The 144,179-nt window shown below is 44.6% G+C and overlaps 4 protein-coding genes and 1 pseudogene across 4 annotated transcripts; all 5 read right to left on the reverse strand.

Annotated features, from left to right (window-relative positions):
• Positions 1 to 24,635: 24,635 nt before the first annotated feature.
• LOC125506561 (ervatamin-B-like) lies at positions 24,636 to 26,053 on the reverse strand. The gene is made up of 2 exons (XM_048671351.2): positions 25,513 to 26,053; positions 24,636 to 25,389 (listed from the first exon to the last, which is right to left on the reverse strand). The coding sequence occupies exons 1-2, from the start codon at positions 26,009 to 26,011 to the stop codon at positions 24,797 to 24,799; spliced, it is 1,092 nt and encodes a 363-aa protein (XP_048527308.1). The 5' UTR covers positions 26,012 to 26,053; the 3' UTR covers positions 24,636 to 24,796.
• Positions 26,054 to 27,667: 1,614 nt separating this feature from the next.
• On the reverse strand, positions 27,668 to 62,040 carry LOC147974121 (uncharacterized; annotated as a pseudogene).
• A 3,541-nt stretch (positions 62,041 to 65,581) lies between these two features.
• LOC147974122 (ervatamin-B-like) lies at positions 65,582 to 67,000 on the reverse strand. The gene is made up of 2 exons (XM_087522363.1): positions 66,459 to 67,000; positions 65,582 to 66,335 (listed from the first exon to the last, which is right to left on the reverse strand). The coding sequence occupies exons 1-2, from the start codon at positions 66,955 to 66,957 to the stop codon at positions 65,743 to 65,745; spliced, it is 1,092 nt and encodes a 363-aa protein (XP_087378489.1). The 5' UTR covers positions 66,958 to 67,000; the 3' UTR covers positions 65,582 to 65,742.
• A 5,892-nt stretch (positions 67,001 to 72,892) lies between these two features.
• LOC147974123 (uncharacterized) lies at positions 72,893 to 73,716 on the reverse strand. Its single transcript, XM_087524918.1, has 3 exons — positions 73,365 to 73,716; positions 73,100 to 73,273; positions 72,893 to 73,007 (listed from the first exon to the last, which is right to left on the reverse strand). Exons 1-3 carry the CDS (start codon positions 73,682 to 73,684, stop codon positions 72,893 to 72,895), a joined length of 609 nt encoding a protein of 202 aa, XP_087381044.1. The 5' UTR covers positions 73,685 to 73,716.
• A 21,399-nt stretch (positions 73,717 to 95,115) lies between these two features.
• LOC125506562 ((+)-menthofuran synthase) lies at positions 95,116 to 97,064 on the reverse strand. The gene is made up of 2 exons (XM_048671353.2): positions 95,933 to 97,064; positions 95,116 to 95,850 (listed from the first exon to the last, which is right to left on the reverse strand). The coding sequence occupies exons 1-2, from the start codon at positions 96,902 to 96,904 to the stop codon at positions 95,224 to 95,226; spliced, it is 1,599 nt and encodes a 532-aa protein (XP_048527310.1). The 5' UTR covers positions 96,905 to 97,064; the 3' UTR covers positions 95,116 to 95,223.
• Between the last annotated feature and the right edge of the window lie 47,115 nt (positions 97,065 to 144,179).

The raw sequence follows: 144,179 nt of genomic DNA on the forward strand, positions 1-144,179 counted from the left end.
ACGATGATGATGTTCTACCGACGCAGGGCTTCGCCTAAGCACTACAACGGTATGACCGAGGTGGAATATGGTGGAGGGGGGCACCGCACACGGCTAAGGAACAATCTCAAGGATCAACTTGTGTGTAGGGTGCCCCCCTTGCCCCCGTATATAAAGGAGCAAGGGGGAGGCCGGCCGGCCTATGGGGCACGCCAAGGGAGGGGGAGTCCTCCTCCTAGTGGGAGTAGGACTCCCCTTTCCTAGTCCAACTAGGAGACTTGGGGGGGAAGGAAAGAGAGGGAGAGGGAGAGGGAAAGGGGGGGCCGCGCCCTCCCCTCCTAGTCCAATTCGGACTCCCTTGAGGGGGGGCGCGCCACCTCTTGGGCTGCTTCCCTCTCTCTCCCCTCAGGCCCAATAAGGCCCATTACTTCCCCGGGGGGTTCCGGTAACCCCTCCGGCACTCCGGTTTTCTCCGAAATCACCTGGAACGCTTCCGGTGTCCGAATATAGCCGTCCAATATATCAATCTTTATGTGTCGACCATTTCGAGACTCCTCGTCATGTCCGTGATCACATCCGGGACTCCGAACTAACTTTGGTACATCAAAATGCATAAACTCATAATAACTGTCATCGTAACGTTAAGCGTGCGGACCCTACGGTTCGAGAACAATGTAGACATGACCGAGACACGTCTCCGGTCAATAACCAATAGCGGGACCTGGATGCCCATATTGGCTCCTACATATTCTACGAAGATCTTTATCGGTCAGACCGCATAACAACATACGTTTTTCCCTTTGTCATCGGTATGTTACTTGCCCGAGATTCGATTGTCGGTATCCAATACCTAGTTCAATCTCGTTACCGGCAAGTCTCTTTACTCGTTCTGTAATACATCATCTCACAACTAACATATTAGTTGTAATGCTTGCAAGGCTTATGTGATGTGCATTACCGAGAGGGCCCAGAGATACCTCTCCGACAATCGGAGTGACAAATCCTAATCTCGAAATACGCCAACCCAACATCTACCTTTGGAGACACCTGTAATGCTCCTTTATAATCACCCATTTACTTGTGACGTTTGGTAGCACCCAAAGTGTTCCTCCGGCAAACGGGAGTTGCATAATCTCATAGTCATAGGAACATGTATAAGTCATGAAGAAAGCAATAGCAACATACTAAACGATCGGGTGCTAAGCTAATGGAATGGGTCATGTCAATCAGATCATTCATCTAATGATGTGACCTCGTTAATCAAATAACAACTCTTTGTTCATGGTTAGGAAACATAACCATCTTTGATTAACGAGCTAGTCAAATAGAGGCATACTAGTGACACTCTGTTTGTCTATGTATTCACACATGTATTATGTTTCCGGTTAATACAATTCTAGCATGAATAATAAAAATTTATCATGATATAAGGAAATAAATAATAACTTTATTATTGCCTCTAGGGCATATTTCCTTCACTTCCCTGATACAGGGTCCAAGGTTCCGCCAGCCCCGAAGAACCAAGTCCGGCAACGGTCTGGCCAGTTCATTGTCTCTGGTTCGATCCCTTTCTCAAGAAGATCATTCTCAGCCTAGGCCCACTTAGGCCGAGCTACGAGGTAGCCACCTAACCCCGTGCGATGGTGAAGATTCTTCTTCGCAACATTTTTCTTGTTTGTCGCCGACATCTTCTTACTCTTTTCCGATGTCTTGTGGTCCACAAATGCGGGCCAGTGATCTCTGATCTTCTCATATCTGCCCTTGAATTCTGGTGTCTCTTTTTTACGACAAACCTATTCAGCTCTTTCTTCCACCTCCTGAATAGGTCTGTCATCCTCTTAAGAGAAAAAGACTTGATTAATTCCTCTTTAACTGGCTTCTCCGGATCATCCTCTGGCGGTAGGGTGAAATTTGACTTCAGCTCAGTCCAAAGATCATTTTTCTGCATATCATTGACATAAGACACCTCAGGGTCTTCTGTAGCCGGCTTTAACCATTGCTGGATGCTGATGGAGATCTTGTCCCTAACCAGAACCCTGCACTGAGCAACAAATGCGTTCTTTGTCCGGATGGGTTCAATCGGTTGGCCGTCGGGTGCGATTGCTATGATCTGAAACCTTTCATCCGAGCTCAACTTTTTCTTCGGGCCTCGTCTCTCTACCGAACTTGTGCTCGATCCGGAGGGCTAGAAAAAACAACAAAGACTTAATTAATATGTGTACATACCAAAACAATGAATGCATCAATTACCTAGTCAGCACAAGCTTAACTAATATATATATATATATATATATATATATATACCTGGCTAGACTCGGTTCGGTCACCGGAGCCGTCATCACGGTCTCCTTCTTGCACCGGCATTGGGTCACCGGAGCCGTCCTCACATTCTCCTTCTTGCACCGGCATTAGGTTACCGGAGCCAGCTTCTTCACCCTCTCCTTCCAGACCATCGATGTCGTTGAGAAACAACGAGCAGACGGCATCACTTCCTTGTGCGATTATGTCGCTCAACAACACTTATTTTGCTTCGTCTCGGGCGGTGTCCATAGTTTCTACAAATATTTACAACATGGCAATTATAATTCAAACATGACAGATGGATATATTAGTGGCAAACGTAGAACTAGCTAGCTAATCATAGTAAGGAATCATGTTATCGGGGAGGGGGTATATCGACCCCCCCCCCCCCACGTGTTGAAGCTATCGGGAGGGGGTATATCGACAACGACGACATACGTACATGGGAAAATAATATTATCGGGGAGGGGGTATATCGACCCCCCCCCCCCACGTGTTGAAGTTATCGGGAGGGGGTATATCGACAACCCCCCCCCCCCACGTGTTGAAGTCATCGGGAGGGGTTTATATCGACAACGACGACATACGTACATGGGAAAATAATATATTGGGGAGGGGGTATATCGACCCCCCCCACGTGTTGAAGTTATCGGGAGGTGGTATATATATCGACCCCCCCCCCTCGTGTTGAAGTTATCGGGAGGGGGTATATCGACCCCCCCCCCTCATGTTGAAGTTATCGGGAGGGGTATATCGACGACGACAAACCCGATAAAACATAAGAAAACGAAGAAGAAATAAAAAGAGGAGAAGAAGAAAGGAATAGAGGAGACGATCGAAGAAAAAAAAGAAGAAAAAAAAGAGGAGAAGAAGAAAGGAATAGAGGAGAAGAAGAAAAAATAGAAAATTTCTATTTTTTCTTCTTCTCTCTATTCCTTTCTTCTTCTCCTCTTCCTTTTCTTCCTCTCCTCTTCTTCTCCTCTTCCTTTTCTTCCTCTCCTCTTCTTCTCCTTTTTCCTCTTCTTATTTTCCTTTTTCCTCTCCTAAATATATAAAACTTTTCTAAAAATGAAACTAACCTAAATCAGAGAACATATATAGATAATCCTTTTCTAAATATTTAAATCTAACTTTTGCATATATGAACATATATACACAGAGAACATACAAACATATATATACATTTTTATAAAAAAGCAAAATACAAAATACAAACATATATATGAAAAAAATCTGAAAAGAAGCAATATACACAATATATACTGACATATATACATAATATACACAATATACAGAAGCATATATATAATATATGAAAAAAATAGGGGAGGGGCGCCGGCTGGACCAACGGAGGGGCAGGGCGACGGCGACGGGCGGGCCGGGGGACGGCGACGGGCGGGCCGGGGCGACGGCGACGGGCGGGGCGGGGCGACGTACGGTGACGGGCGGGGCAGGGGCGACGGCGACGGGCGGGGCAGGGCGACGACGACGGGCGAGCCGGGGCGCGCGACGCGCGTCGGGGCTGGGCGGCGACGACGTCGGGCGAGGGCACGGGCGATGGTGAGCGGGCGGCAACGGCGACCTCGGGCGGCTAGGGGAGGCAACGGCGACGTCGGGGCAGGGGCCGGCGTCGAGGAGCAGCGCAGCAGGCTGGCGGCGTCGTTGGAGAAGAATGGCGGGTGGGGGAAAAATTTCCTAAGTGTTTGGTTATATAGGAAAGGCATTGGTCCCGGTTCGTGGCACCAACCGGGACCAATGCCCCCCTTTAGTCCCGGTTGGTGCCACCAACTGGGACCAAAGGCCTTGCGCTGGCGCGGTGGTGAGATTTTTAGTCCCACCTCGCTAGCTGAAGAGCACCAGCACCTGTTTATAAGCCCTGCTCTTTGTTCCCTTTCGAACTCCTCTGAACTGCAAGCTTACGGGCCTAATTGGACACTGCAATGCCTGTGGGCCTACTGGGCCTGCTGCGGGCCTGAATCCTGGCCCATGGATGGGTTTCTAGTCGTATTTGGGCCGTGGTGGCCCAGTAGGTGGTATTTTTTTCATTTTTGCTATTTATTTTTTTCATTTCTACTTAGAACTAAATACTTATAGTTTTTTAGTGATTTCTTTTTTCTTTTAGGTCACAAAAATTATAAACTTTCTTTTAGTGCCATTAGTTTTAAAATTTGAATAGTTTAAATTTGAATTTTTTAAAATTTGTGTGAATCACTCGTTTATAAATAACTTTACAATAAAAATTGATTTTTGAGTCATTCTTTTTCCTGCTATTTAATATTACTGTGTTTTATCATTATTCTCAATTTGGTAATCTTAGTTAGTCATAACAAATATTATAGGCATTTTTTATTTTTTTGCTATTTATTTTTTTCATTTCTACTTAGAACTAAATACTTATAGTTTTTTAGTGATTTCTTTTTTCTTTTAGGTCACAAAAATTATAAACTTTCTGTTAGTGCCATTAGTTTTAAAATTTGAATAGTTTAAATTTGATTTTTTTTAAATTTGTGTGAATCACAAGTTTGTGATTAACTTTACTAAAAAATGAACATAGATGCACCTATAGAGAAAATTAAACCTAAATTCATAATCAATTTCTATAAATTTCAGAGAAATTCATTATGAATTTAGGTCAAATTTCCTGTATAGGGGCATCTATTTTCACTTTGAGAGGAGCTCAACAAGGCAGAGAGGGACGGGCTTATAAACCGGTGTGGGCGCCCTTCGGTTGGCGAGGTGGGACTAAACTCTGGGTGCAACGAGGGCCAACCCTTTAGTCTCGGTTTGTGGCACAAACCGAGACTAATGGTCATGGGCCAGGGGCGAGCCCTATTTTTCTTCTAGTTTTTTTGTTTTGTTTTCTGCATTATTTATTTTCTTTTGTCTTTTGCTTTATTTTTTAATTCTTTTTGCTTTTAGTTTTAGAAAAATTATAAACTTTCTGTTAGTGCCATTAGTTTTCAAATTTGAAAACACTTTTTTAGTTTTTTTGTTTTCTTTGTTGCTTTATTTATTTTATTTTGTTTCTACTTACAACAAAATACTTATTGTTGCTATTTTTATTTTTTTCCCGGTTTTTTTGTTTTGTTTTCTGTATTGTTTATTTTCTTTTGTTTTTTGCTTATTTTTTAATTCTTTTTGCTTTTAGGTCAACAAAATTATAAACTTTCTGTTAGTGCCATTAGCTTTAGAAAAATTATAAACTTTCTGTTAGTGCCATTAGTTTTCAAATTTGAATAGTTAAAATTTGAATTCTTTGAAATTTGTGTGAATCACAAGTTTGTGATTAACTTTAGTAAAAAAATGAACATAGATGCACCTATAGAGAAAATTCGACCTAAATTCATAGTTTTCAAATGAACTCTGAAAAAGTTGGCATAGCATACTCGTCTGTTACAAATTTAGCATGGTATCATCATAATGGTTGCGGGAGAAAGAATTCACTTTTTCTTCGCTTGTGTCATTTGCTTATTGCGCCGTAACCATGGATAATCTTCATCGTTTATCAGGATGCTTGGGTCATCCTTGACATTGAAAGGAGGAATTTCATGAAACTTTTCATAATCTTCAGACATGTCTATCTTGCCCTCCACTCCTAGGATGTCCCTTTTGCCTGAAAGAACTATGTGGCGCTTTGGCTCATCGTATGATGTATCCGCTTCCTTATCTTTTCTTTTTCTCAGTCTGGTAGACATGTCCTTCACATAGATAACCTGTGCCACATCATTGGCTAGGACGAACGGTTCGTCAGTGTACCCAAGATTTTTCAGATCCACTGTTGTCATTCCATACTATGGGTCTACCTGTACCCCGCCTCCTGACAGATTGACCCATTTGCACTTAAACAAAGGGACCTTAAAATCTTGTCCGTAGTCAAGTTCCCATATGTCAACTATGTAACCATAATATGTGTCCTTTCCCTTCTCGATTGTTGCATCAAAGCGGACACCGCTGTTTTGGTTGGTGCTCTTTTGATCTTGGTCAATCGTGTTCCCATTTATCTCGTATCGTTTGTAAATCAATACAGTCAAAGATGGTCCCTTGGACAACAAATACAACTCATCACAAACAGTGTTGTCACCTCTGAGACGTGCTTCCAACCAACTGCTGAAAGTCATGATGTGTTCATAGGTAATCCTGTCGTCGCACTGCTCTGGGTGTTTGGAGCGCAGACTGTTCTTGTGTTCATCGACATACGGGGTCACCAAGGTAGAGTTCGGTAGAACTGTGTAGTGTGCTTGAGACCAAGAATATCCGTCCCTGCATATTATTGAGTCACTTCCAAGAGTGCCTTTTCCAGTCCGTCTCACCTCATACCGCGATTTAGGGAGACCTATCTTCTTAAGGCCAGGAATGAAGTCAACACAAAACCCGATGACATCCTCTGTTTGATGGCCCATGGAGATGCTTCCTTCTGGCCTAGCGCGGTTACGTACATATTTCTTTAGGACTCCCATGAACCTCTCAAAGGGGAACATATTGTGTAGAAATACGGGCCCCAGAATGACAATCTCGTCGACTAGATGAACTAGGACACGCGTCATGATATTGAAGAAGGATGGTGGGAACACCATCTCGAAACTGACAAGACATTGCGCCACATCACTCCTTAGCCTTGGTACGATTTCTGGATCGATCACCTTCTGAGAGATTGCATTGAGGAATGCACATAGCTTCACAATGGCTAATCGGACGTTTTCCGGTAGAAGCCCCCTCAATGCAACCGGAAGCAGTTGCGTCATAATCATGTGGCAGTCATGAGACTTTAGGTTCTGAAACTTTTTCTCTGGCATATTTATTATTCCCTTTATATTCGACGAGAAGCCAGTCGGGACCTTCATACTGAGCAGGCATTCAAAGAAGATTTCTTTCTCTTCTTTCGTAAGAGCGTAGCTGGCAGGACCTTCATACTGCTTCGGAGGCATGCCGTCTTTTTCGTGCAACCGTTGCAGGTCCTCCCGTGCCTCAGGTGTATCTTTTGTCTTTCCATACACGCCCAAGAAGCCTAGCAGGTTCACGCAAAGGTTCTTCGTCACGTGCATCATGTCGATGGAAGAGCGGACCTCTAGGTCTTTCCAGTAGGGTAGGTCCCAAAATATAGATTTCTTCTTCCACATGGGTGAGTGTCCCTCAGCGTCTGAGGGAGTCCTGGATTAGGGGGTGTTCGGATAGCCGGACTATACCTTCAGCCGGACTCCTGGACTATGAAGATACAAGATTGAAGACTTCATCCCGTATCTGGAAGGGACTTTCCTTGGCGTGAAAGGCAAGCTTGGCGATACGGATATGTAGATCTCCTACCATTGTAACCCACTCTGTGTAACCCTAACCCTCTCCGGTGTCTATATAAACCGGAGGGTTTTAGTCCGTAGGGGAGAACAACAATCATACCATAGGCTAGCTTCTAGGGTTTAGCCTCCTTGATCTCGTGGTAGATCTACTCTTGTACTACCCATATCATCAATATTAATCAAGCAGGACGTAGGGTTTTACCTCCATCAAGAGGGCCCGAACCTGGGTAAAACATCGTGTCCCCTGCCTCCTGTTACCATCCGCCTAGACGCATAGTTCGGGACCCGCTACCAGAGATCCGCCGGTTTTGACACCGACATTGGTGCTTTCATTGAGAGTTCCTCTGTGTCGTCACTTTTTAGGCCCGATGGCTCCTCCGATCATCGATAGCGATGCAGTCCAGGGTGAGACCTTTCTCCCCGGACAAATCTTCGTCTTCGGCGGCTTCGCGCTGCGGGCCAATTCGCTTGGCCATCTAGAGCAGATCGAAAGCTACGCCCCTGGCCATCAGGTCAGATTTGTAAGCTTAAACTACACGCTGAACGACCGCGGAGACTCGATCTTCGACGGATCTGAGCCACTGCCAAGCGCGCCGCACTGTCACGAAGGGCACGATCTAGCTCTGCCGCCAACCAGTGCCCTGGAGGCCGCACCTGTGTCCGCTCCGACCCTTAACTCGGAGCCAACCACACCAATCGAGGGCGAGTGGTTAGACACCGCCTCGGGGGCTGCAATCGCTACGGCGATTAAGCCGAACACCAGCCTTGTCCCCTGCGAAGCCCGTGACCCTAAGGCGTCGGACTCTTCCCCGGACTCCGAACCTTCATTGCACCTACCAATCGAAGCCGATTGGGCACCGATCATGGAATTCATCGCCGCAGATATCTTTCAGCACTCGCCCTTCGGCGACATTCTGAATTCACTTAGGTCTCTCTCTTTATCAGGAGAGTCCTGGCCGGACTATGACCGGCAGGATTGGGATGCGGACGACGAAGCAATTCGAAGCCCACCCACCACCCACTTGGTAGCCACTGTCGATAATTTAAACGACGTGCTCGACTTCGACTCCGAAGACATCGACGGTATGGACGACGATGTAGGAGACGAACATGAACCAACTCCTATAGGGCACTGGAGAGCCACCTCATCTCATGATGTGTACATGGTGGACACACCTAAAGGAAGCGACGACGAGGAACACAGGGATGCAACGAGGGATCGTTCTCTTGAAAAGCAATCAAAGCGGCAACGTAAACGCCGCTCCAAGCCCCGCCTCGACAGAGACATTAGCCATACAGACCCAGTCATAAAGCAGGACGAGCCGGCGGACGACGAACAGGGCAACTTGGATAAACAAACCGAACAACCTGTCCCCGGCGAGAACAGCATTCCGGACGACCTTACGCCAGACAAGCTAATGGAGCAGAAGAACCTCCACCGAAGGCTCGTTGCCACTGCGCGTAGCCTGAAAAAGCAGAAGCGGAAGCTCAAAACTGCGGAAGATGCACTCAGAATCAGATGGAGCAAAGTACTCAACACCGCAGACAAATACGGCGGCAGTCGCCACACCAAAAGCTATCCGAAGCGAAAGCTACTGCCGGAATTTGACGAGGAGGCCTTAGAGCCCCCGCAATCAAAAAATAAGAAAGCCACCCGGTCGGATAGACGACCCCATGGCCAGAACAAAGCGGCAAGCGGCGCCGCACACAAGTCGGCACGCGACCCACTCAAGGATTCACATCAAAAAGACGGCCCAGCTAGATCTATCTATGGGACAAGAAAGCAAGCTCTCGTAAGCAATGCAACACAACCAATATCCGAACATCACGGCACACCCAAATATAGGGGTGCCGCACACCCCCTATGTTTCACCGATGAGGTTCTGGACCATGAATTTCCAGCGGTATTCAAGCCCGTAAACATAGAGGCGTACGATGGTACAACAGACCCTGGAGTCTGGATTGAGGATTATATCCTCCACATACACATGGCAAGAGGAGATGACCTCCACGCCATAAAATACTTACCCCTCAAGCTTAAAGGGCCAGCTCGGCATTGGCTCAAAAGCCTTCCCGAAAACACCATTGGAAGTTGGGGAGAGCTCGAAGACGCTTTCCGGGCAAATTTTCAAGGGACCTATGTCCGCCCTCCGGATGCAGACGATCTAAGTCACATAACTCAACAGCCCGGAGAGTCAGTCCGGAAATTCTGGAACAAATTCCTTACTAAAAAGAATCAGATAGTCAACTGTCCGGACGCCGAAGCCCTAGCAGCTTTTAGGCATAATGTTTGAGACGAATGGCTCGCCACACACCTCGGCCAAGAAAAGCCAAGAACAATGGCAGCATTAACAAGCCTCATGACCCGCTTTTGTCCAGGAGAGGACAGCTGGTTGGCAAGATGTAGCACCAGCGACCCAAGTACATCCGAAACTAGGGATGGAAACGGAAAACCGCGACGCAACAAGGACCAGCGCCGGACTAAGGAAAGTAGTCCAAAGAGCACGGCAGTCAATGCCGGATTCAAAAGCTCTTGGCAAAATCAGAAAAAGCCGCCCCTCAAGGATAACAGGGACGAGCTATCCAACTTAAACAAAATCTTGGACAAGATATGTCAAATACACAGTACTCCAGGGAAGCCTGCAAACCATACCCACAGAGATTGTTGGGTTTTCAAGCAGTCCGGCAAACTCAACGCCGAACACAAGGGGCTCGACACACCAAGTGAAGACGATGACGAACCCCAAAAGCAGAGCACCAGGAAACAAAAGAATTTTCCACAAGAAGTCAAAATAGTAAACTTACTTCACATAACAAAACAAGCGGCGCCCACAGAGGTACGCACCATACGGCCTATCCCAAAGGATTCTTGCCACTAGTTGTTAAAACCGATCACCTTCCATCATCTGGATTACTCTGGAAGTATCTGGAACGTAGGCTAGACTACCCTGGTATTAGATCCAATAATCGGCGGACTCCACTTTACAAATGTCCTGATGGATGGCGGCAGTGGTCTAAACCTGATATATCAGGACACAATCCGCCACATGGGGATAGACCCAGCAAAAATTCGCCATAGCGAAACCTCCTTTAAAGGGGTAACACCAGGCCCGGATGCCCATTGCACGGGTTCTCTCCGGCTAGAAGTTAAATTCGGCTCCCCCGACAACTTCCGTCGTGAAAGGCTAACCTTCCATATCGCCCCATTCTCAAGCAGCTATCAAGCACTAATGGGACGCGAAGCTTTCGCTCGCTTTAACGCAATTCCGCACTATGCATCTCTTACGCTTAAGATGCCCGGTCCATGAGGCATCATCTCATTAAAGGGAAAGCATTGAGATTGTGCGGCTGCCTTAACAGCCCCACAATAAAACGGCTTCACCAGCCAAAGCATCTAAACAGGTTGTCAAGACCACGTACACGGCTAAACGAGTCCGGCATAAAAATACAACCGGTAAAGGCTTAATAGCCGTATACCCCTGTACTAGGGGCTCCGTGCATATAAAGCAAGAGACAATCAAGCTCAATTTTAACCATTTCAATTTATACTTTGTTTATTTAGTATAACTTCTGTTCGGCACGACCTTTCTTCAGCTAAATTCCTCTCTTTTACAGATGAACACCGTGCTGCGCCCGTCCAGGATACGGCACAACGGGGACACAGGCGCAGACATGCAGCAGGGACCCGTTCCAAGGATTCTTTTCAGATTAAGACCCTGCGTAAACCTTTTTTACTGTCTCTTGTTGATATACATCCCCTGGTTTTTGGTATAACCAAGGAGGAGGCTGGCGTCTTGGCATGTGGCCACGTCAGAATTTTGCGCGTACCTGGACACTAGGGGCTTATAACTAAGGGCGATGTTCCGCCCGCCCTCATAAAGACCGAATACCTTAGGGAGTGTTTGGCGTCGCGAGTTTTGCCTTATATGCATCAGCTCCGAATCATGTCTTTGGTCAAATGTTGGGTTGCCCGGCTCCTGTGTTTTGCTGCCTTACGTTCCGCTCTTTCGGCTAAGGCGGCACCAGGAGAACTACTGCGGTTGTGCCCCGGTTTGGCCAGGCGAGCACCTCAATAGAGAAAGCCGAAAACTAACTGTCATGATATAGCGAGAGACTGGTCAACCACTCGATGACTCACCGGAATCTTTAGGATTCCTCCGCATTAACGAAGGGCCGTTTCCCGGTCAGGCACATACGCGCCCCGAGTTCGGGCAAGCGCAGGCGCCACCAGGGGCTATATAAGTAGCCCCACCGTCAAACTCCTATGGCTAAGTGAAAGTGTTAAAGCATCATAGTCCGATTGCCTAGTTCGCTGCGCTATCACCTCCTTTGTAGGACCAAGACGTTGGATCAAGTGTGAAAACGCGCCTTCTGCGAACACTCCCGCAATATTTGCGTGCGGGCTGAAGCCGACGAGTGCCATCTTTCAGATTATATATACATATATCTTAAACGGCCGCACAGGAGGTGTTACAATACTTGAAGGCACAAGTATAAAAAGCTTCTACAATTTATCAAAACATTGTTTTACGATAACATATGCTATTTGAACATAACATCCTTCGAGCATTGTGTCTCTATCACGTGAGCACCTTGAAGGACTTCCTGAAAATAGTGCTCGGCAGGTACTCGGCTTTTGTCTGAATCTCGGGATGCAACAACGGTGGTCTCCATCTCCGCCCAGTATGTCTTGACACGGGCAAGAGCCATCCGTGCACCCTCTATGCATGCTGACCTCTTCATCGCATTAATACGCGACACCGCACCAAGGAACTGCTGCACCAAGTTGAAATAACTTTTCGGCTCTGGCCTCTCTGTCCACAGATGGCTCATGACACACTTCATGGCAATTCCGGACAACCTATTCATCTCAGCCCATTCGGCCAGTCGATCGGCCACTGACAGCGGATGCTCCGGATTATGGAACTGCGACCAGAAGAGCTTTTCCACTTCGCGATCTTCTTGATCCCGAAAGTGTTCGGTCGCATCTGCAGCACTCGCTACCAAATCCAGATAGGTGTCCGCCGTACTCCACATTCGGTCTAGCGGAGCATGTTTAGGATCACAGAACTTCCTCCGCAGCATAAATGGCTTTCCAGCGGCGATCTCTCCGTCCTGACGCAGCTCCTCCTTCACAGCTCTCATCGCAGAGCGAGCATCCTTGGCATCGGCAACGGCCTTCTCCAGGTCCGTCGGTCCCGCCCGGTCTTCTTTTTCAAGAAGCTTGCAACGGTCAGCAGCGCTCCCCAGCTTCACGGCCATCTCGGTCATTTCCTTCTTACTTCGGCAGTGAGCAGCCTGTTCGGCTTTCAGCTCTTCAACTTCCTTTCCGGCAGCCGCATCACTTTTTCTGGCTTGCTCCTTGGCTCGGGCAAGTTCCGCCCGAAGATTCTCCATGGCAGCCGCACCATCTGCATCAAGCACACACATAGTAAGATACTGGCACAAAGCTCCTCTTACTAGGTGCCACCGGAGGAATTACATACCTTGTGCCTCGTCAAGTCGCCTGTTAACAAGCGCGATGTCGGCATCTGCCACGTCAAGTTGCCGCTTTAGCTCGGCAAATTCATCAGTCCGGCTGGCCGCCGGACACTTCGCCACCTACATATGAAGGTGGCATTTTAATCCTTGGGTTATGATCCTCTGCGCGCCGTCACTTTTGACAACGAACAGAGTCTCAGGGGCTACTATCTACACAGGGCGCATCTTGTTTATGCGCAACTGTCGCAAAAGTGTACATTATTTCACATACCTCAAAACCTGTCAGTAAACTTCTGACGGCCTAGTGCAATCCGCTCTCCGCAGACGAAATCCTCTCAATCACTGTACCCATCAAGGCACGGTGCTCCTCTGAGATAGACGCTTGCCCTAGCAGATCCTTCAGCTCCTCCGACCACGCACCGGACGGTGCCGGACTCGCCCGATGACCCTTTTCGAAGGCCGGACGCGGAGACCTTTGGGGGTCCAGACGACTACCTTCCGGCCTTGCCGGATTCGGAGAAACCCTCCGCGACGACACCTCAGGGTCGCCCGCCTCGCTAGGTGGTACGGCAGGGGGAGGCATTCCGCTCTCCATCATCTCCGGAAGAAGGTCTTCTGAAGATGAGCTCTGCTGAGAAGGGCTGAGGTCCGAGCTACAAGGTAAAATTTCGGTTACTCTTCTCAGATATAAGGCAAGGATTTCTCTCATCTATTTATATTAAAAAGTACTTGATGGGATCACCTTAATAAAGATAATTAGCTAAGAAAATCCCACAATAATTAGAAACATCCGACCTTTAATTTATCAGATTAAATAACCTCAACCGGTAGATTAGAGTTGATAGGAATTACCCACCTATGCCATGCACTAATTTTTTCTAGGCCTTTTCGATAGGAATTACCCACCAATGCCATGCACTAATTTTCCCTAGGCCTTTTCTATTAATCAATTCCCCGTTACTTTCTCTATTTACCCTAAAAAGTGTTTCCCATCAATCCAGCCTCCATCGTCATGCCGCCAGGGTGTTTTGAGGCGGATGCCCTCGGTCCTTCTCGTGGAGCTAGATGGATCCTCTCCTTCCCTACAAGGCTACACCACCATGGGATCCTCTCAGAGCTAGCTGGTGGCACTCCTCCCCAGCATGACTGGCTGCACACGTTCTCTGCTATGGTGATCCTCACACAGCTTGCTAGAGCGGCTCCTCCCATACATGGCTAGCTGCAACGTAGATGAACGACTGACGTGATCTAGCGGACATAAAGATCTGACCACGGATTCCCCATAGATGAACGACTGACGTGATCTAGCGGACATAAAGATCCGTGAAGAGCGAGGTGAAACGTACGTATAACCAGCATGAGAACAACAAGATATATGTTCAGTTAACAGCAGGGAATACCTCAATTCTTTACACCATCGATCAGGTCCTGACCCTCGCCTTCCCTCTAATCATGAATCATACAGATCGGCAGATTACGCTGATGGATCCAATCCTTAATGCAGGTCAGCATGAGATAAACGGAAATTCGCAACAAATAAAATATCCTACATGTATGTCGGTGATCTTTCTTTTTTTTTTTGAAAAGTCGGATCACCCCCGGCCTCATGTCGGTGATGTTGCCCAGGGCGACTACATGGACAAGCCCAGGTGATCGAGCTAGGCACCTGTAAGTGCATATCAAGCTATATATATTATATCGCATATGGTTTATATACTGTTTTATATTTTGATTAATATTTTTCTTATGTATTACACTTTGTAGACCTGAGCAGCTACATAATACGAGGTCTGAAGTATGTCGGACGCAATTATTTGATACACCTTTTTATAGATGCATGTATTGTGTGCATGGAAGACCATGCTTATGTATGGGTATCTCATCCTCAGCTCTGTCCACACTTCTGTGGTGACGGGTTGCAGCAGAATCACAACTATATCTTGGTTAGGTTTGCAAGCATCTCCGTGGAAATCATGGGCAAACATAATTAGAAAAGCTTGGAGATAGAGAACTAATGGAGCGCCTTCCTTCTCATCCTTGGACTGGGAGGTCATGTGCGCAGACTGCTAGGAAGTTAAAGAAATTTCCGTTTAGCAGCAAGGTGAGCTGCACATACCTTGCTATCTACCTACCCAAGCCCTACGATATGCATATATAAGATGGCAGTGTGTTTTTTTTCGTTTTTCTTTGTGCTGGAGTGATCAGTGTGCTTTCCCTATGTTAGTCTACTCTTTAGAAGTTGAATGATTTATACAATGTCATAGACAATGATATGTATGCCATTGTTCATCTGAAGCTTGATACTCTTCAGAAGTTGGATGATATATTTGTGCCACTGTTCGTCTGCAGTTTGAACTTAATTAGGTCTCGGCAAGAAAAAATCGAGAAGCTCGGAGGTGAAGCAATAATACATCATTTTCCTTCTGATGTGGAACGGTGCCTCATGTGTTTTTCTTGGCGTGACATACATGGACAGCTGCTGAAGGAGAACAAAAGGGAGAGCACGCATGGGTGAGTGAGCAGTTCAGTGTCAGCGTTCTGCCTCAGTCGTTCCACATCCTAGAGCAGACAGCCCTCGACCTATGCAAGGAGACCCATGAAATTATGGTTTAGCATTATCCCCATGATACTCTCGGATTATATACTTACTAGCTGCGACCTTTAGCTCGACAATGAATAGGTAACGGCAGGTTTATGCGTGACTAGCCACAACTGGTACTGTAAACAATGGTTCGATTATGATCTTCCCATAACCATCACATGTCCATATATTGATTGCTGATTACCTTTTTTAGTTTACACCTGCAAGATGATGCTGAGTTAAACACAGGCAAGCTGCTCTTGCCAGTAGCGGGGCAACGAAGTTCTTATTGCACCGAGACTGTACAGAAGATTAACCAAATGTTGAGAGACTACCATCGGTTGGTTATATTTTTCATGGTATTTCATTTCTTTTCTTGACAACCCTCTCCGGTTAGCACATACTTTTGTTTAGGAATTCCTGACTAGCAAAGTCTTTGTAGAATCCAATATATCTCATTTACTTAGAAACAATAGTTTGATCCTTAGTAAACTTTACAGCCAATCACTATCTTATTTTACAAATCAATGCTAAAATGATATTAACTTAAAGTTGACACGCTTCTTGTGGAAACCTTAAGGGTAATTGCTACAGTAGAAATCGTAGTTTGGTGTCCGTTTACCAATAATTTTTCCATCGATCTTAGTGGTCACAAAGCAATAGAATAAGACAGGAGGAATATAAATCAAGTCACAACTTCTACTTCTTATTTGCTCCTGATGTAAAATGTAGTCTATGCCATTTTTCTATGTTTGTTCAGGTTTCTTAGGTATGTATCGGGCGAAACTTGTGCAAACACTCATATACTAAAGGAGAAAACAAGTTATATTTGATATTTACAAGACAACCATTTTGTAGCTAGGTAGAAAAATCATGCATATCTTAGTGGAATAGTTCAAATGTATATTCACAAAACAAGTATTTTTTAGCTATGTTGACAAGCTCAATTTATCTCCCATATGCAGTTAAAAACCTGGAATGATAACTATTATCTAGAAGAAGTATATAACCTTGATAATTGTTTTTATTACTTATCTTTCATGTATATACGTCATGTGGTGTGTCTTATCCTATTCTTACATGGTCTTTTATGATAAGAGAGATGCTGGATATATCGTGTGATTGCGAGTTAGTAAAATAGTCAATAGATTGCTAAGTTATTCGATAACATGATTTTATCTTGCTATTAGTTGCATTTTGGTTGTACGTATTTTTTGCACAATGGGTCAGTCAAGCCGGCCCACACCACAAACACAATACACACAAGGATTCGAGCACATAGCATTAAAAGACAACAACAACAACAACAACAACAACAACAACAACAACAACAACAACAACATAGCCATCAGATATTTCCCCGAAACATGAAAGGGGTGCCTCTTATACTAAAAATCAAGACCAGCACAAAGAACCAGAAAATATTTACTTCTTTCTTACTATCTTAATTAAATACTAGCCCGCGCGAAGAGCGGGCCACTCTGCTAGTTTCTTAAAAAGAAAATCTCTCTCTACTTACGGCTCGGTGAAGGGCTGATCCCCTTGAGGGCATAATTCGGCCGAGGTATCCCCCGGCGCAAGACCCTTTGAGGAGGATTTCTTCCCCCGCTTTGAGGCCATGGTCTCCAGGTCTTCAAAGGCGGTCCTCTTCTTCCCCTGAGGAGAGGAATTTTCGATTCCTCCCTTCCGAACAGCCTCCTTCGAGGAGGCCGTAGTTTCCTTGTCCCCTCCCTTGCTTTCCTCCAAAGGCACAATCTTCAACATCCTGACTAGCACGGGATCCGGCGCGGTCTCGGGGAGGGGAGCCGGACACCTAATAAGCTTTGCTTTCGCTATCCACTCCTGTTTAAAGGACAGCTCTTTTAAGGGCAAGTTTATGACAAATATACGGATAGCGAGTTCGGGCACAAGGCTACTTACTTGAGTATCCGGGCGATTGCAGCTCAGACCTGCGTCCTCGGTTAAGTCCGGACACATTACTTGTGATCCGAAGAACAATTTATACATCTCCGCGGGTTTTGCGCCCATAAAATGCTGGAGAGCTCACGGTCCCTCCGGATTAAACTCCCACAGGCGAAGGGGGCGACGTTTGCCGGGCAGGGTTCGGCGGATCAGCATGACCTGCGTCACTTTAACCAGGCTGAGGTCTCTTTCTAAGAGATCCCTGATGCGGCCCTGCAGCAAGGGCACGTCCTTCGATGGCCCCCAGTCTAGTCATTTATTGACCCATGACGCTAGCTGTGGTGGGGGACCCGAGCGAAAGGCAGGTGGCGTCACCCACTTGGTACCCCTGGGAGCGGTGATATAGAACCACTCCCGTTGCCATAAGCCGAGCTCCTCTTGAAAAGAGCCCTCAGGCCATGGAGCATCAGCATTCTTGCTTATAACAGCACCTCCGCACTCTGCGTGCCGTCCCTCGATCATCTTCGGCTCTACTTGAAAGGTCTTGAGCCATAGTCCGAAGTGAGGAGTAACACGGAGGAAGGCTTCACACATGACGATGAATGAGGAAACGTGGAGGATGGACTCCGGAGCTAAGTCGTGAAATTCCAGCCCATAATAAAACATGAGCCCCCTCACGAAGGGATCCGTCTGGAAGCCTGGCCCCCGACGGAAGTGAGACATGAACACCACGCTCTCGCCAGGCTTGGGAGTGGGAATGGCCTGCCCTTGAGCAGGCAACCTATGTGAGATTTCGCCGGTCAAAAACCTGGCCTCTCTCAGCTTTAGCACGTCCTCCTCCGTAACGGAGGAGGGCATCCATCGGCCTCGAAGGTCGGAACCGGACATTGTCGAAGATCCGAAGCGCCTGAAATCTGGGGCTTGGGTGTTGGAACTCGAGGCGAAGGGCGAACTCGTTTGAGATTGAAAGAAAGGAGTAAGGCCTTGGTCTCTTTATAAGAGGTTGAATACCAAGGGCCCTCCCCGTAACCGTTTGGGACTCTCCTTTAATCGAGAAAACATGCCAACGGGCACGATTGGGTTACCCACGTCCGTATTGATGAGGATCCCGTAAATAAAGGGGGACACGATCTCTGCTTTGACAAAGACGTGCCAAGGAAACCGCCTCGCAAAACGCGCTGAGGTGGGGGAGTAAAAACGATTTGAATAAAGGCTTGGCCGTAGTGTGATGTCACGCCACGGAATACGTCAGCAGATTAGATTTGTGTAAATATTATTCTCTCTACGGCGATATGTGGAAACTTATTTTGCAGAGCCGGACACTATCCTTTGTGTTCAAAATCTTCTATGGAGGAGGAACCCGCCTTGCAATGCCGAAGACAATCTGCGCGCCGGACTCGTCGTCATTGAAGCCTGGTTCAGGGGCTACTGAGGGAGTCCTGGATTAGGGGGTGTTCGGATAGCCGGACTATACCTTCAGCCGGACTCCTGGACTATGAAGATACAAGATTGAAGACTTCGTCCTGTATCCGGAAGGGACTTTCCTTGGCGTGAAAGGCAAGCTTGGCGATACGGATATGTAGATCTCCTACCATTGTAACCAACTCTGTGTAACCCTAACCCTCTCCGGTGTCTATATAAACCGGAGGGTTTTAGTCCGTAGGGGAGAACAACAATCATACCATAGGCTAGCTTCTAGGGTTTAGCCTCCTTGATCTCGTGGTAGATCTACTCTTGTACTACCCATATCATCAATATTAATCAAGCAGGACGTAGGGTTTTACCTCCATCAAGAGGGCCCGAACCTGGGTAAAACATCGTGTCCCCTGCCTCCTGTTACCATCCGCCTAGACGCACAGTTCGGGACCCCCTACCCGAGATCCATCGGTTTTGACACCGACAGCGTCATTCGGAACAGCTAGTGCGCCGGGACCCTTTCCAAAGATTACGTGTAAATCATTGACCATAGAAAGTACGTGATCACCGGTACGCATGGCAGGCTTCTTCTGGTGATCTGCCTCGCCTTTGAAATGCTTGCCTTTCTTTCGACATTGATGGTTGGTCGGAAGAAATCAACGATGGCCCAGGTACCCATTCTTCTTGCATTTGTCTAGGTATATACTTTCAGTGTCATCTAAACAGTGCGTGCATGCGTGGTATCCTTTGTTTGTCTGTCCTGAAAGGTTACTGAGAGCGGGCCAATCGTTGATGGTCACGAACAACAACGCCTTTAGGTTAAATTCCTCTTGTATGTGCTCATCCCACGTACGTACACCATTTCCATTCCACAGCTGTAAAAGTTCTTCAACTAATGGCCTTAGGTACACATCAATGTCGTTGCCGGGTTGCTTAGGGCCTTGGATGAGAACTGGCATCATAATGAACTTCCGCTTTATGCACATCCAAGGAGGAAGGTTATACATACATAGAGTCACGGGCCAGGTGCTGTGATTGCTGCTCTGCTCCCCGAAAGGATTAATGCCATCCGCGCTTAAAGAAAACCATACGTTCCTTGGGTCCTTTGCAAACTCATCCCAGTACTTTCTCTCGATTTTTCTCCACTTCGACCCGTCAGCGGGTGCTCTCAACTTCCCGTCTTTCTTACGGTCCTCATTGTGCCATCGCATCGACTTGGCATGCTCTCCGTTTCTGAACGGACGTTTCAACCGTGGTATTATAGGAGCATACCACATCACCTTCGCAGGAACCCTCTTCCTGGGGGGCTCGCCGTGAACATCACCAGGGTCATCTCGTCTGATCTTATACCGCAATGCACCGCATACCGGGCATGCGTTCAGATCCTTGTATGCACTGCGGTAGAGGATGCAGTCATTAGGGCATGCATGTATCTTCTCCACCTCTAATCCTAGAGGGCATACGACCTTCTTTGCTGCGTATGTACTATCGGGCAATTCGTTATCCTTTGGAAGCTTCTTCTTCAATATTTTCAATAGCTTCTCAAATCCTTTATCAGGCACAGCATTCTCTGCCTTCCACTGCAGCAATTCCAGTACGGTACCGAGCTTTGTGTTGCCATCTTCACAATTGGGGTACAACCCTTTTTTGTGATCCTCTAACATGCGATCGAACTTCAGCTTCTCCTTTTGACTTTCGCATTACGTCCTTGCATCGACAATGACCCGGCGGAGACATCGGGCACATCGTCTGGTTCCTCTTGATCTTCAGCAGCTTCACCCGTTGCAGTATCATTGGGCACATCGTCTGGTTCCTCTTGATCTTCACCAGCTCCCCCCGTTGCAGCATCACCGTATTCAAGGGGCACATAGTTGTCATCGTACTCTTCTTCTTCGCCGTCTTCCATCATAACCCCTATTTCTCTGTGCCTCGTCCAAACACTATAGTGTGGCATGAAACCGTTGTAAAGCAGGTGGGTGTGAAGGATTTTCCGGTTAGAGTAAGACATCATATTCCCAGATTTAGTGCATGGACAACACATAAAACCATTCTGCTTGTTTGCCTCAGCCGCATCGAGAAACTCATGCACGCCCTTAATGTACTCGGAGGTGTGTCTGTCACCGTACATCCATTGCCGGTTCATCTGTGTGCATTATATATAACTAAGTGTCCAAATTAATAGAAGTTCATCATCACATTAAAACCAAAGTACACACATAGTTCTCATCTAACAACATATAGCTCTCCAGAGCATCTAATTAATTAAACCATACATTGAAACTATGTAAAACATTTCAATGCGAAAACAAATGCGATCATAATCGCAACCAAGGTAACAATTGATCCAACGGCATAATGATACCAAGCTTCGGTATGAATGGCAGATTTTCTAATCTTTCTAATCTTCAAGCACATTGCATCCATCTTGATCTTGTGATCATCGACGACATCCGCAACATGCAACTCCAATATCATCTTATCCTCCTCAAATTTTTTTATTTTTTCCTTCAAGAAATTGTTTTCTTCTTCAACTAAATTTAACCTCTCGACAATAGGGTCGGTTGGAATTTTCGGTTCACATACATCCTAGATAAATAAAATCTATGTCATGTTGGTCGGCATAATTTTCATAAACAATAAATGAACCAATATTTATAAAGATAATATATGTACCACATCTGAATCATAGACAGGACGAGGGCCGATGGGGGTGGATACCAAAACCATCGCCCTATATAAGATGCAATAATGAAAGTAAGAAAATAATACAAGTATCTATGTAAACATACAAGTAAGAATATTTTTTCCTTTCAGAAAGAAGATAAGAACAAGAGGCTCACCACGGTGGTGCCAGCGATGAGCTCGGCACGGGTGATCAACGGCAGTGAAGACGGGGACGGGGCGTGACGGACCGCTAAACCTAGACAAATATTGAGGAAAATGGAGCTTGGAGGTCGAGCTTGGAGAGGAGAAAGCTTAAGTAGTGTGGTCTCGGTTCTGGACTGAACCAGGACTAATGAGCTGACCCGGCCTGGACCTTTGCCCCCTTTTCTACTAGTGTCTGTTGAGTTCCGGTGAAGACGGGGCGGCACAATAAACTCGAGTGAGATGGTTGGCGTAGGTTGACGGCACGGCGCGGCTCCGGTCGCGAAGGGTCTCGCGAGGAAGAAGAAGTAGTGAAGGAGATGAGGCAAAAGGTAAAAAGAAGGACCTCGTGCCTATTTATAAAGAAAAGGGCAACAGTAAATGGCTGGTGCAAAAATCGAGGAGGCACAATAAATGTTACAACAAGGGAACGCCTCGATTCTTGGACTGACAGATTTATACAAAGATTCGTTATGACGTAATAGAGGGTTTCCCGAAATCATGAGGTGATGTATTCTCTTTATTATGGCGGGCTATGGAGATTTTTCTAGAATACGGTTAAGAGAAGTGAAAGGAAGACTCGCCAAACGGAGGAGTTTAAGATTGACATGAACAAATTCGAATCAATCTGGGGCCTAATGTTGAGGATATGACCCCGCAATATAAACCGCCCAGGAAGGGCCGGTTTAGACCATTGGCAACTCACGAAGTTAAGGTTTCAGACATGCCCAAGTGTTGGAGGGGCGACTCATAAGATGGGCCGACTTAAAGCCCAAGACCAGAAGACGGTGAGTGGCCCAAAGGCATAAGTTATCATATGGTGACTTGCCTTACTAGGCAAGGTGATTTAGAGCGTGACTCAGTCATGGGTCGTAACCCGACCCAGACTCAAGCCGGCGGCCTCGACCTGTATATAAAGGCGACTCCCTAGCATAGTAGAGGACAAACAATAGTTCGATAGCTACGTCAAGCGAATCCGCTACCTTGTAATCGATACTGAAGCAATAGAAACACAAAGCAGGACATAGGTTTTACCTCGATCAAGAGGGGCCGAACCAGGGTAAACTCGGGTCTCTCGACCTGCTCAACCCCGACAAGCTAATCACCATAGCAATAGCCTCGCAACTAAGTCCTTTCACTAGGGCATCTGTCGTGACAAAATCACGACATAAACGGACTCCAAAAGTTCCATAAAAGCAATTTTACTTCGTTTTGGAATATTTAAAAAAATTGAAAAATAATAAGTAGTCCGAAAAGCGCACGAGCAGACAACAAGCCTGGGGGCGCGCCTCCCGAGCTTGTGGAGCCCTCGTGTATATCCCGGACTCCGTTTTCTCTCAGATTACTTGTTTTTCACGGTAAAAATTCATGATTTGACTTTTGTAAGGAGCTGATTTTGATCCATATGTTTCATGCTATGTTTAGATTTATCTTAATTCTTCTTTCGTAGTTGCGGATGCTTTCGAGAGAGGGTAATAATAAGTGGGTTGCTTGGTCAAGTAAGCACAACACCCTAACACTGATCCACCCACATATCAAATTGACAAAGTAATGAAGGTGAATCAACTAAACATGATGAACATGACTAGACGAGAATTCTCATGTGTCGTCAAGAACGCTTTGCTCAATATAAGACGTACTACCGGCATGTCCTTTGCAACAAAAAGGATTGGGCCACCTTGCGGCGCCTTTGTTACTATCATTACTTGCTACTTGTTACGAATTACCTTACCACCATACTATCTGTTACTACTATTTATAGCACTTGCAGAAAATACCTCACTGAAGACCGCTTGTCGATTTCATCTCCTCTTCGTCGAGTTCGACACCCTTAATTATCGAAATGACTATGATTAATCCCTTATATTTGTGGGTCATCAGAGACCAAATCAATGATACAACCCAGAGGCCTAGGGGGGGCCATGACATGAGCGAGGTCTAAAGACCCAAATCTAGGCTGAAGACCTCGATCCAGTTTGCGTACATAATAACGGGAGAGAAAATAGAGGAATTATAATCCATTTGGGGATACAGTTGGGGAGCATCCGCCCCGATTCATTCCGATCTTGTGTTTAGACGTCCAAAAAACAAACAAAATAAGGGGGCATGCGTACATAATAACGGGAGCGCAATGGAGATAATTTTATGGCGCAATAATTTTGTCTTGATTACGACTTCACAAGGTACCCCGCGGACTTTAGAGGTGGCACTCCTATATATCTACGTCCGAGTATAAATGAATCTTCAGCCATCAGACTCTAACAAATGGAGGTTTCATATCTTTTTTAACAGTACCATAAGAGTGCTCATCGTGCATGCAAATTTCATTTTAAAAGAAAATCCCATGAAGAAATAGAAAAGAAAGAAGAGTGTGCACGAGCACGATACGTACCCAAAATGTCATCTGGAAATTCAGACTGGATTTCACCTTTTACCTCCAATATGTACATTCGCGGCACACCAGTCACCCCATTTCTTCATGAGCATTCGTCTAGATTACCCTATTTTAAAAACTGCGTACCATGTATCTCTCATGGTTGTCGATTGTAAAATGTGTGCGGTGATGATCACGGTTAGAGGATACCACAAGGACGGCGTGGTGTGGAACCCATGGAGAAGAGAAGGCTAGACATGATCGTCGATCCTGTCCTGAGATCTTTAAACATTGTTGTTAAAGTATGTACCTAACATGCGGGTCATATATAATAGTAGGCAAAATGCTAAAATGGATTAAAATCGAGTACACAGTTTTTTAGATGGGATATTTCGATACAACATCCACAAAATCGGTAAATATATGTCACAAATGCACAATTAACTGGTAAAAAGTGTAATTCACTTGAAAATTTATTACTCTCAGGACATGCTATTACACGCATGGTCTAACGATTGATCAAATTAAAGGGAAGTATAGTAAAAAAATAATTTTGCATTATCGAAGCAATTTCTTAGATATCACACATAGTGCTGGCTGCTGTGGTCAAGCCGTGGGGTAGAAGGGCGAGGTGGCAAGGCCACATGTGCCCGTGGACGAGGGCACGTCCTTTGCGAGGTAGACATATCCTTGTTCACCCCAGTCGTTGCTCCACGAGTTCTTGGCAATCCAGTACTTGTCTCCCTCGGCGGGACCCTCGCAGTAGCCGACGATGGTGACGGCGTGGTTCACATTGGCGGAGCAGGGGCCACGGTAGATGCCGCCGGAGTAGAACTGGAACTCAAAACCGCTGGCGTCAATGTACGCCGTCACGGGCTGCATGGCTACGGCGATCGCCAGCTGAGCTTCGTTGTTGGGTGGCACGGCCTTGAAGCCCTTGACGGACGCCTGGTGGTCGAACAGTAGCTTGTCCACGTCGCACTTTCCCTGGAATCCGGCGTAGGGGTACCTCTCCTCCGACGTGATGCCACCACGGGCGGCCACGAGGGCCATAGCCGAGTCTGAGTGGCCGCCGCCGCAGCCGCTGCTCCCGGTGTCGCAGTCCACGAGTTCCTGCTCGGACAGCGACACCAGCTCCCCCGTCCTAATCTTGTTCATGCCTTCGATGGCCGCCACCGCCGCGAATGCCCAGCACGATCCTGCCATATTGCAATTTCATCCATCCGCACGACGACACGAGTAATTCATTGAGCAAACATGACCATGCATGCATATAGTATACTATAACTAAATCTGCAAGAAGGTATAGCTTGACAACTTACCACAAGTGCCTTGATTCTTGACGCCGGTGACAGCGCCACTGGAGCGCCAGTCAACGCAGCAGGGCTTGAAGGAGTGGTAGGGGAGGTAGGTGGGTGACGTGGCATTCAAGCTGGTGGTGTTGAGCCCGGTGAACTGCTGGAGGACCTCCGTGGGGCTGAGGTCGCCGAACCTGTTCATCCTCACCCCGCCCCTGCTGTTGGTCTGCGACCCACCTGGCTGGAACCCGCGACCGATGACGGTGCCAGGATTCTGTTGGTCGAATTGGCCGATGGCGTTGGTGTTGTTCTTGAAGACTTGGAACCGCATCTCCTCCTCCTGCTGGCACGAGTAGTGCTTTGAGTACTTGACCACCCACTTGGAGAACCTCTCCCTCACCTCGGACTCCGGCAGCTCAAACGGCGGGGGCGGCGGCGGTGGGTAATTTGCCGCAGTAAGCAATGCTTGCAGGAAAGTGGTGAGGCACAAGAGTAGGACAAGGTAAGGCGTGGAGGAAGCCATCTTGATTAGCTCGGGTTGGATCCTTGTCTGGAATACATGCACCGGGCCTCATGCTTATATAGGCGGGCGCCTAGCTAGGTCCATCGCAGCAGCTCGTCGTGTTTGGCTGCTGTACAGTCGCAGGGTTTCTTTTTTTCAAACGAGATTTTCGGAAACCGGCCTATTTTCGGAAATCCCCAAAAACATGAAATATTGTCCGAAAATACCAAATTGTTTTGAATTTAAATAAGTAACGACGTCAAATAAAAAATGAATGCACACGTGTTTAGAACTTGCTTAGTGACCTGGTTGTAGGAAGGGTGTGCTAGAAGCAGGAAGTCGCGGGTTCCAACCCTGTTTCACGAGAATTACATTTTTTTTAATCCTGGTTCACGAGAATTGCATCGCAGCAGCTCGTCGTGGGTGGCTCCTGTACGGTCGCAGGGTTTTTTTTTCAAACGAGATTTTCAGAAACTGGCCTATTTTTGGAAATTCCCGATAACATGAAATATCGTCCGAAAAAAAACAAATTGTTTTGAATTAAATTAGTGAACGAGGTCAAAGAGAAAATGTATGCACACGTGTTTAGAACTTGCTTAGTGGCCTGGTTCAAACAAAACGCATGGTAGAAGCAGGAAGTCGCGGGTTCCATCCCTGTTTCACGAGATTTACATTTTTTTTAATTCTATGTGGCGGGTTTTTTTTTTCTCGCAACATGGCACATTAGAACAAAGTATACACCAACTGTTCTGCTAAATAGTGTTGTGTCCTTTTCGCATTGCACAACTTGCACTAAATGCGAGTTTATGTTACTATAATATACTCGTTTGCTCATACCTAACATCGATCAGCTGCTGTGCTAGTCATTTGTGCGAGAGAATCTTTCCATGGATAATGCGTTTCAGAAATTAATTTGAGTGTGAGACACCAAGTCATATTTGAACTTCTGTCAATCGGAGAAGAAACGCATGCTTGGCGGCCGGCAAGCGAGCATGTGGTACGACCGAATCATTGCTAGCTAGCTACTACGAGTACGTAATTATCTTTGGTTATCAAGTGTACATCACTGAGCCAATTAACGAACCTAAAAAGTAAGATTATATATATGACATACCATATCAATCTGTTAAATTGATAAAACACTCATGCAAACCAAACATGACAGTATGTATACCACCTAATCTTTTTTGCACCGTTGCAATTTTTAGCGCACAAGGGTGGCTGCCAGTTGCCTGACGTTTCGGTATTATAAAGCTATTCTTCTAAACATAACAAGTACGAAACTGTCCTTTGTTCGAGTATTCAAAGGATGACGTTTTTGGATATTTATTTGGAATTATAGTTCCATTGGAAGAAGGGAAACCAGTGGAAATATCTCTACTGACGAACCATTTGAATAGTACGGGTGCTGGCATGCCACGGGGCACGACCATCGAAGTAATGAAAAAGAAGAAGTTTTGTAGTTGGACCATCTGCTCTATCCGTTCGATTTGAGCTTCTCCAGAGAAAATAAGACGTTAAAAATGAAAACCATTCAAACAGTATGACCTTTTCCATTATATTCTTCTACACAACTACTAGTACAGAAATAGCCTTGGCACGTCAAGAAAAATCCTTCCTACACAGTTTTCACAACGTATTCGGCAGCTTTAGGGAAAGCGCATAGGGGTTAAATCATTAAGGAATCTAACAAATTACATATACAACCGTATCAATCTGTTAAAATGATGAAGTCGTGTCTATCAAAACATGCCAGTGTATATACCACCTAATCTTTTTTGCACCATTGCAATTTTTAGCAATGGTTGCTGGTCGTTCTAATCTAACCACAGGCCGTTGCCTCTTCTTTCTTGGTGCTCTGCGTGTTCTGGTAAAAACTCCGTACTTCACCTGCACGAGCACTGGATGTGCCGCGGTGAACCTTGTCATAGCTGTTGCATCGCTCTCATGGGCGGTGTGCACTGCTGAACTGAGAGGCAATCCTTTATAGTACTGGAAAGGCAGACAACTGGCAGCAACCATTGCTAAAATTGCAATTACTCTTATGAACAAACTGAATATAAACTAGTTCTATTTAATCTGCATCTCAATCATGATCATTGAAGAAACATAATTGCGTTACCCTAGCATGTATCATTGCAAGCTTACTAGTCCTTATCCTTGGTTGTGAAGTGTACATCATTGAGCCAATTAACGAACCTAATAAATCAAATTATACATACGCCGTACCATATTAATCCGTTAAATTGATAAAATATTCATGCTAGCTTGCTTGCTTGACAGCCTTGCTGCACATACACGTTGTTGCTCCTGGTGAATTGATCTAGCGTTATAAAGCCAATAATTGGTATCTAAAGCCTCGACGATCGACAATCTACGATGCGGGACAGCGATCAAGAGTCAGTCAGCTCCAAGTCCGACAATGGCGGTTCCAAGCCGAACAAGTCCGGCAACGTCGGTTCCAAGGCAAACAAGTCCGGCAACGTCGGTTCCAACGTGAACAAGAACAGCGACAAGGTGAACAAGGGCAGAACGTCTGCGACCAGTGATTGAGAAAGGGGTGGTGCTACTGTAATATCGCACCGCAACATCCCCTTCCAGTACCTGATGCTCACCAAGGCCAACTAAGGCGTGTGGGCGGTGAAGATGAAGATTATCTCCGGACCCTTCGAGTGTGGGAGGCAATCACGGACCTCATGCGTATATAGATGGGCTCCTAGGTCAGTTGCAACATCCCATCATGGGCGGCTGCTGTATTGTTGCAGGGTTTTTTTTCGAACAAGATTTTCGGAAACCGGCCGGTTTTCATAAATTCTGACTTTTTTAACAAAAATATCATACCTATTATAAAGATTCAGTGGAAGTACAAAGCACCCCAAACATAATAAGAATTACATCCAGGTCTATGGACAACCGAACGACCATTGCCACGAACATGTCGCTGTTGTCGCTCATATACCGGATCTGGCCTGATCTTGTCGATGACAGCCGAGAAGTCTTAGTGCATGTGCCCCTAAGGACCAGAGTTCGGGAGCCGTAGTAGTCGCATTGACTCCTTGAATTGATTCGAAGAACCTAATACCAAATCTCACTGTTGCTTTTGCACGACAAGAAAGCCTAACCTCGTCGCTCTGAGGAGATGGCAGGAATCCACGTCGGAGCTTCGTCTAATCCGTCCCGATGAATGAACTTGAGAAGGATCGAAGCCCGGAAGACTGATTCGAAAAAGAAGGTACGCCATTCGTCCGAGCGCCGCCCTTGCGAGAACGAAAACCCTACCTATGTAAGCCGAGGCACGAGGAATACCCTCCCGGCCGCCACCGGCTACCGGAACGGTAGGCGGAGGGGAGGCGAATCCATGCGCTCGCCGGGGAAGATCGAAGGAAGGAAGGCTTTCCCTAGTCGCCTTGCGAGAGTGAAAAAAAACTACACTTGGAAATTCCGACTTAGTGGCCTGGTGGTAGGAAGCGCATGCTAGAAGCAGGGAATCGCGGGATCGATTGCTGTTTCACGAGAATTACAATTTTTTAATCCTAGGTGGGGGTTTTATTTTTCTGGCAACATGGCACATTGGAACAAAGTATAGACCAACTGTTCTGCTAGTGGTCTATTATTATTTCTTAAATTGTGTTGTGTCCTTTTGGCATTGCACAACTTGCACTAAGTGTGAGTTTGTGTTACTATAATATACCTGTTTGTTCATACCTAACATCGATCAAGCTGTGTGCTACTCATTTGTCCGAGAGAATCTTTCCATTGATAATGCCTTTAAGAAAATTAATTTGAGTGTGAGACACCAAGTCATATTTGAACTTCTGTCCATCGGAGAAGAAACGCATGCTTGGCGGCCGGTAATTAAGCCAGCATGTGGTATGACCGAATCATTGCTAGCTAGCTAGTACGAGTACGTAGTTATCTTCGGTTATCAAGTGCACATCAGTGAGCCAGTTGGCGAAACTAATAAATTAATTACATATACGACCATACCGATCCGTCAAATTGATAAAGAATGATATATTGAATGTCTACTTGACCTTTAAAAATTATCACTTTTTCCATGTTATACTCTTCTAAACGTAACTACATAACTGGCCGTTGTTCGAGTATTAAAAGGATGGCGTTTTGAATGTGTACTTGATCATTCAAACAGTATGACCTTTTCCATTGTGTTCTTCAACATGACTAGTACAGAACTTGCCTTGCACGTTAAAAAAAAGTTCTTCCTACACAGTTTTGACAACGTGTTTTGCAGTTTTGTCAACGTGTTTGGCAGCTTCCGTCACTGCTATATTTACGGATCTGTGGGAAGTTCAAAAAAGAAAAATAATTGTTAAACCTAAACAGCGGTGACGGAAGTACTAATGGATTCTCCATGGGTTTGAGAAAGGAACACAATTTGTTCAAGATGCAAGATGGATATCAAGACTACAACTGCATCATTACCGTGGTATTTTCAGGTCAAAAACAAAGTTTTCTACTCAGGCTATGATGAACTAAGAAAGGGATGAACACCGACGAACACCATGGATTCAAGTAACCTAGTGTAGATCTGAGGAGAAAGAAAAGGGGGAACCTGCCGGTCGTTACGAAAAGCGGCGGAGCTCCCACTAGTAGAAAACGGGCCTATTGTCCCGGTTCGTAAGGGCCTTTTGTCCCGGTTCCAGAATCAGGACTAAAGGGTCGTTACTAATGCCCTGACCCTTTAGTCCCGGTTCTAACAAGAACCGGGACAGATGGGCCTCCACGTGGCCTGCGCCCTGAGCCCAGGCAGGAGGGCCTTTGGTCCCGGTTGGTGGCACCAACCGGGACCAATAGGCATCCACGCGTCAGCATTTCTGTGGCTTGGGTTTTTGTTTTTTTTTTGAAGGGGGTTGGGGGTTTTGGGGGGTTAATTTAGGTATTTCATATATTGTGTTAGCTAGCTAATTAATAGAGAGAAGTGTCCTCTCTTATGTTCGTGCTTGGTCGACCCTACGTACTATACATACGTATAGAGAGGACTAGACACGCTAGCTAGCTAGTAAGCAAACGAAGGAAACAGAAGATCGTCATGAACATATATGCATACAGAGAGAAGTGATATCGACCACCTCTCCTTCTCCGAAAGATTGGTTGAACAACAAGTTCTCGTATATATATCCGACACTACCGACTACATATATACAATAATTATCTCTTACAAATATAATCTCCTAAACTACGGACGCATGGTCCACATAGTATTCTCCGTCTTCAGCGATCACATGGTCAAGAAAGAATGCCGCCAATTCCTCTTGAATTGCTCGCATGAGATCTGGTGCTAGAAGTTCATCCCGCATCCGGAACATCTAATTTGAAGAAGGGGGTGAATACATATATATATGAATGAATGAAACTCAACACAAATGATGGTAATAAAATAAAATTGTGAATATTGTTATTTACGCACTTCATATTGTTCGTCAGAGTAGCCCCGCTCACAGGTCGTGTGGCGGATGGACTCGCAAACGTAGTATCCACAGAAATCATTCCCTTGGTCCTACCACAACCACTTTACAAGAAATAGAGGTCAATCAAACAGATAAGCAAGAATGCCAAATGGTATTGATGAAACTAGCGCTTGAATCAATAGCTAGGAGATGCACGGAACATGCTACTATAGTACTTACTTTCGGGTGTCTAACTTCCAGCTCCTTCGGCTGTCCCGGAGCTTTTTTGGTGAATTTTCTCCAAAACCTGCCAGACAAAGAAAACAATTACTTGATATCAGAAATGAACAAAGTTGCTGATATGGTGGATAATGATCGATTTAACTTACTTCTCGAGTATTTGAGTCATGTCCGCATACTCCTGGGGATCTTTTCGTTTAGAGTCCAAGACAGTTACTACTCCCTGCTCAAGCCTAATCTCTAGGAGAATATAGTGGTACATGCGCACGCATGCATAACTCATCAATTACATTACTATAACCTGGACTAATATATAAGGGAAACCGAATATGCACAAGACAGTAACACTCACTTGAAGTTGTAAGGAAAGAGTATTATATCTTTGTTTTCATTTATTTTGAATGATCGTAGCAAGTTGGCCTCGGTATCTGCAGATTTTCAAGTACCAATCAAGCAATCTTCGCATCATCGTTGATAGAGATCTTTCATCTTTGACGAGAGACTTCCCGTACTCGTATCTGTGTATCTGCACGTCCATGAAATCATAATGTACATCGTCGGGCAGGTAATCTCCAAGATTGCTATAACCGGGCACCATCCTCGGATCGACGATGTCGCTAGGCACCTTGAGCGGGGGGCACGATTGATTCCCTTGTTCGCCGAGCTGGGCAGTTTGTTTCCCAACTGCTCGTCATTCTTTCATCCTTTGATCACTGACTGTACTTCCCGACCGCTCCGCTTCGGCCCATGTCTTTCCAATAATGCGCTCATAGTTTCCTTTCGACGGAGACTTGGGTGGTTTTGTCAGGGCAGCCAGAGTGCGCTTCGCTTTCACCGGATCTACCTTCTCCTCCGGAGGTGGATGTCTCTGTGCTTTCAACCCTTGAAACCAGTCCTCTACTTCGGTTCGCGCGATCTTCGCGTTCTCCTCCGGGGTCATCTCGTATGGTAACTTCTCTGGAGTCTTCAGAGAAGGACCGAATCTGTATTTCCTCCCGCCTCTGGCTGTACTGCTAGACGCCGGCAGAGCAGATGGAGCGGCTGTCTTCTTTACTTGCTTACGAGCCGGAGGAGAAGGACTACGATGCACCGGAGCAGCCGGAGCGGCGGAGGGTCTCTTCCGCCCTTGCTGACGAGGCGGAGAAGGAGGAGGCTGGCTGCTCGGGCACGCCGGCGCAGGCGGAGAAGGAGGCGGAGTGCCGCCACGCGCCGGAGAAGGAGCCGGCCGAGTGCCCTAATCGTCACTCGCCGGAGGAGGAGGCGGTGGAGGAAGCGGAGTGCCCTGACTCGCCGGAGGAGGAGGAGGCGGAGGCGTCCAGTTCGGAAGGTTGATGAGCTCCTTCCGCCATAGACATGGAGTCTTCAGAGCAGAACCCAGCAGAGTCTCCCCTTCACCGATAGGGTGGTCAAGCGGGAGGTCCTCAAATCCCTCCGTTATTTCATCCACCATCACCCTAGCATATCCTTCTGGAATCGGCCGGCAGTGAAAAGTTGCGTCGGGTTCAGTAGGATAAACAGAGCCAACAACCGCCTTGACCTTCATATCAATCCATTGCGTCATAAGGTGGCAATTTTGAGACTCCGTGATAGCATCCACGGGATAGCTGGTAGGAGCCGTCAAGACATGCTCCGGCTGAAGCAGATCGGTGGAAGCCACGCTGCTTCTCCGCTGAGATGGCGGGATAGCTTCGGGGGAAGCTTCGACAGTTCGTTTGCTGCGATTTGCTTCTCGTTCCTCTATCGATTGTACCCTAGCGTGCAGCGCCTGCAGTTCGGTCTACTGCACTTTCTTCCTCCTCTCATGGCATTTGTAACGGCGTGCGTCCGGAAACCCAGCCTTCCATGGAATGGAGCCTGGCGTGCCTCGTGTCCGTCCAGGGTGCTCAGGATTTTCGAGGGCCATTGTGAGCTCGTCGTTCTCTCTGTCTGGAACGAACGTCCATTGCTGCGCTGCTTCGATATATTGCTGAAGCCTCGTGACTGGTATTTCCAATTGATCGTCCGTCCAAATGCACTTCCTGTTAGGGAACGCAGTAATTTCAAAAAAATTCCTACGCACACGCAAGATCATGGTGATGCATAGCAACGAGAGGGGAGAGTGTTGTCTACGTACCCTCGTAGACCGCAACGGAAGCGGTGACGCAACGTAGAGGAAGTAGTCGTACGTCTTCTCGATCCAACCGATCCAAGCACCGTTACTCTGGCACCTCCGAGTTCTTAGCACACGTACAGCTCGATGACGTTCCCCGGGCTCCGATCCAGCAAAGCGTCGGGGAAGAGTTTCGTCAGCACGACGGCATGATGACGATGATGGTGTTCTACCGACGCAGGGCTTCGCCTAAGCACTACAACGGTATGACTGAGGTGGAATATGGTGGAGGGGGGCACCGCACACGGCTAAGGAACGATCTCAAGGATCAACTTGTGTGTAGGGTGCCCCCTTGCCCCCGTATATAAAGGAGCAAGGGGGAGGCCGGCCGGCCTATGGGGCGTGCCAAGGGAGGGGGAGTCCTCCTCCTAGTGGGAGTAGGACTCCCCTTTCCTAGTCCAACTAGGACTTGGGGGGGAAGGAAAGAGAGGGAGAGGGAAAGGGGGGGGACGCGCCCTCCCCTCCTAGTCCAATTCGGACTCCCTTGAGGGGGGGCGCGCCACCTCTTGGGCTGCTGCCCTCTCTCTCCCCTCAGGCCCAATAAGGCCCATTACTTCCCCGGGGGGTTCCGGTAACCCCTCCGGCACTCCGGATTTCTCCGAAATCACCCGGAACGCTTCCGGTGTCCGAATATAGCCGTCCAATATATCAATCTTTATGTCTCGACCATTTCGAGACTCCTCGTCATGTTCGTGATCACATCCGGGACTCCGAACTAACTTCGGTACATCAAAATGCATAAACTCATAATAAATGTCATCGTAACGTTAAGCGTGCGGACCCTACGGTTCGAGAACAATGTAGACATGACCGAGACACGTCTCCGGTCAATAACCAATAGCGGGACCTGGATGCCCATATTGGCTCCTACATATTCTACGAAGATCTTTATCGGTCAGACCGCATAACAACATACGTTTTCCCTTTGTCATCGGTATGTTACTTGCCTGAGATTCGATCGTCGGTATCCAATACCTAGTTCAATCTCGTTACCGGCAAGTCTCTTTACTCGTTCCGTAATACATCATCTCACAACTAACATATTAGTTGTAATGCTTGCAAGGCTTATGTGATGTGCATTACCGAGAGGGCCCAGAGATACCTCTCCGACAATCGGAGTGACAAATCCTAATCTCGAAATACGCCAACCCAACATCTATCTTTGGAGACACCTGTAATGCTCCTTTATAATCATCCATTTACGTTGTGACGTTTGGTAGCACCCAAAGTGTTCCTTCGGCAAACGGGAGTTGCATAATCTCATAGTCATAGGAACATGTATAAGTCATGAAGAAAGCAATAGCAACATACTAAACGATCGGGTGCTAAGCTAATGGAATGGGTCATGTCAATCAGATCATTCATCTAATGATGTGACCTTGTTAATCAAATAACAACTCTTTGTTCATGGTTAGGAAACATAACCATCTTTGATTAATGAGCTAGTCAAGTAGAGGCATACTAGTGACACTCTGTTTGTCTATGTATTCACACATGTATTATGTTTCCGGTTAATACAATTCTAGCATGAATAATAAACATTTATCATGATATAAGGAAATAAATAATAACTTTATTATTGCCTATAGGGCATATTTCCTTCAGTCTCCCACTTGCACTAGAGTCAATAATCTAGATTACACAGTAATGATTCTAACACCCATGGAGTCTTGGTGCTGATCATGTTTTGCTCGTGGAAGAGGCTTAGTCAATGGGTCTGCAACATTCAGATCCGTATGTATCTTGCAAATCTCTATGTCTCCCACCTGGACTAGATCCCGGGTGGAATTGAAGCGTCTCTTGATGTGCTTGGTTCTCTTGTGAAATCTGGATTCCTTTGCCAAGGCAATTGCACCAGTATTGTCACAAAAGATTTTCATTGGACCCGATGCACTAGGTATGACACCTAGATCGGATATGAACTCCTTCATCCAGACTCCTTCATTTGCTGCTTCCGAAGCAGCTATGTACTCCACTTCACATGTAGATCCCGCTACAACGCTTTGTTTCGAACTGCACCAACTTACAGCTCCACCGTTTAATATAAACACGTATCCGGTTTGCGATTTAGAATCGTCCGGATCAGTGTCAAAGCTTGCATCAATGTAACCTTTTACGATGAGCTCTTTTTCACCTCCATATATGAGAAACATATCCTTAGTCCTTTTCAGGTACTTCAGGATGTTCTTGACCGCTGTCCAGTGATCCACTCCTGGATTACTTTGGTACCTCCCTGCTAAACTTATAGCAAGGCACACATCAGGTCTGGTACACAGCATTGCATACATGATAGAGCCTATGGCTGAAGCATAGGGAATATCTTTCATTTTCTCTCTATCTTCTGCAGTGGTCGGGTTTTGAGTCTTACTCAATCTCACACCTTGTGACACAGGCAAGAACCCTTTCTTTGCTTGATCCATTTTGAACTTTTTCAAAACTTTGTCAAGGTATGTGCTTTGTGAAAGTCCAATTAAGCGTCTTGATCTATCTCTATAGATCTTAATGCCTAATATGTAAGCAGCTTCACCGAGATCTTTCATTGAAAAACTCTTATTCAAGTATCCCTTTATGCTATCCAGAAATTCTATATCATTTCCAATCAGTAATATGTCATCCACATATAATATTAGAAATGCTACAGAGCTCCCACTCACTTTCTTGTAAATACAGGCTTCTCCAAAAGTCTGTATAAACCCAAATGCTTTGATCACACTATCAAAACGTTTATTCCAACTCCGAGAGGCTTGCACCAGTCCATAAATGGATCGCTGGAGCTTGCACACTTTGTTAGCTCCCTTTGGATCGACAAAACCTTCCGGTTGCATCATATACAACTCTTCTTCCAGAAATCCATTCAGGAATGCAGTTTTGACATCCATTTGCCAAATTTCATAATCATAAAATGCGGCAATCGCTAACATGATTCGGACAGACTTAAGCATCGCTACGGGTGAGAAGGTCTCATCGTAGTCAACCCCTTGAACTTGTCGAAAACCTTTTGCGACAAGTCGAGCTTTGTAGACAGTAATATTACCGTCAGCGCCAGTCTTCTTCTTGAAGATCCATTTATTCTTAATTGCTTGCCGATCAACGGGCAAGTCAACCAAAGTCCATACTTTGTTCTCATACATGGATCCCATCTCAGATTTCATGGCTTCAAGCCATTTTGCGGAATCTGGGCTCACCATCGCTTCTTCATAGTTCGTAGGTTCATCATGATCTAATAGCATGACTTCCAGAACTAGATTACCGTACCACTCTGGCGCGGATCTCACTCTGGTTGATCTACCAGGTTCAGTAGTATCTTGATCTGAAGTTTCATGATCATCATCATTAGCTTCCTCACTAACTGGTGTAGGTGTCACTAAAATAGTTTTCTGTGATGTGCTACTTTCCAATAAGGAAGCAGGTACAGTTGCCTCGTCAAGTTCTACTTTCCTCCCACTCACTTCTTTCGAGAGAAACTCCTTCTCCAGAAAGTTTCCGAATTTAGCAACAAAAGTCTTGCCTTCGGATCTGTGATAGAAGGTGTATCCAATAGTTTCCTTTGGATATCCTATGAAGACACATTTCTCCGATTTGGGTTCGAGCTTATCAGGTTGAAGCTTTTTCACATAAGCATCGCAGCCCCAAACTTTCAGAAACGACAACTTTGGTTTCTTGCCAAACCACAGTTCATAAGGCGTCGTCTCAACGGATTTTGATGGTGCCCTATTTAACGTGAATGCGGCCGTCTCTAGAGCGTATCCCCAAAACGATAGCGGTAACTCAGTAAGAGACATCATAGATCGCACCATATCTAGTATAGTACGATTACGACGTTCGGACACACCATTACGCTGTGGTGTTCCGGGTGGCGTGAGTTGCGAAACTATTCCGCATTGCTTCAAATGTACACCAAACTCGTAACTCAAATATTCTCCTCCACGATCAGATCGTAGAAACTTTATTTTCTTGTTACGATGATTTTCAACTTCACTCTGAAATTCTTTGAACTTTTCAAATGTTTCAGACTTATGTTTCATTAAGTAGATATACCCATATCTGCTTAAGTCATCTGTGAAGGTGAGAAAATAACGATATCCGCCACGAGCCTCAATATTCATCGGACCACATACATCCGTATGTATGATTTCCAACAAATCTGTTGCTCTCTCCATAGTACCGGAGAACGGTGTTTTAGTCATCTTGCCCATGAGGCACGGTTCGCAAGTACCAAGTGATTCATAATCAAGTGGTTCCAAAAGTCCATCAGTATGGAGTTTCTTCATGCGCTTTACACCGATATGACCTAAACGGCAGTGCCACAAATAAGTTGCACCATCATTATCAACTCTGCATCTTTTGGTTTTAACATTATGAATATGTGTATCACTACTCTCGAGATTCAATAAGAATAGACCACTCTTCAAGGGTGCATGACCATAAAAGATATTACTCATATAAATAGAACAACCATTATTCTCTGACTTAAATGAATAACCGTCTCGCATTAAACAAGATCCAGACATAATGTTCATGCTCAACGCTGGCACCAAATAACAATTATTTAGGTCTAATACTAATCCCGAAGGTAGATGTAGAGGTAGCGTGCCGACCGCGATCACATCGACTTTGGAACCGTTTCCCACGCGCATCGTCACCTCGTCCTTAGCCAATCTTCGCTTAATCCGTAGTCCCTATTTCGAGTTGCAAATATTAGCAACGGAACCAGTATCAAATACCCAGGTGCTACTGCGAGCATTAGTAAGGTACACATCTATAACATGTATATCACATATACCTTTGTTCACCTTGCCATCCTTCTTATCCGCCAAATACTTGGGGCAGTTCCGCTTCCAGTGACCAGTCTGCTTGCAGTAGAAACACTCAGTTTCAGGCTTAGGTCCAGACTTGGGTTTCTTCTCTTGAGCAGCAACTTGCTTGCCGTTCTTCTTGAAGTTTCCCTTCTTCTTCCCTTTGCCCTTTTTCTTGAAACTAGTGGTCTTGTTGACCATCAACACTTGATGCTCCTTCTTGATTTCTACCTCCGCAGCTTTTAGCATTGCGAAGAGCTCGGGAATAGTCTTATTCATCCCTTGCATATTATAGTTCATCACGAAGCTCTTGTAGCTTGGTGGCAGTGATTGGAGAATTCTGTCAATGACGCAATCATCCGGAAGATTAACTCCCAATTGAATCAAGTGATTATTATACCCAGACATTTTGAGTATATGCTCACTGACAGAACTGTTCTCCTCCATCTTACAGCTATAGAACTTATTGGAGACTTCATATCTCTCAATCCGGGCATTTGCTTGAAATATTAACTTCAACTCCTGGAACATCTCATATGCTCCATGACGTTCAAAACGTCGTTGAAGTCCCGATTCTAATCCGTAAAGCATGGCACACTGAACTATCGAGTAGTCATCAGCTTTGCTCTGCCAGACGTTCATAACATCTGGTGTTGCTCCTGCAGCAGGCCTGGCACCTAGCGGTGCTTCCAGGACGTAATTCTTCTGTGCAGCAATGAGGATAATCCTCAAGTTACGGACCCAGTCCGTGTAATTGCTACCATCATCTTTCAACTTTGCTTTCTCAAGGAACGCATTAAAATTGAACGGAACAACAGCACGAGCCATCTATCTACAATCAACATAAACAAGCAAGATACTATCAGGGACTAAGTTCATGATAAATTTAAGTTCAATTAATCATATTATTTAAGAACTCCCACTTAGATAGACATCCCTCTAATCTTCTAAGTGATCGCGTGATCCAAATCAACTAAACCATGTCCGATCATCACGTGAGATGGAGTAGTTTCATTGGTGAACATCATTATGTTGATCATATCTACTATATGATTCACGCTCGACCTTTCGGTCTCCGTGTTCCGAGGCCATATCTCTATATGCTTGGCTCGTCAAGTATAACCTGAGTATTCCGCGTGTGCAACTGTTTTGCACCCGTTGTATTTGAACGTAGAGCCTATCACACCCGATCATCACGTGGTGTCTCAGCACGAAGAACTTTCGCAACGGTGCATACTCAGGGAGAACACTTCTTGATAATTTAGTGAGAGATCATCTTATAATGCTACCGTCAATCAAAGCAAGATAAGATGCATAAAAGATAAACATTACATGCAATCAATATAAGTGATATGATATGGCCACCATCATCTTGTGCCTGTGATCCCCATCTCCGAAGCACCGTCATGATCACCATCGTCACCGGTGCGACACCTTGATCTCCATCGTAGCATCGTTGTCGTCTCGCCAATCTTATGCTTCTACGACTATCGCTACCGCTTAGTGATAAAGTAAAGCATTACATCGCGATTGCATTGCATACAATAAAGCGACAACCATATGGCTCCTGCCAGTTGCCGATAACTCGGTTACAAAACATGATCATATCATACAATAAAATTTAGCATCATGTCTTGACCATATCACATCACAACATGCCCTGCAAAAACAAGTTAGACGTCCTCTACTTTGTTGTTGCAAGTTTTACGTGGCTGCTACGGGCTTAAGTAAGAACCGATCTTACCTACGCATCAAAACCACAACGATAGTTTGTCAATTTGACTCCGTTTTAACCTTCGCAAGGACCGGGCGTAGCCACACTCGGTTCAACTAAAGTTGGAGAAACGGTCACCCGCAAGCCACCTATGTGCAAAGCACGTCGGGGAAACCGGTCTCGCGTAAGCGTACGCGTAATGTTGGTCCGGGCCGCTTCATCCAACAATACCGCCGAACCAAAGTATGACATGCTGGTAGGCAGTATGACTTGTATCGCCCACAACTCACTTGTGTTCTACTCGTGCATATAACATCAAATCATAAAATCTAGGCTCGGATGCCACTGTTAGGGAACGCAGTAATTTCAAAAAATTTCTTACGCACACGCAAGATCATGGTGATGCATAGCAACGAGAGGGGAGAGTGTTGTCTACGTACCCTCGTAGACCGCAACGGAAGCAGTGACGCAACGTAGAGGAAGTAGTCGTACGTCTTCTCGATCCAACCGATCCAAGCACCGTTACTCCGGCACCTCCGAGTTCTTAGCACACGTACAGCTCGATGACGTTCCCCGGGCTCCGATCCAGCAAAGCGTCGGGGAAGAGTTTCGTCAGCACGACGGCGTGATGACGATGATGATGTTCTACCGACGCAGGGCTTCGCCTAAGCACTACAACGGTATGACCGAGGTGGAATATGGTGGAGGGGGGCACCGCACACGGCTAAGGAACAATCTCAAGGATCAACTTGTGTGTAGGGTGCCCCCCTTGCCCCCGTATATAAAGGAGCAAGGGGGAGGCCGGCCGGCCTATGGGGCACACCAAGGGAGGGGGAGTCCTCCTCCTAGTGGGAGTAGGACTCCCCTTTCCTAGTCCAACTAGGAGACTTGGGGGGGAAGGAAAGAGAGGGAGAGGGAGAGGGAAAGGGGGGGCCGCGCCCTCCCCTCCTAGTCCAATTCGGACTCCCTTGAGGGGGGGCGTGCCACCTCTTGGGCTGCTTCCCTCTCTCTCCCCTCAGGCCCAATAAGGCCCATTACTTCCCCGGGGGGTTCCGGTAACCCCTCCGGCACTCCGGTTTTCTCCGAAATCACCTGGAACGCTTCCGGTGTCCGAATATAGCCGTCCAATATATCAATCTTTATGTGTCGACCATTTCGAGACTCCTCGTCATGTCCGTGATCACATCCGGGACTCCGAACTAACTTCGGTACATCAAAATGCATAAACTCATAATAACTGTCATCGTAACGTTAAGCGTGCGGACCCTACGGTTCGAGAACAATGTAGACATGACCGAGACACGTCTCCGGTCAATAACCAATAGCGGGACCTGGATGCCCATATTGGCTCCTACATATTCTACGAAGATCTTTATCGGTCAGACCGCATAACAACATACGTTTTTCCCTTTGTCATCGGTATGTTACTTGCCCGAGATTCGATTGTCGGTATCCAATACCTAGTTCAATCTCGTTACCGGCAAGTCTCTTTACTCGTTCTGTAATACATCATCTCACAACTAACATATTAGTTGTAATGCTTGCAAGGCTTATGTGATGTGCATTACCGAGAGGGCCCAGAGATACCTCTCCGACAATCGGAGTGACAAATCCTAATCTCGAAATACGCCAACCCAACATCTACCTTTGGAGACACCTGTAATGCTCCTTTATAATCACCCATTTACTTGTGACATTTGGTAGCACCCAAAGTGTTCCTCCGGCAAACGGGAGTTGCATAATCTCATAGTCATAGGAACATGTATAAGTCATGAAGAAAGCAATAGCAACATACTAAACGATCGGGTGCTAAGCTAATGGAATGGGTCATGTCAATCAGAACATTCATCTAATGATGTGACCTCATTAATCAAATAACAACTCTTTGTTCATGGTTAGGAAACATAACCATCTTTGATTAACGAGCTAGTCAAATAGAGGCATACTAGTGACACTCTGTTTGTCTATGTATTCACACATGTATTATGTTTCCGGTTAATACAATTCTAGCATGAATAATAAAAATTTATCATGATATAAGGAAATAAACAATAACTTTATTATTGCCTCTAGGGCATATTTCCTTCACTTCCCTGATACAGGGTCCAAGGTTCCGCCAGCCCCGAAGAACCAAGTCCGGCAACGGTCTGGCCAGTTCATTGTCTCTGGTTCGATCCCTTTATCAAGAAGATCATTCTCAGCCTAGGCCCACTTAGGCCGAGCTACGAGGTAGCCACCTGACCCCGTGCGATGGTGAAGATTCTTCTTCGCAACATTTTTCTTGTTTGTCGCCGACATCTTCTTACTCTTTTCCGATGTCTTGTGGTCCACAAATGCGGGCCAGTGATCTCTGATCTTCTCATATCTGCCCTTGAATTCTGGTGTCTCTTTTTTACGACAAACCTATTCAGCTCTTTCTTCCACCTCCTGAATAGGTCTGCCATCCTCTTAAGAGAAAAAGACTTGATTAATTCCTCTTTAACTGGCTTCTCCGGATCATCCTCTGGCGGTAGGGTGAAATTTGACTTCAGCTCAGTCCAAAGATCATTTTTCTGCATATCATTGACATAAGACACCTCAGGGTCTTCTGTAGCCGGCTTTAACCATTGCTGGATGCTGATGGAGATCTTGTCCCTAACCAGAACCCTGCACTGAGCAACAAATGCGTTCTTTGTCCGGATGGGTTCAATCGGTTGGCCGTCGGGTGCGATTGCTATGATCTGAAACCTTTCATCCGAGCTCAACTTTTTCTTCGGGCCTCGTCTCTCTACCAAACTTGTGCTTGATCCGGAGGGCTAGAAAAAACAACAAAGACTTAATTAATATGTGTACATACCAAAACAATGAATGCATCAATTAGCTAGTCAGCACAAGCTTAACTAATATATATATATATATATATATACCTGGCTAGACTCGGTTCGGTCACCGGAGCCGTCATCACGGTCTCCTTCTTGCACCGGCATTGGGTCACCGGAGCCGTCCTCACATTCTCCTTCTTGCACCGGCATTAGGTTACCGGAGCCAGCTTCTTCACCCTCTCCTTCCAGACCATCGATGTCGTTGAGAAACAACGAGCAGACGGCATCACTTCCTTGTGCGATTATGTCGCTCAACAACACTTATTTTGCTTCGTCTCGGGCGGTGTCCATAGTTTCTACAAATATTTACAACATGGCAATTATAATTCAAACATGACAGATGGATATATTAGTGGCAAACGTAGAACTAGCTAGCTAATCACAGTAAGGAATCATGTTATCGGGGAGGGGGTATATCGACCCCCCCCCATGTGTTGAAGCTATCGGGAGGGGGTATATCGACAACGACGACATACGTACATGGGAAAATAATATTATCGGGGAGGGGGTATATCGACCCCCCCCCCACGTGTTGAAGTTATCGGGAGGGGGTATATCGACAACCCCCCCCCCCCACGTGTTGAAGTCATCGGGAGGGGTTTATATCGACAACGACGACATACGTACATGGGAAAATAATATATTAGGGAGGGGGTATATCGACCCCCCCCCACGTGTTGAAGTTATCGGGAGGTGGTATATATATCGACCCCCCCCCTCGTGTTGAAGTTATCGGGAGGGGGTATATCGACCCCCCCCCCTCATGTTGAAGTTATCGGGAGGGGTATATCGACGACGACAAACCCGATAAAACATAAGAAAACGAAGAAGAAATAAAAAGAGGAGAAGAAGAAAGGAATAGAGGAGACGATCGAAGAAAAAAAAAGAAGAAAAAAAAGAGGAGAAGAAGAAAGGAATAGAGGAGAAGAAGAAAAAATAGAAAATTTCTATTTTTTCTTCTTCTCTCTATTCCTTTCTTCTTCTCCTCTTCCTTTTCTTCCTCTCCTCTTCTTCTCCTCTTCCTTTTCTTCCTCTCCTCTTCTTCTCCTTTTTCCTCTTCTTATTTTCCTTTTTCCTCTCCTAAATATATAAAACTTTTCTAAAAATGAAACTAACCTAAATCAGAGAACATATATAGATAATCCTTTTCTAAATATTTAAATCTAACTTTTGCATATATGAACATATATACACAGAGAACATACAAACATATATATACATTTTTATAAAAAAGCAAAATACAAAATACAAACATATATATGAAAAAAAATCTGAAAAGAAGCAATATACACAATATATACTGACATATATACATAATATACACAATATACAGAAGCATATATATAATATATGAAAAAAACAGGGGAGGGGCGCCGGCTGGACCAACGGAGGGGCAGGGCGACGGCGACGGGCGGGCCGGGGGACGGCGACGGGCGGGCCGGGGCGACGGCGACAGGCGGGGCGGGGCGACGTACGGTGACGGGCGGGGCAGGGGCGACGGCGACGGGCGGGGCAGGGCGACGACGACGGGCGAGCCGGGGCGCGCGACGCGCGTCGGGGCTGGGCGGCGACGACGTCGGGCGAGGGCACGGGCGACGGTGAGCGGGCGGCAACAGCGACCTCGGGCGGCTAGGGGAGGCAACGGCGACGTCGGGGCAGGGGCCGGCGTCGAGGAGCAGCGCAGCAGGCTGGCGGCGTCGTTGGAGAAGAATGGCGGGTGGGGGAAAAATTTCCTAAGTGTTTGGTTATATAGGAAAGGCATTGGTCCCGGTTCGTGGCACCAACCGGGACCAATGCCCCCCTTTAGTCCCGGTTGGTGCCACCAACCGGGACCAAAGGCCTTGCGCTGGCGTGATGGTGAGATTTTTAGTCCCACCTCGCTAGCTGAAGAGCACCAGCACCTGTTTATAAGCCCTGCTCTTTGTTCCCTTTCGAACTCCTCTGAACTGCAAGCTTACGGGCCTAATTGGACACTGCAATGCCTGTGGGCCTACTGGGCCTGCTGCGGGCCTGAATCCTGGCCCATGGATGGGTTTCTAGTCGTATTCGGGCCGTGGTGGCCCAGTAGGTGGTATTTTTTTCATTTTTGCTATTTATTTTTTTCATTTCTACTTAGAACTAAATACTTATAGTTTTTTAGTGATTTCTTTTTTCTTTTAGGTCACAAAAATTATAAACTTTCTTTTAGTGCCATTAGTTTTAAAATTTGAATAGTTTAAATTTGAATTTTTTAAAATTTGTGTGAATCACTCGTTTATAAATAACTTTACAATAAAAATTGATTTTTGAGTCATTCTTTTTCCTGCTATTTAATATTACTGTGTTTTATCATTATTCTCAATTTGGTAATCTTAGTTAGTCATAACAAATATTATAGGCATTTTTTCTTTTTTTGCTATTTATTTTTTTCATTTCTACTTAGAACTAAATACTTATAGTTTTTTAGTGATTTCTTTTTTCTTTTAGGTCACAAAAATTATAAACTTTCTGTTAGTGCCATTAGTTTTAAAATTTGAATAGTTTAAATTTGATTTTTTTAAAATTTGTGTGAATCACAAGTTTGTGATTAACTTTACTAAAAAATGAACATAGATGCACCTATAGAGAAAATTAAACCTAAATTCATAATCAATTTCTATAAATTTCAGAGAAATTCATTATGAATTTAGGTCAAATTTCCTGTATAGGGGCATCTATTTTCACTTTGAGAGGAGCTCAACAAGGCAGAGAGGGACGGGCTTATAAACCGGTGTGGGCGCCCTTCGGTTGGCGAGGTGGGACTAAACTCTGGGTGCAACGAGGGCCAACCCTTTAGTCTCGGTTTGTGGCACAAACCGAGACTAATGGTCATGGGCCAGGGGCGAGCCCTATTTTTCTTCTAGTTTTTTTGTTTTGTTTTCTGCATTATTTATTTTCTTTTGTCTTTTGCTTTATTTTTTAATTCTTTTTGCTTTTAGTTTTAGAAAAATTATAAACTTTCTGTTAGTGCCATTAGTTTTCAAATTTGAAAACACTTTTTTAGTTTTTTTGTTTTCTTTGTTGCTTTATTTATTTTATTTTGTTTCTACTTACAACAAAATACTTATTGTTGCTATTTTTATTTTTTTCCCGATTTTTTTGTTTTGTTTTCTGTATTGTTTATTTTCTTTTGTTTTTTGCTTATTTTTTAATTCTTTTTGCTTTTAGGTCAACAAAATTATAAACTTTCTGTTAGTGCCATTAGCTTTAGAAAAATTATAAACTTTCTGTTAGTGCCATTAGTTTTCAAATTTGAATAGTTAAAATTTGAATTCTTTGAAATTTGTGTGAATCACAAGTTTGTGATTAACTTTAGTAAAAAAATGAACATAGATGCACCTATAGAGAAAATTCGACCTAAATTCATAGTTTTCAAATGTACTCTGAAAAAGTTGGCATAGCATACTCGTCTGTTACAAATTTAGCATGGTATCATCATAATGGTTGCGGGAGAAAGAATTCACTTTTTCTTCGCTTGTGTCATTTGCTTATTGCGCCGTAACCATGGATAATCTTCATCGTTTATCAGGATGCTTGGGTCATCCTTGACATTGAAAGGAGGAATTTCATGAAACTTTTCATAATCTTCAGACATGTCTATCTTGCCCTCCACTCCTAGGATGTCCCTTTTGCCTGAAAGAACTATGTGGCGCTTTGGCTCATCGTATGATGTATCCGCTTCCTTATCTTTTCTTTTTCTCAGTCTGGTAGACATGTCCTTCACATAGATAACCTGTGCCACATCATTGGCTAGGACGAACGGTTCGTCAGTGTACCCAAGATTTTTCAGATCCACTGTTGTCATTCCATACTATGGGTCTACCTGTACCCCGCCTCCTGACAGATTGACCCATTTGCACTTAAACAAAGGGACCTTAAAATCTTGTCCGTAGTCAAGTTCCCATATGTCAACTATGTAACCATAATATGTGTCCTTTCCCTTCTCGATTGTTGCATCAAAGCGGACACCGCTGTTTTGGTTGGTGCTCTTTTGATCTTGGTCAATCGTGTTCCCATTTATCTCGTATCGTTTGTAAATCAATACAGTCAAAGATGGTCCCCTGGACAACAAATACAACTCATCACAAACAGTGTTGTCACCTCTGAGACGTGCTTCCAACCAACTGCTGAAAGTCATGATGTGTTCACAGGTAATCCTGTCGTCGCACTGCTCTGGGTGTTTGGAGCGCAGACTGTTCTTGTGTTCATCGACATACGGGGTCACCAAGGTAGAGTTCGGTAGAACTGTGTAGTGTGCTTGAGACCAAGAATATCCGTCCCTGCATATTATTGAGTCACTTCCAAGAGTGCCTTTTCCAGTCCGTCTCACCTCATACCGCGATTTAGGGAGACCTATCTTCTTAAGGCCAGGAATGAAGTCAACACAAAACCCGATGACATCCTCTGTTTGATGGCCCATGGAGATGCTTCCTTCTGGCCTAGCGCGGTTACGTACATATTTCTTTAGGACTCCCATGAACCTCTCAAAGGGGAACATATTGTGTAGAAATACGGGCCCCAGAATGACAATCTCGTCGACTAGATGAACTAGGACACGCGTCATGATATTGAAGAAGGATGGTGGGAACACCATCTCGAAACTGACAAGACATTGCGCCACATCACTCCTTAGCCTTGGTACGATTTCTGGATCGATCACCTTCTGAGAGATTGCATTGAGGAATGCACATAGCTTCACAATGGCTAATCGGACGTTTTCCGGTAGAAGCCCCCTCAATGCAACCGGAAGCAGTTGCGTCATAATCATGTGGCAGTCATGAGACTTTAGGTTCTGAAACTTTTTCTCTGGCATATTTATTATTCCCTTTATATTCGACGAGAAGCCAGTCGGGACCTTCATACTGAGCAGGCATTCAAAGAAGATTTCTTTCTCTTCTTTCGTAAGAGCGTAGCTGGCAGGACCTTCATACTGCTTCGGAGGCATGCCGTCTTTTTCGTGCAACCGTTGCAGGTCCTCCCGTGCCTCAGGTGTATCTTTTGTCTTTCCATACACGCCCAAGAAGCCTAGCAGGTTCACGCAAAGGTTCTTCGTCACGTGCATCATGTCGATGGAAGAGCGGACCTCTAGGTCTTTCTAGTAGGGTAGGTCCCAAAATATAGATTTCTTCTTCCACATGGGTGAGTGTCCCTCAGCGTCTGAGGGAGTCCTGGATTAGGGGGTGTTCGGATAGCCGGACTATACCTTCAGCCGGACTCCTGGACTATGAAGATACAAGATTGAAGACTTCGTCCCGTATCTGGAAGGGACTTTCCTTGGCGTGAAAGGCAAGCTTGGCGATACGGATATGTAGATCTCCTACCATTGTAACCCACTCTGTGTAACCCTAACCCTCTCCGGTGTCTATATAAACCGGAGGGTTTTAGTCCGTAGGGGAGAACAACAATCATACCATAGGCTAGCTTCTAGGGTTTAGCCTCCTTGATCTCGTGGTAGATCTACTCTTGTACTACCCATATCATCAATATTAATCAAGCAGGACGTAGGGTTTTACCTCCATCAAGAGGGCCCGAACCTGGGTAAAACATCGTGTCCCCTGCCTCCTGTTACCATCCGCCTAGACGCATAGTTCGGGACCCCCTACCAGAGATCCGCCGGTTTTGACACCGACATTGGTGCTTTCATTGAGAGTTCCTCTGTGTCGTCACTTTTTAGGCCCGATGGCTCCTACGATCATCGATAGCGATGCAGTCCAGGGTGAGACCTTTCTCCCCGGACAAATCTTCGTCTTCGGCGGCTTCGCGCTGCGGGCCAATTCGCTTGGCCATCTAGAGCAGATCGAAAGCTACGCCCCTGGCCATCAGGTCAGATTTGTAAGCTTAAACTACACGCTGAACGACCGCGGAGACTCGATCTTCGACGGATCTGAGCCACTGCCAAGCGCGCCGCACTGTCACGAAGGGCACGATCTAGCTCTGCCGCCAAACAGTGCCCTGGAGGCCGCACCTGTGTCCGCTCCGACCCTTAACTCGGAGCCAACCACACCAATCGAGGGCGAGTGGTTAGACACCGCCTCGGGGGCTGCAATCGCTACGGCGATTAAGCCGAACACCAGCCTTGTCCCCTGCGAAGCCCGTGACCCTAAGGCGTCGGACTCTTCCCCGGACTCCGAACCTTCATTGCACCTACCAATCGAAGCCGATTGGGCACCGATCATGGAATTCATCGCCGCAGATATCTTTCAGCACTCGCCCTTCGGCGACATTCTGAATTCACTTAGGTCTCTCTCTTTATCAGGAGAGTCCTGGCCGGACTATGACCGGCAGGATTGGGATGCGGACGACGAAGCAATTCGAAGCCCACCCACCACCCACTTGGTAGCCACTGTCGATAATTTAAACGACGTGCTCGACTTCGATTCCGAAGACATCGACGGTATGGACGACGATGTAGGAGACGAACATGAACCAACTCCTATAGGGCACTGGAGAGCCACCTCATCTCATGATGTGTACATGGTGGACACACCTAAAGGAAGCGACGACGAGGAACACAGGGATGCAACGAGGGATCGTTCTCTCGAAAAGCAATCAAAGCGGCAACGTAAACGCCGCTCCAAGCCCCGCCTCGACAGAGACATCAGCCATACAGACCCAGTCATAAAGCAGGACGAGCCGGCGGACGACGAACAGGGCAACTTGGATAAACAAACCGAACAACCTGTCCCCGGCGAGAACAGCATTCCGGACGACCTTACGCCAGACAAGCTAATGGAGCAGAAGAACCTCCACCGAAGGCTCGTTGCCACTGCGCGTAGCCTGAAAAAGCAGAAGCGGAAGCTCAAAACTGCGGAAGATGCACTCAGAATCAGATGGAGCAAAGTACTCAACACCGCAGACAAATACGGCAGCAGTCGCCACACAAAAAGCTATCCGAAGCGAAAGCTACTGCCGGAATTTGACGAGGAGGCCTTAGAGCCCCCGCAATCAAAAAATAAGAAAGCCACCCGGTCGGATAGACGACCCCATGGCCAGAACAAAGCGGCAAGCGGCGCCGCACACAAGTCGGCACGCGACCCACTCAAGGATTCACATCAAAAAGACGGCCCAGCTAGATCTATCTATGGGACAAGAAAGCAAGCTCTCGTAAGCAATGCAACACAACCAATATCCGAACATCACGGCACACCCAAATACAGGGGTGCCGCACACCCCCTATGTTTCACCGATGAGGTTTTGGACCATGAATTTCCAGCGGTATTCAAGCCCGTAAACATAGAGGCGTACGATGGTACAACAGACCCTGGAGTCTGGATTGAGGATTATATCCTCCACATACACATGGCAAGAGGAGATGACCTCCACGCCATAAAATACTTACCCCTCAAGCTTAAAGGGCCAGCTCGGCATTGGCTCAAAAGCCTTCCCGAAAACACCATTGGAAGTTGGGGAGAGCTCGAAGACGCTTTCCGGGCAAATTTTCAAGGGACCTATGTCCGCCCTCCGGATGCAGACGATCTAAGTCACATAACTCAACAGCCCGGAGAGTCAGTCCGGAAATTCTGGAACAGATTCCTTACTAAAAAGAATCAGATAGTCAACTGTCCGGACGCCGAAGCCCTAGCAGCTTTTAGGCATAATGTTTGAGACGAATGGCTCGCCAGACACCTCGGCCAAGAAAAGCCAAGAACAATGGCAGCATTAACAAGCCTCATGACCCGCTTTTGTGCAGGAGAGGACAGCTGGTTGGCAAGATGTAGCACCAGCGACCCAAGTACATCCGAAACTAGGGATGGAAACGGAAAACCGCGACGCAACAAGGACCAGCGCCGGACTAAGGAAAGTAGTCCAAAGAGCACGGCAGTCAATGCCGGATTCAAAAGCTCTTGGCAAAATCAGAAAAAGCCGCCCCTCAAGGATAACAGGGACGAGCTATCCAACTTAAACAAAATCTTGGACAAGATATGTCAAATACACAGTACTCCAGGGAAGCCTGCAAACCATACCCACAGAGATTGTTGGGTTTTCAAGCAGTCCGGCAAACTCAACGCCGAACACAAGGGGCTCGACACACCAAGTGAAGACGATGACGAACCCCAAAAGCAGAGCACCAGGAAACAAAAGAATTTTCCACAAGAAGTCAAAATAGTAAACTTACTTCACATAACAAAACAAGCGGCGCCCACAGAGGTACGCACCATACGGCCTATCCCAAAGGATTCTTGCCACTAGTTGTTAAAACCGATCACCTTCCATCATCTGGATTACTCTGGAAGTATCTGGAACGTAGGCTAGACTACCCTGGTATTAGATCCAATAATCGGCGGACTCCACTTTACAAATGTCCTGATGGATGGCGGCAGTGGTCTAAACCTGATATATCAGGACACAATCCGCCACATGGGGATAGACCCAGCAAAAATTCGCCATAGCGAAACCTCCTTTAAAGGGGTAACACCAGGCCCGGATGCCCATTGCACGGGTTCTCTCCGGCTAGAAGTTAAATTCGGCTCCCCCGACAACTTCCGTCGTGAAAGGCTAACCTTCCATATCGCCCCATTCTCAAGCAGCTATCAAGCACTAATGGGACGCGAAGCTTTCGCTCGCTTTAACGCAATTCCGCACTATGCATCTCTTACGCTTAAGATGCCCGGTCCATGAGGCATCATCTCATTAAAGGGAAAGCATTGAGATTGTGCGGCTGCCTTAACAGCCCCACAATAAAACGGCTTCACCAGCCAAAGCATCTAAACAGGTTGTCAAGACCACGTACACGGCTAAACGAGTCCGGCATAAAAATACAACCGGTAAAGGCTTAATAGCCGTATACCCCTGTACTAGGGGCTCCGTGCATATAAAGCAAGAGACAATCAAGCTCAATTTTAACCATTTCAATTTATACTTTGTTTATTTAGTATAACTTCTGTTCGGCACGACCTTTCTTCAGCTAAATTCCTCTCTTTTACAGATGAACACCGTGCTGCGCCCGTCCAGGATACGGCACAACGGGGACACAGGCGCAGACATGCAGCAGGGACCCGTTCCAAGGATTCTTTTCAGATTAAGACCCTGCGTAAACCTTTTTTACTGTCTCTTGTTGATATACATCCCCTGGTTTTTGGTATAACCAAGGAGGAGGCTGGCGTCTTGGCATGTGGCCACGTCAGAATTTTGCGCGTACCTGGACACTAGGGGCTTATAACTAAGGGTGATGTTTCGCCCGCCCTCATAAAGACCGAATACCTTAGGGAGTGTTTGGCGTCGCGAGTTTTGCCTTATATGCATCAGCTCCGAATCATGTCTTTGGTCAAATGTTGGGTTGCCCGGCTCCTGTGTTTTGCTGCCTTACGTTCCGCTCTTTCGGCTAAGGCGGCACCAGGAGAACTACTGCGGTTGTGCCCCGGTTTGGCCAGGCGAGCACCTCAGTAGAGAAAGCCGAAAACTGACTGTCATGATATAGCGAGAGACTGGTCAACCACTCGATGACTCACCGGAATCTTTAGGATTCCTCCGCATTAACGAAGGGCCGTTTCCCGGTCAGGCACATACGCGCCCCGAGTTCGGGCAAGCGCAGGCGCCACCAGGGGCTATATAAGTAGCCCCACCGTCAAACTCCTATGGCTAAGTGAAAGTGTTAAAGCATCATAGTCCGATTGCCTAGTTCGCTGCGCTATCACCTCCTTTGTAGGACCAAGACGTTGGATCAAGTGTGAAAACGCGCCTTCTGCGAACACCCCCGCAATATTTGCGTGCGGGCTGAAGCCGACGACTGCCATCTTTCAGATTATATATACATATATCTTAAACGGCCGCACAGGAGGTGTTACAATACTTGAAGGCACAAGTATAAAAAGCTTCTACAATTTATCAAAACATTGTTTTACGATAACATATGCTATTTGAACATAACATCCTTCGAGCATTGTGTCTCTATCACGCGAGCACCTTGAAGGACTTCCTGAAAATAGTGCTCGGCAGGTACTCGGCTTTTGTCTGAATCTCGGGATGCAACAACGGTGGTCTCCATCTCCGCCCAGTATGTCTTGACACGGGCAAGAGCCATCCGTGCACCCTCTATGCATGCTGACCTCTTCATCGCATTAATACGCGACACCGCACCAAGGAACTGCTGCACCAAGTTGAAATAACTTTTCGGCTCTGGCCTCTCTGTCCACAGATGGCTCATGACACACTTCATGGCAATTCCGGACAACCTATTCATCTTAGCCCATTCGGCCAGTCGATCGGCCACTGACAGCGGATGCTCCGGATTATGGAACTGCGACCAGAAGAGCTTTTCCACTTCGCGATCTTCTTGATCCCGAAAGTGTTCGGTCGCATCTGCAGCACTCGCTACCAAATCCAGATAGGTGTCCGCCGTACTCCACATTCGGTCTAGCGGAGCATGTTTAGGATCACAGAACTTCCTCCGCAGCATAAATGGCTTTCCAGCGGCGATCTCTCCGTCCTGACGCAGCTCCTCCTTCACAGCTCTCATCGCAGAGCGAGCATCCTTGGCATCGGCAACGGCCTTCTCCAGGTCCGTCGGTCCCGCCCGGTCTTCTTTTTCAAGAAGCTTGCAACGGTCAGCAGCGCTCCCCAGCTTCACGGCCATCTCGGTCATTTCCTTCTTACTTCGGCAGTGAGCAGCCTGTTCGGCTTTCAGCTCTTCAACTTCCTTTCCGGCAGCCGCATCACTTTTTCTGGCTTGCTCCTTGGCTCGGGCAATTTCCGCCCGAAGATTCTCCATGGCAGCCGCACCATCTGCATCAAGCACACACATAGTAAGATACTGGCACAAAGCTCCTCTTACTAGGTGCCACCGGAGGAATTACATACCTTGTGACTCGTCAAGTCGCCTGTTAACAAGCGCGATGTCGGCATCTGCCACGTCAAGTTGCCGCTTTAGCTCGGCAAATTCATCAGTCCGGCTGGCCGCCGGACACTTCGCCACCTACATATGAAGGTGGCATTTTAATCCTTGGGTTATGATCCTCTGCGCGCCGTCACTTTTGACAACGAACAGAGTCTCAGGGGCTACTATCTACACAGGGCGCATCTTGTTTATGCGCAACTGTCGCAAAAGTGTACATTATTTCACATACCTCAAAATCTGTCAGTAAACTTCTGACGGCCTAGTGCAATCCGCTCTCCGCAGACGAAATCCTCTCAATCATTGTACCCATCAAGGCACGGTGCTCCTCTGAGATAGACGCTTGCCCTAGCAGATCCTTCAGCTCCTCCGACCACGCACCGGACGGTGCCGGACTCGCCCGATGACCCTTTTCGAAGGCCGGACGCGGAGACCTTTGGGGGTCCAGACGACTACCTTCCGGCCTTGCCGGATTCGGAGAAACCCTCCGCGACGACACCTCAGGGTCGCCCGCCTCGCTAGGTGGTACGGCAGGGGGAGGCATTCCGCTCTCCATCATCTCCGGAAGAAGGTCTTCTGAAGATGAGCTCTGCTGAGAAGGGCTGAGGTCCGAGCTACAAGGTAAAATTTCGGTTACTCTTCTCAGATATAAGGCAAGGATTTCTCTCATCTATTTATATTAAAAAGTACTTGATGGGATCACCTTAATAAAGATAATTAGCTAAGAAAATCCCACAATAATTAGAAACATCCGACCTTTAATTTATCAGATTAAATAACCTCAACCGGTAGATTAGAGTTGATAGGAATTACCCACCTATGCCATGCACTAATTTTTTCTAGGCCTTTTCGATAGGAATTACCCACCAATGCCATGCACTAATTTTCCCTAGGCCTTTTCTATTAATCAATTCCCCGTTACTTTCTCTATTTACCCTAAAAAGTGTTTCCCATCAATCCAGCCTCCATCGTCATGCCGCCAGGGTGTTTTGAGGCGGATGCCCTCGGTCCTTCTCGTGGAGCTAGATGGATCCTCTCCTTCCCTACAAGGCTACACCACCATGGGATCCTCTCAGAGCTAGCTGGTGGCACTCCTCCCCAGCATGACTGGCTGCACACGTTCTCTGCTATGGTGATCCTCACACAGCTTGCTAGAGCGGCTCCTCCCATACATGGCTAGCTGCAACGTAGATGAACGACTGACGTGATCTAGCGGACATAAAGATCTGACCACGGATTCCCCATAGATGAACGACTGACGTGATCTAGCGGACATAAAGATCCGTGAAGAGCGAGGTGAAACGTACGTATAACCAGCATGAGAACAACAAGATATATGTTCAGTTAACAGCAGGGAATACCTCAATTCTTTACACCATCGATCAGGTCCTGACCCTCGCCTTCCCTCTAATCATGAATCATACAGATCGGCAGATTACGCTGATGGATCCAATCCTTAATGCAGGTCAGCATGAGATAAACGGAAATTCGCAACAAATAAAATATCCTACATGTATGTCGGTGATCTTTCTTTTTTTTTTTGAAAAGTCGGATCACCCCCGGCCTCATGTCGGTGATGTTGCCCAGGGCGACTACATGGACAAGCCCAGGTGATCGAGCTAGGCACCTGTAAGTGCATATCAAGCTATATATATTATATCGCATATGGTTTATATACTGTTTTATATTTTGATTAATATTTTTCTTATGTATTACACTTTGTAGACCTGAGCAGCTACATAATACGAGGTCTGAAGTATGTCGGACGCAATTATTTGATACACCTTTTTATAGATGCATGTATTGTGTGCATGGAAGACCATGCTTATGTATGGGTATCTCATCCTCAGCTCTGTCCACACTTCTGTGGTGACGGGTTGCAGCAGAATCACAACTATATCTTGGTTAGGTTTGCAAGCATCTCCGTGGAAATCATGGGCAAACATAATTAGAAAAGCTTGGAGATAGAGAACTAATGGAGCGCCTTCCTTCTCATCCTTGGACTGGGAGGTCATGTGCGCAGACTGCTAGGAAGTTAAAGAAATTTCCGTTTAGCAGCAAGGTGAGCTGCACATACCTTGCTATCTACCTACCCAAGCCCTACGATATGCATATATAAGATGGCAGTGTGTTTTTTTTCGTTTTTCTTTGTGCTGGAGTGATCAGTGTGCTTTCCCTATGTTAGTCTACTCTTTAGAAGTTGAATGATTTATACAATGTCATAGACAATGATATGTATGCCATTGTTCATCTGAAGCTTGATACTCTTCAGAAGTTGGATGATATATTTGTGCCACTGTTCGTCTGCAGTTTGAACTTAATTAGGTCTCGGCAAGAAAAAATCGAGAAGCTCGGAGGTGAAGCAATAATACATCATTTTCCTTCTGATGTGGAACGGTGCCTCATGTGTTTTTCTTGGCGTGACATACATGGACAGCTGCTGAAGGAGAACAAAAGGGAGAGCACGCATGGGTGAGTGAGCAGTTCAGTGTCAGCGTTCTGCCTCAGTCGTTCCACATCCTAGAGCAGACAGCCCTCGACCTATGCAAGGAGACCCATGAAATTATGGTTTAGCATTATCCCCATGATACTCTCGGATTATATACTTACTAGCTGCGACCTTTAGCTCGACAATGAATAGGTAACGGCAGGTTTATGCGTGACTAGCCACAACTGGTACTGTAAACAATGGTTCGATTATGATCTTCCCATAACCATCACATGTCCATATATTGATTGCTGATTACCTTTTTTAGTTTACACCTGCAAGATGATGCTGAGTTAAACACAGGCAAGCTGCTCTTGCCAGTAGCGGGGCAACGAAGTTCTTATTGCACCGAGACTGTACAGAAGATTAACCAAATGTTGAGAGACTACCATCGGTTGGTTATATTTTTCATGGTATTTCATTTCTTTTCTTGACAACCCTCTCCGGTTAGCACATACTTTTGTTTAGGAATTCCTGACTAGCAAAGTCTTTGTAGAATCCAATATATCTCATTTACTTAGAAACAATAGTTTGATCCTTAGTAAACTTTACAGCCAATCACTATCTTATTTTACAAATCAATGCTAAAATGATATTAACTTAAAGTTGACACGCTTCTTGTGGAAACCTTAAGGGTAATTGCTACAGTAGAAATCGTAGTTTGGTGTCCGTTTACCAATAATTTTTCCATCGATCTTAGTGGTCACAAAGCAATAGAATAAGACAGGAGGAATATAAATCAAGTCACAACTTCTACTTCTTATTTGCTCCTGATGTAAAATGTAGTCTATGCCATTTTTCTATGTTTGTTCAGGTTTCTTAGGTATGTATCGGGCGAAACTTGTGCAAACACTCATATACTAAAGGAGAAAACAAGTTATATTTGATATTTACAAGACAACCATTTTGTAGCTAGGTAGAAAAATCATGCATATCTTAGTGGAATAGTTCAAATGTATATTCACAAAACAAGTATTTTTTAGCTATGTTGACAAGCTCAATTTATCTCCCATATGCAGTTAAAAACATGGAATGATAACTATTATCTAGAAGAAGTATATAACCTTGATAATTGTTTTTATTACTTATCTTTCATGTATATACGTCATGTGGTGTGTCTTATCCTATTCTTACATGGTCTTTTATGATAAGAGAGATGCTGGATATATCGTGTGATTGCGAGTTAGTAAAATAGTCAATAGATTGCTAAGTTATTCGATAACATGATTTTATTTTGCTATTAGTTGCATTTTGGTTGTACGTATTTTTTGCACAATGGGTCAGTCAAGCCGGCCCACACCACAAACACAATACACACAAGGATTCGAGCACATAGCATTAAAAGACAACAACAACAACAACAACAACAACAACAACAACAACAACAACAACAACAACAACAACAACAACAACAACAACAACAACATAGCCATCAGATATTTCCCCGAAACATGAAAGGGGTGCCTCTTATACTAAAAATCAAGACCAGCACAAAGAACCAGAAAATATTTACTTCTTTCTTACTATCTTAATTAAATACTAGCCCGCGCGAAGAGCGGGCCACTCTGCTAGTTTCTTAAAAAGAAAATCTCTCTCTACTTACGGCTCGGTGAAGGGCTGATCCCCTTGAGGGCATAATTCGGCCGAGGTATCCCCCGGCGCAAGACCCTTTGAGGAGGATTTCTTCCCCCGCTTTGAGGCCATGGTCTCCAGGTCTTCAAAGGCGGTCCTCTTCTTCCCCTGAGGAGAGGAATTTTCGATTCCTCCCTTCCGAACAGCCTCCTTCGAGGAGGCCGTAGTTTCCTTGTCCCCTCCCTTGCTTTCCTCCAAAGGCACAATCTTCAACATCCTGACCAGCACGGGATCCGGCGCGGTCTCAGGGAGGGGAGTCGGACACCTAATAAGCTTTGCTTTCGCTATCCACTCCTGTTTAAAGGACAACTCTTTTAAGGGCAAGTTTATGACAAATATACGGATAGCGAGTCCGGGCACAAGGCTACTTACTTGAGTATCCGGGCGATTGCAGCTCAGACCTGCGTCCTCGGTTAAGTCCGGACACATTACTTGTGATCCGAAGAACAATTTATACATCTCCGCGGGTGTTGCGCCCATAAAATGCTGGAGAGCTCACGGTCCCTCCGGATTAAACTCCCACAGGCGAAGGGGGCGACGTTTGCCGGGCAGGGTTCGGCGGATCAGCATGACCTGCGTCACTTTAACCAGGCTGAGGTCTCTTTCTAAGAGATCCCTGATGCGGCCCTGCAGCAAGGGCACGTCCTTCGATGGCCCCCAGTCTAGTCATTTATTGACCCATGACGCTAGCTGTGGTGGGGGACCCGAGCGAAAGGCAGGTGGCGTCACCCACTTGGTACCCCTGGGAGCGGTGATATAGAACCACTCCCGTTGCCATAAGCCGAGCTCCTCTTGAAAAGAGCCCTCAGGCCATGGAGCATCAGCATTCTTGCTTATAACAGCACCTCCGCACTCTGCGTGCCGTCCCTCGATCATCTTCGGCTCTACTTGAAAGGTCTTGAGCCATAGTCCGAAGTGAGGAGTAACACGCAGGAAGGCTTCACACATGACGATGAATGAGGAAACGTGGAGGATGGACTCCGGAGCTAAGTCGTGAAATTCCAGCCCATAATAAAACATGAGCCCCCTCACGAAGGGATCCGTCTGGAAGCCTGGCCCCCGACGGAAGTGAGACATGAACACCACGCTCTCGCCAGGCTTGGGAGTGGGAATGGCCTGCCCTTGAGCAGGCAACCTATGTGAGATTTCGCCGGTCAAAAACCTGGCCTCTCTCAGCTTTAGCACGTCCTCCTCCGTAACGGAGGAGGGCATCCATCGGCCTCGAAGGTCGGAACCGGACATTGTCGAAGATCCGAAGCGCCTGAAATCTGGGGCTTGGGTGTTGGAACTCGAGGCGAAGGGCGAACTCGTTTGAGATTGAAAGAAAGGAGTAAGGCCTTGGTCTCTTTATAAGAGGTTGAATACCAAGGGCCCTCCCCGTAACCGTTTGGGACTCTCCTTTAATCGAGAAAACATGCCAACGGGCACGATTGGGTTACCCACGTCCGTATTGATGAGGATCCCGTAAATAAAGGGGGACACGATCTCTGCTTTGACAAAGACGTGCCAAGGAAACCGCCTCGCAAAACGCGCTGAGGTGGGGGAGTAAAAACGATTTGAATAAAGGCTTGGCCGTAGTGTGATGTCACGCCACGGAATACGTCAGCAGATTAGATTTGTGTAAATATTATTCTCTCTACGGCGATATGTGGAAACTTATTTTGCAGAGCCGGACACTATCCTTTGTGTTCAAAATCTTCTATGGAGGAGGAACCCGCCTTGCAATGCCGAAGACAATCTGCGCGCCGGACTCGTCGTCATTGAAGCCTGGTTCAGGGGCTACTGAGGGAGTCCTGGATTAGGGGGTGTTCGGATAGCCGGACTATACCTTCAGCTGGACTCCTGGACTATGAAGATACAAGATTGAAGACTTCGTCCTGTATCCGGAAGGGACTTTCCTTGGCGTGAAAGGCAAGCTTGGCGATACGGATATGTAGATCTCCTACCATTGTAACCAACTCTGTGTAACCCTAACCCTCTCCGGTGTCTATATAAACCGGAGGGTTTTAGTCCGTAGGGGAGAACAACAATCATACCATAGGCTAGCTTCTAGGGTTTAGCCTCCTTGATCTCGTGGTAGATCTACTCTTGTACTACCCATATCATCAATATTAATCAAGCAGGACGTAGGGTTTTACCTCCATCAAGAGGGCCCGAACCTGGGTAAAACATCGTGTCCCCTGCCTCCTGTTACCATCCGCCTAGACGCACAGTTCGGGACCCCCTACCCGAGATCCATCGGTTTTGACACCGACAGCGTCATTCGGAACAGCTAGTGCGCCGGGACCCTTTCCAAAGATTACGTGTAAATCATTGACCATAGAAAGTACGTGATCACCGGTACGCATGGCAGGCTTCTTCTGGTGATCTGCCTCGCCTTTGAAATGCTTGCCTTTCTTTCGACATTGATGGTTGGTCGGAAGAAATCGACGATGGCCCAGGTACCCATTCTTCTTGCATTTGTCTAGGTATATACTTTCAGTGTCATCTAAACAGTGCGTGCATGCGTGGTATCCTTTGTTTGTCTGTCCTGAAAGGTTACTGAGAGCGGGCCAATCGTTGATGGTCACGAACAGCAACGCCTTTAGGTTAAATTCCTCTTGTATGTGCTCATCCCACGTACGTACACCATTTCCATTCCACAGCTGTAAAAGTTCTTCAACTAATGGCCTTAGGTACACATCAATGTCGTTGCCGGGTTGCTTAGGGCCTTGGATGAGAACTGGCATCATAATGAACTTCCGCTTTATGCACATCCAAGGAGGAAGGTTATACATACATAGAGTCACGGGCCAGGTGCTGTGATTGCTGCTCTGCTCCCCGAAAGGATTAATGTCATCCGCGCTTAAAGCAAACCATACGTTCCTTGGGTCCTTTGCAAACTCATCCCAGTACTTTCTCTCGATTTTTCTCCACTTCGACCCGTCAGCGGGTGCTCTCAACTTCCCGTCTTTCTTACGGTCCTCATTGTGCCATCGCATCGACTTGGCATGCTCTCCGTTTCTGAACGGACGTTTCAACCGTGGTATTATAGGAGCATACCACATCACCTTCGCAGGAACCCTCTTCCTGGGGGGCTCGCCGTGAACATCACCAGGGTCATCTCGTCTGATCTTATACCGCAATGCACCGCATACCGGGCATGCGTTCAGATCCTTGTATGCACTGCGGTAGAGGATGCAGTCATTAGGGCATGCATGTATCTTCTCCACCTCTAATCCTAGAGGGCATACGACCTTCTTTGCTGCGTATGTACTATCGGGCAATTCGTTATCCTTTGGAAGCTTCTTCTTCAATATTTTCAATAGCTTCTCAAATCCTTTGTCAGGCACAGCATTCTCTGCCTTCCACTGCAGCAATTCCAGTACGGTACCGAGCTTTGTGTTGCCACCTTCACAATTGGGGTACAACCCTTTTTTGTGATCCTCTAACATGCGATCGAACTTCAGCTTCTCCTTTTGACTTTCGCATTACGTCCTTGCATCGACAATGACCCGGCGGAGACATCGGGCACATCGTCTGGTTCCTCTTGATCTTCAGCAGCTTCACCCGTTGCAGCATCATTGGGCACATCGTCTGGTTCCTCTTGATCTTCACCAGCTCCCCCCGTTGCAGCATCACCGTATTCAGGGGGCACATAGTTGTCATCGTACTCTTCTTCTTCGCCGTCTTCCATCATAACCCCTATTTCTATGTGCCTCGTCCAAACACTATAGTGTGGCATGAAACCCTTGTAAAGCAGGTGGGTGTGAAGGATTTTCCGGTTAGAGTAAGACATCATATTCCCAGATTTAGTGCATGGACAACACATAAAACCATTCTGCTTGTTTGCCTCAGCCGCATCGAGAAACTCATGCACGCCCTTAATGTACTCGGAGGTGTGTCTGTCACCGTACATCCATTGCCGGTTCATCTGTGTGCATTATATATAACTAAGTGTCCAAATTAATAGAAGTTCATCATCACATTAAAACCAAAGTACACACATAGTTCTCATCTAACAACATATAGCTCTCCAGAGCATCTAATTAATTAAACCATACATTGAAACTATGTAAAACATTTCAATGCAAAAACAAATGCGATCATAATCGCAACCAAGGTAACAATTGATCCAACGGCATAATGATACCAAGCTTCGGTATGAATGGCAGATTTTCTAATCTTTCTAATCTTCAAGCACATTGCATCCATCTTGATCTTGTGATCATCGACGACATCCGCAACATGCAACTCCAATATCATCTTATCCTCCTCAAATTTTTTTATTTTTTCCTTCAAGAAATTGTTTTCTTCTTCAACTAAATTTAACCTCTCGACAATAGGGTCGGTTGGAATTTTCGGTTCACATACATCCTAGATAAATAAAATCTATGTCATGTTGGTCGGCATAATTTTCATAAACAATAAATGAACCAATATTTATAAAGATAATATATGTACCACATCTGAATCATAGACAGGACGAGGGCCGATGGGGGTGGATACCAAAACCATCGCCCTATATAAGATGCAATAATGAAAGTAAGAAAATAATACAAGTATCTATGTAAACATACAAGTAAGAATATTTTTTCCTTTCAGAAAGAAGATAAGAACAAGAGGCTCACCACGGTGGTGCCAGCGATGAGCTCGGCACGGGTGATCAACGGCAGTGAAGACGGGGACGGGGCGTGACGGACCGCTAAACCTAGACAAATATTGAGGAAAATGGAGCTTGGAGGTCGAGCTTGGAGAGGAGAAAGCTTAAGTAGTGTGGTCTCGGTTCTGGACTGAACCAGGACTAATGAGCTGACCCGGCCTGGACCTTTGCCCCCTTTTCTACTAGTGTCTGTTGAGTTCCGGTGAAGACGGGGCGGCACAATAAACTCGAGTGAGATGGTTGGCGTAGGTTGACGGCACGGCGCGGCTCCGGTCGCGAAGGGTCTCGCGAGGAAGAAGAAGTAGTGAAGGAGATGAGGCAAAAGGTAAAAAGAAGGACCTCGTGCCTATTTATAAAGAAAAGGGCAACAGTAAATGGCTGGTGCAAAAATCGAGGAGGCACAATAAATGTTACAACAAGGGAACGCCTCGATTCTTGGACTGACAGATTTATACAAAGATTCGTTATGACGTAATAGAGGGTTTCCCGAAATCATGAGGTGATGTATTCTCTTTATTATGGCGGGCTATGGAGATTTTTCTAGAATACGGTTAAGAGAAGTGAAAGGAAGACTCGCCAAACGGAGGAGTTTAAGATTGACATGAACAAATTCGAATCAATCTGGGGCCTAATGTTGAGGATATGACCCCGCAATATAAACCGCCCAGGAAGGGCCGGGTTAGACCATTGGCAACTCACGAAGTTAAGGTTTCAGACATGCCCAAGTGTTGGAGGGGCGACTCATAAGATGGGCCGACTTAAAGCCCAAGACCAGAAGACGGTGAGTGGCCCAAAGGCATAAGTTATCATATGGTGACTTGCCTTACTAGGCAAGGTGATTTAGAGCGTGACTCGGTCATGGGTCGTAACCCGACCCAGACTCAAGCCGGCGGCCTCGACCTGTATATAAAGGCGACTCCCTAGCATAGTAGAGGACAAACAATAGTTCGATAGCTACGTCAAGCGAATCCGCTACCTTGTAATCGATACTGAAGCAATAGAAACACAAAGCAGGACATAGGTTTTACCTCGATCAAGAGGGGCCGAACCAGGGTAAACTCGGGTCTCTCGACCTGCTCAACCCCGACAAGCTAATCACCATAGCAATAGCCTCGCAACTAAGTCCTTTCACTAGGGCATCTGTCGTGACAAAATCACGACATAAACGGACTCCAAAAGTTCCATAAAAGCAATTTTACTTCGTTTTGGAATATTTAAAAAAATTGAAAAATAATAAGTAGTCCGAAAAGCGCACGAGCAGACAACAAGCCTGGGGGCGCGCCTCCCGAGCTTGTGGAGCCCTCGTGTATATCCCGGACTCCGTTTTCTCTCAGATTACTTGTTTTTCACGGTAAAAATTCATGATTTGACTTTTGTAAGGAGCTGATTTTGATCCATATGTTTCATGCTATGTTTAGATTTATCTTAATTCTTCTTTCGTAGTTGCGGATGCTTTCGAGAGAGGGTAATAATAAGTGGGTTGCTTGGTCAAGTAAGCACAACACCCTAACACTGATCCACCCACATATCAAATTGACAAAGTAATGAAGGTGAATCAACTAAACATGATGAACATGACTAGACGAGAATTCTCATGTGTCGTCAAGAACGCTTTGCTCAATATAAGAAGTACTACCGGCATGTCCTTTGCAACAAAAAGGATTGGGCCACCTTGCGGCGCCTTTGTTACTATCATTACTTGCTACTTGTTACGAATTACCTTACCACCATACTATCTGTTACTACTATTTATAGCACTTGCAGAAAATACCTCGCTGAAGACCGCTTGTCGATTTCATCTCCTCTTCGTCGAGTTCGACACCCTTAATTATCGAAATGACTATGATTAATCCCTTATATTTGTGGGTCATCAGAGACCAAATCAATGATACAACCCAGAGGCCTAGGGGGGGCCATGACATGAGCGAGGTCTAAAGACCCAAATCTAGGCTGAAGACCTCGATCCAGTTTGCGTACATAATAACGGGAGAGAAAATAGAGGAATTATAATCCATTTGGGGATACAGTTGGGGAGCATCCGCCCCGATTCATTCCGATCTTGTGTTTAGACGTCCAAAAAACAAACAAAATAAGGGGGCATGCGTACATAATAACGGGAGCGCAATGGAGATAATTTTATGGCGCAATAATTTTGTCTTGATTACGACTTCACAAGGTACCCCGCGGACTTTAGAGGTGGCACTCCTATATATCTACGTCCGAGTATAAATGAATCTTCAGCCATCAGACTCTAACAAATGGAGGTTTCATATCTTTTTTAACAGTACCATAAGAGTGCTCATCGTGCATGCAAATTTCATTTTAAAAGAAAATCCCATGAAGAAATAGAAAAGAAAGAAGAGTGTGCACGAGCACGATACGTACCCAAAATGTCATCTGGAAATTCAGACTGGATTTCACCTTTTACCTCCAATATGTACATTCGCGGCACACCAGTCACCCCATTTCTTCATGAGCATTCGTCTAGATTACCCTATTTTAAAAACTGCGTACCATGTATCTCTCATGGTTGTCGATTGTAAAATGTGTGCGGTGATGATCACGGTTAGAGGATACCACAAGGACGGCGTGGTGTGGAACCCATGGAGAAGAGAAGGCTAGACATGATCGTCGATCCTGTCCTGAGATCTTTAAACATTGTTGTTAAAGTATGTACCTAACATGCGGGTCATATATAATAGTAGGCAAAATGCTAAAATGGATTAAAATCGAGTACACAGTTTTTTAGATGGGATATTTCGATACAACATCCACAAAATCGGTAAATATATGTCACAAATGCACAATTAACTGGTAAAAAGTGTAATTCACTTGAAAATTTATTACTCTCAGGACATGCTATTACACGCATGGTCTAACGATTGATCAAATTAAAGGGAAGTATAGTAAAAAAATAATTTTGCATTATCGAAGCAATTTCTTAGATATCACACATAGTGCTGGCTGCTGTGGTCAAGCCGTGGGGTAGAAGGGCGAGGTGGCAAGGCCACATGTGCCCGTGGACGAGGGCACGTCCTTTGCGAGGTAGACATATCCTTGTTCACCCCAGTCGTTGCTCCACGAGTTCTTGGCAATCCAGTACTTGTCTCCCTCGGCGGGACCCTCGCAGTAGCCGACGATGGTGACGGCGTGGTTCACATTGGCGGAGCAGGGGCCACGGTAGATGCCGCCGGAGTAGAACTGGAACTCAAAACCGCTGGCGTCAATGTACGCCGTCACGGGCTGCATGGCTACGGCGATCGCCAGCTGAGCTTCGTTGTTGGGTGGCACGGCCTTGAAGCCCTTGACGGACGCCTGGTGGTCGAACAGTAGCTTGTCCACGTCGCACTTTCCCTGGAATCCGGCGTAGGGGTACCTCTCCTCCGACGTGATGCCACCACGGGCGGCCACGAGGGCCATAGCCGAGTCTGAGTGGCCGCCGCCGCAGCCGCTGCTCCCGGTGTCGCAGTCCACGAGTTCCTGCTCGGACAGCGACACCAGCTCCCCCGTCCTAATCTTGTTCATGCCTTCGATGGCCGCCACCGCCGCGAATGCCCAGCACGATCCTGCCATATTGCAATTTCATCCATCCGCACGACGACACGAGTAATTCATTGAGCAAACATGACCATGCATGCATATAGTATACTATAACTAAATCTGCAAGAAGGTATAGCTTGACAACTTACCACAAGTGCCTTGATTCTTGACGCCGGTGACAGCGCCACTGGAGCGCCAGTCAACGCAGCAGGGCTTGAAGGAGTGGTAGGGGAGGTAGGTGGGTGACGTGGCATTCAAGCTGGTGGTGTTGAGCCCGGTGAACTGCTGGAGGACCTCCGTGGGGCTGAGGTCGCCGAACCTGTTCATCCTCACCCCGCCCCTGCTGTTGGTCTGCGACCCACCTGGCTGGAACCCGCGACCGATGACGGTGCCAGGATTCTGTTGGTCGAATTGGCCGATGGCGTTGGTGTTGTTCTTGAAGACTTGGAACCGCATCTCCTCCTCCTGCTGGCACGAGTAGTGCTTTGAGTACTTGACCACCCACTTGGAGAACCTCTCCCTCACCTCGGACTCCGGCAGCTCAAACGGCGGGGGCGGCGGCGGTGGGTAATTTGCCGCAGTAAGCAATGCTTGCAGGAAAGTGGTGAGGCACAAGAGTAGGACAAGGTAAGGCGTGGAGGAAGCCATCTTGATTAGCTCGGGTTGGATCCTTGTCTGGAATACATGCACCGGGCCTCATGCTTATATAGGCGGGCGCCTAGCTAGGTCCATCGCAGCAGCTCGTCGTGTTTGGCTGCTGTACAGTCGCAGGGTTTCTTTTTTTCAAACGAGATTTTCGGAAACCGGCCTATTTTCGGAAATCCCCAAAAACATGAAATATTGTCCGAAAATACCAAATTGTTTTGAATTTAAATAAGTAACGACGTCAAATAAAAAATGAATGCACACGTGTTTAGAACTTGCTTAGTGACCTGGTTGTAGGAAGGGTGTGCTAGAAGCAGGAAGTCGCGGGTTCCAACCCTGTTTCACGAGAATTACATTTTTTTTAATCCTGGTTCACGAGAATTGCATCGCAGCAGCTCGTCGTGGGTGGCTCCTGTACGGTCGCAGGGTTTTTTTTTCAAACGAGATTTTCAGAAACTGGCCTATTTTTGGAAATTCCCGATAACATGAAATATCGTCCGAAAAAAAACAAATTGTTTTGAATTAAATTAGTGAACGAGGTCAAAGAGAAAATGTATGCACACGTGTTTAGAACTTGCTTAGTGGCCTGGTTCAAACAAAACGCATGGTAGAAGCAGGAAGTCGCGGGTTCCATCCCTGTTTCACGAGATTTACATTTTTTTTAATTCTATGTGGCGGGTTTTTTTTTCTCGCAACATGGCACATTAGAACAAAGTATACACCAACTGTTCTGCTAAATAGTGTTGTGTCCTTTTCGCATTGCACAACTTGCACTAAATGCGAGTTTATGTTACTATAATATACTCGTTTGCTCATACCTAACATCGATCAGCTGCTGTGCTAGTCATTTGTGCGAGAGAATCTTTCCATGGATAATGCGTTTCAGAAATTAATTTGAGTGTGAGACACCAAGTCATATTTGCTAGCTAGCTAGTACGACTACGTACTTAAATTCGGTTATCAAGTGCACATCAGTGAGCCAGTTAACCACTACTGGAATTACACCCTACGCCGAGTGCCGAAAAACACTTGGCAGAGGGCCAAAAATAATCGGCAAGGACCACCCGGCTGGAAGAAACTGGGAAGTAATGTAATTGTTCACTCTTATCTTATTAACAAACTGCGTATAAACTAGTTCTAAATAATCTGCATGTCAATCATCGTCGGAGAAGAAACATGCTTGCGGTACGCGAGCATGTATCATTGCTAGCTAGCTGGTTCTTTTCTTCGGTTATGAAGTGTACATCACTGAGCCAATTAACAATCCATTAAATTGGTAAAATAGTCATGCAAACCAAACATGACAGGATGTATACCACCGAATCCTTTTTGCACCATTGCAATTTTTGGCAGTGGTTGCTACCAGTTGCCTGCCGTAGCAGTACTATAAATGATGACATTTGTAATATCTACTTGACCTTTAAAAACAGTATCAGTTTTTCCATATTATACTCTTCTAAAAATAACTACATAACTCGCCTTTGTTCTAGTACTTAAAGATGACGTTTTGAATGTTTACTTGATCATTCAAATAGTATGACGTTTTCCATTGTATTCTTTTACATGACTAGTATAGAACTGGCCTTGCATGTTAAAAAAAATTCTTCCTACACAGTTTTGACAACATTTTTGGCAGGTTTAGAGAAAGCGCACGGGGTAAGCGAGCATGTCGTAGTACTTATATTCCGTTGTCAAGTGGCCTAGTAATCATTAAAAAATCTTATAAATTACATATACCAATGTATCAATCTGTTAGAATGATGAAGTGTTGCCTTTCAAACATACAAGCATATATACAACCTAATCTTTTCTGAACCATTAATTGCAAATTTTAGCAACGATTGCCACCAGTTGCTGGTCGTTCTAATCTCACCACAGTAAGTTGCCTCGTCTTTGTTTGTGCCCTGCGTGTCCTGCCAAATAATTCGTACCTCGCCTGCACGAGCACTGGATGTGTGCGGCGAACCTTGTCTTAGCTGTCGCATCGCTCTCGTGCATGGGGAGTGTGGGCTGCTGCACGGCGAGGTGGTCTTGTTTCTCCTCCTTGTGAGACACAATCCAAATGTTGGTGAAAGGAACTCCGCCTACTGCTGGCTCCTGATGTCCAGAAATTAGATCTCGGACTTGAGTCGGCCGTACGTCAAAGCCAATATCAGTACGATCAAGGCCTGGGTTTAGCGGGAGGACGGAAGAAGTGACCCAAACAAGTATGATCAAGGCTGCACCGATCCCAATGCGATGACGAGGAAGGAGATTCCAACACGGATGGATACTTGACTCGTCCAAAGGGCAGGTCAGGCGTTTGGAACACTAGTAAGAGTGCACGTGTAACACATGTCTCGTTAGAATTCAAAATTTGAAGACACAGAGTACGTCTCGACTGATACGCATGATACTGATCATGATTTCACATAGTGAAAATAATCATCCGTTTGGATGGTTGATGAACATTTAGAAGATAATGATTTTGAAACTAATTTCAGCCATACTCCAAGTGAATATAACATTCAGAAGATACATTTTTCACGAATCATTATAACCATACTATAACAGAATACAATGCCCCTAAAAACATAAAACAATGCAGATACACGAGTGACCTACTCCTTACCATGATGCCGGAAAGGGCCAATGCCGGAACATATTACAGGAATAGACTGTGCGCCAAAAACATCATTTAGCATTCAGGTTAGATACACAAACAACAAACAAAATGAGTTTCCTTGCCACAGTTTTTCTTCTTAACATTAACTTATGATGGCCTGCCAGCCTACTATAAGATTTTTCTTTTTTTTTAGAAAAAGAGGATGACCCCCGGCCTCTGCATCTGGGAGATGCATACGGCCATTTTATTGATTATTCTCGAGGACCTTACAAAGTATTACAACAATGCGCCTGAATCCACTATCTTGGCAACACATGCCGCTACTCCTATCCAAAATGATGAAGGGGTGCCAGCTGGGCCAATACCCAAACCACTCACCTAAGCCTAACATCAAAAGCCGGAAGCCGAAACATATTCGGAAGCCCCAGCCGAGCCACATACCAGGTCTGGGGCACAATCTGATCAGACGCACTCGTGTGTCATCGCCGCCATCTTCCACAGGTCCATCTTCAGATCATATTGAGACTTCTACCTTGTCTGGCCACTCTGCCATCGACATCACCATGACGCCAGACAGCAACCTCCTCATGCGCGAGTCCATCTCTGTGCATCGGACGCCGAGCCTCCACAGCGCCATGCCGCCGATATCCGCCGCCATCGATGTGTGAGATGAAGCACCGCTCCACCATCCCCCCAGCCAGCACTTACTCCAGAACGATGCCCCCAGGAGGGAAAGCGATAAAACGCAATCATCGTCCGATCCGGAAGACCCAGATCTAGGGTTTCCCCCGGAGCATCCCGAGCCTGATGACGCAGACTGCAACGACGATGCCTCGACAAGGGAACGACATCTAAGACGCCGCCATCGTCCTCCATGACCGTAGTCGGCGCGATTTTCATCGGCAGTTGCTCCACCAGACGTGTGCCGCCGACGTCGCTGGTCCCTTCAACCGGAGCAAACTCCAAAACAATGCCCTAAAGAGGGTCTACGACGCAAAAGCGCCGCCATCGCTCGATCCCAAGGAGATCTAGGGTTTCCCCATAGTTGCCCGCGCTGTCAAGGGCCAGACAAGGGTAGAATCCCGCGGATCTGCCCAGCTGCCGACGAGTCGCACCCACCACGGTGCCGACGGCCGACCAGCGATCAATCCGGCCACGCCACCGCCGTCCCTGGCGACCGCAACGCACCAGATCGCAAGGCCTCCTGCCGCGGGGAATCGACGTCGCCGAGGCGCCGCCGCCACCCGCCGTGGCGACCAGCCCGCCGCCACGCTCCGGCCCGGCGGCGCCGGCCCGCGCCAGCCCCACCCGAGCAAGAGGGCCCGAGTCCCCGCCGCCGCCGGCGACGGCTAGGCTTCGCCTGGCCGCGCCCTTGGGCGGCGGCGAGGGAGGAGGAGGAGGAGTGGGGGAGGTTCGGCGGCGATGGGATCTGGGGCCTCCCGGTCGCCCACGCGGGGGGCGGCTCGGGAGGGAGACGTCCACAAGTTCTTAGTAGTCATCGACTATAAGATTTTTCTATTTCTAAGGTTCAGAAATATGTTGTTACCTATAGGTAGAATGATGTTCATGTCAAAAGGAAGCTCAGGAATGTTCAAGATGTGTAGATCTGTATAACAAAAGGTTCTCAAAACAAAATCCTACCTAATACTGTCTTTGTATGTGTCAGCTCGGCAATGTATCATCTTATACCATTAGAAGAATCCTTCCTTGCACTCCTATCCATGAGGATGGCACCAAACAATGTAATGGGAATCCCAAATGATCATGGTTACAAACAAAATCTTATAGTGCTCAACAAAATTTACGGCAAGTAGTGTATCACAAACCTGAATAATGCTAATCGATATCATTCCAAATTTTCCAGAAAATTCTGAATTTGGAATAAATCAATACTTTTCATGCAGAACAGTGGAAAGGAACAACACAATGATCACGATATTTACATACCTACTGATGTAAGGATACAGCTTGCATAAAAGCCTTCACCATTTATCATTCCCAATTTGCATAAAAGCCATCACAATTTATCATTCCCATCTGTTGGAAGATCAACAAGCCAACATCCACCCATGCATATATCACCATCTTGGCATTGCTCGATTGTCATCACTAGTAGAAAACGGGCCTATTGTCCCGGTTTGTAAGGGCCTTTTGTCCCGGTTCCTGAACCGGGACTAAAGGGTCGTTACTAATGCCCTGACCCTTTAGTCCCGGTTCTAACCAGAACCGGGACAGATGGGCCTTCATGTGGCCTGTGCGCTGAGCCGAAGCAGGAGGGCCTTTGGTCCCGGTTGGTGGCATCAACCGGGACCAATAGGCATCCACGCGTCAGCATTTCTGTGGCTGGGGTTTTTGTTTTTTTTAAAGGGGGGTGGGGGTTTTGGGGGGTTAATTTAGGTATTTCATATATTGTGTTAGATAGCTAATTAATAGAGAGAAGTGTCCTCTCTTATGTCCGTGCTTGGTCGACGCTACGTACTATACATACGTATAGAGAGGACTAGACACGCTAGCTAGCTAGTAAGCAAACGAAGGAAACAGAAGATCGTCATGAACATATATGCATACAGAGAGAAGTGATATCGACCACCTCTCCTTCTCTGAGAGATTGGTCAAACAACAAGTTCTCGTATATCTATCTGACACTACCGGCTACATATTTACAATAATTATCTCTTACAAATATAATCTCCTAAATTACGGACGCATGGTCCACATAGTATTCTCCGTCTTCAGCGATCACGTGGTCAAGAAAGAGTGCCGCCAATTCCTCTTGAATTGCTCGCATGCGATCTGGTGCTAGGAGTTTGTTCCGCATCCGAAACATCTAATTTGAAGAAGGGGGTCAATATATATATATATATATATATATATATATATATATATATATATATATATATATGAATGAATGAAACTCAACACAAATGATGGTAATAAAATAAAATTGTGAATATTGTTATTTACGCACTTCATATTGTTCGTCAGAGTACCCGCCCCGCTCACAGGTCGTGTGGCGGATGGACTTGCAGACGTAGTATCCACAGAAATCATTCTCTTGTTCCTGCCACAACCACTTTACAAGAAATAGAGGTCAATCAAACTGATAAGCAAGAATGCCAAATGGTATTGATGAAACTAGCGCTTGAATCACTAAGAGATGCGCGGAACATGCTACTATAGTACTTACTTTCGGGTGTCTAAATTGCAGCTCCTTCGGCAGTCCCGGAGCTTTTTTGGTGAATTTTCTCCAAACCCTGCCGGACAAAGAAAACAATTACTTGATATCAGGAAATGAACAAAGTTGCTGATATGGTGGATAATGATCGATTTAACTTACTTCTTGAGGATTTCAGTCATGTCCGCATACTCCTGGGGATCTTTTCGTTTAGAGTCCAAGACAGTTACTACTCCCTGCTCAAGCCTAATCTCTAGGAGAATATAGTGGTACCTGCGCACACATGCATAACTCATCAATTACATTACTATAACCTGGACTAATATATAAGGAAAACTGAATATGCACAAGACAGTAACACTCACTTGAAGTTGTAAGGAAAGAGTATTATATCTTTGTTTTCATTTATTTTGAATGATCGTAGCAAGTTGGCCTCGGTATCTGCGGGACGATGTTCAACCTCAGTTGCATCTATGAGATATGTGTTAACGAACCCAATATCACCTATTTGTCTTTTCTTCAATTCGGTGATCTTCAATCTGCATAATATAGTGAGGATAATTATAAATACATGCAATGAAAGAGCTGAGCTATATAGAGAGACTTAATGACAGAAGTAGTAGTACTTACAGACAGTAGCAGGTGACCGTTGCTTTATCGAGGGCCAATTGATTGAAAAACTGATAGAACTCCTCAAATGGAATAGGCAACAGATCAATTCCAACGAGGTCATGCTCCAGTTTAACTCTCGCATACAAAGTACTCCTCCCCCCAGACTCTCTGCAGATTTTCAAGTACCAATCATGCAATCTTCGCATCATCGTTGTTAGAGATTTTTCATCTTTGACGAGAGGCTTCCCGTACTCGTATCTGTGTATCTGCACGTCCATGGGATCATAATGTACATCGTCGGGCAGGTAATCGTCAAGATTGCTATAACCGGGCACCATCCTCGGATCGACGATGTCGCTGGGCACCTTGAGCGGGGGGCACGATTAATTCCCTTGTTCGCCGAGCTGGGCAATTTGTTTCCCAGCTGCTCATCGTTCTTTCATCCTTTGATCACTGACTGTACTTCCCGACCGCTCCGCTTCGGCCCATGTCTTTGCAATAATGCGCTCATAGTTGCCTTTCGGTGGGACTTGGGTGGTTTTTCCAGGGCAGCCAGAGTGCGCTTCGCTTTCACCGGATCTACCTTCTCCAGAGGTGGATGTCTCTGTGCTTTCAACCCTTCAAACCATTCCTTCGCTTCGGTTCGCGCGATCTTCGCATTCTCCTCCGGGCTCATCTCGTATGGTAACTTCTCTGGAGTCTTCAGAGAAGGACCGAATCTGTATGTCTTCCCGCCTCTGGTTGTACTGCTAGACGCCGGCCGAGCAGACGGAGCGGCTGTCTTCTTTACTTGCTTACGAGGCGGAGGAGAAGGACTATGACGCGCCGGAGCAGCTGCTCGAGCGGCGGCGGGTCTCTTCTGCCCTTGCTGACGAGGCGGAGAAGGAGGAGGCTGGCTGCTCGGGCGCGCAGGCGCAGGCAGAGAAGGAGGCGGAGTGCCGCCACGCGCCGGAGAAGGAGCCAGCCGAGTGCCCTGATCGTCACTCGCCGGAGGAGGAGGCGGTGGAGGAGGCGAAGTGCCCTGACTCGCCGGAGGAGGAGGAGGAGGCGGAGGCGTCCAGTTCTGAAGGTTGATGAGATCCTTCCGCCATAGGCATGGAGTCTTCAGAGCAGAACCCAGCCGAGTCTCCCCTTCACCGGTAGGGTGGTCAAGCGGGAGCACCTCAAATCCCTCCGTTATTTCATCCACCATCACCCTAGCATATCCTTCTGGAATCGGCCGGCAGTGAAAAGTTGCGCCGGGTTCAGAAGGATAAACAGAGCCAACAGCCGCCTTGACCTTCATATTAATCCATTGCGTCATAAGGTGGCAATTTTGAGACTCCGTGATAGCATCCACGGGATAGCTGGCAGGAGCCGTCAAGACATGCTCCGGCTGAAGCAGCTCGGTGGAAGCCACGCTGCTTCTCCGCTGAGATGGCGGGGTAGCTTCGGGGGAAGCTTCGGCAGTTCGTTTGCTGCGATTTGCTTCTCGTTCCTCTATCCCGAGTACCCTTGCTTTAAGCGCCTGCAGTTCGGACTGCTGCACTTTCTTCCTCCTCTCCTGGCATTTGTAACCGCCTGCGTCCGGAAACCCAGCCTTCCACGGAATGGAGCCTGGCGTGCCTCGTGTCCGCCCAGGGTGCTCAGGATTCCCGAGGGCCATTGTGAGCTCGTCCTTCTCTCTGTCTGGAACGAACGTCCCTTGCTGCGCTGCTTCGATATACTGCTGAAGCCTCTTGACTGGTATATCCAATTGATCGTCCGTCCAAATGCACTTCCCTGTTACAGGGTCCAAGGTTCCACCAGCCCCAAAGAACCAAGTCCGGCAACGGTCTGGCCAGTTCATTGTCTCTGGTTCGATCCCTTTTTCAACCAGATCATTCTCAGCCTTGGCCCACTTAGGCCGGGCTACGAGGTAGCCACCTGACCCCGTGCGATGGTGAAGCTTCTTCTTCGCAGCATTTTTCTTGTTTGTCGCTGACATCTTCTTACTCTTTTCCGATGTCTTGTGGGCCACAAATGCGGGCCAGTGATCTCTGATCTTCTCATATCTGCCCTTGAATTCTGGTGTCTCTTTTTTACGACAAACCTATTCAGCTCTTTCTTCCACCTCCTGAATAGGTCTGCCATCCTCTTAAGAGAAAAAGACTTGATTAATTCCTCTTTAACTGGCTTCTCCGGATCATCCTCTGGCGGTAGGGTGAAATTTGACTTCAGCTCAGTCCAAAGATCATTTTTCTGCATATCATTGACATAAGACACCTCAGGGTCTTCTGTAGCCGGCTTTAACCATTGCTGGATGCTGATCGGGATCTTGTCCCTAACCAGAACCCTGCACTGAGCAACAAATGCGTTCTTTGTCCGGATGGGTTCAATCGGTTGGCCGTCGGGTGCGATTGCTATGATCTGAAACCTTTCATCCGAGCTCAACTTTTTCTTCGGGCCTCGTCTCTCTACCAAACTTGTGCTCGATCCGGAGGGCTAGAAAAAACAACAAAGACTTAATTAATATGTGTACATACCAAAACAATGAATGCATCAATTAGCTAGTCAGCACAAGCTTAACTAATATATATACCTGGCCGGACTCGGTTCGGTCACCGGAGCCGTCATCACGGTCTCCTTCTTGCACCGGCATTGGGTCACCGGAGCCGTCCTCACGTTCTCCTTCTTGCACCGGCATTAGGTCACCGGAGCCAGCTTCTTCACCCTCTCCTTCCAGACCATCGGTGTCGTTGAGAAACAACGAGCAGACGGCATCACTTCCCATTGCGATTATGTCCCTCAACAACGCTTCTTTTGCTTCGTCTCGAGCGGTGTCCATTGTTTCTACAAATATTTACAACATGGCAATTATTATTCAAACATGACAGATGGATATATTAGTGGCAAACGTAGAACTAGCTAGCTAATCATAGTAAGGAATCATATATATTAATTAGTGGCCTCGACGCTGCTTCTCTAGGGTTTGGGGTGGCCTCGACAACGCTTCAAGGGTTTGGGTGGCCTCGAGAGAGTTTGTCGGGTAGGGGCGCGGCGGGAGGGGGGAGGAGACCGACATCGTTTTTTTATAGGGTTTGGGTGTCCTCGAGAGTATTGGTCGAGCGAGAGGGTCGGGGGGTGCTCCCGCGGTATAAGTTATCACAGTCGAGAGGGGGTATATATATCGACCGCCCCTCATGTCGAAGTAATCCGAGGGGTATATCGACCCCCTCCCTCGTGTTGAAGTTATCGGGAGAGGGAATAGAGGTGAAGAAGAAAGGAATAGAGGAGAAGATCAAAGAAAAAAAAGAAATAAAAAGAGGAGAAGAAGAAAGGAATAGAGGAGAAGAAGAAAAAAATAGAAATTTTCTATTTTTTTTCTTCTTCTCCTCTATTCCTTTCTTCTTCTCCTCTTCTTTTTCTTCTTTTTTCCTCTTCTTATTTATTTCTCCTCTTCTTCCTCTCCTCTTCTTCTTTCTTCCCCTTCTTATTCTCTTCTTTCCTATCCTTCTTTTTCTTCTAAATTTTAGCATATTCTAAATTTTCTTCTAACTTTCTATATATGAACAAAAAACTTTCTATGAACAAAAAACTTTATATATATATATATGAACAAAATTTCTATGAATAAAAAAAATTAAACTAACCACATATACATACACATATACATTATACATACACATACACATATACATTATACATACACATATGAAAAAAAATTAAACTAAAAAAATGAAGGGCAGGGGCGGCGGCAGCGAAGGGCAGGGGCGGCGCCCGGCGGCCGCGCAGGGCAGGGGCAGCGCGAGGCGGCAGGGAAGGGCAGGGTGGCGGCGCGATGGCAGCGCGCGGCGGCGGCGGCCAGTACAGGGGGAGGAGCAGGGGAACGGGGCGGCGCTCACCGCGAGGTGGCGTCGGCGACGAGGAAGGCTTGGGGACGGCGGAGGCGCGCGCTCGGGGGCGAGGGCAGGGGTGCGCGGGCTCGGGGATGACGTCGGCGATGGCGACGGAGACGGCGACGGCGAGGCACGGGCGACGGCGACGGCGCGGTCGGGGGAGACGACAGGGGCGGCGGACGGCGTCGGGGCAGCCTGGCGGCGTCGATGAGGTCGGCGTCGTCGGGGGCAACTGGTGAGGGAAACTGTGAAAAATTCCCAAGTGTTGCTTCTATAGCAACGGCTTTGGTCCCGGTTCGTGGCACAAACCGGGACCAATTCCCCCTTTACTCCCGGTTGGTGCCAGCAACCGGGACCAAAGGCCTCTTTTCAGCAGCCCAAAGGGCGGGAAGCAGCGGCATTTGGTCCCGGTTGGTGGCACCAACCGGGACTAAAGGGGGGCATTGGTCCCGGTTTGTGCCACGAACCGGGACCAATGCCACCCTTTGGTCCCGGTTCGTCCCACCAACCGGGACCAATGGCCTTGTGCTGCCCCGCGCCCAAAAGTTTAGTCCCACCTCGCTAGTTGAGAGGGCTCGGGAGTGGTTTATAAGCGCTACTGCGCCCACCCTCTCGAGCTCCTCTCAACTGCAGGCTTTCAGACCTAATCTGTCACTGCAATGCCTGTGGGCCTACTGGGCCTGCTGCGGGCCTGAATCCTGGCTCATGGTTGGGTTTCTAGTCGTATTCAGGCCGTGGTGGCCCAGTAGGTGGCATTTTTTTCTTTTTTGCTATTTTTTTTTCATTTCTACTTAGAACTAAATACTTATAGTTTTGTAGTGATTTCTTTTTTATTTCTGTTAGTGCCATTAGTTTTAAAATTTGAATAGTTTAAATTTGAATTTTTTAAAATTTGTGTGAATTACTAGTTTGTGGATAACTTTACTATAAAAATTGATTTTTGAGTCATTCTTTTTCCTGCTATTTAATATTACTGTGTTTTATCATTATACTCAATTTGGTAATTTTACTTAGTCATAACAAATATTATAGGCATTTTTTTCTTTTTTGCTATTTATTTTTTCATTTCTACTTAGAACTAAATACTTATAGTTTTTTAGTGATTTCTTTTTTCTTTTAGGTCACAAAAATTATAAACTTTCTGTTAGTGCCATTAGTTTTAAAATTTGAATAGTTTAAATTTTAATTTTTTAAAATTTGTGTGAATCAAAAGTTTGTGATTAACTTTACTAAAAAAATGAACATAGATGCACCTATAGAGAAAATTAAACCTAAATTCATAATCAATTTCTATGAATTTCAGAGAAATTCATTATGAATTTAGGTCAAATTTCCTGTATAGGGGCATCTATTTTCACTTTGAGAGGAGCTCAACAACGCAGAGAGGGACGGGCTTATAAACCGGTGTGGGCGCCCTTCGGTTGGCGAGGTGGGACTAAACTCTGGGTGCAACGAGGGCCAACCCTTTAGTCTCGGTTTGTGGAACAAACCGGGACTAATGGTCATGGGCCAGGGGCGAGCCCTATTTTTTTCCAGTTTTTTTGTTTTGTTTTCTGCATTATTTATTTCCTTTTGTTTTTTTCTTTATTTTTTAATTCTTTTTGCTTTTAGTTTTAGAAAAATTATAAACTTTCTGTTAGTGCCATTAGTTTTCAAATTTGAAAACACTTTTTTAGTTTTTTTGTTTTCTTTCTTGCTTTATTTATTTTATTTTGTTTCTACTTACAACAAAATACTTATTGTTGCTATTTTTATTTTTTTCCAGTTTTTTTGTTTTGTTTTCTGTATTATTTTTTTTTGTTTTTTGCTTTATTTTTTAATTCTTTTTGCTTTTAGGTCAGCAAAATTATAAACTTTCTGTTAGTGCCATTAATTTTAGAAAAATTATAAACTTTCTGTTAGTGCCATTATAAACTTTCTGCAGCATCACCGTATTCATGGGGCACATAGTTGTCATCGTACTCTTCTTCTTCGTTGTCTTCCATCATAACCCCTATTTCTCCGTGCCTCGTCCAAACATTATAGTATGACATGAAACCCTTGTAAAGCAGGTGGGCGTGAAGGATTTTCCGGTTAGAGTAAGACATCGTATTCCCACATTTAGTGCATGGACAACACATAAAACCATTCTGCTTGTTTGCCTCAGCCGCATCGAGAAACTCATGCATGCCCTTAATGTACTCGGAGGTGTGTCTGTCACCATACATCCATTGCCGGTTCATCTGCGTGCATTATATATAATCAAGTGTCCAAATTAATAGAAGTTCATCATCACATTAAAACCAAAGTACATACATAGTTCTCATCTAACAACATATAGCTCTCCAGAGCATCTAATTAATTAAACCATACATTGAAACTATGTAAAACATTTAAATGCGAAAACAAAGGCGATCATAATCGCAACCAAGGTAACAATTGATCCAACGGCATAATGATACCAAGCCTTGGTATGAATGGCATATTTTCTAATCTTTCTAATCTTCAAGCGCATTGCATCCATCTTGATCTTGTGATCATCGACGACATCCGCAACATGCAACTCCAATATCATCTTCTCCTCCTCAATTTTTTTTATTTTTTCTTTCAAGAAATTGTTTTCTTCTTCAACTAAATTTAACCTCTCGACAATAGGGTCGGTTGGAATTTCCGGTTCACATACATCCTAGATAAATAAAATCTATATCACATTGGTCGGCATAATTTTCATAAACAATAAATGAACCAATAGTTGTAAATATAATATATATACCACATCCGAATCATAGACAGGACGAGGGCCGACTGGGGCGAATACCAAAACCATCGCCCTATATAAGATGCAATAATAAAAGTAAGAAAATAATACAAGTATCTATGTAAACATACAAGTAAGAATATTTTTTTCCTTTCAGAAAGAAGATAAGAACAAGAGGCTCACCACGGTGGTGCCGGCGATGAGCTCGACGCGGGTGATCGGCGGCGGTGAAGACGGGGACAGGGCGTGACGGACCGCTAAACCTAGACAAATATTGAGGAAAATGGAGTTTGAAGGTCGAGCTTGGAGAGGAGAAAGCTTAAGTAGTGCGGCCCGGGCATTCCATCGAACACCTTGTGTGCATAGGAGGTGAGCTAGAGCACGACCAAGCCCTCTCCCCCTCGACCAGAAAAAACAGAGCGGTGTGCTCTGCTCTGGCGCGAGGGGAGTATATATAGGAACCACCACTGGTCCCGGTTGGTGGCATGAACCGGGACTAAAGAGGAGCCTTTGGTCCCGGTTCATGCCACTAACCGGGACCAGTGGTGGTGGGCCAGGAGCGAGGCCCATTGGTCCCGGTTCGTCCCACCAACCGGGACCAAAGGTCCAGACGAACCGGGACCAATGGCCCACGTGGCCTGGCCGGCCCACTGGGCTCACGAACCGGGTCCAATGCCCCCATTGGTCCCGGTTCTAGACTGAACCGGAACTAATGGGCTGACCCGGCCTGGACCTTTGCCCCCTTTTCTACTAGTGCATGTTCATACCTCCTGTATATCCATGGATGGCTTTATCATGCTCATAGTTTTTTTTTCTACTGTTCTCTGACATCTTGGTCTGGCTGCCAAGCGAGACATGGGGGATACACATATGTTGTTTTTTCCTCAGCATATTCCCAAAAGTTGAATTCATACGTCCCATTTATTCTGTAGCATATCCTGTTTAATTCACATGTTCATTAAAAAATGAATTGCCAGAAAATTCTGGATCAAACTGGGCCAGACCTGGCGTGAGTGTGGAGTGGAGAGAAAGGAGTCGGCATCGGGGCAGGGCATTCCGCGTATATATCCAGCCCCCATGTCTGAGGGTCGACGTACCGAGCGGACCAAGAACTGCCACCAGCGCCGACGCCCATTTCCTCCCCCTTCGGCCATGGAGATGCGCCCCCTGGCACGAGCTTGTAAACGATGGTCCTTTTCTAGACGGAGACCCACCGTGACATGCAGGAAACACAACACTTTCGTGTCGCCGTCCATGTTCATGGTGTCATGCTTGGACAACCCCTGTACTTGACCATCCACCGCGGCATGAACTAGATCGACGTGTCCGCAAATCATGAACATGATGACCGTGCCCGGCGACATGGGCGCTGCCATCGAGGTGAGCAGCAAGTGGTGTTCGAGTTTACTCAGAATGGCGCACTTAGTGAGTAGCTGCACGCCCAGGGCAGGGAAGTGCACGTCGCGCTGGATTTTGGAGGCGGGCTCAACTACATGCACAACTACACCGTACCGACCCGGAAAATATCATGTGGAGCTTAGGCTTAGGTGCACCTCCTTATCTAGCCATCCGTCTTTGCATCACGATTCGTGCAAGAACTTTTCTGTTTTTTGTTTCTTCCAAATAAAACAACATATGAACTTCAAACTTTGCATCACAACAAAACATTCTAACTAGAATGTGAGAAAATTTTCACGCAATAAGTTAGTTGTCTAGAATAGATCTCAAAGCTATATTGGAGGGTATCGTATAGGAGGTGTCCATGAGCCTAAGCTCTAAAAATCCGCGTCCCGACTGACCCTCCTTACCTGCACAAGAATCTCAAGAGCAGCAACATTCTACTTGATGCATGCACTGTTCTGTGTAGTAGGCACTCCTCTTCGGCTGCTGTCAAAATTTCTGAAAAACTCAACTAACACATGCTGTGACAGTTTCTGAAAGATTCAGCTTCATCAGGCGTCGTTGCTGTATTTAAAGTGCAGGTCGGTCCCTCAAACCTGACCGAGCTTTTGCCTCGCCGGTCCGGTGCAGGAAAAGTTGGCCGATGGTCAAGGTCTGCCACTGGGTGCCTCGGCAAGGTTCAACGGTGGCTCGGTTAGGACCAGACCGGACTGGACCATGTCCACCGACCATGTCCCAGAGAGGTGGCCATGTCCAGGGATGCGCGTGCAAACTGGAGAGGATGGAGTGGTCGAAGTTGGACTGCAACGACACCGACGAGCGCAGTCGCAGGGGCACCAGGATAGCGCTGCCGGTAGTGATCGAGAAGCGGAGTCACGGGAGCACACAAAGAGGAGGGGATCTTTGTATGTGGGTGGCCACTGGCCAGGCTTGGGGAGATGTCATGGCAGGGGAGTCTGCCAGCACAAAGACGCTGTCGCGTGATATCTGGACTGTGATAATTAGGGTTGAGGGAGTAATGCTCGACATCTTAATACGGATGTGACTCTTTATATATATAGGGATATAACACATGTGCAAATACAATATACGGTTACGTACAGAAGCCTATGTAAATAAACAGTCTAACACCCTCTCTTAATCTTAACTGTGGCCTGAAGAAGCAAGTTAAGATTACACCTACAATCTTTAATGTGAGTTTATACGTTCCTATACCTAACATCGATCAGCTGCTGTGCTAGTCATTTGTGCGAGCGAATCTTTTCATGGATAATGCGTTTCAGAAAATTAATTTGAGTGTGAGACATCAAGTCATATTTGAACTTCTGTCCATCGGAGAAGAAACACATGCTTAGCGGCCGGTAAGCAAGCATGTGGTATGACTGAATCATTGCTACCTAACTAGCTAGTACGAGTACGTACTTAAATTCGGTTATCAAGTGCACATCGGTGAGCGAATTAACGAACCTAATAAATAAGTTAAATATACGACGTAACATATCAATACATTAAATTAAGAGGTAAATACACCCGGAGTCATAGAACCTGCATGCAACGGTCAGTTTGGTGCATAAATTTGCAAAATACTTGTTTCCGGTCATCTAACTTGTCCTCCCGTTTATATACTGTGCTTTCTACACTATTCGTCCGTAAACCATGCACGCGTGGCATGCCAACGTGGCGGGGTGGCGCTGTCAGTGTGTAATCCGCACGCACTTTTTTAGAAAGCCACCTTGCATTTTATTTATTAATGGTGAAAATCCTCAGATAATAAAATGAAAAATGCAGGTGAGGTGCCTAGGATTTGAACCCACTGCCTGCTGGGTTTCGCCACACATAGATTTAATGAGCACATTTTTTTACATAAGATGGAGCATACGAATTAAATTAGAAATCAAAACCGGAAAAAGGTGTGAACAAAGGGGAAGCCCCGTTTCGAACCTGCGATCGCATAAGCTCGCAGAGCGTGCGAGTGCCAACCATCCGTCCACAATTATATAGACTTAAAAAGATAAACACAATTTATCTTATGTATTCTTCTTTCTTTTTTTCTATGTAAGAAAATAACTTTTATTCTACCTAAACTTTTCGGAGAAATCAACTAGATTTTTTGTTTGAAATCCAGTAATTTTAAATTTCCAAATATAGATAAAAGGAAATATAGAGCAGAATGAATGTACGTACATTTTCCGGACAAATCAACTAAATTTATTAAAATTTGAATCATCTACGTAAAAGAAAAAATAGTTCGTAATAAATGTACATAAATTTCTTTTGGACAAATCAATGGATTTTTTAATTCAAATAATTATAAATTTGAAAATCTAGATAAATAAAATATATGTCAGAATGAATCTACATAAATTTTTCAGACAGATCAACTAATTTTTTTGAATTTGAATAATTTCAAGTTTCAAAATCTAGATAAAAGGAAATATTGTCACAATGAATATACGTATTTTTTGGACAAATAAACGAAAATTTTCTTTTAATTCAAATAATTTCCAATTTGAAAATCTAGATACAAGAAAATATAGGTCAGAATGAATGTACAATCTACTAAATTTTTGTTTGAATTGAAATAATTTTGTACTAAATAATCTAGATAAAAGAAAATCTAGTGCAGAATGGTTGTACGTAATTTTCTTTCAGAAAAATCAGCGGAAATTTTGTTTGAATCCAAAAAATTTAAATTTTAAAATCTAGAGAAAGAAAATATAGTTCAGAATGTGTACTTTTGTTTGAAAGATTATATACGTTAGTAGTTTGTAGTTAATACAAGCAGATCAGGTGGGTTGGTTAGGAGGTGTGCATTAACGTGACATGGCGCCTGTTCGATCTCACACCGACCCATTTCTTGCAGCCTAATTTTTTAAAACCATACACTGACTTGTATGAACTTAAAAACAACTGAGGGTGTTTCTGCAAAAAAATCACGTGCACTGCCCTTCAGCCACTCCCGGCCACTGACAATGGGCCTTGTCCATGCAGTTTTTTTTTTGCATGGTTGTCCACGCTGTTGACGTGCCACGCAAGCAGCGAATACACCCGTGTACGGAAAATAGGATCGTATTTGCAAGTTTGATGACTAGAAAAACAAATTTTATAAGTTTGTGCACCAAACTGACCATCCCACGCAAGTTCTAAGACTCCCGGTGTATTTACCTCTTAAATTTATAAAACACTCATGCAAACCAAACATGGGAGTATGTATACCACCTAATCTTTTTTCCACCATTACAATTTTTAGCGCACAAGGGTGGCTGCCAGTTGCCTGACGTTTCAGTATTATAAAGCTATTCTTCTAAACATAACTAGTGTTGACACCTGATTTTGGCATGATACAGAATGAAAGGGTTTTCAGCATGAGAAAGTTTCATATCGTCGAGTGGAACGACTTTGATGTTTAGGCTATCGCCATTCGACCTCATCTCAGTGGCCGAAGTTGTACTCCGAGTGACAAAATTTAATGTTCTGAGTGTTTTTCGGCCGATTACGCCCTCAATGTGACCTTAGATGAAGGAGTGCTCTAAAGGAATTGTCTTCGTCTCGTCGAGACGATCGATTTTCATATATAATTTGTCTCAATCCGAGGTCATATGCAAAAGTTATAGTCAATACGGTCTGGACAGGCCAGAGACCAAAATATTACGCTTGACACCAGACACATGTTGATGAATGTCTGATGCAATGCGTGAGCAATTCGGCCTTCAAGACGGCCTTGAATTGAAAAACCTTCAACACGGAAAAGTTTCGTCTCGTTGAGACGATCGATTTTCATATATAATTCGTCTCAATCCGAGGTCGTATGAGGCCCGGAGAGACAAGACAAGATCAGGTTGTGTTTTCAGTCGGAAATCCGAGTGAAAAAGTTTACCATCCGAGTGAAAATGTACGGTCGGGTGAAAATTTACCGGTCGAGTGAAAGTTTGCTGACCGGATGAACTTATTATTATCCAAGTGGAAATATAGTCATCCGAGTGGAAATATGGTCATCCGAGTGAAATTGTCCTCCAGGTGAAAATATTCCGAGTGAAAAGATTACCATCGGGACGAAAACTAGCCGATCGAGTAAGTAGTGCCTTCCGAGTGGAAATATAGTCATCCGAGTGGGAATATAGTCATCCGAGTGAAAAGTTCGGTCAGACGATCCGAGTGAAAGTATCTAATATCCGAGTGGATGAGCTCAAATCCGAGTGAAATTGAACATGTGCTCGAAAGTTTATCAAAATGACCTCGGATGAAGAAGTGTTCAATACAGAAGTTGTGCGTATCATCAAGATGGTAAACTTTGATTTTGGAGTTATCATCATCAGAGATAGTATACAGCCTACAAATTCACTACGAGACTCGGATAATTCAGTCTACTGCAAGACCGAGTCCAACTGGAAGATAAAGATGACCTCGAAAAGTATTCAAGATGGCCTTATTTGAAAAAGTGATCAACATGAGAGTTGTTCGTATCGTCGAGGCGCACAAGTTTGATATTTGGGCCGTCTTGATCGGAGATCATATGCAAGCCCGGCGGCCCACGCAAGAAGGAAGACAGAGTTTGGGCCAGATTCAGACTGAATCCGAGTTGGAATAGAATTAGGACTCTAGGACGTGAATTGATGTAATTTTTCTTGTAAGGAAAGACTAGATGAATCCTTTACTTGTACGGGAAGTCCAGCCGTCTCTTATATATGTTGGGGGTGACGGCCGATTGCACAACACACAATCGAACAAATCATCTACCACTTTTTATCTTTTATCTTTTCTCCTTCTCCCTTGTTCTTCTTCTTCCTCGTTCTTCGTTCGTTCTTCTTGTTGCAGGGCGGCGAACCTCGAGGCCCTAGGGGCGATCAGGTCGACCTAGGGCAGCCCATAGCCGCCGCGCGCCCTGACGGGGTCCCTCCCAGTCGTGTGGGGTTTCGGGTATATAAAAGCGTCCGCCGGATTGTCTTGCGTACCGCGCTTCCGGCGGGTCTCCTTCGACGTGAGCTGCGGTGCATCACCCTCGGCGTTGGAGGTACACGCTGACGTGTTTGTGTGCGAACACACTTTTTGGCGACTCCGCTGGGGAAGAAGTCCAATCATCATCATCCACCATGTCCGATCTTCCCAAGCCATTTGAGGTAGACGCCGATAACATCATTAAGCCCAGTCTTGATGAGATATCGGCCGATCATCGCCATGTCTATGAGGAGTACAAGAAGGCGCGCGAGGAGAAGGACCTGCAGGAGTTCCTTGCAAAATTCAAGAAAGATCGCCAAGGCAACATCACTCCGATTGAAGAAATCAAGTTCCCTCCTCTTCAAACTGAACGGGTTAAACCTTCTGTAAGTACTGCCTTTTCTCCTAAGCAGTGGGCTGAGATTGAAAGTCGTATTACTGATGGTAACAATCTAGTCTATCAAACTTTCATAGAAAATACTAATGCTCAGAAGAATATATCTCAATCGTCTAGTGGTAATGATGGTGTAGCTGCTAGTGTGCAAAACCCTAATCTGTCTTTGCCCATCTCATCGGCGCCTCCCATGCCGATGACTTATTATCCTACCCAAACAAATCAGATTGTGGCTGCACCCATTAATCCTATTATGAGCATGCCAGGTTCGGTGGCAACGCCGAACCAAACCCTACCTACAGCTACATCCACTCGACCATTACCAAATTATGGGTCGACGTACATGCCACAATTCCTACCTACAGCTAGTAACCCTGCTCCTCCTATGCCACTGCCACAAGCTTCATCGTCCACTATGGATGATGGTCTAGCTAATCTTAGAGAGGAGATGGCTAAAATGCTTCGAGAGAATTTTGGAGTTGAGTTACCTCGAAATCGGATTTACCAAAAGCCGTACCCCGAGTACTTTGATGCCATCCAGTGCCCTCCAGGATATAAGATTCCAGATTTTGTTAAATTTAATGGAGAAGGGACAAAAACCACATGGGAGCATGTTAGTCAATATTTAGCACAATTGGGTGAGGCAGGCTCATTGAATGAATTGAAAGTGCGTTTATTTCCTTTATCATTAACTGGTACCACATTTTCATGGTTTTCTTCTTTACCCCATGGTTCCATTTGGGTTTGGTCGCAGCTAGAGCAGAAGTTTCATGATCACTTTTATAGCGGCGACAATGAACTCAAGTTGTCACATCTAACATCGGTTAAACAGAAGCATGATGAGTCGGTCTCCGATTACGTCAAGAGATTCAGAGAAAAAAAAACCGATGTTTTAGTTTGGTGATAACCGAGAGGGACTTGGCAGACCTAGTGCTGAGTGGTTTGAGAACTCCCATTAGAGAAAAACTAGAAGGCTACGAGTTCTTAAATATCAACCAAGTCTTACAAAGGGCTTTGGCTCAGGAAAGCCGAAGCAAAGACCTCAAACAAGTGCATAGGTACAAAGCCGATCGTCCAAAGATGAATATGGTGGAATATGACAGTGATCACTCGGACGATGAGGGTGATGTTTTTTCTACTGAATTTGTTTGGCCATCTAAGGCCAAACCCTTTACTTGCAATGATCTGAAACCGATTCATAAGAATCGTGATGAAGAGATGAAGTTTACTTTTAACATTGCTAAGTGTGATAGAATATTTGATGCTTTGCTGCAGGATAAGATTATTAGAATATCTCATACTTTACCGCCGTTTGAAGAGCTAAAACGGCGTGCTTATTGCAAGTATCATAATTCTTTTTCTCATGCTACTAACGATTGCAATGTTTTTCGACGACAGATACAATCGGCCATTAATGACGGACGATTGAACTTTTCTGAGATGCAAGTTGATAAACAACCTTTTCCAATGAATACCATGGGTTTGGAGGGCAAGAAGCTACTCATTCGGCCGGAGGTAGCCGAATCTGCTAATAAAGCTAATGTCATTGTTGGTGAGCCCAGGAAAGATAAGGAGGACAACAAGGTCTTGGGGAGACAGGTTGTGCTTGGTAAGCAACCCGATGGTAAGGAAGTGATCAAAATCACCATCAAGAATCCTACACTCGGGGGGCAACTACAAGTGCAAGAAAATGCTCGTGTGAGATTTGTCAAGCCCAAGAGTCCAGAAGTTGGCAAGTGGAAAAGGAATGAAGCTAAAGTGCAGTGCAAGCGGATCAAGCCAACTTTTGATATGTTGTTGTCCAAGTACACCAACCACTCGGCCGGTTCTAGCTTTAATCGGCCGACTCATCTGAAGCGACCAAGGTCACCACCAGCTGATATGTTCAGTCAGTATATGAAACCGAGTGGACCAAGGGTGCCGTTTCCAGAAAAGCATACGCAATCTGTTTGGGATCGACTTGACTATTCATATAGAGGCCGACTGAACATTGGTGGCTATCAGTCGACTGGTCAAAACATGCGACCGGATGGAAATTATCCGAGTGTAAGAATGCACCCAGGTGGAAGTTATCCGAGTGAAAAAATGTGGCCAAGTAGATTCCATCTGAGTGAATTCCATCCGAGTGGATTCCATCCGAGTGAATTCCATCCGAGTGGATTCCATCCGAGTAAAAAGGTGCGCCCGAGTGGAAATTTCATGCATCTGGAAAGTCGAAAAGAATGGCGTGTTAAATCACCAAGTGTTGCAGCAATTGAGTCGGCAAAAGGCAAGGAGAAAATGAATGCCGACTCACTTATGTTGGGCACCGAAAAATTCGCCATACGACAGCCGATTGTGCATAGCAATCCGACTGAGCCGATACTTGCTATCGCGCCAAAGCACTCGGCCAATGACCATGAAGCAAGCACCATCCAGGTAAAAACGAGAGATCCTAAATACACTCAGCCAAAGTGGTGTCCTCCAGGGCTAACAAAGACACAAAAGAGGAAACTACAGAGGTTAAGGAGTCAAGAGATGGCAGAAAAGGAGGCCGAGAAACAAAGGGATAAGTTGTTCAATGACACTCAACCCATGGTTCCAGCAAAACAAGTGTGGAGGCCTAAAAAAAATACAAGATACAATAGCTTCTACATCTATCACAGCAACACCTACATCACCAAAGGAGGACGATGCAACAGATATCACATCGTCTGTGACACTTCTTACTTCTCCTTCACTCGGACAAATTTCAGAATCGGTGGATGCACTCGAAGAGGAGGCTGATATGTTGGACTATGAGTCTACGCCGGTTCATGAAGGTATGGATATCAATATGGTGTATTACTTACCTGCTGAGTTTCGTGCTGTAGATGAAGAAGGGGAGGTGGCTCAGCTGGATTTTGGCCCTAAAAACGCAATATTCGAGAAGCCAAAAGAACCAGTAACGCATCTGAAACCAGTATATCTTAGAGGGCATATCAATGGGTCGCCGCTCACTCGGATGCTTGTTGATGGTGGTGCTGTGGTAAATCTTATGCCCTATTCGGTTTTCAAGAAATTGGGTTTGCCTGATGAAGAATTGATCAAGACCAATATGGTGCTCAACGGATTTGAAGGCAAAGAGAAAACTGAAGCCAAAGGTGTGATGTATGTGGAGCTTACAGTCGGAAGCAAAACTTTGGCTACTGCATTCTTTGTCGCTGAGGTGCAAGGTAACTACAACGTCATACTAGGCCGTGATTGGGTTCATGCAAACCAGTGCGTGCCATCCACTATGCACCAGTTTTTGATTCAGTGGGTTGATGATGAAGTGGAAGTCATTCATGCGGATAACTCGGCCTGTGTTGCTTTGGCCGATGCATCGGTGGATTGGCAACATCCCAATGCTACTTGCTTGACGGGACGTGACTTATCAGAGTTTGATTTTCTCAGCGCGACCAAGAATGGTTTTGTGCCCGTCTCTTTAAAGCCGACTGAATGCAATCGGCTCCAAGGTATGATATGTTTAAATGGATTCTAGCTCCGAGTGGTTACAAAAACGTCTTGTGAAATATCGGTCCAGTGAGAACGATATGTATGAGTCTATAGAGGAGTTGGATGACATGGATAAACTTGGACAAGGTTTTACGTCGGCCGATCCATTAGAAGAGGTAGATATTGGAGATGGTTCAGTCACTCGACCGACATTTATAAACAAAAATTTGAAAGCCGATTGTAAAGCTAAGTTAATCGAGCTATTGAAAGAATATGTTTGTTGCTTTGCGTGGGAATATCATGAGATGCCAGGGTTAAGCCGAGAGCTAGTGGAGCATAGGTTGCCTATAAAGGCCGGTTTTAGACCTTATAAACAGTCGGCCAGAAAATTTAATCTGAAAACATATGACCGGATCAAGGAAGAGATCGGTCGACTGCTTGAAGCTAATTTCATTCGACCCTGCAGGTACGCCGAGTGGATTTCTAACATTGTCCCAGTGGAGAAGAAAGGATCCGGCAAGTTGAGGGTGTGCATTGATTTCAGAGATTTGAATAGGACTACACCCAAAGATGAGTATCCTATGCGTATGAGATGGCCGGGTGGTCAAGGACAACAAGGGTGGTGTCTGCATGAGAGATGAATTTGTATCGGCTAAATAATCACCTGGTCAATACTGACATGGCAAAGTCAACATAAAAAATGTATTTGCATGTTTGAATGAAGTGTCTCAAAAACTAAGCAAGCAAATGTATCTATAAAGTATATGAAGTAGGTGAGTGGGGATGGTGAGTGCCTTGGGGGGGGGGGGGGGGGGTGAGTCTCGAACACGACATTCATATGGTTTTTGCTCCAGAGCGAATGATGCTCGATGCTGCGATGGTAGGGGCATGTGCCAAGATTCGTGCGCCCAGATCCAACGGCTCCAAGGCTATTCGCTGGAAGTAACTTCACAGGGAACATCGGCCAGATAAAAAATTCTAAAGATTTTAATGTCATCTTGTTTAGATAGGCAGTATCCTCTAGGGAGTGACTAATCATCAGAAATTCTCACACAATAAAAGAAACACTAAACCTGGCCAATTTTTTAAAAGACACTAAGAAAATGTGAAAATATAAGGATGGCGGCAACAAGAAAAAGATATTAATTTTACTCCTTATAAAAGCAAGAAAGAAACTAAGAAAATGACACACTTTTCATGATTGAACCCCGCGCGCGCACCCACCTGTAGGTTGGTACAAACAATGAAAACAGAGAAGAGCCTGTTGAGAGGGAACAAAATCATACCTGGAATCTTGAAATAAAGAAGACAATGAGATCAATGAAGAAACAATAGAAACTTTTGTTGGGAATGAGATCAATGATCAATGAAGAAAATGAGGATGAGCTTGACCACAGTGCACTGCACAAAAAGGTTTCCTGGAATTCATTCTCAACTAAGTATTACATGAAGAGACAAGCACACGGCCTGTACAACATAAGCACCTTCAGAAAATTTCAGCTCATTCTCAATGATGTAACAAGACCCTAAATCCGAGAAACGGAGTAAAAAGAAGTAGTACATGGTATTCTAGGCAAAGAGCGACTACAAACAAGAACATAGGAGAAGGTTTTATGTGGTGCAAGTTCATACTGAGAAAGAGGATTACTCCGGCATTTGTTGCAAGTTTGAAAAATATATGACATTTTGTGCTCTCATATTCTGAAAGTGATGCTGCACTTTGAGGTAGATAAGATACCAGATAAATACATAATAGACAGATGGCGGAAAGAAGGAAAGAAAATGAATAAAGTGTCCTTGGAATGAAGTTAATGCAGCTGGGCTCGAACGGATCAAAAAATCAATACAAATATGAGTACCTGTGAGCAAAAATGGACAGAATTAAACAACATTTTAATACTATGGACAGGGATCAAGAAGAAGAGATGGATGGACATGGTATGCAAATAGAGGAATGAAGCAATTCCAACAGGGCAATAGGAACCCTGACCACTATGGCGCAAAGCGGAGGTGACAACTATTGAGCTATTGAATCCTGACGAGTCACACACAAATACTACCACAACTTAGCAATTTGTCTAAACTCCCTGATTGGATAAGTGTTTTTCAGGCACTGTAGTTAAAAAAATGAAGTGAAGTTTGCAGAAGTTGAACTTCATTTTAAACGATAGCCATTGCTAGAAGAACTAAACAAAAAGTAGGCCCTTTCGTCTTTGAGACACATCGATCTTTCACAACTAACGCACAACCTAGCCGACCCGTCTCCTGGTAGATGTCGATTTCTTCATGTGTGTTGAGAAAAACTAATTCAGGGGCGCTCTAGTTTTTTTTACTGCTCGACTGATCCCTGAAAATTTTGACTTTGAACACACCTTAATTGAAGGCACTACAACGCAAAAGAAAATCGTCTACTGAAAAATGAACACCCTTGAACCTGCACTACAACAAAAAAGAAACCTGCACCAAAAAACAACCAGTGCTCATGCAGGAAAAATGCCTGAACATAAAGAAAGCATACTGAAAATTATAATAGCCAATACATAACAGGTAACTGGAAAAATTCAGGTTCGTCCATTTTTTCGCGAGGTAGGTCCGTCCGTTTTAGTGTAAATAAATCACACAAAAAAACTGTAAGCTTGCTCCCAAAACTCGGGCCTGAGAAGCAAAGCCATCTCCATAATGAAGGAATTACTTAAGCTGAATAATGTACAGACCATGCTAAAAAACTGAATAATCTAGCAACAAAAACTAGCACTCATTCACTAAACTGAAAAATGATAAGTAGAGAAAACATAGATTGTGCGCATGTTTTCATGATGGAAGATGCTGACTAAGAAAAAGGATTCAGAACATTCCTTCATCCATGCTTACATCAACAGAAAGCAGCCGAAAATGCCGCCTGAATCATTACTAAACATTGCATAGACCCTCCCACAAAAATTGAATCACCGGCAAATGCCTACTCCCACACCATCTGATTAGTGGTGAAGTTGTAACTCAACACTTGGTAGAACCGGAGATCTACATCCAGAAAAACAATGAGGCGGACTTGGCGATGAAATTTGGGGACTGACTGACACGCGCGCATAGGTGGCTTCAAAATATTCGGGATCGTTTTTCATGAACCACTCAAAATTACATGGGTGAACTAAGCTACCGCAAAAAGTTCCTACCCAAAAAGCAGCTAACTGAACAACCCCTGCGACTACGAATCAAACAGGAAAGAGGCAGACCAGATAGAACAGACAAAAACGACTGGAGACAAATTTAAAAAAAAAACTGATCCTCTATTTGTATACACTAGCACATATGCCCATGTGTTGCAAGGGAAGAGATAATTGACATGTCCACTGAAATATCCGTCAGCACGGCCCAACAACGTTCAAATTGGGCCCGGCCATGGCGGAGAGGCGCATACTAAGGTCTAACAGAAATTCATGTCAGTAGTACATTAAGAAGCATGCTACGCATACAATAATTTTGGTACTTTATTTTTACAGTGATTCTGGTCTTAAAGAACTTAATTTTCAAAGAAAATATCATACCAATGAATTATTTGTAAGTTGAAGCAATGTTTGAAATTTGCACCAAGTCATGAGAAAAATCTCAATAAAAGGATTCTATTAAATACGTTTTATGCCATCTTTACATATGCTTGAAGATTAATAAAAAAAAGAATGTATACGTCTTAGCAAAACTACCCTAGTTCATTGCATGCAACTCGACACTCATATAGCGCCTCGCACCGTTTGGTTGTGTTATTTCTGTTGCACATAACGGTCACACACTGCATAGCAACTTATATGCGTCCCCCTCCCATGTCCCTCGGTATTAGTTCCTTCTCATTATTGCATTGAATGCATGCCATGTTCTTGGTCTTAATACCAATTTCTTTGCGTTATTCTCTCCTCCATTTTTTTTGAATATCCCATCATTTTTTTATCCCCACTGGTCATGCCCTTTATTCTCTCCTTTTTTTATTACTCATATATGCCCATTGAAGCCGATCATCCATACTCTCTCCAATCCATATAGGCCCTCCTAACATACTTCATAGATATAAAGGCTATATATTAGTTATATTGTGTGTTAGCATTTTCCAAAATACACCATTGCAATTAATTAGGTTAATTAAGGTTATGCATTAAAAATAATTTTAAAGTAGTTAACATGAAAAAATAATAGCACGGTTGGAAACTACGCATTTTTTATCAACATACATATATAAAAATAATAATCTGAGTTACGGTTGCAAAATTATAGTATGATAATATTTAACATCTCTGTAAATAATAAAAGTAGGGACCTAGACAGACTGAAAACATAGCGAATTGGGCCTACTGAGGCTAAATGCGGAATACTAACCAGCGCCTAGGCGCGCCAGATAGCGACTACCGCAGTTGGGCGAAGCCCAACAGAGAAAGGGCAATTAATATTGAACCGCGGGTTATTAAAATAAAAAAAATCAGGGGCTATTGTGTAAAAATGCTGACGGTGAACGAGTAGAAACGCTCCGTCCCTCCGAGTAGGGCATTTCGGTGCCCAGGCTTATCTGCATCCGGTTAGAAAAAATTCGTAAAGAATTCAGAAAAATACAAAAAATTCCAAAAACAAAATCTGCGGTAGACAATTTGATGCGTGAGACCCGCTCCAAGTTTTAAGTCATTTGGGCATCTGAGCAGCTCTCAGCAAAAAAGACAAATCGGGCCAAAACAGTACGTGAACAGTAAACATTTTTATAGACTCTTAATTTGTCTTTTTTGATGAGATCTCCTCAGATGTCCAAATGATATGAAAATTGGAGCGCACCTCAGGCATCAAATTGTCTACCACACAAACAATGGATTTTTTTAGTATTTGTTTTGATTTTTTTCATCAGCGCGGGTGCAGATGAGCTCAGATGCAGAGATGGATTTTTGCCGTCCCTACATACTTTATTAGTACGTTAGGTATAGATGTATGACGTTGCATTGCTACAGAGGACAAGCATATTTGATATCTTCTTGATATTAGAAAAATGTTGTTAAAGAAATAGTTGCATCACATAGCTTTGAAATTTCTATAATCAATTCGAGGAGCACAACATGAATCCGAACTTCACGTCAATGCCCACGGTGCAGCCAGGACGTGAAGCGGAACCCTCTTCCGCGAGGTGATCCCAGGCGCCTCCTCCATGTCCACCACCTCCTCCGTCCCGCCCTCCGGCAGCGCCCAGTCGAACCGGCCGACGAGGTTGGCAATCGCGATCTCCACGATGGACATGGTGAAGTTGATCCCCGGGCACACCCTCCTCCCGGAACCGAACGGTACGAGCTGGAAATGCCGGCCCCGGAAGTCCACCTCGCCGCCGGTGCCGAGAAACCTCTCCGGCCGGAACTCCTCCGGAGACTCCCAGCTGCCCGGGTCCCTTCCGATGGCCCAGGCGTTCACGATCACCATGGTCTTGCTCGGCACGTCGTACTGCTGGATCCTCGTCTGCTCCATGGCCTCGCGGGGGATCAGCAGCGGCCCCGGAGGGTGCAGCCGCATCGTCTCCTTCATCACCGCTTTCAGGTAGACCATCCCCTGTAAATCTTCTTCGGTGATCATATCGGAGTTGGTGCTTACGGATCTACTCCTTAGCTCGTCTTGTAGCTTTTCCATGGCCTCCTTGTTGCGGAGCAGCTCTGCCATGGCCCATTCGAGCACGATGATGGTGGAGTCTGCCCCTGCCCCGAACAGATTCTGCGTGTCCGGCAGGAAATACGACGTGAATTTTTAGGTAAAGTCACAGTCAGTCAGTGAGTGACGCATTCAGTGCGCGTACCGCTAGGAGCCCCTTCACGTTGTCCCTCGTGAATCGCCGCTCCGTGGACGCGCCGCCGGTGCCGGTGCCGGAGGTGTTGTTGCCGAGGGACAGCAGCACGTCGACGAAGGTGCTGTCGTGCCGCCCCAGCGCGTCGCCTCCGTGGACTCCGCCCATGCGACTCTCCGCGGCGTCGACGATCTCCTCGAGGACGGCGTCGATCCTGTCGAACGCCTTGCCGACCTTGTTGTCGGTGCCGTCCAGGGCGCCTACCCACGCCAGGCTAGGGAAGTAGTCGCCGACGTGGAACGTGCCGAGCAGCGCGTTGCCCTCCTCCAGCAGCGCGTCCACCTTGGCGCCCCACCCGTCGGCGCGCGTGGCGGCGCTCGCCCCGAACACGATCCGCCCGATCACGTTCTTGGCGAACACGGCCAGGAGCTCGCTCAGGGGCACGACGCGCGCCTGCCGCCGGACCTTGTCCAGGAGCGCGCCCACCTCGTCCTCCCGGACGGCGCGGTAGGCGCGCACCCTGGCGGGGCTGAGGAGGTGGAGCACGCAGGTCTTGCGGGCGTGGAGCCAGTAGGGGCCGTGCGGGGCGAAGGCGACGTCGGTGCAGCCGTAGAAGAGCTTGGAGGGGATGGCGAGCGAGGGGCGGGTGGCGAAGACGTGGTCCTGCGCCAGCATGACCTCCCGCGCGGCGTCGGGCGAGGACACGATGACGGCCGGGACCTGGCCGAGGCGGAGGAGCATGACGGGGCCGTGCGCGGCGGCGAGGGCGGCCAGCGTGCGGTGCGGGAGGCGGCCGCCCGCGAGCTGGTGCAGGTTGCCCACGAGCGGGAGCCGCCACGGGGAAGGCGGCGGGGCGGACTTGGAGTGATGGGAGCGAGCAGCACGGAGGAGTAGCGTGCAGCACAGGATGGTGGCCACGGGGAGGAGGAAGAGGAGGACGGCGTCTTCCATGGCCGGCCGCTCTCTCGTGGACCCGTCTTCCATGACGGGGTTGGCAGTGTTAACTGTTGACAGGACAGGAGTGGTGCAGCTTGTTGAAGAGCGGCTGATGCCCGGCCGGATTTGACGGATCGAACATGGAGCAGCAGCAGACAACTACTATTACTATGAGAAGAAAGGTGGGAAGCAGAAGCTCGATAATGGCCACACCGATCGGGCATGTGCCATTTAATACTCTACGTGCGGCACTGTGTATCTTCTAGGTAATGATATGATTTTCAATGTTGCACTCTGATCAGCATGTGCTGCATGGGGACGCCCGTGCACATGCATGCATGGGAGGAATCATTACAGATCTCCACTAGCACTACAAACCCTCAAAATAAAATAAAAATCTCCACTACTACGTCCCTCCCAAATATTAAGGGCTAAATCTATCTCGATGCTATACCCATAAGATCTTATATCGATCCATGTAAATTTTTGCTTTATGCTTGTTCTTTATTTTATTTTTCTTACGTATTGTGTCACTTGAGTTTCGGTCAACTGAGACCTAGCTACGCTAACTTCAACATAAATCATCAAAACGGCCGTCATGAAATATTCGTGACACGTCCCGAAAATGACCGCGAACAACTTTAGGGATTCAGAGTTTGTCTTGGGGTAAAGACTTCTTTGTTTTGTTGAATCAGCAATGGAGGCCATCCAACCGGAATTGTCAAATAAAGAGGATACTAAATTTTCATTATATTTTGGAATAATATTTATACATAGCAAAAGGACTGGGCGTTGTGATTCTAAGTCTGACAGTAAAATAGGGGGTATGTATGGAGAGCCAAGATCCTAGCTACGGTGAAGTTGTGCACGTGAGATTTACGAGTTCAGGCCCTTCGCGAAGGAAGTTAGAGGGGGTGCGAACCCTTGTGCCTGAGGAGGGGGGTGACTTATATAGAGTTCGCCAGACCCCTCCGACCCTCACTTACACAGGGTTTAATGTACATAAAGATAGGACGTTACTGGTAACGCCAACAATAAAGGCATATAAATGATCATTAAGACTACGGAGTGAACGCCTGACCGTTGTCATTCAGAGTGACCTCAGATCTTCTGTTCTCCGAGTGGTTTCCAGTATGGTCGAATGAATATATCTTGGTCGAATGGAATTGGGCTATCCGGGTGAACTCTCAGTCGAGTGGGTTTGTGTCCTGTGGTGATTTCAGTCGGTAGAATCCGTTGTCCTTTAAATGTCCTTGACTGTAGGGTGCTTAGATCAGGTCTATTGCCCTACCCTAGGTACATGTCATCGTCATTACCCCCCGAATGGTTCTGGGTCCGAGTGAAGATGGAGTTGAAGGTGGTTTCGACAAAACTTTCATGCTTCGGAAGCATTTTACTTGGATTGGCGAACCATGCAAAAACTTCGACTTCATTTTCAGTCGCCTTGAGCCATTCAGAAGTTGTCGAGTGAACTTTGTTGATAAGCTTCGAGTGTTTAATATGGTATAAAATCTTCGGCATGATTGACCGCTCTGTCGTTCCTGGATCTCGCGTGATTCAAAATTTGGGGAAGCGCGCGGGGCGGAGAGGGCCGCGGTAATCAGAGTGGATTAGGCTGGGGCGCCTCGATCCCCGCGCCATCTTTTTCGCCACGTACCGCGCGCGCGACTATTGCGGGATTTGACAGGATTGCTCGGGCCTACAAGTCAGTCACTCCGCGAACAAGCCCATATAAGGCATATGGGCCGGTACCTTTGCACTATGCGCCCCATTTCCTTTCTTCCTCCTCTGCTTCTCCATTGCGCCCGCCTCCTCCCTCGATGCCGCCGCCCGGCCCAAGCGCAACCCGCAACGATGGCGAAGGACAAGACGGCGGCCCTGGAGCGTGCGAAGAAGGCGACGGCGAAGGCAAAGGGCAAGAAGACGAGCCGGGGCGGGTCGTCGTCGAGATCTAGCCTGCCGCCCGGCTAGATCCAGGGCGACTGGATTCGATCGACGATCCAGCAGGAGGGCTTGGAGGATCTGGTGGAGGGGGGATTGATTCCCCACGACTCCTGGCAGCTTCCGGAGGACGAGACCGAGCCGCAGCCGCAAGAGGGTGACTGTGTCCTTCTCGCCACTCACGTCGACCGCGGATTCTCTTTGCCTCCACATCCTTTTTTCGGGGTTTCCTGCATTTCTTTGGAGCCCAACTTCATCACTTATCTCCCAACACTATCACATACCTTGCTGCATTCGTGTCCATGTGCGAGAACTTTCTGGGGTGTCGACCGCACTAGGGTCTCTTCAAGCACATTTTCACTTGTCGTTCTCAGTCTGTAAAAAAGGCTAATCCGAGTGATGAGAGGACACATGTGATCCAGATGTGTGGAGGTTTAGGAATCCAGATGAGGGGTAAGAGCACTTTCCCAGCTATGATTCTTCCCGAGTCAGTCAGAGGTTGGCAGTCTACCTGGTTCTACTGCAAGCACTAGCCGACTCCTGGACAGTCGACTGGCCTTCCCCCATTTTCCATGGGTCGAGTTGAGAAATCCTGCCCCTTGAAGGTGAATCCAGCTGAAAAAGCGGAGGTGAATATGCTAGTTGATCGAGTAGTCCAACTTGTCCGTGATGGGGTGACTGGCATGGACTTGCTAGAGGTATTCCTCGGTCGACGTATCCAACCACTCCAAGCCCGCGATCATCCAATGTGGATGTACTCGGGTATCGAAGACATCATCCGGATCCACCCGGAAGAAGCCGATGAGGAGACGGTGGCGCAGTGGTTGCAGGGCATCACCGGCAACAAGGACAACCCCAGGGGGTCTAGGAGGCTGATACGTCCATTTTGCATCATGTTTTTATACCGATAATTATCGCATTATGGGCTGTTATTACACATTATGTCACAATACTTATGCCTATTATCTCTTATTTTACAAGGTTTACATGAAGAGAGGGAATGCCGGCAGCTGGAATTCTGGGCTGGAAAAGGAGCAAATATTAGAGACCTATTATGCACAACTCCAAAAGTCATGAAACTCCACGGGAGTTATTTTTCAGAATATATAAAAAATACTGAGCGAAGAAAGTACCAGAGGGGGGCCACCCACCATCCACGAGGGTGGGGCCGCGCCCTACCCCCTGGGCGCGCCCCCTGCCTCGTGGGCCCCCTGGTGGCCCTCTGATGCCCATCTTTGGCTATATGGAGTCTTTCGTCGAGGAAAAAAATCATAAGCAAGCTTTTGGGAAGAAACTCCGCCGCCACAAGGCGGAACCTTGGCGGAACCAATCTAGGGCTCTGGCAGAGCTATTCTACCGGGGAAACTTCCCTTCGGGAGGGGGAAATCATCACCATCGTCATCACCAACGATCCTCTCATCGGGAGGGGGCCAATCTCCATCAAAATCTTCACCAGCACCATTTCATCTCAAACCCTAGTTCGTCTCTTGTCTCCAATCTTTGTATCCAAATCTCAGATTGGTACTTGTGGGTTGCTAGTAGTGTTGATTACTCCTTTGTAGTTGATGCTAGTTGGTTTACTTGGTGGAAGATCATATGTTTAGATCCATTATGCATATTAATACCCCTCTGATTATGAACATGAATATGCTTTGTGAGTAGTTACGTTTGTTCCTGGGGACATGGGAGAAGTCTTGCTATAAGTAGTCATGTGAATTTGGTATTCGTTCGATATTTTGATAAGATGTATGTTGTCATCCCTCTAGTGGTGTCATGTGAACGTCGACTACATGACACTTCACCATTGTTTGGGCCTAGAGGGAGGCATTGGGAAGTAATAAGTAGATGATGGGTTGCTAGAGTGACAGAAGCTTAAACCCTAGTTTATGCGTTGCTTCGTAAGGGGCTGATTTGGATCCATATGTTTCATGATATGGTTAGGTTTACCTTAATACTTCTGTTGTAGTTGCGGATGCTTGCAATGGGGGTTAAGAATAAGTGGGATGCTTGTCCAAGTAAGGACAGTGCCCATGCATCGGTCCACCCACATATCAAATTATCGAAGTACCGAACGTGAATCATATGAACGTGATGAAAACTAGCTTGGCGATAATTCCCATGTGTCCTCAGGAGCGCTTTCCTTCATATAAGAGGTTGTCCAGGCTTGTACTTTGCTACAAAAAGGATTGGGCCATCTTGCTGCACCTTATTTACTTTTATTACTTGCTACTCGTTACAAATTACCTTATCACAAAACTATGTGTTACCGATAATTTCAGTGCTTGTAGAGAATACCTTACTGAAAACTGCTTATCATTTCCTTCTGCTCCTCGTTGGGTTCGACACTCTTACTTATCAAAAAGGCTACAATAGATCCCCTGCACTTGTGGGTCATCAAGACTTTTTTCTTGCGCCGTTGCCGGGGAGTGAAGCGCCTTTGGTAGGTGGAATTTGGTAAGGAAATATTTATATTGTGTGCTGAAATTTACTGTCACTTGTTACTATGGAACATAATCCTTTGAGGGGCTTGTTCGGGGTATCTTCACCCCAACCAGTAGAGCAAAGTGTTGCTCCTCAACCTACTGAAAATGTTTACTTTGAAATTCCTTCGGATATGATAGTGAAACTGTTAGCTAATCCTTTTGCAGGAGATGGAACATTGCATCCTGATTTACACTTAATCTATGTGGATGAAGTTTGTGGATTATTTAAGCTTGCAGGTATGCCCGATGATGTTATCAAGAAGAAGGTCTTCCCTTTATCTCTGAAGGGAGAGACATTGACGTGGTATAGGCTATGTGATGATATGGGATCATGGAACTACAAATGATTGAAATTAGAATTTCATCAGAAGTTTTATCCTATGCATCTTGTTCATCGTGATCGTAATTATATATATAATTTTCGGCCCCGCGAAGGAGAAAGCATCGCTCAAGCTTGGGGGAGGCTTAAGTCAATGTTATATGCATGCCCCAATCATGAGCTCTCAAGAGAAATGATTATTCAAAATTTTTATGCTTGGCTTTCTCTCAATAATCGCTCCATGCTCGATAGTTCTTGTACTGGATCTTTTATGATGAAGACTATTGAATTCAAATGGGATTTATTGGAAAGAATTAAACGCAACTTTGAAGATTGAGACCTCGACGAAGGTAAGGAGTCAGGTATAACACCTAAGTTTGATTGTGTTAAATATTTTATGGATACCGATGTTTTCCGTGAATTTAGCACTAAATATGGACTTGACTCTGAGATAGTAGCTTCTTTCTGTGAGTCCTTTGCTACTCATGTTGATCTCCCAAAGGAGAAGTGGTTTAAATAAAATCCTCCCACTGAGGTAAAAGTAGTTGCTCCTATTAAAGTTGAAGAAAAGACTATCACTTATGATGATCCTGTTGTTCCTGCTGCTTATATTGAGAAGCCACCTTTCCCTGTTAGAATAAAGGATCATGCTAAAGCTTCAACTGTAGTCAACAAAAGTAATATTAGGACACACAAACCCCCTGAGCAAGTTAAAGTTGAACCTAAAATTGCTATGGTTAAAGATCTCTTGGCCGATAATATTGATGGGCATGTTATTTACTTCTGCAATGAAGCTGCTAGAATTGCTAGACCTGATGCTAAAAATAAACATACACCTGTTGTAGGCATGCCTGTTATTTCCGTTAAAATAGGAGATCATTGTTATGATGGCTTATGTGGTATGGGTGCTAGTGCAAGTGCAATACCTCATTCCTTATATGAAGAAATTATGCATGATATTGCACCTGCTGAGATAGAAGATATCGATGTTACCATTAAACTTGCCAATAGAGATACTATTTCACCGGTTGGGATTGTTAGAGATGTTGAAGCCTTGTGTGGGAAGGTTAAATATCCTGCTGATGTTCTTGTTCTTGGTTCCCCAGAAGATAGCTTTTGTCCCATCATATTTGGTAGACCCTTCTTGAACATTGTTAATGCTAGGATAGACTGCGAAAAGGATGTTGTTACTATTGGTTTGGGTGATATGTCATGAGTTTAATTTTGCTAAATTTAGTAGACAACCCCGTGATGAGGAATTTCCTAGTAAAGATGAAATTATTGGTCTTGCTTCTATTATCGTGCCTCCTAGTGATCCTTTAGAACAATATTTGCTAGACCATGAAAATGATATGTATATGAATGAAAGAAGGGAAATAGATGAAGTATTCTTTAAACAGGGACCTATTCTGAAACACAACTTGCCTGTTGAAATCCTAGGGGATCCTCCTCCACCCAAGGGTGATCCCGTGTTTGAGCTTAAACCATTGCCTGATACTCTTAAATATGCTTATCTTGATGAAAAGAAGATATATCATGTTATTATTAGTGCTAACCTTTCAGAGCATGAAGAAGAGAAATTATTGAAAACTCTGAAGAAGCACCGTGCTGCTATTGGATATACTCTTGATGATCTTACGGGCATTAGTCCCACTCTATGTCAACACAAAATAAATTTGGAGAAAGACGCCAAACCAGTTATTGATCACCAACGACGGCTAAATCCTAAGATGAAAGAAGTGGTAAGAAAGGAAATATTAAAGCTCCTTGAAGCAGGTATAGTTTATCCCGTTGCTGGTAGTCAGTGGGTAAGTCCTGTCCATTGTGTCCCTAAGAAGGGAGGTATTACTGTCATTCCTAATGATAAAGATGAATTGATTCCGCAAAGAATTATTAAAGGCTATAGGATGGTGATTGATTTACACAAATTAAATAAAGCTACTAAAAAAGATCATTACCCTTTGCCTTTGATCGATCAAATGCTAGAAAGATTATCCAAACATACACATTTTTGCTTTCTAGATGGCTACTCTGGTTTCTCTCAAACACCTGTGTCAGCTGATGATCAAGAAAAGACTACTTCTACTTGCCATTTCGGTACCTTTTCTTATAGACGTATGCCTTTTGGTTTATGTAATGCACTTGCTACCTTTCAAAGATGCATGATGGCTATATTCTCTGACTTTTGTGAAAAGATTTGTGAAGTTTTCATGGATGATTTCTCTGTTTATGGATCTTGTTTTGATGATTGCTTGAGCAACCTTGATCGAGTTTTGCAGAGATGTGAAGAAACTAACCTTGTCTTGAATTGGGAGAAGTGCCACTTGATGGTTAATGAAGGTAGTCTTGGGGCATAAAATTTCTGAAAGAGGTATTGAAGTTGACAAAGCTAAAGTTGATGCTATTGAAAAGATGCCATGTCCCAAGGACATCAAAGGTATAAGAAGTTTCCTTGGTCATGCCGGTTTCTATAGAAGGTTCATTAAGGACTTCTCAAAAATTTCCTGGCCTCTGACTAACCTATTACAAAAAGATATTCCTTTTGTCTTTGATGATGATTGTGTAGAAGCATTTGAAATACTTAAGAAAGCCTTGATTTATGCACCTATTGTTCAACCACCTGATTGGAATTTACCCTTTGAAATCATGTGTGATGCTAGTGACTATGCTGTAGGTGTTGTTCTAGGACAAAGAGTTGATAAAAAATTAAATGTTATTCAATATGCTAGTAAAACTCTAGACAATGCCCAGAGAAATTATGCTACTACTGAAAAGGAATTCTTAGCAGTTGTATTTGCTTGTGATAAGTTCAGACCTTATATTGTTGATTCTAAAGTAACTATTCACATGGATCATGCTGCTATTAAATATCTTATGGAAAATAAAGATGCTAAACCTAGACTTATTAGATGTGTTCTCCTGCTACAAGAATTTGATTTGCATATTATTGATAGAAAGGGAGCTGAGAATCCCGTTGCAGACAACTTGACTAGGTTAGAGAATGTTCTTGATGACCGACTACCTATTGATGATAGCTTTCCTGATGAACAATTAGCTGTCATAAATGCTTCTCGCACTGCTCCATGGTATGATGATTATGCTAATTACATTGTTGCTAAATTTATACCACCTAGTTTCACATACCAGCAAAAGAAAAGGTTTTTCTATTATTTAAGACATTACTTCTGGGATGACCCACACCTTTATAAAGAAGGAGTAGATGGAGTTATTAGACGTTGTATACTTGAGCATGAACAGGAACAGATCCTACGCAAGTGTCACTCCGAAGCTTATGGAGGACACCATGCTGGAGATAGAACTGCACATAAGGTATCGCAATCCAATTTTTATTGGCCTACTCTCTTCAAGGATGCTCGTAAGTTTGTCTTATCTTGTGATGAATGTCAAAGAATTGGTAATATTAGTAGACGTCAAGAAATGCCCATGAATTATTCACTCGTTATTGAACCATTTGATGTTTGGGGCTTCGATTATATGGGACCGTTTCCTGATACGTCTCCAACGTATCTATAATTTTTGATTGCTCCATGTTATATTATCTACTGTTTTGGACATTATTGGACTTTATTATCCACTTTTATATTTTTTTGGGACTAACCTATTAACCGGAGGCCCAGCCCAGAATTGCTATTTTTTGCCTGTTTTAGGGTTTCGAAGAAAAGGAATATCAAACGGAGTCCAAACGGAATGAAACCTTCGGGAACGTGATTTTCTCAACGAACAAGACCTAGGAGACTTGGACCCTACGTCAAGACACAAAAGAGGAGGCCACGAGGTAGGGGGCACGCCTACCCCCCCCTCCCAGGTGTGCCCTCCACCCTCGTGGGCCCCCTGTTGCTCCACTGACGTAATCCTTCCTCCTATATATACCTACGTACCCCCAAACGATCAGATACAGAGCCAAAACCCTAATTCCACCGCCGCAACTTTCTGTATCCACGAGATCCCATCTTGGGGCCTGTTTCGGAGCTCCGCCGGAGGGGGCATCGATCACGGAGGGCTTCTACATCAACAACATAGCCTCTCCGATGAAGTGTTAGTAGTTTACCTCAGACCTACGGGTCCATAATTAGTAGCTAGATGGCTTCTTCTCTCTTTTTGGATCTCAATACAATGTTCTCCCCCTCTCTTGTGGAGATCTATTCGATGTAATCTTCCTTTTGTGGTGTGTTTGTTGAGACCGATGAATTGTGGGTTTATGATCATGTCTATCTATGAACAATATTTGAATCTTCTCTGAATTATTTTATGTATGACTGGTTATCTTTGCAAGTCTCTTGGAATTATCAGTTTGTTTTGGCCTACTAGATTGATCTTTCTTGCAATGGGAGAAGTGCTTAGCTTTGGGTTCAATCTTGCGGTGTCCTTTCCCAGTGACAGTAGGGGCAGCAAGGCACGTATTGTATTGTTGCCATCGAGGATAACAAGATGGGGTTTACATCATATTGCATGAGTTTATCCCTCTACATCATGTCATCTTGCTTAAGGCGTTACTCTGTTTTCATTAACTTAATACTGTAGATGCATGCTGGATAGCTGTCGATGAGTGGAGTAATAGTAGTAGATGCAGGCAGGAGTCGGTCTACTTGTATCGGACGTGATGCCTATATACATGATCATACCTAGATATTCTCATAACTATGCTCAATTCTGTCAATTGCTCAACAGTAATTTGTTCACCCACCGTAGAATACTTGTGCTCTCGAGAGAAGCCACTCGTGAAACCTATGGCCCCCGGGTCTATCTTTATCATATTAATCTACCAATACTTAGTTATTTTCTTTTGCTTTTACTTTGCATCTTTATCATAAAAATACCAAAAATATTATCTTATCATATCTATCAGATCTCACTCTCGTAAGTGGCCGTGTAGGGATTGACAACCCCTTAATGTGTTGGTTGCGAGGATTTATTTGTTTTTTGCAGGTGTGAGGGACTCGCGCGTAGCCTCCTACTGGATTGATACCTTGGTTCTCAAAAACTGAGGGAAATACTTACGCTAGTTTGCTGCATCATCCCTTCTTCTTCGGGAAAAACCAACACAGTGCTCAAGAGGTAGCAAGAAGGATTTCTGGCGTCGTTGTCGGGGAGGTCTACGCAAAAGTCAATATACCAAGTACCCATCACATACCCTTATCTCCCGCATTACATTATTTGCCATTTGCCTCTCGTTTTCCTCTCCCCCACTGCACCCTTGTTGTTTTATTCGCCCTCTCTCTATCCTCCTTCTCTTTCCCATTTGCTTTTTGTTTGCTTGTGCGTTAGTTCGTTTGCTTGTCGTTATGGCTAGTCCCTTATCTTCTCCGTTGACCCCTGAGTTCAAAATCTTTCACTTTAAACAAAGACTAGGAGAAAACTTAAAAGATGCCTGGTTGAGAATAATGGAGTCTTATCGTAATTGTACCTCTGAAATAACCTGAGAATTTTTCTTTGCAATTTTTATTTTGGATTAAATATGTCTCATAGACAACTCTTGGATTGCGTTGCCAAAGGCAATTTTATTGAAATCGATCCCCATATTGCGCTTGAAATTATAGAAGGTATAGTAGGAACACTACCTCAACAAAAGGGGCCTCATCCTACGCAGGAGGAGACACAAGTTTTTGAAAAAAATTGTGAAGTTACTAAAATTTTAGAGAAGTCTCTTGAACCTCTTAAGAACGTTAGCGGAAATATTCACCGAATGAATATGTTGATTACTCTTTGCAATATGCGGTTGGATTCTTTAGATCTAAAAATTTCAGAATATGATGGGAAACGTAAAGAACCCCTCGGATTCGAGCTTGATTCCGCTAAAAAGTTGAAAACCAAAGATGGCAATACCTAGATCTATCCTTGCTTGTTATGCCTAGCTAGGGGCATTAAACGATAGCGCTTGTTGGGTGGAAACCCAATTTTATTTTTATTCCTTGCTTTTTGCTCCTGTTTAGTAATAAATAATTTACCTAGCCTCTGTTTTGGTTGTGTTTTTTGTGTTTAATTAGTGTTTTTCCAAGTAGAACCGTTGGGAAGACTTGGGGAAAGTCTTGTTAAACTTGATGTAAAAAACAGAAACTTTAGCGCTCAGGAGAACTGCTGTCATTTTTATTTGGAAAGTGCTATTTCGTTAATTCTTTTTGCAGATGATTAATAGATAAATTACTCACGTTTAGCAATTTATTTTAGAATTTTTGGGGTTACATATCTTCCGCTAGCTACAGATTACTACAGACTGTTCTGTTTTTGACAGATTCTGTTTTTCGTGTGTTGTTTGCTTATTTTGATGAATCTATGGCTAGTAAAATAGTTTATAAACCATAGAGAAGTTGGAATACAGTAGGTTTAACACCAATATAAACAAAGAATGAGTTCATTACAGTACCTTGAAGTGGTCTTTTGTTTTCTTTCGCTAACAGAGCTCACGAGATTTTCTAATTTGAGTTTTGTGTTGTGAAGTTTTCAAGTTTTGGGTAAAGATTTGATGGATTATGGAACAAGGAGTGGCAAGAGCCTAAGATTGGGGATGCCCATGCACCCCCAATATAACCTAAGGACACCTAAAAGCCAAAGCTTGGGGATGCCCCGGAAGGCATCCCCTCTTCCGTCTACTTCTATCGGTAACTCTACTTGGAGCTATATTTTGGTTCACCACATGATATGTGTTTTGCTTGGAGCGTCTTGTATTATTTGAGTCTTTGCCTTTTAGTTTACCACAATCATCCTTGCTGTACACACCTTTTGAGAGATCCATACATGACTTGGAATTTGTTAGAATACTCTATGTGCTTCGCTTATATCTTTTGAGTTATATAGTTTTGCTCTAGTACTTCACTTATATCTTTTAGAGCACGATGGTGGATTTGTTTTATAGAAACTATTGATCTCTCATGCTTCACTTAGATTATTTTGAGAGTCTTAATAGCATGGTAATTTGATTAAAATCCTAATATGCTAGGTATTAAAGATTCGTAAAATTTTCTTATGAGTGTTTTGAATACCAAGAGAAGTTTGATGCTTGATGATTGTTTTGAGATATGGAGGTAATAATATCAAAGTCGTGCTAGTTGAGTAGTTGTGAAATAGAGAAATACTTGTGTTGAAGTTTGCAAGTCCCGTAGCATGCACGTATGGTAAACATTATGTAACAAATTTGAAACATGAGGTGTTATTTGATTGTCTTCCTTATGAGTGGCGGTCGGGGACGAGCGATGGTCTTTTCCTACCAATCTATCCCCCTAGGAGCATGCGCGTAGTACCGAGGTTTTTGATGACTTGTAGATTTTGCAATAAGTATGTGAGTTCTTTATGACTAATGTTGAGTCCATGGATTATACGCACTCTCACCCTTCCATCCTTGCTAGCCTCTTCGCTGCCGTGCATTGCCCTTTCTCACATTGAGAGTTGGCGCAAACTTTGCCGGTGCATCCAAACCCCGTGATATGATACGCTCTTTCACACATAAACCTCCTTATATCTTCCTCAAAACATCCACCATACCTACCTATTATGGCATTTCCATATCCATTCCGAGATATATTGCCATGCAACTTTCCACCATTCCGTTCATCATGACACATTCATCATTGTCATATTGCTTAGCATGATCATGTAGTTGACATAGTATTTGTGGCAAAGCCACCGTTCATAATTCTTTCATACATGTCACTCTTGGTCCATTGCATATCCCGGTACACCGCCGGAGGCATTCATATAGAGTCATCTTTTGTTCTAGTATCGAGTTGTAATCATTGAGTTGTAAATAAATAGAAGTGTGATGATCATCATTTCCTAGAGCATTGTTCCAAGTGAGGAATTATAAAAAAAGAGAAAGGCCATAAAAAAGAGAAAGGCCAAATAAAAAAATGAGACAAAAAGAGAGAAGGGACAATGTTACTATCCTTTGCCACACTTGTGCTTCAAAGTAGCACCGTAATCTTCATGATAGAGAGTCCCTTGTTTTATCACTTTCATATACTAGTGGGAATTTTTCATTATAGAACTTGGCTTGTATATTCCAACAATGGGCCTCCTCAAGTGCCCTAGGTCTTCGTGAGCAAGCAAGTTGGATGCACACCCACTTAGTTTCTTTTGTTGAGCTTTCATACATTTATAGCTCTAGTGCATCCGTTGCATGGCAATCCCTACTCCTTGCATTAACATCAATCGACGGGCATCTCCATAGCCCATTGATTAGCCTTGTTGATGTGAGACTTTCTCCTTTTTTGTCCTCTCCACATAACCCCCCTCATTATACTCTATTCCACCCATAGTGCTATGTCCATGGCTCGCGCTCATATATTGCGTGAAAGTTTATAGGTTTGAGATCACTAAAGTATGAAACAGTTGCTTGGCTTGGCATCGAGGTTGTGCATGATGAGAGCATTCTTGTGTGACGAAAATGGAGCATGACTTAACTATATGATTTTGTAGGGATGAACTTTCTTTGGCCATGTTATTTTCAGAAGACATAATTGCTCAGTCTTTCGTCTTGAATCTTTTTATGTCAATATGAACTTTTGTCTTGAATCTTTCGGATCTGAATATTCATGCCACAATTAAGAAGAATTACATCAAAATTATGCCAAGTAGCACTCCGCATCAAAAATTCTGTTTTTATCATTTACCTACTCGAGGACGAGCAAGAATTAAGCTTGGGGATGCTTGATACATCTCCAACGTATCTATAATTTTTGATTGCTCCATGCTATATTATCTACTATTTTGGACATTATTGGGCTTTATTATCCACTTTTACATTATTTTTGGGACTAACCTATTAACCGGAGGCCCAACCCATAATTGATGTTTTTTGCCTATTTTAGGGTTTCGAAGAAAAGGAATATCAAACGGAGTCCAAACGGAATGAAACCTTCGGGAATGTGATTTTCTTAACGAACAAGACCCAGGAGACTTGGAGCCAACGTCAAGACACAAAAGAGGAGGCCACGGGGGGGGGGGGGGGTAGGCGCGCCCTCCACCCTCGTGGCCCCCCTGTTGCTCCACCGATGTACTCCTTACTCCTATATATACCTATGTACCCCCAAACGATCAGATACGGAGCCAAAACCCTAATTCCACCGCCGCAACTTTCTGTATCCATGAGATCCCATCTTGGGCCTGTTCCGGAGCTCCGCCGGAGGGGGCATCGATTACGAAGGGCTTCTACATCAACACCATAGCCTCTCCGATGAAGTGTGAGTAGTTTACCTCAGACCTACGGGTCCATAGTTAGTAGCTAGATGGCTTATTCTCTCTTTTTGGATCTCAATACAATGTTCTCCCCCTCTCTTGTGGAGATCTATTCGATGTAATCTTCTTTTTGCAGTGTGTTTATTGAGACCGATGAATTGTGGGTTTATAATCAAGTCTATCTATGAACAATATTTGAATCTTCTCTGAATTATTTTATGTATGATTGGTTATCTTTGCAAGTCTCTTTGAATTATCAGTTTGGTTTGGCCTACTAGATTGATCTTTCTTGCAATGGGAGAAGTGCTTAGCTTTGGGTTCAATCTTGCGGTGTCCTTTCCCAGTGACAGTAGGGGCAGCAAGGCACGTATTGTATTGTTGCCGTCGAGGATAACAAGATGGGGTTTTCATCATATTGCGTGAGTTTATCCCTCTACGTCATGTCATCTTGCTTAAGGCGTTACTCTGTTTTCATTAACTTAATACTCTAGATGCATGCTGGATAGCGGTCGATGAGTGGAGTAATAGTAGTAGATGCAGGCAGGAGTCGGTCTACTTGTCTCGGACGTGATGCCTATATACATGATCATACCTAGATATTCTCATAACTATGCTCAATTCTGTCAATTTCTTAACAGTAATTTGTTCACCCACCGTAGAATTCTTATGCTCTTGGGAGAAGCCACTAGTGAAACCTATGGCCCCCGGGTCTATCTTTATCATATTAATCTACCAATACTTAGTTATTTTCTTTTGCTTTTATTTTACTTTGCATCTTTATCATAAAAATACCAAAAATATTATCTTATCATATCTATCAGATCTCACTCTCGTAAGTGGCCGTGTAGGGATTGACAACCCCTTAACGCGTTGGTTGCGAGGATTTATTTGTTTTGTGCAGGTGCGAGGGACTCGCACGTAGCCTCCTACTGGATTGATACCTTGGTTCTCAAAAACTGAGGGAAATACTTATGCTACTTTGCTGCATCATCCCTTCCTCTTTGGGGGAAACCAACGCAGTGCTCAAGAGGTAGCATGTCCTTCCTCTAATGGGTATACACATATTTTAGTTGTTGTTTTTGATTACGTTACTAAGTGGGTAGAAGCTATCCCAACTTGTAGTGCTGATCATAACACCTCCATTAAGATGCTTAAAGAAGTTATTTTTTCTGAGGTTTGGAGTCCCTAGATATTTAATGCCTGATGGTGGTTCACATTTTATTCATGGTGCCTTTCGTAAAATGCTTGCTAAGTATGATGTTAATCATAGAATTGCATCTCCATATCACCTGCAGTCTAGTGGTCAAGTAAAATTGAGTAAGAGAGAGCTCATATCAATTTTTCAAAAGACTATTAATAGATCTAGAAAGAATTGGTGCAAGAAACTTGATGATGCATTATGGGCTTATATAACTGCATATAAAAATCCTATTGGTATGTCTCCGTATAAAATGCCTCTCGAATTAGAACATAAGGCATATTGGACCATCAAAGAGCTCAATTATGATTTCAAACTTGCTGATGAGAAGAGGTTATTTGACATTAGCTCACTTGATGAATGGAGAACCCGGGCCTGTGAGAATGCCAAACTATTTAAATAAAAAGTTAAAAGATGGCATGACAAAAGGATACAAAAGCGTGAGTTTAATGTAGGTGATTATGTGTTGCTATTCAACTCTCATTTAAGATTTTTTGCAGGAAAACTTCTCTCTAAATGGGAAGGTCCTTACGTTATCGCGGAGGTCTATTGTTCCAGTGCCATAAAAATCAACAACTTCGAAGGCACAAATCCAAAGGTGGTGAACGGTCAAAGAATCAAACATTATATCTCAGGTAATACTATAAATGTTGAAACCAATGTTATTGGAACCGTAATGCCGGAGGAATACATAAGGGACACTTCCCAAAACGTTTCAGACTCCAAAAAGGAATAGGTATGTGGTACGGTAAGTAAACCGACTCCAAAACAGTTCTAATGGCATTTTCTCTCCGTTTTGGAATATTTAAGAAAACAGGAAAATAAGAAGTAGTCCAGGAAGGACACGAGGCTTCCACGAGGGTGGAGGGCGCGCCTACCCCCCTGTGCGCGCCCCCTGCCTCGTGGGTACCTCGTGCACTCTCCGGACTCCGTTTTCTTGTACAATACTTCTTTTGGTCGGTAAAAATTCATTATATAATCTCCCAAAGGTTTTGACCACTGTATCACGCAAATATCCTCTGTTTTTGTTTTGAGTTATTTCTGCTACAGATTAGAGAAATATGTCATCCTAAGATTCGGAGGGAGAAAGCTATGTGGCTGATTACCTTGCAGATCATAAGGTCTACGGGGACTTGGAGCATTGTGGTTGGACCATGGAGGAAGAAGAAGACTATGAGCCTAAAGGAAAGGAGGAGACGAGCTCGGATGAAGATGAAGTCCCATTACCTCAACATGGGGACATGCATGTGGAGTTCAAAACATCAAGCCGCCCCAATAGAGTAAAGAAACCTAAGTTTGAGTTTATCCCTTTTCGTCTCTTGCAGGAGAACAAACAAGAACTATGCAAAAAGGTACTAAGCCTTGAGCAGGAGATCGAGGACCTAAAGGAGCAGAATTTTGTGCTCAAGCGCAAATTAGGGAAGAAGCGCACATCATCAAAAACTCCTTCATCACCACCTCCGAGGAAGGAAACATAAACACATGGGTATGGGCACTCCCCTTGGCAACTGCCAAGCTTGGGAGAGTGCCCCGGTATTGTATCACCATCACTTTTATCTTTACCGTTTTTCTTAGTTCGATCCTTTTGATAATATCTTGATCTAGTAGAATAAAGTTTTAGTATGATCTAGTTGTGAGTTTTGCTTTATGATCTTCCTATGTAATCGAGTCCGTGAGCTATATATAATAAAGATTAGTGTTGAGTCAAGGGCTTGATTATTTTGCTATTATCTTGAGGGAATAGAATAAAATAAAAAGAGCAAAAATAAAAAGAAATAAAGAGATCATATGGATCTTATGGAGAGTAATGACTTCACATATAAAGAGTATGATGAATAAAAGTTGTTCAGAGTGTACAAACATAGTTTTGGTCATCGTTGCAATTAATAGGAAGTAATAAAGAAAGAGAGGGTTTCACATATAAATATACTATCTTGGACATCTTTTATAATTGTGAGCACTCATTAAAGTATGATATGCTAAAGAGTTGACATTGGACAAGGAAGACAACGTAATGGGTTATGTTTTCTTACATCTAAGATAAATTATATTGTCATGGATCATCCAACATGTTGAGCTTGCCTTTCCCTCTCATGCTAGCCTATTTCTTTGCACCAAGTAGAGATACTACTTGTGCTTCCAAATACCCTTAAAGCCAGTTTTGCCATGAGAGTCCACCATATCTACCTATGGATTGAGTAAGATCCTTCAAGTAAGTTGTCATCGGTGCATGCAATAAAAAATTTTGCTTTCTAAATATGTATGATCTATTAGTGTGGAGAAAATAAACTTTATACGATCTTTTGATATGGAAGCAATAAAAGCGACGGACTACATACTAAAGGTTCATATCACAAGTGGCAATATAAAGTGACATTCTTTTGCATTAAGATTTCATGCATCCAACCATAAAAGCACATGACAACCTTTGCTTCCCTCTGCGAAGGGCCTATCTTTTATTCTTGTCTTATTCTTCATGCAAAGAGTCATGGTGATATTCACCTTTCCTTTTTACATTTTATCCTTTGGCAAGCACAATGTGTTGGAAGGATCCTGATATATATGGCTAATTGGATGTGGGTTTTCATGAACTATTATTGTTGACATTACCCTTGAGGTAAAACATTGGGAGGCAAAACTATAAGCCCCTGTCTTTCTCTATGTTCGATTAAAACTTCATAACCATAAATATCGCGTGAGTGTTAGCAATTATGAAAGACTAAAAGATGGTTGAGTATGTGGACTTGCCGAAAAGCTCTTATATTGACTCTTTCCTTTGTTATGATAAATTGCAATTGCCTCAATGACTGAGATTAGAGTTTGTTAGTTCTCAATGAAGTTTATGATTCATACTTGAAATTGTGATTGAATTGTTACTTTAGCATAAGAGATCATATGACTATATATATATATGTTGCTATTCTAAGAATGATCATTACGCCCTCATGTCTGTATTTTCTTTTATCGACACCTCTGTCTCTAAACATGTGGACATATTTTTCGATTTCGGCTTTCGCTTGAGGACAAGCGAGGTCTAAGCTTGGGGGAGTTGATACATCCATTTTGCATCATGTTTTTATATCGATAATTATCGCATTATGGGATGTTATTACACATTATGTCAGAATACTTATGCCTATTCTCTCTTATTTTACAAGGTTTACATGAAGAGGGGGAATGCCGGCAGCTGGAATTCTGGGCTGGAAAAGGAGCAAATATTAGAGACCTATTCTGCACATCTCCAAAAGTCCGGAAACTCCACGGGAGTTATTTTCAGAATATATAAAAAATATTGAGCGAAGAAAGTACCAGAGGGGGGCCACCCACCATCCACAAGGGTGGGGGGCTCGCCCTACCCCCCTGGGCGCGTCCCCCTACCTCGTGGCCCCCCTGGTGGCCCTCTGATGCCCATCTTTGGCTATATGGAGTCTTCTGTTGAGGAAAAAAATCATAAGCAAGCTTTCGGGAAGAAACTCCGGCGCCACGAGGTGGAACCTTGGCGGAACCAATCTAGGGCTTCGCCAGAGCTGTTCTGCCGGGGAAACTTCCCTCTGGGAGGGGGAAATCATCACCATCGTCATCACCAACGATCCTCTCACCGGGAGGGGGTCAATCTCCATCAACATCTTCACCAGCACCATCTCATCTCAAACCCTAGTTCATCTCTTGTATCCAATATTTGTATCCAAACCTCAGGTTGGTACCTGTGGGTTGCTAGTAGTGTCGATTACTCCTTGTACTTGATGCTAGTTGGTTTACTTGGTGGAAGATCATATGTTCAGATCCATTATGCATATTAATACCCCTCTGATTATGAACATGAATATGCTTTGTGAGTAGTTACGTTTGTTCCTGAGGACATGGGAGAAGTCTTGCTATAAGTAGTCATGTGAATTTGGTATTCGTTCGATATTTTGATAAGATGTATGTTGTCATCCCTCTATTGGTGTCATGTGAACGTCGACTACATGACACTTCACCATTGTTTGGGCCTAGAGGGAGGCATTGGGAAGTAATAAGTAGATGATGGGTTGCTAGAGTGACAGAAGCTTAAACCCTAGTTTATGTGTTGCTTCGTAAGGGGCTGATTTGGATCCATATGTTTCATGATATGGTTAGGTTTACCTTAATACTTGTGTTGTAGTTGCGGATGCTTGCAATGGGGGTTAATCATAAGTGGGATGCTTGTCCAAGTAAGGACAATACCCAAGCACCGGTCCACTGATAACCCACAAGTATAGGGGATCGCAACAGCTTTCGAGGGTAGAGTATTGAACCCAAATTTATTGATTCGACACAAGGGGAGCCATAGAATATTCTCAAGTATTAGCAGCTGAGTTGTCAATTCAACCACACCTGGAAACTTAGTATCTGCAGCAAAGTGTTTAGTAGCAAAATAATATGATAGTGATGGTAACGGTAACAAAAGAGTAACGAAAGCAAAATAATGTTTTTGGTATTTTGTAGTGATTGTAACTATAGCAACGGGAAAGTAAATAGGAGTAAACCAGTATATGGAAATCTCATAGGCATCAGATCAGTAATGGATAATTATTCCGGATGCGGTTCATCAGGTAACAGTCATAACATAGGGTGACACAGAACTAGCTCCAGTTCATCAATGTAATGTAGGCATGTATTCCGAATATAGTCATACGTGCTTATGGAAAAGAACATGCATGACATCTTTTGTCCTACCCTCCCATGGCAGCGGGGTCCTAATGGAAACTAAGGGATATTAAGGCCTCCTTTGAATAGAGTACCGGAACAAAGCATTAGCACATAGTGAATACATGAACTCCTCAAACTACGGTCATCACCGGTAAGTATCCCGATTATTGTCACTTCGGGGTTAACGGATCATAACACATAATAGGTGACTATAGACTTGCAAGATAGGATCAAGAACACTCATATATTGATGAAAACATAATAGGGTCAGATCTAAAATCATGGCACTCGGGCCCTAGTGACAAGCATTAAGCATAGCAAAGTCATAGCAACATCAATCTCAGAACATAGTGGATACTTGGGATCAAACCCTAACAAAACTAACTTGATTACATGATAAATCTCATCCAACCCATCACCGTCCAGCAAGCCTACGATGGAATTACTCATGCACGGCGGTGAGCATCATGAAATTGGTGATGGAGGATGGTTGATGATGACGACGGCGACGGATTCCCCTCTCCGGAGCCCCGAACGGACTCCAGATCAGCCCTCCCGAGAGGTTTTAGGGCTTGGCGGGGGCTCCGTATCGTAAAACGCGATGATTTCTTCTCTCTGATTTTTTCCCCAAAAGAAGATATATATAGTTGGAGTTGGAGTCGGGAGGTCTCCAGGGGGCCCACGAGGTAGGGGGCGCGCCCCCCACCCTCGTGGACATGGTGTGGGCCCCTTGGTCTTCATCTTTGGCGTGGATTTTTTTATTATTTATTGTAAGGTATTCCGTGGAGTTTCAAGTCATTTCGAGAACTTTTGTTTTGTGCACATAAAACAACATTATGGCAATTCTGCTGAAAACAGCGTCAGTCCGGGTTAGTTCCATTCAAATCATACAAGTTAGAGTCCAAAACAAGGGCAAAAGTGTTTGGAGAGTAGATACGACGGAGACGTATCAACTCCCCCAAGCTTAAACCCTTGCTTGTCCTCAAGCAATTCAGTTGACAAACTGAAAGAAATAAAGAAAAACTTTTACAAACTCTATTTTCTCTTGTTGTTGTAAATATGTCAAGCTAGCATTCAAGTTTTCAGCAAAGATTATAACTAACCACATTTTTAATAATTCGCAGATCTCATAATTACCCATATCAATAGCATAATCAACTAGCAAGCCATAATAATAAATCTCGGATGACAACACTTTCTCAAAACAATCATAATATGATATAACAAGATGGTATCTCGCCAGCCCTTTCTGAGACCGCAAAACATAAATGCAGAGCACCTTTAAAGATCAAGGACTGACTAGACATTGTAATTCATCGTAAAAGAGATCCAATCATAGTCACACCCAATATAAATTAACAGTTATGAATGCAAATGACAGCTGCGCTCTCCAGCTAGTGCTTTTAATAAGAGGATGATGACTCAACATAAAAGTAAATAGATAGGCCCTTCGCAGAGGGAAGCAGGATTTGTAGAGGTGCCAGAGCTCGGTTTTGAAATAGAGATAATTAATATTTTGAGCAGTATACTTTCATTGTCAACATAACAACCAAGAGATGGCGATATCTTCCATGCTACACACATTATTGGCGGTTCCCAAACAGAATGGTAAAGTTTATACTCCCCCTCCACCAACAAACATCAATCCATGGCTTGGTCGAAACAACGAGTGCCTCCAACTATCAACAGTCCCAGGGGGAGTTTTGTTTTGCAATTATTTTGATTTAGTTTGCATAGAGCATGGGACTGGGCATCCCGGTGACCAGCCATTTTCTCATGAGTGAGGAGCGGAGTCCACTCCTCTTGAGAATAACCCGCCTAGCATGGAAGATACAGGCAGCCCTAGTTGATACATGAGCTATTTGAGGATACAAAACAGAATGATTATTTGAAGGTTTAGAGTTTGGCACATACAAATTTACATGGAACGGCAGGTAGATACCGCATATAGGATGGTATAGTGGACTCATCTGGAATAACTTTGGGGTTTAAGGGATTGGATGCACAAGCAGTATTCCCGCTTAGTACAGGTGAAGGCTAGCAAAAGACTGGGAAGCGACCAACTAGAGAGCGACAACAGCCATGTACATGCATTAAAATTAATAAACGTTGGATGCAAGCATGAGTAGGATATAATCCACCATGAACATAAATATTGTGAAGGCTATGTTGATTTGTTTCAACTACATGCGTGAACATGTGCCAAGTCAAGTTACTTAAATCATTCAAAAGAGGATACCACCCCATCATACCACATCATAACCATCTCAATAGCATGTTGGCACGCAAGGTAAACCATTATAACTCATAGCTAATCAAGCATGGCTCAAGAAACTATGATCTCTAATTGTCATTGCAAACATGTTTATTCATAACAAGCTGAATCGAGAACGATGAACTCATCATATTTACAAAAACAAAAGAGGTCGAGTTCATACCAGCTTTTCTCATCTCAGTTAGTCCATCATATATCATCATAATTGCCTTTCACTTGCACGACCGAACGATGTGAATAATAATAAGAGTGCACGTGCATTGGACTAAGCTAGAATCTGCGAGCATTCAATAAACAGGAGAAGACAAGGCAATATGGGCTCTTTTGTCAGATAAACAATAATGCATATAAGAGCCACTTCAACAATTTAATCATGGTCTTCTGCTACCGACCCCCAAAGAAAAAAAAGAAAAAAAAACTATTTGCACGGGAAAGCTCCCAACAGGCAAGAGAAGAAGGGGAAATATTTTTGGGTTTTCTTTTTAATTACTACTACAAGCATGGAAAGTAAATTAATTAAAAGCTATAACTAAATTTTTTGGTTTTTCTTATGGTTTATTAAACACACAAGAAGAAAGCATAAAAAGGAAAATAAACTAGCATGGATGATACAATGAAAAAGTATGAACACCGACATGTAGCAATGAGTGTGTGAGCATAAATGCAATGTCAGTGGGAAATACGTACTCCCCCAAGCTTAGGCTTTTGGCCTAAGTTGGTCTATAGCCATGGCTGGCCTGGCCGATATCCATAGTAGAAGTTGGGGTCGTACTGAGATGCAGCGGCTATCGCCTCCTGAGCTGCAGTGTGGCGACGAGCGGCCTCTGCTCTCCTCTCGTACTCATCTGCCTCCTCTCTGGTAATAGTATATCCTCCTCTTGCCTGATAATCAAAGAAAGCAGGAGCAGGGAGAGTAATACGGACAGCATGGTGTCTGTCAAATATTAGTCGGTACTGGAGAGGTGATTCGTTCCTCTCGACAAAATGGTGGTGAACCATAGCATTAAAATCTAGATAGGCAGGAGGTAATTCAATATCATCTTCGCGTACATCTATACCAAGAAAATTAGCTACGCGGGTTGCATACATTCCTCCAAAGAAATCTCCATTATATCTATTATGATGCAACCTACGAGCTACAATGTCTCCCATATGATAAGATTGGTCTCCTGACATAGCACTCCTGAGAATGCTAAGGTCAGGGACACACATGTGACATGCTTCATCCTTAGCATTTATGTACCTACCTATGAAGAGAGCAAAATAATGTATAGCAGGAAAGTGAATGCTCCCTATGGTAGCTTGCGTTATATCTCTAGATTCCCCTACAATTATACTAGCAAGAAAGTTTCTAAATTCAGATTTAGGGGGATCCCTAACACTACCCCATTGTGGAAGTTTGCAAGCAAAAGTGAAATCCTATAAGTCCATGGTATAAGATTTATCATAAAGATCAAACAGGACAGTTGGAGAATTACGTCAAGTAGAAAATTCAAAACTCCTCACAAAGGAACTAGTGAGGTTATGATACTGACTCCACTTCTCTTCCTCGAAGCTCACAAGATCAGCGTTACGCAAATATGCGTTGAATTCTTCTTTTATTCCTGCTCGATCCATAAAATTTTCAGAAGGCCACTCACAAGGACATACTGGAGCGTCTCTTGGTGGCTCTTCGTCAGCATCACGCATTGCAAGCCTGGGTCCTTGCTTCTTTGAAGAACCACCTTGGAACATTTTCCTAAACATTTTCTTCCTCTGAAAAATTCTGAAATTTTTTAGTAACTTCGAAATAAAAGTAAACCAAACTCAATAATATTGATAGCAACTACTCCTACAAGTGCCTAGGACCTATATCATGCATCAAAACTACTTTTGACCATATAAATTTGACATGCAAGCTCAAGAACAGGGTCATCTAAGCAGCAAAAATTTGCAATGAATAAGCACTAGAACAAAAACTAATTGTACCAATGGAGGAGTCACATACCAAGGAACAATATCCCCAAGCAGTTTTGTGAGAGGTGCTTTGAGCAAGGAGATCGAAAATTACAGCAAAGAGAGCAATGGGAGAAGTGCTTAGCTTTGGGTTCAATCTTGCGGTGTCCTTTCCCAGTGACAGTAGGGGTAGCAAGGCACGTATTGTATTGTTGCCATCGAGGATAACAAGATGGGGTTTTCATCATATTGCGTGAGTTTATCCCTCTACATCATGTCATCTTGCTTAAGGCGTTACTCTGTTTTCATTAACTTAATACTCTAGATGCATGCTGGATAGCGGTCGATGAGTGGAGTAATAGTAGTAGATGCAGGCAGGAGTCGGTCTACTTGTCTCGGACGTGATGCCTATATACATGATCATACCTAGATATTCTCATAACTATGCTCAATTCTGTCAATTGCTCAACAGTAATTTGTTCACCCACCGTAGAATACTTATGCTCTCGAGAGAAGCCACTAGTGAAACCTATGGCCCCGGGTCTATCTTTATCATATTAATCTACCAATACTTAGTTATTTTCTTTTGCTTTTACTTTGCTTTTATTTTACTTTGCATCTTTATCATAAAAATACCAAAAATATTATCTTATCATATCTATCAGATCTCACTCTCGTAAGTGGCCGTGTAGGGATTGACAACCCCTTAACGCGTTGGTTGCGAGGATTTATTTTTTTTGTGCAGGTGCGAGGGACTCGCGCGTAGCCTCCTACTGGATTGATACCTTGGTTCTCAAAAACTGAGGGAAATACATATGCTACTTTGTTGCATCATCCCTTCCTCTTCGGGGAAAACCAACGCAGTGCTCAAGAGGTAGCATGTCCTTCCTCTAATGGGTATACACATATTTTAGTTGTTGTTGATTACGTTACTAAGTGGGTAGAAGCTATCCCAACTAGTAGTGCTGATCATAACACCTCCATTAAGATGCTTAAAGAAGTTATTTTTCTGAGGTTTGGAGTCCCTAGATATTTAATGACTGATGGTGGTTCACATGTTATTCATGGTGCCTTTCGTAAAATGCTTGCTAAGTATGATGTTAATCATAGAATTGCATCTCCATATCACCTGCAGTCTAGTGGTCAAGTAGAATTGAGTAAGAGAGAGCTCATATCAATTTTTCAAAAGACTATTAATAGATCTAGAAAGAATTGGTCCAAGAAACTTGATGATGCATTATGGGCTTATATAACTGCATATAAAAATCCTATGGGTATGTCTCCGTATAAAATGCCTCTCGAATTAGAACATAAGGCATATTGGGCCATCAAAGAGCTCAATTATGATTTCAAACTTGCCGGTGAGAAGAGGTTATTTGAAATTAGCTCACTTGATGAATGGAGAACCCAGGCCTATGAGAATGCCAAACTGTTTAAATAAAAAGTTAAAAGATGGCATGACAAAAGGATACAAAAGCGTGAGTTTAATGTAGGTGATTATGTGTTGCTATTCAACTCTCATTTAAGATTTTTTGCAGGCAAACTTCTCTCTAAATGGGAAGGTCCTTACGTTATCGAGGAGGTCTATCGTTCCAGTGCCATAAAAATCAACAACTTCGAAGGCACAAATCCAAAGGTGGTGAACGGTCAAAGAATCAAACATTATATCTCAAGTAATCCTATAAATGTTGAAACCAATGTTATTGAAACCGTAATCCCGGAGGAATACAAAAGGGACACTTCCCAGAACGTTTCAGACTCCGAAAAGGAATAGGTACGTGGTACGGTAAGTAAACCGACTCCAAAACAGTTCTAATGGCATTTCTTCTCTGTTTTGGAATATTTAATAAAATAGGAAAATAAGAAGTAGTCCAGGAAGGACACGAGGCTTCCACGAGGGTGGAGGGCGCGCCCTACCCCCCTGGGCGAGCCCCCTGCCTCATGGGCACCTCGTGCACTCTCCGGACTCCGTTTTCTTGCACAATACTTCTTTTGGTCGGTAAAAATTCATTATATAATCTCCCAAAGGTTTTGACTACTGTATGACGCAAATATCCTCTGTTTTTGTTTTGAGTTGTTTCTGCTACAGATTAGGGAAATATGTCATCCTAAGATTTGGAGGGAGAAAGCTATGTGGCTGATTACCTTGCAGATCATAAGGTCTACGGGGACTTGGAGCATTGTGGTTGGACCACGGAGGAAGAAGAAGACTATGAGCCTAAAGGAAAGGAGGAGACAAGCTCGGATGAAGATGAAGTCCCATTACCTCAACATGGGGACATGCATGTGGAGTTCAAAACATCAAGCCGCCCCAATAGAGTAAAGAAACCTAAGTTTTAGTTTATCCCTTTTCGTCTCTTGCAGGAGAACAAACAAGAACTATGCAAAAAGATACTAAGCCTTGAGCGGGAGATCGAGGACCTAAAGGAGCAGAATTTTGTCCTCAAGCGCAAATTAAGGAAGAAGCACACACCATCAACAACTCCTTCATCACCACCTCCGAGGAAGGAAACATAAACACATGGGTATGGGCACTCCCCTTGGCAACTGCCAAGCTTGGGAGAGTGCCCCGGTATTGTATCACCATCACTTTTATCTTTACCGTTTTTCTTATTTCGATCCTTTTGATAATATCTTGATCTAGTAGAATAAAGTTTTAGTATGATCTAGTTGTGAGTTTTGCTTTATGATCTTCCTATGTAATCGAGTCCGTGAGCTATATATAATAAAGATTAGTGTTGAGTCAAGGGCTTGATTATTTTGCTATTATCTTGAGGGAATAGAATAAAATAAAAAGAGCAAAAATAAAAAGAAATAAAGAGATCATATGGATCTTATGGAGAGTAATGACTTCACATATAAAGAGTATGATGAATAAAAGTTGTTCAGAGTGGACAAACATAGTTTTGGTCATCGTTGCAATTAATAGGAAGTAATAAAGAAAGAGAGGGTTTCACATATAAATATACTATCTTGGACATCTTTTATAATTGTGAGCACTCATTAAAGTATGATATGCTAAAGAGTTGACGTTGGACAAGGAAGACAACGTAATGGGTTATGTTTTCTTACATCTAAGATAAATTATATTTTCATGGATCATCCAACATGTTGAGCCTGCCTTTCCCTCTCATGCTAGCCTATTTCTTTGCACCAAGTAGAGATACTACTTGTGCTTCCAAATAACCTTAAAGCCAGTTTTGCCATGAGAGTCCACCATATCTACCCATGGATTGAGTAAGATCCTTCAAGTAAGTTGTCATCGGTGCATGCAATAAAAAATTTTGCTTTCTAAATATGTATGATCTATTAGTGTGGAAAAAATAAACTTTATACGATCTTGTGATATGGAAGCAATAAAAGCGACGGACTACATACTAAAGGTTCATATCACAAGTGGCAATATAAAGTGACATTCTTTTGCATTAAGATTTCGTGCATCCAACCATAAAAGCACATGACAACCTCTGCTTCCCTCTGCGAAGGGCCTATCTTTTATTCTTGTCTTATACTTCATGCAAAGAGTCATGGTGATATTCACCTTTCCTTTTTACATTTTATCCTTTGGCAAGCACAATGTGTTGGAAGGATCCTCATATATATGGCTAATTGGATGTGGGTTTTCATGAACTATTATTGTTGACATTACCCTTGAGGTAAAACGTTGGGAGGCAAAACTATTAGCCCCTGTCTTTCTCTATGTCCGATTAAAACTTCATAACCATAAATATTGCGTGAGTGTTAGCAATTATGAAAGACTAAAAGATGGTTGAGTATGTGGACTTGCAGAAAAGCTCTTATATTGACTCTTTCCTTTGTTATGATAAATTGCAATTGCCTCAATGACTGAGATTAGAGTTTGTTGGTTCTCAATGAAGTTTATGATTCATACTTGAAATTGTGATTGAATTGTTACTTTAGCATAAGAGATCATATGACTATATATATATATATTGCTATTCTAAGAATGATCATGATGCCCTCATGTCCGTATTTTATTTTATCGACACCTCTGTCTCTAAACATGTGGACATATTTTTCGATTTCGGCTTTCACTTGAGGACAAGCGAGGTCTAAGCTTGGGGGAGTTGATACGTCCATTTTGCATCATGTTTTTATATCGATAATTATCGCATTATGGGATGTTATTACACATTATGTCACAATACTTATGCCTATTCTCTCTTATTTTACAAGGTTTACATGAAGAGGGGGAATGCCGACAGCTGGAATTCTGGGCTGGAAAAGGAGCAAATATTAGAGACCTATTCTGCACATCTCCAAAAGTCCTGAAACTCCACGGGAGTTATTTTCAGAATATATAAAAAATACTGAGCGAAGAAAGTACCAGAGGGGGGCCACCCACCATCCATAATGGTGGGGGGCTCGCCCTACCCCCCTGGGTGCGCCCCCCTACCTCGTGGCCCCCCTGGTGGCCCTCTGATGCCCATCTTTGGATATATGGAGTCTTCCGTTGAGGAAAAAATCATAAGCAAGCTTTCGGGAAGAAACTCCGGCGCCACGAGGCGGAACCTTGGCGGAACCAATCTAGGGCTTCACCAGAGCTGTTCTGCCGGGGAAACTTCCCTCCGGGAGGGGGAAATCATCACCATCGTCATCACCAACGATCCTCTCATCGGGAGGGGGTCAATCTCCATCAATATCTTCACCAGCACCATCTCATCTCAAACCCTAGTTCATCTCTTGTATCCAATATTTGTGTCCAAACCTCAGATTGGTACCTGTGGGTTGCTAGTAGTGTCGATTACTCCTTGTACTTGATGCTAGTTGGTTTACTTGGTGGAAGATCATATGTTCAGATCCATTATGCATATTAATACCCCTCTGATTATGAACATTTATATGCTTTGTGAGTAGTTACGTTTGTTCCTGAGGACATGGGAGAAGTCTTGCTATAAGTAGTCATGTGAATTTGGTATTCGTTCGATATTTTGATAAGATGTATGTTGTCATACCTCTATTGGTGTCATGTGAACGTCGACTACATGACACTTCACCACTACTATGGAAAAGCCTATACACAGAATCTTACCAGTAGCGCTGTACAAAATCAAACGCTACTGCTACTTAGTAGCAGCGCGCGTAAATAAACCGCGCTACTGCTATGACTTTTGAAGTAGCGCGTACTAGCGAAAAGCGCTGCTGCTATGTCTGAACTGGGCGCGCATGGCTAGCCCAACCTAGCAGTAGCGCGTATACTGGCCCAGCGCTACTGCTACTCTCCTTAGCTGCAGCGCGCTTACTTGTAACGCGCTGCTGCTACCGGAAATAAAATAAAGTGAAAAACAAGTAGAAAAGTAAATGAAAATGGAAGAAATAGAAAAAGGATAAAGGAAAAAAAATAAAATGTAATGAAAAATAAAAGAAAAAAGGGAAAAAAGGAGAAAGGAATAGTAGTAGCGGGTTTCAGGAAACGCGCTATAGCTAACTTAGCTACAGCGCGTTTTCGGAAACGCGCTACCGTTACGTTTCACTTAAACAGCGGTTTCCCCCCGGCCCCCCGGCCACCACTTCTTCCCCAAATCCCTCGCCCTCGCCGCTGTCTCCCCAATTCACCGTCGCCCCACTTCGCCGCCGTCTCCTGCCGGCGTGGACGCCCGCAACCTCACCGTCTCCCCCCCGAGGCCGCCGTCATCCTCACCGCCGCCGCCCGAGGCCGCCCTCAGCCTCACCGCCGCCGCCCGAGACCGCCCTCGACGTCACCATCGGCGCCCTCCACCTCATCGCCACCCGAGCCCGCCCAGGATCGCCGTTGCCCGTGCCCGAGCTCGCCCTCTCCGTCCCTACCTCCATCACTGAGCACCTCCCCGCCACCGTCTCTCCCCTCTCTGTAAGTCCCCCACCCCTCCCCCCACTCATCTCTCTATGCATTCTAGAGAAAAAAAATAGTAAATTAAAAGTTTGTTTATAGCAAAAAATTTAGTTTAGAGCAAAGGATGTTAAGTAGTAGATGTTAGAGCAAAAAATTTGGTTTACAACAAAAGTTAGTTAGGGCAGTAGGGTTTAATTAGGGTAGATGCTGCTTGTATAGTATATAGTGATACTAGTAGATGTTAATTAGGTTAGGGCAATAGTGGTACTAGTAGATGTTAATTAGATGTTTTTCAGTTAGGGCACTAGAGTTTTACTAGGTTAATTAGGTTAGTAGTGCTGCTAGTAGTATTGGTACAGTAGGTTAATTAGGTGATGTTAAATGAATAACCTAAATGAATGAAATTAGTAGTTAACTGAATTTTTTTTCCTTTCATCATTATAGAGCACTAAAGTTAACTGAATTTTGTTCTATTAGTAGTTAAATGAATTTTCTTCTACACTGTTTGCACATGTGGTTGCTCGTGTATATTTGGACACTGTTTGCAGGGAATGATGCTTAGTGGCCTATGTTTTGCCGGAATGTTGATTTATTTCTTTTCCGGCAAATTTCAAGTTCTTGATTTGTCCACTTTTTAGCAAAGCTCATGCCGAAATTTTCCGTGAATTTCGGCATGACTTGTGCTACAAACTAGGACATATCGAGTGCCCGTGATTTGTCGCACCAGGAAGGAGTCAACATTCCTGTAAAACAATAGGCCTTTTTATGTCATTATTCATTTTATTAGGTCTAGAATTAATTGACTAGATTTAATCATAGGAAACATGGCTAGCAACGATGAAGGACAGGGTTCTGGTGATTGCGACGACGCCTACCGGGCGGCAAACGAATTTTTTAGCCTTACCGATGATGAATCGATGTTATTGCTGGGCCCACCGGTGGCATCGAGGACTGAGACCGACACGCAGACCGGTGCTGAGACTGAGACCGGTGCTCAGACTCAGACCAGCATCGAGACCGGCGCTGAGACTGAGACTGGTGCTGCCTCGGGGAGCGGAGCCGGTGTAGAACCGAAAGCAAAGAGGCAACGAGTTCCTAACAAACTCAGGACTACTAGAGTGGTCGTGACGGAGGTGGACGACGGAAATTTTGAGCCAATGGCGCCCGAGGAAGCGCGTCGATGCTACGGCAATCAAATAGGCTGCATCATACGGACAACTGCCACCATCAACGATGAGAAACTACAGGAGATAGAAAATATGAGGAGCTCCCTCCTAAAGAAGTTTCACCAGATATTCTTGTTCCCGGGCCGGAATGAGAAGGATTATAAAGATCCAGATAAGGACCCGGCATGAAGAAGATAAACAAACACGCCATGACCAAGTTTAGCGACGCGTTGGCCGCCTGGAAAAATCGAGTGAAAGCAAGGATCATTGACAAGAAGGAACCCTACTCCGAGATTGTAAAGGATAATCCGACAATTACGGAAGAGCAGTTTCAAATATTCAAGGAGGCTTGCGAGGCCGAAGATGCCAAAAAAAAGTCTAAGTACATGAAGGGGCTTCAAGAGAGGAACATTGGGAGCCACCACCTCGAAAGCCGTGGTTATGGAGGAAAGAGGTCCAAATGGGCCAAGGAGGACGCGGAAGCCGCGAGTCTGGGCATCCCAGACCCCTTGGCGGAGTTCACCGTCCCGCGGGAGCGTGACGTCCTCAGGGCCCGGCACCGTTGGGACCTAGTGAAAAAGGTTTACGAGACAACACCGGTCATTACGGAGTTCATGAGACTGCTGGTAATTTTAGTTTCTGATCAATTCGACTGCACACGTTAGTCATATTTGTAAACGATTGTTGTGCCTTTTGCAGAGAGAGCAGCACAGGATTGCGGCCGAAAGCAACTCGCCGTCTGAGGCATTGGCGAGGCCCAAGTGGGACACTCCATTCAACCGGGCGTTGAACATATTGAAACAACAACCGGTGGATACTCGACCGTCGTATGGACGCGTGCACGGTGTCGGAGACGGCGCCACGTGGAAGAAGTACTACCGTGAGACCACGGAGGAGAGAAAGGAAAGACGGAGGTTAAATGAAGAAAACATCGACCAGAGGGTTGAGATTGCGGTTGAGAAGAAATCAACTGAGATAGTCGCAACAGCGGTAGCTGCCGCAAAACAGGTGGCTTTAGATATTTCTACTACCTTGGTTCCGGCCATTTTCAATTGGACCAGGCAAAATCCAAAAAAAGATGCAGCGGACTTTCCCCTTGCTGACTTCTTGGCGGGGAGCAGCTCGACTAGCGTTGCACCAGCACCTGCAGCTGCACCTGCTCCCGCACCGGACGTGCTAGGCGGTGCTTCGTCTTTGGCTGAGCTCGACGCCCTCACGGTATCTGTCACACCGGCCCCCTTCAATATAAATGTATAATCTCCCGTTTTCGTTGCCTTTCAGATGTCTCACGTCGCAGACTTTTCTTTGCAGGCCGACGAAACCCCGTGCACCATATTGTACACCATCGGCGACCAGAAGGTGGACGTGGGGAAGGCAACGAAAATGGAGCCGAAGGAACCATTGTTCCACAGCCGGCCGATCCCCCCGAACGTCTTCAAGGTTTCCGTGGCCAGTGTCAAACCGGGCCACGAGAATTTGCCTCCTCCAGTATTACTGGGGGATGACGACGAGACACCACGGTGGCTTGGTGATTGTTGCAATGCTGGGTGGGTCCCGTTGTGGCCAAAGAGTCTGCTTCGTCTGGAGGTGGCCGGGAGCACACCCACGAGCACGCAGCCTCAGCAAGGTATGAACATCAACGCCCCACCTACCCAATTATCGTCGGGTGTCGGGTTGGGTGATAGCGGACGGGGTAAGGAGGAGGCTCCATTAGTCGCTGATGACGTCGCCATGGATGAGGATGAGGACGACGATGGCGCTGCTGAACAGTATGTCTATACTGGCGCCTCCTCAGGGTTTGAGCGTCATGAGTTGGTGCCTGAATTGCCGTCTCAACATATTATGGACGACCTTCCGGTAGTAAAGAAGTTTAGGAATTGAGCGAGGAAAGGCAAAAAAGTTGTTTCTATGATCCAGCCGCCTCAGCAGCCTCGGCTTCAGGACCGTATAGATATCCCCGGTGCGGATAAATGGCATATCCCCGGTCAACCAATCGTACCTGCAACAGTGCTACGGGCCAGATTCGGCGATCTAAAGAGACTTCATGACGATGTGCTGCGGGTAGAGAAAGACCTCATCACCTCGAAAGATCTAGGATGCCCACTCTACGTGGTTAACGTTCCGCGGCAAATGTCGTACGTCGACAGCTTCCCCGCGGATAAGTTCTTCCTCCGATTCGGTTACATATTCGACATGTTTCACGTGGAGAAGCTGGATTTTACGTTTGTCCGCCTTTATGCCTTGCACATGAACTACATCATCGGGGTTGAGCAGATATCGCATATCTGTGTTGCTGACCTATACTGCATGCACGAGGGCTTCTTGGGAGTCTGCGCAAATCACTGTGAATACGCGAGGGATTACATCGTCAATTTCATGCTCGCCAATAAGGACAAGGAGGCGATTCTCGTGCCTTATCATCCCGTGTAAGTCATCCGCGCTGCTATCCTTCCTTCGATTTCAATCATTCATTTGCACGGTGGAGGCTAATTAATTTGAGGACTTATTTTGCGTAGCGGCGGGCGCGTCGTCCTCATCATCCTCTACCCCCGATTCTCCCACGCTCTTTACTTGGACTCGTCGAAGAACATTCACAAAAAGATTACACCCACATCAAGGATGTTCTCGACAGTGCTATGTTTTACTACCAAGCAAGGGGTGGAGAGGTCAGGGACAAGAAGAGAAGGGGCGGCAGGGTCGCCTTCGGCCATAAGACCGACTTCTGTTGCATCCAGCAACCAAACGATTCTCTTAATGATGGATTCTATGTCCTACACCACATGCTGGAGTACAGACGGGATCACCAGAACCTTCGCATGTCACCTAGATCCGGCGATGCCCATATTCTGCAATGGGCAAAGGACATAGGAGATATCGAGGTCATCGACTTCGAGCTGAGTTCTATAACATCCAGCGCGAACATGCCCAAATCATCATGAAGGAGGTCGTCGGAAAAACAGGGATGTTCTACGGAGAAGGACAAATGTCGCGGGAAGACGTCCGAACATGGATAGCCTCTCAACGTCTCGACCTGAAGCCTTTCACTAGGCTCGGGGACTATCTCCCTGACTTGGATGGATGGAACGACATGTTGGAGTGTTTGTCGATATATGACAATGTGTCCGTTTAGTCCATACTTTCTGTATGACAAAACTTTGAGTTATGCACGGTGAAACTTTATTTGTGATGTAATTAAACCGTCCTCCTCCTCGACTAGCGAAAATCACTCTAGTTAGGGCATTTTGGGGTACGATGAACTTTGTTATTTATGCTTATGATATGTTGTTTTTATTTTTGCCAAGTCTGTCTCTTTATGTTGCTCAACTATATATGTTGCATATCATCGACTCATGTGATGATGCAGGTGCATAGATCATAGATGGCGAAGAAGTGCTATGCCAGGAGTATATATACGACAAGTGGCCGGAGAGTCAGGCCCTTCCGGTTTCCGAGCGACAGGCAGTAGTTAGTTTAGAGGTTCACGCTAATGCGAAAGAGGGATACGAACTCATGTTCTCAAAGTGATAGCTCTTCTCGCGTATATCATTGTTTAGATGGATGACGATGTATTTGCATATCATTCAAGACTTGTATCGCTATTTTCGAGATGATGATGAGAGACAACTTTGTGTTGGATGATGATTATGATGATGACATGATTTGATGAGACTAATTGTATGTATATGGTATGATTACATTTGTATGTGTATGATATGCTAAAGATTATTGTATAAAGCCTATTCAAATACAAAACAAATACAAAACAAATATGCAGGAAAAATACTAATAAATAAACTAGTAGTAGCGAGGGAGGAAATTTAGCAGTAGCGCCGCATTGTCAGTAGCGCGTCCCAGCAAACAGCACTGCAGATAATATCAGTAGCACCCTTTCCCAAAGAGCGCTACAGCTATTCATGTATAGCAGTAGTGTGGGACAACCGGCGCTACTACTATATGTTAGCTGTAGCGCCTTATTAGTAGCGCCAGTGCCCGCGCTACTGAGAGGCCCAACACCCTCGCTGCTGGTAGGCTTTTCCCTAGTAGTGCACCATTGTTTGGGCCTAGAGGGAGGCATTGGGAAGTAATAAGTAGATGATGGGTTGCTAGAGTGACAGAAGCTTAAACCCTAGTTTATGTGTTGCTTCGTAAGGGGATGATTTGGATCCATATGTTTCATGATATGGTTAGGTTTACCTTAATACTTGTGTTGTAGTTGCGGATGCTTGCAATGGGGGTTAATCATAAGTGGGATGCTTGTCCAAGTAAGGAGAGTACCCAAGAACCGGTCCACTGATAACCCACAAGTATAGGGGATCGCAACAGCTTTCGAGGGTAGAGTATTGAACCCAAATTTATTAATTCGACACAAGGGGAGCCATAGAATATTCTCAAGTATTAGCAGCTGAGTTGTCAATTCAACCACACCTGGAAACTTAGTATCTGCAGCAAAGTGTTTAGTAGCAAAATAATATGATAGTGATGGTAACGGTAACAAAAGAGTAACGAAAGCAAAGTAATGTTTTTGGTATTTTGTAGTGATTGTAACTCTAGAAACGGGAAAGTAAATAGGAGTAAACCAGTATATGGAAATATCATAGGCATCAGATCAGTAATGGATAATTATTTCGGATGCGGTTCATCAGTTAACAGTCATAACATAGGGTGACACAGAACTAGCTCCAGTTCATCAATGTAATGTAGGCATGTATTCCGAATATAGTCATACGTGCTTATGGAAAAGAACTTGCATGACATCTTTTGTCCTACCCTCCCGTGGCAGCGGGGTCCTAATGGAAACTAAGGGATATTAAGGCCTCCTTTTAATAGAGTACCGGAACAAAGCATTAGCACATAGTGAATACATGAACTCCTCAAACCACGGTCATCATCGGTAAGTATCCCGATTATTGTCACTTCGGGGTTAACGGATCATAACACATAATAGGTGACTATAGACATGCAAGATAGGATCAAGAACACTCATATATTGACGAAAACATAATAGGTTCAGATCTGAAATCATGGCACTCGGGCCCTAGTGACAAGCATTAAGCATAGCAAAGTCATAGCAACATCAATCTCAGAACATAGTGGATACTTGGGATCAAACCCTAACAAAACTAACTTGATTACATGATAAATCTCATCCAACCCGTCACCGTCCAGCAAGCCTACGATGGAATTACTCACGCACGATGGTGAGCATCATGAAATTGGTGATGGAGGATGGTTGATGATGACGACGGCGACGGATTCCCCACTCCGGAGCCCCGAACAGACTCCAGATCAGCCCTCCCGAGAGGTTTTAGGGCTTGGCGGGGGCTCCGTATCGTAAAACGCGATGATTTCTTCTCTCTGATTTTTTCCCCAAAAGAAGATATATATAGTTGGAGTTGGAGTCGGGAGGTCTCCAGGGGGCCCACGAGGTAGGGGGCGCGCCCCCCACCCTCGTGGACATGGTGTGGGCCCCCTAGTCTTCATCTTTGGCGAGGATTTTTTATTATTTATTGTAAGGTATTCCGTGGAGTTTCAGGTCATTCCGAGAACTTTTGTTTTGTGCACATAAAACAACATCATGGCAATTCTGCTGAAAACAGCGTCAGTCCGGGTTAGTTCCATTCAAATCATACAAGTTAGAGTCCAAAACAAGGGCAAAAGTGTTTGGAAAAGTAGATATGACGGAGACGTATCAACTCCCCCAAGCTTAAACCCTTGCTTTTCCTCAAGCAATTCAGTTGACAAACTGAAAGAAATAAAGAAAAACTTTTACAAACTCTGTTTTCTCTTGTTGTTGTAAATATGTCAAGCTAGCATTCAAGTTTTCAGCAAAGATTATAACTAACCACATTTGTAATAATTCTCAGATCTCATAATTACCCATATCAATAGCATAATCAACTAGCAAGCCATAATAATAAATCTCGGATGACAACACTTTCTCAAAATAATCATAATATGACATAACAAGATGGTATCTCGCCAGCCCTTTCTGAGACCGCAAAACATAAATGCAGAGCACCTTTAAAGATCAAGGACTGACTATACATTGTAATTCATGGTAAAAGAGATCCAATCATAGTCACACCCAATATAAATTAATAGTTATGAATGCAAATGACAGCTGCGCTCTCCAGCTAGTGCTTTTAATAAGAGGATGATGACTCAACATAAAAGTAAATAGATAGGCCCTTCGCAGAGGGAAGCAGGGATTTGTAGAGGTGCCAGAGCTCGGTTTTGAAATAGAGATAATTAATATTTTGAGCGGTATACTTTCATTGTCAACATAACAACCAAGAGATGGTGATATCTTCCATGCTACACACATTATTGGCGGTTCCCAAACAGAATGGTAAAGTTTATACTCCCCCTCCACCAACAAACATCAATCCATGGCTTGGTCGAAACAACGAGTGCCTCCAACTATCAACAGTCCCAGGGGGAGTTTTGTTTTGCAATTATTTTGATTTAGTTTGCATAGAGCATGGGACTGGGCATCCCGGTGACCAGCCATTTTCTCGTGAGTGAGGAGCGGAGTCCACTCCTCTTGAGAATAACCCGCCTAGTATGGAAGATACAGGCAGCCCTAGTTGATACATGAGCTATTTGAGGATACAAAACAGAATGATTATTTGAAGGTTTAGAGTTTGGAACATACAAATTTACTTGGAACGACAGGTAGATACCGCATATAGGATGGTATAGTGGACTCATCTGCAATAACTTTGGGGTTTAAGGGATTGGATGTACAAGCAGTATTCCCGCTTAGTACAGGTGAAGGCTAGCAAAAGACTGGGAAACGACCAACTAGAGAGCGACAACAGCCATGTACATGCATTAAAATTAATAAACATTGGATGCAAGCATGAGTAGGACATAATCCACCATGAATATAAATATCGTGAAGGCTATGTTGATTTGTTTCAACTACATGCGTGAACATGTGCCAAGTCAAGTCACTTAAATCATTCAAAAGAGGATACTACCCCATCATACCACATCATAACCATCTCAATAGGATGTTGGCACGCAAGGTAAACCATTATAACTCATAGCTAATCAAGCATGGCACAAGCAACTATGATCTCTAATTGTCATTGCAAACATGTTTATTCATAACAAGCTGAATCGAGAATGATGAACTCATCATATTTACAAAAGCAAAAGAGGTCAAGTTCATACCAGCTTTTCTCATCTCAGTCAGTCCATCAAATATCATCATAATTGCCTTTCACTTGCACGACCGAACGATGTGAATAATAATAAGAGTGCACGTGCATTGGACTAAGCTAGAATCTGCGAGCATTCAATAAACAGGAGAAGACAAGGCAATATGGGCTCTTTTGTCAGATAAACAATAATGCATATAAGAGCCACTTCAACAATTTAATCATGGTCTTCTCCTACTGAGCCCCAAAGAAAAAAAAGAAAAAAAACTATTTGCACGGGAAAGCTCCCAACAAGCAAGAGAAGAAGGGGAAATATTTTTGGGTTTCCTTTTTAATTACTACTACAAGCATGGAAAGTAAATTAATTAAAAGCTATAACTATTTTTTTTGGTTTTTCTTAAGGTTTATTAAACACACAAGAAGAAAGCATAAAAAGTAAAATAAACTAGCATGGATGATACAATGAAAAAGTATGAACACCGACATATAGCAATGAGTGTGTGAGCATAAATGCAATGTCAGTGGGAAATACGTACTCCCCCAAGCTTAGGCTTTTGGCCTAAGTTGGTCTATAGCCATGGCTGGCCTGGCCGATATCCATAGTAGAAGTTGGGGTCGTACTGAGATGCAGCGGCTATCGCCTCCTGAGCTGCAGTGTGGCGACGAGCGGCCTCTGCTCTCCTCTCGTACTCATCTGCCTCCTCTCTGGTAATAGTATATCCTCCTCTTGCCTAATAATCAAAGAAAGCAGGAGCAGGGAGAGTAATACGGACAGCATGGTGTCTGTCAAATATTAGTCGGTACTGGAGAGGTGATTCGTTCCTCTCGACAAAATGGTGGTGAACCATAGCATTAAAATCTAGATAGGCAGGAGGTAATTCAATATCATCTTCGCGTACATCTATACCAAGAAAATTAGCTACACGGGTTGCATAAATTCCTCCAAAGAAATCTCCATTATATCTATTATGATGCAACCTACGAGCTACAATGTCTCCCATATGATAAGATTGGTCTCCTGACATAGCACTCCTGAGAATGCTAAGGTCAGGGACACACATGTGACATGCTTCATCCTTAGCATTTATGTACCTACCAATGAAGAGAGCAAAATAATGTATAGCAGGAAAGTGAATGCTCCCTATGGTAGCTTGCGTTATATCTCTAGATTCCCCTACAATTATACTAGCAAGAAAGTTTCTAAATTCAGATTTAGGGGGATCCCTAACACTACCCCATTGTGGAAGTTTGCAAGCAAAAGTGAAATCCTCTAAGTCCATGGTATAAGATTTATCATAAAGATCAAACAGGACAGTTGGAGAATTACGTCAAGTAGAAAATTCAAAACTCCTCACAAAGGAACTAGTGAGGTTATGATACTGACTCCACTTCTCTTCCTCGAAGCTCACAAGATCAGCGTTACGCAAATATGCGTTGAATTCTTCTTTTATTCCTGCTCGATCCATAAAATTTTCAGAAGGCCACTCACAAGGACGTACTGGAGCGTCTCTTGGTGGCTCTTCGTCAGCATCACGCATTGCAAGCCTGGGTCCTTGCTTCTTTGAAGAACCACCTTGGAACATTTTCCTAAAAATTTTCTTCCTCTGAAAAATTCTGAAATTTTTTAGTAACTTCGAAATAAAAGTAAACCAAACTCAATAATATTGATAGCAACTACTCCTACAAGTGCCTAGGGCCTATATCATGCATCAAAACTACTTTTGACCATATAAATTTGACATGCAAGCTCAAGAACAGGGTCACCTAAGTAGCAAAAATTTGCAATGAATAAAGCACTAGAACAAAAACTAATTGTACCAATGGAGGAGTCACATTCCAAGGAATAATCTCCCCAAGTAGTTTTGTGAGAGGTGCTTTGAGCAAGGAGATCGAAAATTACAGCAAAGAGAGCTAGAACTCGTGCTTGAGTTGGTTTTTCGTGTTTGTGGGAGGAAGAAGAAGAGGATGGGTGCAGGAATAAGTGGAGGAGGGCCAGCATGGGCCCATGAGGCAGGGGGTGTGCCCAGGGGGTAGGGCGCGCCCTCCACCCTCGTGACTAGGTGGCAGCTCCACCCGCGGTAATTTTTGCATCATAAATCCTCAAATATTCCCAAAAAAATCATATTAAATTGGCATGTCATTCTGAGGACTTTTATTTTCGGGATATTTTTATATTGCACGGATAAGTTAGGAAACACACAGAAAAATACTATTTTTACTTTATTTCAACTAAATAACAGAAAGTATAGAGAGGGTACAGAAGGTTGTGCTTCTAGTTTCATCCATCTCATGCTCATCAAAAGGAATCCACTAACAAGGTTGATCAAGTGTTGTTAACAAACTCATTTCGATTAACATAAAACCGGAGAAATTTCGAATAACACTATGTTACCTCAACGGGGATATGCACATCCCCAATAATAAGAATATCATATTTCTTCTTGACAGTAGGAATAGGAAATTCAAAACCTCCAAATATAATCGATGGAATTTTTCCGATTGAATTAATACTATGAAGTTGAGGTTGTTTCCTTGGAAAGTGTACCGTATGCTCATTACCATTAACATGAAAAGTGACATTGCCTTTGTTGCAATCAATAACAGCCCCTGCAGTATTAAGAAAAGGTCTTCCAAGGATAATAGACATACTATCATCCTCGGGAATATCAAGAATAACAAAGTCCGTTAGAATAGTAACGTTTGCAACCACAACAGGCACATCCTCACAAATACCAACAGGTATAGCAGTTGATTTATCAGCCATTTGCAAAGATATTTCAGTAGGTGTGAACTTATTGAAGTCAAGTCTACGATATAAAGAGAGAGGCATAACACTAACACCGGCTCCAAGATCACATAAAGCAGTTTTAACACAATTTCTTTTAATGGAGCATGGTATAGTAGGTACTCCGGGATCTCCAAGTTTCTTTGGTATTCCACCTTTAAAAGTATAATTAGCAAGCATGGTGGAAATTTCAGCTTCTGGTATCTTTCTTTTATTTGTAATAATATCTTTCATGTACTTAGCATAAGGATTGGTTTTAAGCATATCAGTTAATCGCATACGTAAGAAGATAGGTCTAATCATTTCAGCAAAGCGCTCAAAATCCTCATCATCCTTTTTCTTGGATGGTTTGGGAGGAAAAGGCATGGGTTTCTGAACCCAAGGTTCTCTTTCTTTACCATGTTTTCTAGCAACAAAGTCTCTCTTAGCATAACGTTGATTCTTTGATTGTGGGTTATCAAGATCAACAGCAGGTTCAATTTCTACATCATTATCATTACTAGGTTGAGCATCATCATGGACATTATTATTAACATTATCAGTAGTTTCAGGTTCATTGCCAGATTGTGTTTCAGCATCAGAAATAGAAATATCATTTGGATTATCAGGTGGTTCAACAATAGGTTCACTAGAAGTTTTCACAGTTCTATCATCTTCCTTTTTCTTCTTTTTAGAAGAACTAGCTGCATCAATTTTATTTCTCTGAGAATCTTGCTCAATTCTCTTAGGGTGGCCTTCAGGGTACAAAGGTTCCTGAGTCATTCTACCAGTTCTAGTAGCCACTTTAACAACATAATCATTTTTCTTACTATTCATTTCATCAAGCAATTCTTTTTGAGCCTTAAGTACTTGTTCTACTTGAGTGGTAACCATAGAAGCATGTTTGCTAACAAGTTTAAGTTCACCTCTAATATTAGCCATATAATCACCCAAGTATTTAATCATATCAGCATCTTGTTTTAATTGTCTACCAAAATAAGCATTGAAGTCTTCTTGCTTAAACATAAAACTATCAAACTCATCCAAACACTGACTAACAATTTTAGTAGGAGGGATTTCAGCTTTATCATATCTATAGAGAGCATTTACCTTTACTACCTATGTCGGGTTATCGAGGTCTGGATGTTCTTCAATAAATAAAGGATTAAGATCATATGTTTCTTAAATAGCTGGTAAACTAAGACCATGTATTTCTTCAATAGGAGGTAAATTCTTAACATCTTCAGCTTTAATACCTTTTCTTTCATAGATTTCTTTGCCTCTTGCATATCTTCGGGACTGAGAAATAGAACACCTCTCTTCTTCGGAGTTGGTTTAGGAATAGGCTCATTAATTGGAGCAGGAGCTGGCTCAGGAGGTGCCCAATTATTTTCATTTGTCAACATATTGTTCAATAAGATTTCAGCTTCATCTGGTGTTCTTTCCCTGAAAAGAGAACCAGCACAACTATCCAGGTAATCTCTGGAAGCATCGGTTAGTCCATTATAAAAGATATCAAGTATTTCATTTTTCTTAAGAGGATGATCAGGCAAAGCATTAAGTAACTTGAGAAGCCTCCCCCAAGCTTGTGGGAGACTCTCTTCTTTAATTTGCACAAAGTTGTATATTTCCTTTAAAGCAGCTTGCTTCTTATGAGCAGGGCAATATTTAGCAAAGAAGTAATAAATCATATCCTGGGGACTACGCACACAACCAGGATCAAGAAAATTAAACCATATCTTAGCATCACCCTTTAATGAGAACAGGAATATTTTTAGGATATAAAAGTAGTGAGATCTCTCATCATTAGTGAACAGGGTGGCTATATCATTTAATTTAGTAAGATGTGCCACAACAGTTTCAGATTCATAACCATGAAAAGGATCAGATTCAACCAAAGTAATTATATCAGGATCAACAGAGAATTCATAATCCTTATCGGTAACACAGATTGGTGAAGTAGCAAAAGCAGGGTCAGGTTTCATCCTAGCATTTAGAGATTGCCTATTCCATTTAGCTAATAACCTTTTGAGTTCATATCTATCTTTGCAAGCTAAAATAGCAAAAGAAGCTTCTTGATCAAATAAATAACCCTCAGGAATAACAAGTGATTCTCCATCATCACTTTCATCATCATAATCAGATTCCATATTTTCAATTTCTCTAGCCCTAGCAAGTTGTTCATCGAGAAAATCACTAAGTGGCATAGTAGTATCAGGCATAGAGGTAGTTTCATCATAAGTTTCATGCATAGCAGAAGTGGCATCATCAATAACATGCGACATATCAGAACGAATAGCAGAAGCAGGTGTAGGTGTCGAAAATTTACTCATAACAGAAGGTGAATCAAGTGCAGAGCTAGATGACAGTTCCTTACCTCCCCTCGTAGTTGAGGGATAGATCTTGGTTTTTGGATCTCTCAAGTTCTTCATAGTGTCCAGCAGATATAAATCCCAAGTGACTCAAAGAATAGAGCTATGCTCCCCGGCAACGGCGCCAGAAATTAGTCTTGATAACCCACAAGTATAGGGGATCGCAACAGCTTTCGAGGGTAGAGTATTCAACCCAAATTTATTGATTCGACACAAGGGGAGCCAAAGAATATTCTCAAGTATTAGCAGCTGAGTTGTCAATTCAACCACACCTGGAAACTTAGTATCTACAGCAAAGTGTTTAGTAGCAAAATAATATGATAGTGATGGTAATGGTAACAAAAGACTAACGAAAGCAAAGTAATGTTTTTGGTATTTTGTAGTGATTGTAACAATAGCAACGAGAAAGTAAATAAGAGTAAACCAGTATATGGAAAGCTCGTAGGCATCGGATCATTAATGGATAATTATGCCGGATGCGGTTCATCATGTAACAGTCATAACATAGGGTGACACAGAACTAGCTCCAGTTCATCAATGGAATGCAGGCATGTATTCCGAATATAGTCATACGTGCTTATGGAAAAGAACTTGCATGACATCTTTTGTCCTACCCTCCTGTGGCAGCGGGGTCCTAATGGAAACTAAGGGATATTAAGGCCTCCTTTTAATAGAGTACCGGAACAAAGCATTATCACACAGTGAATACATGAACTCCTCAAACTACGGTCATCACCGGTAAGTATCTCGATTATTGTCACTTCGGGGTTAACGGATCATAACACATAATAGGTGACTATAGACTTGCCAGATAGGATCAAGAACACTCATATATTGATGAAAACATAATAGGTTCAGATCTGAAATCATGGCACTCGGGCCCTAGTGACAAGCATTAAGCATAGCAAAGTCATAGCAACATCAATCTCAGAACATAGTGGATACTAGGGATCAAACCCTAACAAAACTAACTTGATTACATGATAAATCTCATCCAACCCATCGCCGTCCAGCAAGCCTACGATGGAATTACTCACGCACGGCGGTGAGCATCATGAAATTGGTGATGGAGGATGGTTGACGATGAGGACGGCGACGGATTCCCCTCTCCGGAGCCCCGAACGGACTCCAGATCGGCCCTCCCTAGAGGTTTTAGGGCTTGGCGGCGGCTCCATATCGTAAAAAGCGATGATTTCTTCTCTCTGTTTTTTCTCCCAGAAAGCATATCGGGAGGTCTCTAGGGGGCCCATGAGGTAGGGGGGCGCGCCCTAGGGGGGGGGGGGCGTGCCCCCCACCATCGTGGACAGGGTGTGGGCCCCATGGTCTTCATCTTTGGCGAGGATTTTTTATTATTTATTGTAAGGTATTCCGTGGAGTTTCGGGTCATTCCGAGAACTTTTGTTTTTTGCACAAAAAACAATATCATAGCAATTCTGCTGAAAACAGCGTCAGTCCGATTTAGTTCCATTCAAATCATACAAGTTAGAGTCCAAAACAAGGGCAAAAGTGTTTGGAAAAGTAGATACGACGGAGACGTATCATCCACCCACATACCAAATTATCAAAGTACCGAACGCGAATCATATGAACGTGATGAAAACTAGCTTGACGATAATTCCCATGTGTCCTCGGGAGCGCTTTCCTTCATATAAGAGGTTGTCCAGGCTTGTCCTTTGCTACAAAAAGGATTGGGCCATCTTGCTGCACCTTATTTACTTTTATTACTTGCTACTCGTTACAAATTACCTTATCACAAAACTATATGTTACCGATAATTTCAGTGCTTGCAGAGAATACCTTACTGAAAACTGCTTATCATTTCCTTCTGCTCCTCATTGGGTTCGACACTCTTACTTATTGAAAAGGCTACGATAGATCCCCTAGACTTGTGGGTCATCGGAGGGTCCCTCCATTTGACCACGTCAACGAACCAGAAAAGGTCCGACTGTTTCCTTCCGAGTGTCTTTTTGTTCTGACATGTAATTACTTTTGAAACCGAATGATATCCGGTTGACTCTGTGTCGGTGTCAAAACCGGTGGATCTGTTGGGTTTCGTAGTAATTTCAAAAAATTTCCTACGCACACGCAAGATCATGGTGATGCATAGCAACGAGAGGGGAGAGTATGATCTACGTACCCTTGTAGATGGACAACGGAAGCGTTTGGTTGATGTAGTCGTACGTCTTCACGGCCCGACCGATCAAGCACCGAAACTACGGCACCTCCGAGTTCTAGCACACGTTCAGCTCGATGACGATTCCCGGACTCCGATCCAGCAAAGTGTCGGGGAAGAGTTCCGTCAGCACGACGGCGTGGTGACGATCTTGATGTACTACCGCAGCAGGGCTTCGCCTAAACTCCATTACAATATTATCGAGGACTATGGTGGAAGGGGGCACCGCACACGGCTAAGGAATAGATCACGTGGATCAACTTGTGTGTTTCTGGGGTGCCCCTGCCTCCGTATATAAAGGACTAGAAGGGGGAGGCTGTCCGGCCAAGGAGGGCGCGCGAGGAGAGTCCTACTCCCTCTGGGAGTAGGATTCCCCCCCCCCCCCAATCCTAGTTGGAATAGGATTCGCGGAGGGGGCAAAAGAGAGAGAGGGGCCGGCCCCCTCTCCTTGTCCAATTCGGACCAAGGGAGGGGAGGGGCGCGCGGCCCATGTAGGGCTGCCTCTTCTCTTTTCCACTAAGGCCCAATAAGGCCCATCTAGCTCCCGGGGGGGGGGGGGTTCCGGTAACCTCCCGGTACTCCGGTAAAATCCCGATTTCACCCGGAACACTTCCGATATCCAAACATAGGCTTCCAATATATCAATCTTTATGTCTCGACCATTTCGAGACTCCTCGTTATGTCCGTGATCACATCCGGGACTCCGAACAACCTTCGGTACATCAAAATGCATAAACTCATAATGTAACTGTCATCGTAACCTTAAGCGTGCGGACCCTACGGGTTCGAGAACAATGTAGACATGACCGAGACACGTCTCCGGTCAATAACCAATAGCGGGACCTGGATGCCCATATTGGCTCGTACATATTCTATGAAGATCTTTATCGGTCAGACCGCCTAACAACATACGTTGTTCCCTTTGTCATCGGTATGTTACTTGCCCGAGATTCGATCGTCGGTATCTTAATACCTAGTTCAATCTTGTTACCGGCAAGTCTCTTTACTCGTTCCGTAATACATCATCTCACAACTAACTCATTAGTTGCAATGCTTGCAAGGCTTATGTGATGTGCATTACCGAGAGGGCCCAGAGATACCTCTCCGATAATCGGAGTGACAAAACCTAATCTCGAAATACGCCAAACCAACATGTACCTTTGGAGACACCTGTAGTACTCCTTTATAATCACCCAGTTACGTTGTGACGTTTGGTAGCACCCAAAGTGTTCCTCCGGTAAACGGGAGTTGCATAATCTCATAGTTATAGGAACATGTATAAGTCATGAAGAAAGCAATAGCAACATACTAAACGATCGGGTGCTAAGCTAATGGAATGGGTCATGTCAATCACATCATTCTCCTAATGATGTGATCCCGTTAATCAAATAACAACTCTTTTGTTTATGGTTAGGAAACATAACCATCTTCGATTAACGAGCTAGTCAAGTAGAGGCATACTAGTGACACTTTGTTTGTCTATGTATTCACACAAGTATTATGTTTCTGGTTAATACAATTCTAGCATGAATAATAAACATTTATCATGATATAAGGAAATAAATAATAACTTTATTATTGCCTCTAGGGCATATTTCCTTCAGTCTCCCACTTGCACTAGAGTCAATAATCTAGTTCACATCGCCATGTGATTTAACAACAATAGTTCACATCACCATGTGATTAACCCCCATAGTTCACATCGATATGTGATCAACACCCAAAAGGGTTTACTAGAGTCAGTAATCTAGTTCACATCGCCATGTGATTAACACCCAAAGAGTACTAAGGTGTGAGCATGTTTTGCTTGTGAGATAATTTTAGTCAACGGGTCTGCC

The sequence above is a fragment of the Triticum urartu genome, chromosome 5A (assembly GCF_056163025.1).
Source record: "Triticum urartu cultivar PI428250 chromosome 5A, HENAU_Tu73, whole genome shotgun sequence".
Taxonomy (NCBI): domain Eukaryota; kingdom Viridiplantae; phylum Streptophyta; class Magnoliopsida; order Poales; family Poaceae; genus Triticum; species Triticum urartu.

Bases quoted from the DNA above. Each gene is read 5' to 3' on its own strand.
- LOC125506561 (XM_048671351.2), bottom strand. From the start codon at position 26,011: ATGGCTTCCTCCACGCCTTACCTTGTCCTACTCTTGTGCCTCACCACT. The intron at 25,390-25,512 runs GTAAGTTGTCAA...GCAATATGGCAG, and splicing joins CAAGAATCAAGGCACTTGTG to GATCGTGCTGGGCATTCGCG.
- LOC147974122 (XM_087522363.1), bottom strand. From the start codon at position 66,957: ATGGCTTCCTCCACGCCTTACCTTGTCCTACTCTTGTGCCTCACCACT. The intron at 66,336-66,458 runs GTAAGTTGTCAA...GCAATATGGCAG, and splicing joins CAAGAATCAAGGCACTTGTG to GATCGTGCTGGGCATTCGCG.
- LOC147974123 (XM_087524918.1), bottom strand. From the start codon at position 73,684: ATGGTGCCCGGTTATAGCAATCTTGACGATTACCTGCCCGACGATGTA. The intron at 73,274-73,364 runs GTAAGTACTACT...TATATTATGCAG, and splicing joins ACGGTCACCTGCTACTGTCT to ATTGAAGATCACCGAATTGA. The intron at 73,008-73,099 runs GTGAGTGTTACT...ATGTGTGCGCAG, and splicing joins CTCTTTCCTTACAACTTCAA to GTACCACTATATTCTCCTAG.
- LOC125506562 (XM_048671353.2), bottom strand. From the start codon at position 96,904: ATGGAAGACGGGTCCACGAGAGAGCGGCCGGCCATGGAAGACGCCGTC. The intron at 95,851-95,932 runs GTACGCGCACTG...CCGGACACGCAG, and splicing joins ACGTGAAGGGGCTCCTAGCG to AATCTGTTCGGGGCAGGGGC.